Here is a 102,168-nt window from a genome sequence, read left to right on the forward strand (position 1 = left end):
CACAGCTGCTGATGCTGCTCCTCCTTTTCCAAGGCATCTGCTTTTTCGATTTGTTCATGCCTGTGCTCTGGGAACCCTGCAGGGGGCGGTTCAGCAGTGGAGGATGCTCGCTCCCCCCTTCCTTTGCTAGGGGTTCAGGGAGCTGCCCCAGCACTGGGATAGCTAGTTCACTGTCTTTAATCTTACTATCACTCACCAGGCCCATGTCAGTGCAGGCAGGGATTCTGACACCCCTCTTTGCGATATCCTGCACTGGCAGGCGGGTGGCTTGACCATCCAGCTCCAGTCTGGCTGAACCACTGTTGGTCAGACTCAGACTGACAGACTGAGCTGGTGGCTGTAAGAAAACCGGCTCGGCTTTCATTCCCTGTCCCTTCTGGGGGACTGGGTGTGTACGCAACCCTGCCGTTGAGGCAGGAACAATCAGGTCAGTCTCACTCACTACCTGGTAGTTGTGAGAAATAATGTTACCTGACTGCAGGTTCCCTGGGTCACAGCAGAGGGAATCGGCATCTGGGATCAGTTGTGTCCACAGCGCAGTAGTCTCAGCGTCCAGCTGGACCTCCTGTCTAACCTGTGAATGTTGCACCAGGGGCACCGGGCGGTGGCCCTGTGACAGCTGCTCAAGCAGATCCTCACTAACAGAGGACCTCTCAGGGCTAAGGGTGAGGGCTACATCACCAACCTGCTCTCCTGCCATCTGGATCCCTTCCACCACTACAGGGTGGTGTTCCTGACCCCTCTTGGGTGCCAGGGTGCACAGGGAAAGCTCCTTCTCATCGCCAGGTGGGGAGATCTGCTCCTCTTTAGGGATGTAAAAGGGGTGTGCTTTACCTGGTGGATCAGGCGGCTGCTTGGAGCACCGCTCCTGTGGCAGGGAGGCTGTTGGGACCTCAGCCGGGACACGACTTCCCTGTATATCTGGGGAACAAGGAAATATTTTTATTTCTTGTCCAGAGGGAACAGAAGGAATCTTCACATAGGCTTCTGTGTTCGGTGGGCACTGTGTGAGCACAGTCTGCCTCTTGGCCCCCCTTTCCTTCTGTACAGAAGGCTTAGGAGCCTTGACCTGTTTCCACACCTTGCCTTTCTGGTGATCCACCAAAGGTTCCTCTCTGAGTCGCATGCCCTTTTCTTTTTCTACCCGTTTGAGCTTGCCGTGTGACATCAAACACCTCTCAACCTCAGTGTCAATCAGTGTCTCACTGTGTAAGACATCTCCCATGGCAGCCTTGAGGTAAAAGCTTCTTGCTTTTCCTTTGTGTTTTACTGCCTGCTCTGTGACGTCAGGGTTGGAGTCAGCACTCACTTGGGAGTGGCTGACCTTATCCAGGCAGGAACCCTTCCGCTCAATCAAATAGACTAAGGGAGGGAGAGGGGGCAGGTCTCCGCCTCCTCCAGTGGAGAGTATCAGCTCATTCACGCTTCCGGCAGCCTTGGGGAGCGGTTGTCCCTGTCCTAATAAAGCTTGTTCAAGCCTGGCCAGGCGGGCGGCTACTGAATCTTTTTGTTCAGCTTTATCTAGCCCTTTCCCTCCCCCAGTGTTCTCATGGCACTTAGGACGCTGGGTGCGGTCTTGTGTGAGTGCTTTGGAACGGGGCTTAGCCAGCTCAGGAGCCTGTGCTCCTTCGAGCAGGAGGGAATTAACCCTGCTGGCTCTGACGGCGAACACAGTCGCTTTAACAGCTTTTTGCTCAGAGCGACTTTGGACATCATACTCCCAGGCTTTCTGCACGAATCTCTTAATATCAGTCATTTTCATGGTCTGTGCATCTGTATGCATTAAGATCATCTTTTCTGACTGACGGGTGGAGATTCGCAATGAATAAACCCTTGAAATGTGTGTTCTCTTCGCAACCCTCATCATTTCGCCCTCCGAAATAAGTTCGTCTAAGTCTCTTGTAATATTCGCGAGGGGACTCTGCTCTCTCGTGCTTAATGTTAAGAGCGGCGGCTATCGCGACAGTCGGGTCAATAAACGCACTGTATTCTTCGATAAGTGCTTGACACAGCTGCTCAAAATCATTACAGACTTCTTTCATCTGCCTAGCCATCCACTCATGTACAGCTCTGCTGGTAGTTTTCCTGACCAGAAACACTTTCTCCTATTCTGTGGCGTTTGGCAGGTACTGCAGGGTATACCTGAGGTCTTGAATATAACTCTCGATATTATTCTCTGACACTGCGGGGTCAAATCTCTCTATGTCCTTCGCTAGCTCTTTCAGAGAATCGAGATTTATTCTAGCTTCTCCGCTGATGGAGATATGGAAGAGATCGTGGTCAGACCTGTCGCTGCTAGAGAGAGTGCTTAATAGTGACTCGAATTCAGACCTTTTAGCAACCATCGTTAAACTTACAGTAAAGAGTATTACTTTTAAGTACGAAATCACAGTTTTACCACAGAAAACCACAAGATCAAGTATGCAATCAACCCGGTAGATCGCAAAAGATCACAAAACAATCAAGCACTGCTTAAAGAGCAAGGGGAACTTTTTTTTTCTTTCGTCTTTCAGCACACTGTATTGTCATGTATGAAACCCGCGGCGTTTTATATTGAACTATTCCGCTTGGTTGATTCATTTCAGTCTTGCCACGCCCGTCCAGGGACGCTATAAATGTAATCATAGCCCACCCAGGGACGCCATAAATGTAACGTTGCCATAGCCAAAATGTAAATGTAGTGGCTCTCTGAAGGCACCAGTTCTGTAGGGTTTGGGCATTTACTGAGACAATTATTAATTGTAGCAGTAAATCACAAAGTTGATTCTTTTGATGGCTTAAGAGTCCACCCATGCAACATAACTCAAACAACGCACACACACAGGTACTAATACACGAGGATACATTTATTAATACATAGAATATGCATGTAAACCTAACAGATCTTATCGAGAGGGTTATCAGAATACAAAAGGTATATATTCAGTCAGTTACAAAGTGTTACACATATCAAGAGGACATACGTTCAGTATATCATTCATTAAGATCGTTTCGTAAATGAACTTGGTTACAACGTCTACCTTAGATACTCAAAACAAGTACATAACTCTTAGGAATTAAATTGATATCAACTGGTTGGGATAACAATTGAATTCTCGAGCTGTAATGCATTGAAATTGAATACTCATCCAATTTCTGGGGATTCAGATCTCCTGCGGGCACAAAGAAACAGTTGCAGTCTGTTGCTGTCCAATCCGCGCTCTCTGGCTCGGTGCCAGGCTGTGCTGTGCGGTTTGCGACGGTGCGCTGCTGATGCTCACTGGCCGGCTAGTTAGTGTTGGCTTTAACTAGCAAAGTTTGCGCACAGGAGAAAAGATGACTGTGGGTCCCAGCAAGTCAGGAAGAGGACCGGTTCGTTCCTGATGAAGAGCTAGTTCTGAATAGTGATTCAGCTGTCCACAGTTCCGACCTGTTCACGAGGCCTGCTGCTGGTTACTCTCTGGCAACCTCCACTCTAGACTCTTAGAACAAAGGAAAGTTCTGGCACTCGGACACACTGGCCGTTCCGTGGTTGTCCGGGCTGAGTCTCAGGATGGTCAGGAAGCACGCTGCGAGAATGTCCTGCCCTTGGGAGCCTTCTGCTCCTGGGCCGTCCTGCCCTGGAATTCTCCTTTGAATTCCCTTTAGAATTGTCCACAGAATTCTCCTGAATCTTACTGAATCTGAATCTCTCAGGCTCTCTGTGTTGCCTGTTTTTACCTGGAGGAACTTTAGCTCATTGATTGGCTGAAAGTTCCATGGGCATCAGAGTCCCACGTGGGTTACTCGGCCCTACCAGTCCCTGATTGGTTGATCAAGGTGAGATATGAGTCACTTACTCCTGACACTTAGGAATGCAGTCCAGATGTCCATCTGGCACTCCCTAGACAGATAGGCGCCAATGGATGACCATTGATCATGATAGCCAGGCTTAGCTAAGTGCATCCCCCTTTGGGAGCTGTCTTTATCAAAGGAACCTTAAATCAGCCTGCATGAATAATTTATCTGTGGCTGCACCACAGAGATGAACAGAGAAATGGGGCCTCATTTGGGAAGGCTCAGAACACTTAATTCTTTCTTATTAATAAGCCTCGCCGCTACATGACTCATTTGTGTTTTTTTAAAGCACACAAAAATTAGTAATGTACATAGTAGTAGTGTGTGTGAAGTTAGTGTAGAGAACTTCAGTATAGATTGTGAATGATTCATAGTATGAGAAGAAGAGATTATTGTAGCATTATTTATATTATTGTGTTATATTAGCATTTTGAAAGTAAAATATTTTAGCTTCAGTGTTGCACTTAAAATGTAATTAAAACTTCAGCACTGTTCTAAGCTTCTAAGAAATAATATTCTTGTCTGTACAAGCAAGAAGTTTGACAAATTATTTATTTTAATTGAGGGTCTTTAATCAGCAACAGAAACATCAACTGCCTTACCTTTATTGCATTATTCAATAATACATTTTATTAATTTTGTATCTCTATATTAAAATCTTTATTTAATCATTCAAGAACTGAATTTGTGTGAATGTGTAATTCTTATAATCTTTGAAAACACAAACTATTTTGCATTTTTGTAGTAAAAACTTTATATACAAACCTAAGAATATCAATTATGTTCCAATAATAAGGTTTGTCATACTTTTTTATAAGGATTACAAGATCTACATTTCTCTAATATGATTGACTAGATGATCATATTGTCTTGCAAATTAGGTCCAGGTGTACCTAACTGTGTTAACAGATGGTCTGTGCTTAACTGCTTTATAAACCACAAAAAAATCAGAAGAAATAGTGAGTGAGAGAAAGAACAAACAAAAAAAAAAGAATAAGAATAAAAAAGACAAACCAAATGACCTCCTTATCTGCAACCAATCTCATAAACTAGAAAACTATGAGTAGTTTCAGTTTCAAGGCAAATTTGTATCCATTCAGTTGAAAAGCTTGAGTGAACTGAGGAAAAAATTCCCGTTTCTCCTATTTTAATCAAAAACTATATATAGTTTTTGAAGAAGACAAAGATAGAGATACAGACTATTTTCTGAAGCATGTGATAACCCATTTTGGACATAAAAGGTGTCTCTGCCACATGTGAAGCTGGTTTTAATTTTCTTTTTTTCTAAGATTTTCTTAATTTTCTAAAAGTCTTTCAAGCAGAGAGATTCCAAAGACGGAAATAGTTTACTTTTTTTTTTCAGCTAGCCCTGAAAACAGTTCTGCTGAAAATGTCTCAAAGACAATAAACATTGCCCATTTGAACCTTTGCTTAAACTACAACGTATTTAAAGATGGCTTAATTAATTATTCCCCAGAATTCTAATGTTCTTGAATATCCCTGTTTCAGCTTGCTGTTATGAAGGACTGGAATGAATTGCAACAAAGATTATAACAAGTCATCTTGTAGATGCTTTTAGCAACAGGATTAACTCATACATTATTTATTCTTGAATGTTAAATTCTGTTTTCACTATCAATGCTCAAGTTCTTTAATTGCACTTCTTTTAAAGCTAGCCACTGTGCCACCATGCTAACCTAATCCTGCACATATACAGTATGTGGAAAATCCTGCAGGATTGTATGATTATTATTTAAGGTGTCATGAAATCACACATTGTTTTGCAAAATGGCTTCTTATAGCACTCAGTATATTTAAAGGTAACGTATACTCATTGAACGCACTGAGAAATATACAGTAAGTCTCGGATACTGAAATAGAGCAAAATATTGCATGTTTAAAATGTTACTGCATACAAAAATTACCTGCCCGGTATAAACTCAGCTTTGCTAGAAACTCACCTATGATTGATGTAGATGAAGAACAAACCACAGTTTAATAGAGGACAGTAAAGGGGTGCTTTCACTTTACTTGAGCTTGACCAAACCATGTACTAAATTATATTTACACATCCTGGGTGTTTGTCACTGAGAGATCCATCCTGCCACCTGCTTGTTTTGTGACCATTCTGTGCTGAGGTTTTTGCTTAAAGGCAGAACTATGTGGGGATACTGATGATTTTCCAACAGAAACTTAATTTATGCATCTATTATTATTATTAAGCACTTCGTGCAAAGTTTGGTTTTGCTTTATAAAGGTCTCTTTTCACTTCACTGCAGGCATTTTTTTTCACCCAGCTAGGAGGTGTGACTGAAACCTGTCAGACGGGCTTGGTCACCTTTGTTAACAGCTGAAATGGGAGTATATGAAAAAATGTGTATTTTTTATCTCTTACTATATTGCACTGTTCTTTTTAATTATGTTTCTTTTGTTACAGATATACTGTAATCATACATCAATATTATGTTAATATATAATTATATATAATAATTACTGTATTTGTTTATTATTATAGCTTGCTGGAATTAATTTTCACTGCTACTGTAGCCCATAAATACTGAAAGTGCCAGACAGTGTTAGTGTGCCATTTCAATACTGAGTGAAAGTGGGGTACTGTACCTCAGGACTGTTAAACTAGGGTGCTGAAGAGGAACCTCCATTTACTTCAGTACCAATTGAGTACATGAGTTGCTGGGGGTTAGTATTTTAATTTCAGAACAATCTCTAAAGGACTTCAATGAACACATCAGCTTTTTCAGTAACCTAAATGGATTCAAATTTTTATCCTTTGTATTCTATTCAGCTAGATAAATGGTCTAGTACCAATTCTCACAACTACAAGCTATTTTGCATTCTGAGCCTTACACTAACGTCATACACTAATAGGCTAAAAGAACTAGATGTTTTTTTTTGGAACAGAGAAGACTGATATGACTTGATTTAAGTATTCAAAATGCTCAAACGTCTTGACAAATTCAACCAAGTGAACTTCTTCAGTTGTTTTGCCTTGTTTGCCAGAGGTTTTAAAGAGTGTTGTGAATATTAGATTTGAGCCCATATTGTGAGGATGTGCAGGACCAGATTTACAGTATTAGATGCAAAAAAATGTGATCTCAAGAGTTAAATTAGAAGAGATTATTTGTCATGGTGTTAGACAGGCATGGTCTTCTAACCTTTTAGTTCCATGCACTAGGCAGTGTAGTGAATTTTCAAGTAAATCTGTAAGACGCACTTTGAAAATTTTTTCTTTCAAGTCACACTAAACATTTTTCTAGTAATTGGAAGAAGCAAGTTTTGTCTTGTTGGTTATGTTTGAGGTGCCGGAAAATCAGCATGTGACCTTTTAGTGGTAGATTGGTTACGGGAATTGTCAGAAAAACATCACAAAATAAAATCATGCTCATATTAGCTGTGCTTTATAAGAGTAGCATAGATATCATAGATAAGCTTGATGTTTTCAGACTTAAAAGCAAGAAAATCAAAATTTCACAAAAAGTATTGGACATGCATACTAATGAAAGCACATACAGTATTATACCAAAGCACAATTGTTTGAGTTTGATCGTGGAGACCACAAGATCCTTATTACTGCAACACAGTTGAAAAGGGTGTTAATACAGTATGTGTGTAAATAGTCATACTAGTTAGTATATAATGGTGGTGTTAGGTAAGAGATTGATTAGATGTTTAATTTCTACAGTACAACAAATAGTTACATCAACATAATAGGGGTCTTGTACAATTTCTAAATTTTAGATAATAACACTATTTAAATAATAACAATATGCCTTTTTTAATCTTCAATGAACAATTTTCGGTTAAGAAAGGTTAGTGGGTGCATTTTTAGAATTTTAACAAACAATTTTCGGTTAAAAAAGGTTAGTGGGTGCATTTTTAGAATAGGGAGGCAGTAGGTTCCCATATGCTTTGTGGCATCCGAGTTTGCAGAAAGAAAGGGAGATTTAACTGCACCTTGTATTGCATTTGGTTAGGAAGGTAACTTCTCTCTTCTTTTGGTTTTTGTAGTAGTTTTGTAGGAGTCAAATACTTGGTAACAGTCTGAGGTTTTTAGGACTTTAGGCCTCTTGGATGCCTTATTTGAAAGTTTGTATATAAGGTAACTTGTGTGTTGTATGTTTTTGCTGTGTGCAGTTTAATGTGTATATTTTCACTGCTCATAAATACTTGTTAAACCCAGTGTCCCTGAATTATTACTTTATTCACTAAATCTGTGCCAGAGAACAAAGAACTAATGAACCTCTAACCATATCAACCACTTGGCAATAATCATTTACAAGTTGTGGGTTATGAATTGATGTATTTATTAATCCGCTCAGTCATTTCCTGATATTTCATTATTTCCATAACGCCCTGCTTGTCACAATAGTTACTCTACATACTTTTACATTTTCACTGACGAAAATATATTGGCAACAGACATCATTGTGCAACATAACAAGGTGCACAGCCATCATTGCATAAGTTCCTGATACTGAACGCCCTTTTTGATTCACAGAGCTACGCCTGCACCCACCCTTACTGTTCAGTACTTCCTATTTCTTCAGAATTCTTCAAATTCACTAACATTGTCTTTGTCACAGTCACTTAATCCTGTATAGGCAAAACATTTTACTGTGTTCTCCTACTCAGGTCACCATACCCCGTTAAGCCGTTACCAAGCAACACACAGAAAATATATCTGTGAGGTGGTTATCGAGGTTTTGTATCTTTGCCACCATTCATTAGTAACAATCAAACAAATTCTTACAACCTTTAGTAATTATTACTTCTACAGACAATGTGAGAACCTTCAGCTTCATTAAATGAAATCCATACTGCCTACCTGTGAGGCTGACAAAGTGTTTAGTTTCTGTTATGGTGATTCAATGTTGACTTAAGTTTCTGAATAATTTGGTTGTTGGAATCTATCCAAACCAATGCTGACACATTTGTTTTTACATTTTTGATGTTCTTTACAAGTCAGTTCTTGGAAAGCAAACTGAGCTACAGTACTCTAAAACAAGCTACCACATCCCTACAGTCAAAAGGCCAAATTTTTCAATTTTTCAAGATTTGAAATAGAACTGACGTACAGTACCTCTAGATTTAGGATATAATTAATAAATACAGTCCAATCCAACAAATTCCTGAATGATATAAAGTGATAAAGCAAGGAGCTGTTTGTTTTTTAATTTATTTCTACTATTTATCCAGATACCAAAATTAATTTGCAATAAACAAATACAAATCAGATTCAGTGCCCAATTAATTTTGGAAACTATTGTGTAGAGTGAAAGATAAGGAGGGATAGCCAGCAGGACATGACACACACCAACACTTTCTGTGAAATTTAAAAGGGTGACAATCTATTGTACAGTGTTAACCATGGTTGTTGGCAAGAGTTTCATGTCCTGTGTGTGGATTTACGGCACATCTTAGCAAAGGCAGGGTAGAGTATTTCTTCTGTTGTTGTTATGCAAACATCTACATCATATTTCATGTTTTGAGCAGGATATGTAGCCTGGGAATTTTCCTGTGAAACTTTCTTTTCCCATATCCACTGACACTTTGCTCACCTGAGACACTCTATGTGGTAACTACTATTTAGGCATTATAGGGGAGTAGCCACATCTGAGGTTCCTTCAGTCATGTTCAATGTTGTAATGTAATACTTTTGCAACTATACTTATTTTTATCCTGAAGGAACACGGGTCTTCTGTTTTTCATTCTGCTGTAGCTCTTAATGACCAATATACTGCGGCCTTTAGTCCATAGGGCTATTATTACTTTATCTGCCATATAATACCTGAAAGGCTGTGGCTGCATTGAGGTGTGAGAGTCACTGAAATTAGTACAAAAGCATCTGTTGCTAATTGACAAGTGCAGTGGGACAAACAGAGAAACCAACCCATTCTTTAGAAGCAGGGTGGAGTAATCAAGAATGCTGACAGACAGATTCATGAAAGAGAAGCCAATTCCGACAATTGTTAAAAGAATTGTTGGTGAATTCTGCTGGTTGTAACATGCAGTATACTTGTGCTACACTATGCAAATACATTGGAAAAGTACCTAAACTGAATATTCTGAAATATTATAATTATTGGACACAACATTATTGGACACAACATTCTCAATATGCTGGATTAAACAGATATACTCTTAAAACATGTTTTTTTTTTGTTGACAAAATAGCAATTAAATTGTTCATATGGGGGGCTGGGGGGAAGGAGGGAGAAGAGAGAGTCCGCCCCTACTTCATGATCATCCAAATCAAACCTGACTGGAGCTCAGTATCTGAACCCTGTTAGAGAGAGCATGCTTTTCTGTGTTTTTTGGGAACCAGGGTTTACTGGGTGAAAGATGCCTCAGTTAGAAACATCTTTCCTGCTTAGGGTGCATTCTTATGGATAGGGATATAGGCTCCCATTTATTTTGTGGCATCCTGAGTGCAGAGAGAGAGATTTAAATGCAGGTTGCACTGCTTTTAGTTAGAAGGCACCTCATCTCTTGTGTGGCCTCTCTAGGCATATTAAGAGTTTAATGCTTAGTAGCAGTCTGGGGTTTTCTAGGTGGCCAGAATGTTAGGTCTCCAAAACACCTTGTTTGAAAATACTATACATAGAGTAGCTTGTGTGTTGTATGTTTTGTTGTGTGTAGTGTAGTTTGTGTTTTGTCGTAGTTATAAATACTTGTTTAACCGCGTCTGTCTGGATTATTACTCCTCTCAACAAAGCTGTGGCAAAGAACAAATTATACCAGCCACTTGGGTATATTGCTAGAAATCACTTACAAGTTGGGGGTTATGAATAATTGTTTCACTGATTGACTAAACTGCTTGGTCAATTCCTGATTTTCACCATTTTTGTAACCCCATTTGTAACAATATTTAAGACAAAAAAGAATAAATGCAATTATTTTGATTTACAAAAAATAATTTCATAGTACTGTATGATATAAATGGCATACAATACATTCTAAATATATTTCAGGTGAGACCATTATATAATTCCATATATTGTATATTTCTTAGCTGTATGGATACAGTATCTCTTTAAGAGTTAGTTAAGAATTTTACCTACTGTATACATGTAACAACTAATCGTCTGTATTTTTTTTTCCATTACGGGAATAATTTGCTGATTACTAACCACACCTATTTTTCTTCATGATCTCACAAAAATATTTCCAAATGCCAGTTTAATCACGCAAGCTTTTCTGTCAAAATGTGGTCAGGAGCCCCCAACTATCAATGTACTGTACAAACAAGTTTACATCTATACACACATTTATTACTTCTTAAAAGTATTATTGATAATACTAGTTTCACTCTTAAAGTTAATAGTGTATATTTAACTGAAAAATGAATAATCAAATGCAAAAGTACATTAAACAATTGATCAACAGGCAGTCTTATTAAGGCAGTTGTTTTCTTGAAATTACTATGTACTGTACATTGTGACATTAAAGAGCAAGGCATCCACATTCCTGAATTATTCCTTAGCATTTATTTTTTTAAATATTATAAACTGTTTGTTTTAAAAAAACAATATTTTTGTAAGCCAAAAAAGGAAACATTCAATTATTAGAATTGATTTTGTTCGCATTTGCCCCCATTATCTTGATCCAAAAGCTGCTTGTTCCTGGTAGGAGTTGTGCCAACCTGAAGTCAAAGGGACAGGGCGCAAGGTGGTTCTATATCTTGGATGGAGTGCCAGTATATTTGAGGACACACAAATACACACAAACTGTCCACAAAGACACAATTTCAAGATACTGATTAATCTACGCAGCAGAATTTTGGGCAGTGGAAGGAAACCAGCACTCCCTGAGAACACCCGAAAATTAGCATTTCATATTAGAAGTGCCCTATTATGCCCCCTTGTGATAAATGAAGGAACAGCCTGTGATAGAAATTCCAAGCAAGCGCACATTTTTGTATTGTACATATGACAAGGGGACTAATTCAGCTGTCAAACAGTAATTGAAATAAAATCCTTAATATTTTTTAGGCTATCATTGCACTGAAAAAAATCTATCTGTATTTTCTTGCTGTATTTATACCTATCACTGCTAATTTTTATGAAGGGCACTTCTACATACCCTTTTAAAGACCCTTTACACTTGTTGCAAAGCATGTTAGTAAGACTCATGCTCCATTGTTGGTCAAGTAAAGCTTGTTTTGTGAGAACAGAACACAGAAACCCTCAGGGTAGCTGCTCTCCTTAAAACATACAGTAACCTTGCAGGTTTTTCACCTACTGACAGTGCCACCTAATAGTTTATTAAAGAGGGATGTGCTTGTCAAAGTTGGTTGCTGCTCCTATTATACATTGGGAGACACATTCTGGGGTTTTCATTTACCCAAAAATGGCATCGACAGAAAGGATTCTATGGCATGCATATATGTATATCACATGTTCCTCTTACTGCTGGAGAAATGCAGTGCTTTGTATGAGAAGAAAAATTACAGCTTTTGAAATATAAAATATACTGAAACTAACATACAACACAAAAACACATATAATAACAGATCTAATTGAATGAACTGTAGTTTGAGACAAATTTCAGTTATTCTGAACTGAATATGCCTTACACTGAAATGATTGTGGTACATGCACAAGGTTTAAAGACACCCCAAAGACAATGCTAGTCCTTCACAAACAACCACAGATCAGAGAGCCTGATTCTGTTCCAATAATTAGTCAATGTTATTGATTTATTGAGGGCAGCACTGACATCTATTTGGTGATTGTTGTTGTGTGCTTTAATTTGTAAGGCTTTTTATCTAGTTTAGAGTAATTGGTGTGTCTGGGAGAGATTGGGACATTCAGCATGCTGTGGCTCAGTCAATACCCTTGTAGATGGGGATGGTTATCAGACTGTTGTTTGAGGGAAGAGAGGATCACTTGTCTGTCCTGAGGAATACTACTGATCACAGCCCGGCTTTTTTTAGGTTTTGCTCTCAGTACAAATGAAGGACAGTTCTCGCAAAGCAGTTTTAATGAAAGTGACGACATGACTTATTTATGGAAGTGATGTTTTGGTGCACGTTTGTTTAGCAGTCCATCACCTTTGACCAAAAAAGGAGGTACAAATGAGGGCTTTTATACTATACTGTAGTGCAGTATACTGTTTCTGACGGGAGGAGGTATGTTGCAGCTACAGCATGCGGCCACTAGAGGGCAGGGCGAGCCCACTTGTTCGCTTTAGTGCTACATTAAGTGGTCAGCGTAAGCACGTGGAACTAACTCTTCAGACATCAGTCGTGATACTTTGCAACTGAAACTGAAATTCCTTTTATGAGGCAAGTCAGGTGTGGTTCAAAAAGGATTTTGCGTTGGTGGTAGCCAAGGGATTATTAGTTGTTTTGTTTGACCAAGGAGGGGAAGAATGTGGGTTTTTTTTGTTAAAAAGGATAGTGCTCCAGTTTTTTTTGAGACGCTAAGACGCTGTAGTGCATTAAAGCAAAAGGTTTGCGTTGACTGGTGTTTACTTCTTCATTATATAAGTCTTCCTATCTATGAATAAAAGTTGGAAATTTTGTCAATGGAACTGCAGAGCAATTATCTATAGTATTGGTATTATTACACAGCTCTTTTCTGGACATTCTATTCAAAGTGCATTACAGATAATGGGGACTCCTCTCCACCACCAGTGTGTAACCCCACCTGAATGATTCCACGGCAGCCAAACTGCGCCAGAACAAACTTTCAGCCATTCACATCCTAATCAAAGTACCAATTATGAATTTCAATAATTGTAACTCAGATTGTGATTTTTTTAAATGCCCATTTATGGATTTTACAGATTGGCTATTATATACCACACAAGCTAAATTAAACTAAAAGAGTTGCAGTTCCAAGTAGTTAGACATAGTAGCATTGATTGGGAATTGTATGTATTTGCAATAACTGGATACTACAAAGCAATATTTGCTACAATATTTGCTTATAATTCGTACCATACTCAATTAACAAGTTGTATTTTGAAGTCATACAAATGTAAATTGCGTCTTCAAATTCTGCAACAGAATGTAAAAACTTAAAGTTTAACACACAACCCTTTAAGTCCATAACTTTTATTAAGGCTTGCTTAGGTAGAAAAAATTTAGGAAACATGGAACTTTTGATACAAATTCCAATATAGACATTTTTAAGGACGCAACCATACAATTCTTTCTATTTCCTTACAATGATGTCTGTAATGCAGTGTTAAATGTATTTACAAGAATACTATATTTAAAAAATATAATATAAAGGTCTAAAAGCCCAGGTTTAATGTTTTACACATCTAAAATCAAAATACCTATATTGTCTTAAGTTAAAAAATAACATTCCATAAAACTGTACCAGAATACTGCAGTATTTACATACCAGTCAACATTTGCTTTTACAAAAAATAACCCCAAATACTGTTGCATTTTAACAATGTATTGTATACCACTATTTATAACTCTACTACCCAACAACAAACATAATGAAAAACAGCAAAGTTTTTTTACAGATGCTTTGCTGTTCACATCTATTTTTTAACAGAAAATTGAGAAATTACCATCACCTTCTCTAAAGAAACAGATCATTGTGACAAGAAAGCTGGTATTGTACTTCAGCTTTATGTTATGTAATTTCTAAGGTCATGCAGTGTTTCAGTAAAAAAAAGGGATGGCTGTATTTTAAAGTATATCTGAAAGAGTTTCAGCAAGAAAATGTAACTTAGGCACAACTGGGAAAAGACTATCATGGTAACCTCATGCACTCATTTATAAATGTAATCTGTTTGATGAAATATGATGTTTTTAATATTTCAATGCATAGTGTACAGTATAGTTAAGAGTCTGAAAAAGCAAAAGATTATTGCTATTTAAAATAGTGCATATTTAGCATGTATTTGGCTTCTTAATTCTATATTATTTGCATACAGTTTGCTATGGTCTTCTAACTAAATTAGATCAACATCAGTGTTGTTTACCTTTCACTGTGGATTTAACCTCTACTTTTTCCTTTACTGTCTTTTTTACTGTCAATTTGATCACCTCATATTTCCTTGTACAGTAATATAATTGCTTACCTATAATGCAATATCATATAATTCTTTCTTTTGAAGTTTCCAATTCTTTTTCTATGGGCATACAATGTCTGCAAGACAAAATCTTTAAATTGACTAATACAGAACGCCACCTATCTTGTCTGATTTGAGGTTCTGCTTTATGGACCTGATTCCGCCCCTCAAATGTGCTTTCTTCCAGTTTACCCATTCCATCACCTTAGCAAGTTATTCACCCATGATATGAATCATGAGATTGCCTCTTCCTTAAATAATTACTGTCCTTGATTCTGTTTTTGAGGGATGTTTAGGCAGTATTATGCTTCATGATTACATTTACATGTAGAATGAAATCAAACAAAAGAAAATCACCTGCTTTTCTTTCTGTTGCTTTCTCTAAGCTTTCATTAATATTTGCTACCATCTCCATTAGTTAAGAACAAATGAAAAGTCCCATCTTGCTTGTTTGATTGGTCAGTTCCTCAGTGAGTCTAAAAGTCTGATTCACCTGGTTGGGAAGCCTATTCTAGAAACTCAAAACCTTAAGTAAAGAAATGTCTCGATTCTCCATCTAAATGTTTCCTAAGGGCTTTATTCTTAATTTACAAAACAATGTTGCATTTTTCACCTCCAAGTCTGAAGGACTCCACTGGGTTGTTCCTATCTCTAGCCCTTATGATTTATACACTTGAAAAGAATCTCTCAAACTCCTTTGTTCTAAAAATAGTTTGTTCTACGTTCTTTAAGGTGTTTGCATGTGACAATCCCTAGTAACTATTGTACTCATTTTTTTACTGCTTTTGAACTCTTTCTAAAGCTATAACCTTTTAGTTATGATGACCAAAACTGGGTATCATTATAAATGTCATTATAATTATTATGGAAAGCCTGGGCATAACTTCTTTTGATTGAAATTCTACAGATTTTGTCCTATCCAATAAACTCAAGCATTACAAGCATTTTGAGTTTTTTGCTATCTCTCATTGTTTAATGAGGACATCTACAGGTATCTAAAGGAAATACATTTCTTTTTGTCAGACTCATCCGATATGTATGATATGGCGACATGTACAGTGTATATTCCTATTTCTGTCTCTGGTATAGATCAGAAACGTACTGAAACTTAAAGGGTTTTATCAAAACCTTTCTGAAATCTAAAGTTAGCATGTTACATCCTTAAATAATATTGTTTGTCACACTGTGGGTCACATACAGTAAATAGTAAGTCAGTTAAGACCTTTCTCTTCTAAACCCTTCTTAGCTATCTCTAACCATTATTTTGTACACATTATCATATGTTTTTTCTGTCATTTCCATTAATTACCAGGAAAAGACATCAGACAGGTTCAGATTTTGTCCCTATAAAAGAAGTGGTGTTTAATTTTCAGTTCTATCATCTGTGGGTACAATCTGTGGGTACAATTCCCATTTTCAGTGACAATTGAAACTGTTAAATATGAAAAACACAGCTCTGAAGACAAAATATACTGTGCTTTTGCCATGTAACATGTCTTTCTACAGCTCTTTATACCACAAAAGGATAAGTAGTTTTTTTCAAACTGCTGGAATGGCATTAAGTGTTCTGAAGCAAAGTTTAATTTCCATGACTTTTTTCAACTTGACCCCTATTGCAAGGGTTTTACTTTAAAATTCCAAGTGTGGCAGCTCGTATCATTACTCATATTTCATTGCACTGCATGTTGCTTAGTTTTTGCACAACAGTTGCACAAGACCTTTGTTCAAAAAATGTTCATAATTTCATGCCTTTCTCCTGCATAGTCTGGTGGCATATCCTGTCCAGCGTATTGAACCTTGGCCCTAGGTTGTGAAGGAAATTCAAGCTATTGGAGCTGTTGGCAATGGAGAGCCGATCCAGAGACTGGTGCCGGCTGTCCTGACCCTCGTAGGCGTAGATGTGTGGAAGATTTTGTGTGACATCATCCTCGATATCTCTCAACTGGTACAGCCGCTGAGGAGGGAAAATTGTATCAGTCACTGCCTGCAAATAAGCTCTTATAAAGTGCACTATATCAGTTAAATCGAGGAAGAATCTTGAACTCATGCACTAGAAAAATAAAAGTTTACAAGAGAAGTTTACAAGAGAAGGCAATCATTCAATATACTTTATTCATTTTAAATAGTGGTAGCTTATTGATCTGAGGATCTGATCTAGACATTTCTTGAAGGGGATTCTGTGACTGATCTTGAATTACATCCTGACAGTGTGCTTCAGACACCTATGCACCTTTGTGTAAAGAGATGTTGGCAATTTGCAGACCAAAATAAGCTATCTTTATTTTATTTTTTTGCCCATGCATCCTTGTGTAAAAACATGAAAGACCCTCAATCTTCTCTAGCCTAAACCAAGTTATTCTGGAAGCTCCTCTTTCAGCTACTTTCAGGGAAACGCTCTTTTTAACAAGCTGAACAAAAATGCATGCAATATTCTAAGTATAATCCTAAAAACCCATCCTTTGATTTAAATTCAATACATTTCCTGAACATGGGAAAAAAAACACATTTTTGATCATTTCCCTACATTGCCTAGAGCTTGTAAAGGAGCCAAAAATGACAAGTCAACACAGACTCCTAAAGCCTTTTCCTGATTTGCCTTAAGGAAATGTATCAAGTTAAACAACACCTGATGTTCTTAAATCCATGTTGACTGGGACCTATTATCGTGCTGGCTAGAACATGCTACTTGAAATTCACTTTTGAGTTTTTATCTTATTTCTACATACAAGGATAATTTACTTTGTAGGTTACAGGCTTTTGGTACTAGTAGTAAGATTCTGTCCATGTGTTTCAGTCCTGTGATACAAAGTGTAACAAGTATGGAATAACTATCTGGTATGACTACCTTTCTGTGCAATTCAAAGCCAATATTTTCAGACCCTTGAGGATTGATTCTAAGATAGTGGGGCAGCCATTTGAGCAGAGCTTTCAGACTTCTTATATTAAAGAGTCTGTTGACATTAGCTGTTAGAATTCCTTCTGATCCCTCTCATGTTCTACATGAAGAATATCTGTAAAGGCCTTCAAACAGAGTTCCTTAAGGTAGGCTTAACACAATCAGAATTTCTTTTATCAGACACTTAAACCACTAAATCGATAAATTAGTTCACAATAAATAAATAATGGAATATGGGTTATCAATGGATTAGGAACAAGTAAAGGTTTATTCCACCCTGAAAAGAGAAGAAAAAAACCACAACATTTCAGCTGTTGAGCCTTCTTTGGGTGTTATACTACTTGAACTAATCAGTGGATTATGTGCAAAATTAATGTGTGATCATATGGGCTTAGTGTAATTGTGGGGTGTAAATTTAAATGTATGTGCAGTTGTGTGGATTCCTGAAGAAGTGGTGTGAAATTAATATGGGTACATGTCTGTTTTGTAATGTAATGTTTACTTGTACTATGTGTAGGTTTCTGTGTGTGTACAACATAGCTACTTTGATGCAAGACAAATTTCTGAGAAATCGGACAACGGAATATCGTTGTATTGTATCATATCCTCTGCGTCTGTGTTCTGTGTTCTTAAGCATTTCCCGCAGAAAACAACACCACGACTGCGTCTTCACCTGCTGTGGCCAGTAACCTGCATGCTCTGCGGGCAAAGTCAGCCATCTTGGCTCCTGTTGTATGTGAAGGGACTGTGTTGTATGCAATACCTGCTGTATTTCACAGAAGAGTATACCAGGTGACTGTTCTGTGAACTCCTAAAAGTAACCAGTTTATTGTTTTGGTTTTGGATTGCCTTGTAAGAAAATTAATCTTATGATGCCCTTATGTTATTTTATGGGGTTTTGTTTTTGTTGTTTTGCCATCCTGAAAACATATGGAAATAAACAGTGAGTGCTTTACCTAGCTTTAATCCTTTACCATGAAACACCCCAACTGGGAGGAATAGAAGACACTCAGTCACTGAGGAATATTAAATTCTGTTTGTGTCTCGCCCTCTGCAGCCAGAGGTGCTCCTTCTCTGTCTTGTCTCTTGTTTCCGCTGCTTTGCTGTCCTTCCGGTGTCTCTCTCTCTCTCTGGGGCTATATATTTCTGGGTCTTTCATCTGCCTTCGCTCAGCATTGACGTTCGGATGTCCTGAAACCCGCCTAGCACCAGGTCGCCCCACGTCCGCTACCTGAGGGCATAGGTTTCTATACGGCATTTCCTGAACAGCTGAGCCCGGGCTAACCCCTGTCTCGCCGCTACACATAGGGTCTTCATGCTCTCCTGTCTTTCCACGGTTCATCCTTTCCGACTTCCGTGACAGTTTGGGTGCTAGATAAGCCTAGATTAGATTTGCATGGTGTATTTTGAATTATTTTCTACAGTTAGCTTTTAAGAAAGTTCTTGGGTAATCTTCCATAGTGTGTGGTCTAACAAATTTGTAGGATTCTTTTTTTTTTCACTGTAACTGTGCATTACAGACTACAGTAATTCAATATAAAAAAAAACAAAAGAAGTGGATGCATATCATGTTGTCACAAACACATTCAGCTGTGCAGTCAAGTACAGGAACTGTTGAACATCAATTACTTGTCCAAAAACTCTTGCTTTGACAATTGTTAACTTTAATTCAAAGCTGAAACTTATATTGAGGAAACTAAATTAATTTAGCAATGCCTTATTACATCCATGATCAGCTCAATCGAGATACAAAGCAAAAACAAGTTGCTGCTTGTAGCTGGCATGTAAAGTGAGAACTATAATTAACACATAATAAAAGCTGTTTCCCTGGATAAACAGGTGGTTTTAGCTCAGGGGGGTTTGGTGCTGTGCTTCTTCTATAAATCTCTCTATTCAGAAAGGATTTACTTAATGCAAATGTCTCCCAGTCTTTTAGCCATTATGAACACCCTGTAATTGTGTACAATTGCGTACACATGCACATACAGATGTGAAAATGAAGTATATTATGATGTGCATAATATAAGCTAAAAGGTTTTAAGAATTTCAAAGTATATTGATTCTGATGGGGTTTGCAAACCTATGCATAGACAGTGACATGCCGACACTACTGGACTATAATTTAAAAAATGAACTGGTTTCCTACCCTTGTTATGTGTTCTTGTAGTTCATTCTGTGCGGCGTCAAAACCATGCAGTCTCATGCTGTTAGATCTGGAGTATTTTAAAGTTCCATCCTGAAAATGAGCGATAAAAGTCACCATGACTTAATGTATGAAAATGATTTAAAAAATGTAAAAGGCAGATCTACAAATGGAGCCCAGTGTGTAAAAGTTGTTTATTGAGCTGAACTGTTCATATTTGAATGAAGAACTAGAAATAGACAATTTAGTTAAAATCTATTATTTCACTTATACAGCAAAAGGAAAAAAACAACAACATTTTGCTGAGTAACTTTCAACTATCTTATCATACAAAATGTATCCAGGAAACACTGAAGCAACCGAACAGATTGAGACTGCTCAGTCCAGATTGTTAGGCAAGTGTACCCAATCCTAGGGCTGCAAACTGGTAAATTGGTCCATTTAATCCAGTAATAAACTAATTGACAATGGATTGAAAACCTGTAGACCACCAGCCCACCTGAGCAGGGACCCCTGTTCTGGGTAAAGACTAGGCAACCCCAAAGGTTTCCTGTTTGTGTTCCATCCAATCTCAGTTAAACCCTCTCTTGAAATTAGCGCACACTCAATTAGACCTCTTCATTTGTTTTCTGATCTGAAAGAGTAAATGATTTTAAACTAACTGTCAATTTAAAAACTGTTTAACATTTGCCACTTTTTAAGAGGGTGGAGCTCAGCTGTAACAAATATGAGAATACACTGGAGTACGGAGAGCCTGGTTTTTGAAGTCTACCTACAGAATACAGTACTCACTTCATTGATATTCATTCTGCTATTCCACAGGCTTTGACGAGATTGTGAACGAGTGGGAATCTCATGTAGTAGTGTTCCCTTAAATATAGATCAAATGATATATTTAAAATGATTAGCATAATGAAATTTAAAAATAAGACAAAGCAAATAATACCCTTGCAATAAATGCTTATTGTAATCCTAATTCATTTACAAAGTCTTTAGTTTCAAATGGATTAAATACATTTGCTTCTGTTTTTTTATTATTCATCTAAGTACAAATAAAGTGGAATGCTAAATAAACTGGCATTAGTATCAATTACTTAATGCCTCTTTGGAAGCAACACATATAAGTGCTTTAGACATGAAGCTGACAGACACAGGCAACATTAATTTGAAAAGTCAGCTGTGGAACTTGGTATAATTTTACAACATAATTACCATATAAATTCATGCCCAGCCAATCCTGGGTATGGGTAGCCAGGCATCGTATAGTGTATACGATCGTAAATATTGTTGCAAACACAACAGCTACCACATTACATTTAAAATTGTGTTCACTGCCCTGAAGGAATCAGGAATGAATGTGTCTCCTTTGTGCTAAAACAGTCAGTTCATCCATTAATTTTCTAATTTACCTATTCATTCATCATTATGAAATTAATGAACTGCATACAAACTTGCAGCACATCCAGACAATTAGAGAAGTCAGTGAAATTTAAACTCCTGAAAATTCATTTTCTACTGTCAAACAATTATCTTGTAAGTTCTACAGCTAACATGCTAATTGTTAAGCAAACAATTTATCCTGAAAGCTGATTTAAACATTCACATGTAAGTCTACACGAATGAATGAACTGTTTTGTCATCGTACCTGTATGTACTGATGAGTGAGTTAATTGAATGAATTAATCTGTAATCTCGCCAATGACAAAGGAAGATTAAATTAGGAGTTATGGCACTGCTTTGTTGCTACAGGTGTATGTTTAATTCCCTGTTAACAAATCATCCAAAACTAAAACAATTCCCCAAGAAGAACTCAATTTACCAAGAAACTGAAACACTGAGACTGAGATTGAATATTTGGTGGAAATGCATCATGAAACCTTTTTTAGAGCAACTTTCAAAGCACTTTCCTGAAGGAGCAAAATGTACTCTATTTTGTCTTTCTGAGCATAGTTCATCTAAAGTCTCAAAAACGACATTTAAAACTGCAAACTTAGCTTCGAAAATTCCCACATTAATTGACCTAATAACTTAACCAATCCAGACCATAATTGTGCAAACCCTTCCAAACTAATATGCCTAATAACAGGAAACTCCTCCTACTCACCGAATTTATGCCGTTCCTATACATCGTGCCATCAGTCTCATCAGACCTCATCCCTGACCAGGGACGAATCTGAGCGTGCAGCTGAGGCAAATATGTAAAAGATGAGAATTATTTTAAAAAATGAACAGTCTTTTCAAATTACTTTGAGATTCCTTCATGAATGACTCTAGTCAGCCTATAGTATGTATTTCTCTAACAAAGAAGTTTTTAAAAGGAGATACACTGAGTAAGTAAAGTAAAAAAAATACATATGATTCCAAAATAACATCTTACATTTTTTCTGTTTACTTTGCAATGTAGAGTCATTTTTTTCTTACTTTCCAAACTATCATCGCGGCATTAATAAAACTAGTCAGAAATCCTGTATTGGAAGACGGGTAGACAGTTAACACTATAGCGCCGTCGGTCTCCTTACCGGCAGTGTTGCCTGCTTCACTCCATCCGTAGCTCCATTACTGCCCATGACATTCATAATGATTGTCTGCCCGGTCTAAAGGGGTTTCAAACTTAATATTACCTTTTTATAATTCAGTAAGATATTTTGGGATATCCCCCCAAACACAGGAGTACATATCCTCCTCAATGACATACAGCTGTTCCCAATCACTATCACCACAAAATTAGCTATATTGTATGTAAATATCAAACTCAAACAGCTCCCTTCACATTTGTCTCAGGCTTCACTCCCTCACCCCATCTCCACCTGCTTCTCCTTCAGGGTGGGATCGACCTTTCTCAACAAATTTATCAAACACATACAAAGCATTCAATTATTGGAATGTTGTTGCCCCTAGTGAATCACCGTTAATCTTATTAACCACAACACACCCATTGCAATGTTGCCACAAAACTATGATCTACCTATTCTGAAATCGAGAAAACAATTAAAAAGTTATTTGGGGTCTAATCCCAGTGAATGTTGCTCTCACCTGACTCATGGACCCCCCACCCTCTTCATTGTATTTAATGAGAGTTTGGTTTCCTTCATCCTGGCCATAGATGGGGATTTTTTTTAAAGTCTCCCTTCCACTGCTGCATAGCAGACATAGGCACAGAAGAACTGCAGTACAGCGGGAAAGAGGGCAAAACGTACTTTGAGAGACAAAGACTAAATGTTGTTGTTTTTTCTGCAGTACCATTTATTGTTCTTCATGGTCACCTGAACTCTCTAACTGTATCCTGAGTAGGATTAGATAATGAGATACCTGGTTATACAGAAACAGTCCATATACTGTACTGTATTATACTTACAAACATTAACAAATCAACCAGAAAGCATGACATAAATCTGAAAAGCTGAAAAGTTTTCAGATTATACCCCTCTTACCATATTTAAAGGCAAAAACATGGCACGCGGCACTTCAGATAGCAAATACATTTTTGGCCTGAGTTCAGGACTCTATTTAAATTCAGTGTTTTTTCTCCCTTTAGCTATCTGTTTATTAACGAGTTTAGCTGTCCTGACTTGCCTGATCTAAACATTAGTCACTATGCCTCTGCAACACGGTATAAACTGCATTGAGTTGAAAAGCTGTGAATACACTGTCTCTCTAGCAATTGTCAAACAGTCACAGTTGTCACTCTCACACTGTGATAACAATCACAGGTGTATCCTTAGAGGAAATTCTTAAAGAACAAAGCATGAAGCAAATAAACATACAAGTTTACTAAGTGTTGGGATTTGTACAGTATAAGTGCTGAATATTTTTGTGGTTACATTAGTAAAACTGAGCAGACATTCGCCAGAACAAACATACGGTAAAACCTTAACTAAATAATATTTGAAGTGGAATCATTTTGAAAACATTTTCTTTGTGGGGTACTTTCTGAAAAATACAAAGTGTTGCTCACTTGGTAAAGAATAAAATGAAAATATGGTATTCCATTTTACTATTCATTGCTTGTCAATGGTAAATTTGTCAGCACAGGAGTTACTTACGCAGAAGAAGGAGCAGAGAGCTTAACAGAATTCCAATGGCAGCACCACCTAGAGCTGAGGACTTAGCTTTCAAGGGTCTACAATGGTTCATTCCTTCACAATCGCAGACCTGTACATACAGATTCTCCTCTGCAGACTGACCCTGCTTATCCTCGATTTTTAAAGGCACACTGTAATTTCCATTCGGAAGACGCTGTAGACTCCTGAGATCAACTGAATCTCCTGCGAGCAAAGACAACACAAAGCAAATGCCTCTAAAGCAATCACTCATTCAGTGATTGCTGAAGCACTGAAAACCGGGTGACATACACAAAACCGAGATAAGCTCAACAATTTTGAAATATTTCTTCTTAAAAAAAATACATTCTACTAGATTTAAATTCAAATTCAATAAAAATCCAATACCTTATAAATAACATCTCTAGCCTATGTGTGCAGACATGCCATTAGTCTAATTTCTATCTGTTTTTGTACCATTTACTTTGGCACACTTGCTGTATATTTGATGACAATTCTGAAAGTTCGTTTTTCAGTGAATATCTAGAAAACACTTTTGTGTAACAGAAAGTTTTATTGTCGATTTTCACCTCTGCGGGAACCTTAATTCATTATTCATTCATGAGACAACTGCCTGTGTCGTGGCACTGCTCACCACTTGTTTGATCCAGTTTCCATTTTGTTTTCACATCCTGGCCTTTGTCCAGCAGCTCATAAGCGAAAGGCCCTGCATAGGGCTCAATGTCTTTGTCCCCAGCCGTGACTGTCACTGAGTTTTGATCCAAGTCTCCACATATGTGCACGTTTTTTGTGATGAGGTAGGGCTTGTTGTCATTGACGTCGCTCAGGTGAATTAAAACAGTGGCTGTGGTGGTTGCTGGTGGATCACCTAGACAGCACAGGAATTATTGTAAAACCTTACATGTTATTTGCAAAGCAAAAGCAACGTATTTCAGCTATTAAACTTCTGAAGCTAAATATTAACAATCAGAAATGACCTTTATCTTCCTCCTTGAAACTACAGTACCTCTCTGTACTTATGAAATCTTACCTATTGGAAGATGTGACATTTTGACATGTTTAAATATCAAAAGCACAGATTGAAAAACAGAAATAGCTATTAAAGTGTTTTTACTCTGTTATAATATAATTCTAGCACTCGCTAGGTATTGTTTTTTAATTTTGTCTTGTATTTATAATACCATGAGGCTACTTACCATCATCAATAGCATGTACAACAATTGCATATATGCTGTTATTAACAAAGGGTGATTCTCTGTCCATCTCCTTGATATTTGTAATCTGGCCTGTCTGTTCATTAACAGCAACCCAGTTAGCAGGATCTGATACCAATTCATACCTTCAAACAAGTGAAAGAAAATTATTCTCATTTTAATATTATTGTTGTTGTTGTTGTTGTTGTTGAAAAAATCTTATGGATCACCCCCACACTCACTAAATAGATACATTCTTACACACTGTACATCTCATTTTTCTCCTTCGTTTCCATAACCATGGAGCCTTTCTCACATGGTGGAGCTCAGCCTAAATATTCCCAGTAGTTCAAGTACTGTAGATAGCTGTGTCAGCATGCATAGGCTGCTAAGGAACAAGTAAAAGTATTCCATGCTGAAAAGAGAAGAAAAGGAACACAAAAGAAACTGCAAAGGCTGTGGAGCCTTCTTTGGGTGTGAGAGAGAGGAAAACCGGCAGCTGTTAAAGCAGGGGAGAACAAAACCCGGGAGCAGGAGAGAAGCAGAGTGAAGATTCAGGTGGTGTGAAGTCAAGAGAGGTGTAAAGTCAAAACCTGCAAACGTGTAGAGATCCCTGTTCTTTTGCATACATATTCACATTTAAAAGTCTTTAAAGTAATGTGTTCAAGCTGTGGAGTGCAGTGAAAGTTTAAATTTCATACAAAATGTGGGAAATTAGAGATTTAATTTTTTGGTGCATAGAGTTCGTTAATATCATTATGACGCGTTGGTTAGCTACAATGTTTATTTTTTTAAAATGTGACTCGACAATGGAAATACTGGGCTTCCTCTTTCTACATTTCACAGTGGACGTAACCTTTACTTTCTCTGTGATATATTATGTTTGTTCATTTCAACTGCATTGCTTGTTGCCCTTTGGGAAGAAGGGGGTGACTTGTTATAGCAACCGAAGGTTTCAATACTGGACAAATCCCTGTAAAATAAACACATCACTTTTTTCCTCTCTGGCAAATATAATAAAAGAAGCTGAAGTACATGACCTCACAAGATGCAACATTGTCGATGCCCCTGGTGTATTACTGAAAGCCCGAATAATGACAAGGTTCAAGGGTTATTTATGAAGTGATTGGGAAAAAAAAAAGAACCACAGCTGGGAAGCACCACTCAGGCTACAAGAAACTACTGAACCATCCTGTGCAGAGCTGCATTAACTAATAATGGCTGAGGGTCCCATTACTCTGCAAACACTTGCAGTTATCAAGTGGAACTGATAGAGCAAAGTGTTGTTGCTGTCATCCCCACTGGAGGTGGACTAACTCAAAAATAAGACAATTCTCCTTTTTTTGAGGCAGTTTACTTTTTAACAAACGCATCCAAACAGTTTCCAATGTTGAGTTATGTCTTACATTTTGTATTGTATATTCTGCCAACTTTATATACAAGTATTTCAGCTTTTTTTTTCTGAGACTGATCATAAGTCATAAGTTAAAAGAATAACAGGTACACACCCACCTACCTACCCTCAACAGACACACACCTACCTTCAACAGAAACACACCCAAACTGCCAAATAGCATTTCACTACCATTCTTCTAAAATGGATTAAAGATGGTGGATTCTCCTAGAGCCTAATGTATTCTGAAGCCTGGTTGCAGGTGTTCCTTAAGGGTATTCATATTTTGCTTGGAGTGTGTCAGATAATTTAGTGAGAGTAAATCAGGAACTGTACACACTGTACAAGATTAGTCTTGCTGGCAAATTCTGTAAATTGTTTATAATTCCAATTCCTGTCTATATAAATATTTTCAAAAGTAAGTGGTATCTAATGCAACAAATACATTGGGAATCACATCTTAATATAGATTCATTTTTGCTATTGCATTCGTTAAGGCAAATCCTAATTCATGCTAAATGAATTTAACCTTGAGATGTAATAAAAGTGTATTTGGTATAACTCGTCTGACTGAGGGAACAGCAGTCTGCCCATGACAAACAGGCTGGAAGGACCCCCAAAAGAGAATAAGGGAAACCTATAACTCTAATGCACAAATCTTCAATGAATGGAGTTCAGATATATGTGAGGCTTTAGAGGAATAATAATTATATCAATAGTTTTTGATGGAGGTTGAATGAAATTCCACAAAAGGCTGCAGGAAATACTGCACTGACCTGGACAGAGTATCAATGCAGAGGTTGGCTTGGTAGCTTTATCAGTGAATGGACAGAATGGCTGACTGAGACAAGTAAAGGGTAAGGATAAGACACTCAATGATCCAATAATTATCGTGCATGTTTTTGTTTCTTCTGTAATTTTTTTACTTTACATTTTTGTCTTTTTTTTGTCCTTCTCACTATGCGCAGTGTCCCTGGGCCCAGCAGAGACCGATGCTGTGTGCTCACAGCCACAGGGCAGCCAGGGGAGGGTTCCTGTGGGACTATGGGAACAGCAGGAGAGAAAGGGAAGGGAGATAGACCAGAGATAGGCTGGGGCCAATAGGTGCATTAAGTTGGACACCTGATGATGAAATAGAGCAGAGGGGGGAGGGAGAAGGAGAGAGAGAGGGGAGCGAACAGGGAATTGAGGTAAGATGTGTATATTTAGGAGGGGTTGGAGCTGTTAGGAATTTGACCTCTGTTTGAACCTCTGTTTTAAAAAACATTGTAAAACACATTTCATTTGATTAGTACAGTCAATGCTTTTACAGCATAGTGATGTTCTGCATTAATTAAATATGAATTCCTTCAAGTTACCATACTGTAAATATTTGTACCCACCTCATTTTACTCAGATGTGTTTCGTCATCCTTGGCGACAAGTGTCGTCAGAACTGTGCCTGGCTTCGCCGCCTCAGAGACATACACAGGTTTAAGACCTTGAAACACAGGGGCGTCATTAATATTTTTCACAGCTACAGACACGTTAACAGTCTGTGGCCCATATAGATTCCGATGGGAAGCTGTGCCAGGGCAAGTGAATAGTGGCTCTTCATTCTCAACTGCAATCACTAAATTCTTCAAAGAGGCTTCCTCATAATCTTTAGCCTGAAAGAAAAGGTAATACAATTATTTTCATACTTAACACTTGGTGTTCGGCATATGGAGACATTGTTGCTGTTAGCAACAATGGAAGGTCGTCTTCTTTTATTGGATGGAATGGTGGCATCCTTTGCAGCCTAATGCATATGTGCTTTAGTTTGTGGATAATCCTAAGATATACAGCATTACACAGCATTCATTACTGTGCAAACATACAGTATTGAAAGCATTTTTGTGTAGAAAGCAGAATTAAAAACACATATTTTTGCTTATGCCCAACTTTATTCTCATGAAATTGAGGTGAACATAAATTGAAATGAAAGCACATCAGCTGTCTGTGCCCCTCTCCACTTCATGTGCCAAAGTAAGAACTATCTGAGGCAACAATAGGGAACGCACTGGTATGTCTGAACTAACCTACCTTGATAACTGACAGGATTCCTTCATTGGTGGTTTTGTTGGTCTCTATTTGGAAATTGCCATTGTCATTGCCTGACAAAATTTTGAACACGGCATTTGATGCAGGTGTGTTTGGGTTGTCTTCATCTTTCACAGCCATCCTCAGGATAACCACATTCACATCCCCCTCGTGCACTTCGGCCTCATACTAAAAGGAAGGCATAGTATGCTGACAGTCACTGATAACAAAGCACAAATGTTTCCATATTTTTGAGTCGCAGATGTGCAGAATTACAAGCGTTTTTCAGATTTTCACATTCCTCTCCTTTTATCCTTTTAAGCTGCATTGATTTTGTTTTTCATTTGAAATCTACAAGTCAAGCATGGCGGCACAGTGGTATACTGTACATTGCTCTCTCACAGTGCTGAGGCCCTGGGTTCAATTCCTGAGGCGCTATCTGCATGGAGTTTTTGAATGTTCTCCCCACGTTTGTGTGGGTCTCCTCCGGGTGTTCTGGTTTCCTCCAGCAGTCCAAACACACACTTTCAGGCTAATTAACTTCTGGGAAATTTGGCCCTGGTGTGCGTGTGAGTGTGTGTGTCTGCCTTGTGATGGACTGGCAAGGATGTATCCTGCCTTGCACCCGTTGTTAAGTCAGGATAGGCTTTAGCTCCCCTGAAACCCTGTATCAGATAAGTCAGTAAAAAAATGGATGGATGTTCATAGCTGTGGCACTATCTATTTCCATAATACCACAAATGTTATTCACCACTAATGTCATGAAATCAAGTACTGTATGTTGCTAAGGAATGGATGTTAGCTGCATTTACGTAGTTAGGTGTACGGCAAACACTGTGACAGACTTCTCATTTTGTACGGCAAACACTGTGACAGACTTCTCATTTTACACGGTGACATCTTCTCCTGGAACTTGAATTCAGAACAAAATGTATGCCAGGAGGGACCTAATTTGTTTTAAGACAGATGTCCATTTTACATAGATCGTGTGACTCCTGTATCCTCGTAGCGATGGCATCTGCCAATTTTGGACATGATCTCTTAGCCCCTTTTTTCAATGCTTGTGTTTTTGAATTTGATACGTAATTGATACATCTGTGCAGGAATGGTATTTTTTAAAATACTATCCTATTTTCCAGTCATAATTCCTGACACCTTGAAATGACATGGTCAAATCTGTTTTTAGCAGACGTGTAATACAATTTTGAAATCATGGTTTAGTTAAAAACAGAGACAGAGTACATACACATGATTAAAGTACAATATTGCAGAAACATAGTGATGTAGAGTACATATTACTTCAGCTTGCTTACTGCAGAATACATTACATTTAATACACACTTTTTATCAAGACATAAAATATTGTTTGTAAATTCCATGACTGTTAAAGACCAATGGGAAATTTGGCCAGGACACCAGGGTAACACCCTTTTTTTGAGAAACGCACTGGGGTTTTTTAATGACCACAGAGTAGTCAACCTCAGTTTTACGTCTCATCCGAAGGACAGTGCCTTTTTTTAATAATCAATAATCTACAGTAATAGGTTATTCCTTCTTTGGAGAATAGTGACTGGGTTGTTTTGATCTGTTAATCAACATTTTACGATCAACGGTTATTGTTGAAATTTATATTGAGCAACCCTGAAATAAGAATGGGTGTTGTAAGTGCATTGGGACTTAATAACTTAGAAGGTATTTCAGTTTGTAGTTAATAAACTATATAGATATTTGACATATGGTGCAAAAAAAAAATTAAACATCCTCACTTACTTTCTGTTTAGTAAATACAGGGGGGTGATTATTTCCATCCTCAATGTTGATATTGATTGTTGCTGTAGAGGAAAGAGTTGGTTCTCCCTTATCTTTTGCCTCCACAAGGATCCTATATTGTTTTTCTTTCTAAGAAACAAATGACATAAAACAACAGAGAAGCTCACATTGATAGCGTCATAACAATGGTAGACATAACTGTCACTCTTTGACAACTGAGACGCAAACTCCCTTATTACCCTTAAGGATTACCAGCCCACTGTAACACAGTCTTAAACAGCTGACGTTTTTTGCCTTGGGTAGACCCTCCCATCACTTCATACTCTGTGAAGATGTAACCCAGATTTCAAGATCCAAATTAAACCCTTGAAAAATGAGAGCTGGTCATTTTGCAGAAGTCAATTATCTCAGTTCAGAACAAAAAGACACAGCTGCAGGGTTCACATCTGATGTGAAGACCACAGCAACACCACTTAACATGCAGAAGGTATTTTTCCAATCCAATCACCAACACACTTCAGATCGCATCACTGCCAAAGATTGTGATGGTTCTTAAATCTAATCTAAATCCTTTTGTCCCAGTGGGAGTCATGACAGACTGCCCTACCGTAAAAGTAGTGGGCAAGTACAGAAATTATAACTGCAGCACATTATAGCATTGTGTCCATTGTGTGTTCCAGAAATACATGTACAAAATAACTCTGTGGTCTTCACAATCAGATGTGAACCTGAACACAAAAAAAAGGAACCCTATTCCTTTTGGTTCTGAATTGTACTAATTGATTTCTGCAAATCATTCACTGAATTCGCAGATCCTGAAATTGCACTTTGTGCAATTTGCACTTTTTAACCTGTTTATTACAGCCTCTAAACTATTAAAGATTTCAATATTCAGACATTAGCCAGATCTGATGTTGTCATTGCACATGGTAACTGAGCATAGGTACAATATGTTTGATTCAAGGCAAGTAAGAGTTGCATTAGAATCCGAGAAATATTAAATGCTAGAAGAGATTGTTCAGTCTATCTTGCTTTTTTGGTTTCTAGTTGATTAATGACTCATGAATTCTATAAAACCATTTCCTTAAAGGATTCCAGATAGTCACATTCAACACCATGTATGTTCAGAAAACATGCTGGATTCTGGATTCTCTAAACTTCCCATTTTCAATCATGACTGCTCTAAATCAAAGTTTCCACTTGTGTCCCTGGGGATCTGTAATGTTTTCCTTAATTATACTGTATGTCTGTTACATTATATATTGGCCTACTGTTATAATTACAATGACTTACCTCATAATCAAAGCACCCTTTGAAAGATATAATTGCTTTGTTTGTACCTGTGATCCTTCTAATACTAAATGCTGGATAAGAAGGAGTTTGTGAAATCATCTTAAAATTAAATTCTGAATTGGGACTCCCATGAAGGTCAATATCATTTGCTTCTATATTGAGTTGTAGGTCACCTTAAAAAGAAACAAGATTAGAAAAGATGATCCACGTTTCTCAGGAAAATGGCTAGCTGGTCAGTTGCTTCTGCTTGTTGGGTATAGAAGCACTCTGTGAAGGCTCATGTGTTGGTCAATCATTAAGACACTGACTTGCACCACAAGTTAAACACCTGGCTGAGAGCTGCCAGGGTGGTGTAAAGATAACTTGAACTGGGTCCAAAAAGTCAATCCACACTGAATGTTGGCAAGAGATCTCATATGCTTAAGCACTCCACCATTTGCCACTCGTTCTACCCTGTCATGTGCAGAGGGACTTTCATAATGTCTAATAACATGTCTCCCATGTTATTTAATGTCTCCCAGGCTTAGAGAGGCATTACTCCTAGAGAATTCGGTCTTAGTGGAAAAAAAAAGAGACAAATGACTGAACATAAAGGTGAATATAATACAGAACAATGACTGACTTTCTCTCCTTTCTTGCGTCTCAGTGCAGTTATAAGGACTCCACAAGTCTCAAACAACATTTCTTTAGTATCTACAAGATGCAATTATGTACTGAGAATGAGACTTCATCTGAAACTTTTTCTACAAGAGTATAATCAACCTATACTTCAAGCTGAAGAAATCTTGTCTAAGTTTAACTTTATTAATTTGCTTAGCAGTTGATCAGAAAATACTAATACTTGTTCCTATCATTCATTCATTAAAGCTTTGAGTTCTACCAGATGTATCTGAAATAGTATCAGACTGCTTTGGTATTCTGCTCTTATACAGAACAATGCAATACCCTGAACAGCACCCAAAGAGTTTTACAGTTTGTTTTGAGTAGGTAAAACATTCTTTCAGTTTATACAAACCAGTATTACAGTATGTTATTCCAATATGTCTCACCTTCATTTGTGGTCTCCTTAACAGTGATATTCTGCACAGGGATTGTGAATTCTGGCGCATTGTCATTCACATCTTTGACCTCAACATCAAATGCTAGTGTTCTATCCACAACCCTATTGGTCGCCCTGTCAAGAACATCAAACTTTACCTGACAATTAAAGGAAAAACAAAAGTCTTATTTCATGTTAAGTGAGGTATTAAAATACAAAAATAAGTATGAATGAGATTTTTGTTAAAAGCATTTATAATAAAAGGGTTATAAAGATAATTTAACTTTACCCAAATGTTTTTCATAAAATAAAAATTGCAAATTTTATTATACATATAGTGTTTTTATTGTATTTAATTTCTTATCTCTAAAGTGAAGTAAAGTTCAGACACTTAAATAAGGATACACCTCTTCTAAACAATAGCCAATATGGTCATAGTTTTCACAGTTTCTCCCATATAACTATCTATATTAGCTACTGGATGTGGGGTCAATATTATCAATAATCTTTTTATTTGCAACAAGCTTTGGAGATACTCACGTGAAATTCAGGATATATCTCTCGATCAATGGGTTTATGCACAAATACTCTGCCATCAGTTTCATTAACAGAAAATATTCCTATTGGATGCTCAGTCACCCCACGTCCACTGATCACATATTTCAGTTGGTAGTTTACTTCCTGGTCATTAAATAGCTATTAAAGACAAACAGATGTCCAAAGTTATTAGGCCTTGACAGTGCATAAACAGGTGAGCTTCAGTGAACTGAATGGAAAGAAAAAATTACAATTATATTGAAGAATTTGGATGAATAAACAAATTGTTTATTTTGGTAATAACATGTTACCAATCTACAGCTATCCATATAATTCCTTATCCATGAAGGTCAAAAGAACTTTATTTTAGCTGTGTTCTTGACCATATATAATCAGCATAAATAGAAAATGTTGGTCTTATTAAGGTGGAGAAGTGCACAGATTGGTTTTGGGTTGTGTGCCTTTTTAGTGCTAATAAGTGAAGGAACTATTCCATTTGATGTGAAATCTGGTAGTTTGGGTGAATAAACAATTAAATTTAAAAAAGTTGCATTTGACGTCCGTGTCTATTGAACTGCAAAAAGGAATGATCAGTTTCCTTAAAAGTTAAGTAGATGTAATAAACAAATCATTATAAATTTAAGTAACCAAATTAAGACTTACTGTTGCAGCATGCTTAGGAAAAGGACCTTCATCTTGTTCTGTTACTTCTATAGTCGTAAGGACCCACCTTCTTTTAGAACGTCTCAACAGCTCCTGCCACAAAAGATCCATAAAAACATAAACCAGAATTAATGATGGAACAATATAAAGGTTAATTTATCCTGTATTCTTTATTTTATTTGATAGTTCATCTAAATGTATTGCTCTTCAGAAAGAATTAAGTTATTTCTTATCAGTGACTCGGCTGGGTTTCAGTGTTGATCCCATCACGGGATCCCAGATCCCTGAGGTGCTACGGGACTACACAATGATCATCTCCCATGTTTATCTCTGACCAATCGCTGATGATTCCTTTTTATTTTACACACAAACCGTTCACTGTTATAAGTACTATCCTGTGATAATTTAGTAGGCCAGTGCATATTCCGGGTACAATGAAAATAACAATAACTAAATCAACATACAAACTAAACACTGGATGGTTACTTTATTTTTACCAGTGAACTCATTCATTTCCTTCCACATTCAAAGCCTTCTCTTACTAACAACAAGGCAAACAAACCTTCCTTCCACCTTTCCGAGGAATAGACTAGCCCTACCCTACTGCTAATACTACATGGCACAGTATCAGGGCCCTTTTACTGTAAGTGGGCAGGGTCTGGGCAAATACATGAACAAAGGAGGACCTAAAGTGCAAAACAGTGACGTATTTACAGTGTATCAACACATATTTACAAAAAACACCTCTTATTTGAGCTCAGCTTGACTTCCACAGGTCCATTTATATACAGTATACAACCTGGAAGATAAGCTGCTTGTTGGACTCCCCAAATATGAACCAGATGCTTCAACGAACACTACCTCATCTGTGAACCATTGCAGAGGTATTTTTAAGCATGGCTGCCTCTGGACCTGGCACACTTGCCTATATTGATTATGTAAATAATGATGGCAGATGTTGAATTGATTTGGAAGTTCACAGCAAACGTTTGGTAGAAAACAATATGCTCTCATACTTATTGGGCCATGCCTTCACCAGGCAGCATGACAATGACCTATGACATGGCTAAAGTAACCAAACAGGTTCATCAGGAGATAACGGCGGAAAACCGTAGACTGGCAAAACGTATCTGCAGAGTGAAATCCAATTTTACATGCTGAGGACAGAATTGAAATCAGGAAACCCCGAGAACAGACAAAACAAGTGGCTGCAGTAGAGGCTTGGTAAAGCATCTCTGATTATTGCACATATTTGAACACCCAAATATTTTGGTGAGTTCAGTGATAACAGACCGTGAGACATTGGCTCAAAGGGATATGCAACCAAATGCTGACTTTAACACAATGAAATTTACTGAAACTGAATGTGTCCCAAATCATATTGTGGTTGTAATATAATCAACTACATGCTTGGAATTACCCCAAAACTGCCAATATTGCACTTATCATTCATATTAACTCCAGTATCACAGAAAACAAACTGATAATAATAATAGTTTTAGCTTTGCTGGCCCAAGACTTTTGGTAGGAACTGTCTATTTTGTTAATACATTTATTGACTTTCAATAAGTGCTCTGTTAATCTGTTTCAGAGATATGCCTTTTCTATACTGTATATTGTTTTACTTACTACAAAACACTGCTAAAGAAAACACTGCTATACTCTTGTAATAAGTGTATACAAACCCTTTTTTCTCTCTTCAAAAGAGAGGTCTGACCCACGTCCTGGACATCTTCGGCATTTTGCTCTTGTCCAGCACAACTCAGAACAGCCATCTTGAGAAAAGAAAACAGAAGACTAAGTTTGAGAGCTTCAGCCCTTCATAAATAAAGTTTCTGATGGACTGCAAAGTAGTCCTTATCTGCTCCATTTGGCTTCCAGGTTAAGGAATAAATTACAGAATACGGTATGGAATATAGTATGTCATTGTGTAGAAGGGGAAATGATAAAATCATGATCTTATCATGTTTTCCTCAGTGAAGTCCAGTTTAATTCTACTCATGTGAGTGAACACTGAAATGTTAAAAGGTTAAACTTTTCCCATTTAAGCATTCCTCTGTAATACACCAGTAATACACTAGTACAGTATTTAACTACTGTGTATGTGGTTTGATAACCACACAGTGTGTTTCTGTCCAGGGGTATTGAGTAATTTAAGGGACTTGCTATATTGACAAAAGGCTAAGATAAAGTGCAAGAATAAAATGTGTTTTCTTAAAAGAGTTGTGATTCAAGCATGCTTTCACATCACTGTTTTGTTTTTGTTTGCATCATACAAACTATGCTAGAAGTGAAAACTGTGTATATTTGCAGCAGTAGCATCTACTGTGTTGTATAATTGATAATCAATACAAATAATGTAATTGTTAAATATAGTGGAATGTCTGAATGTTCATATGATGTTTGGATGTAAACAAGGTGTGTCTTGGTGTTGCTTTGTATTGTTAGTGTTTAGGTGAGCAAGGTTGGTAGTGATTGGAGGACATTTGTTTTGGTTACATTTCTTAGTTCTTAGAACTATCTGAAGTTTAGATTCTCATTTTCATTTGTTTCTGTTAGCCATTTTGTTTTTTTTGTTGAACCATTGATAAAGCCAAGAACGCTTTTGGTTAATTATTTGTTTCAGAGTATTTCATATGAAAAGGTCTCCACAAACCTACAAAAGGGTAATCATTGTAAAAAAAAGGCTTTCATGGAAAAAATACTAATTTAGCAGCAAATTCTCTCTCTTTTTCATGACACTGGAGCTATGTGTGCTGCAAAGGAAAAGCTAGACTAATATAAAAAGGGATAGCAGTGTGTCCTGAGGCTACGTGCCTTCTTTCATGTGAGAACAGGCCTCCAGGGCAGGGTGGCATGCTAGACACATATCCTTTCAGGTATCTCCACCATCTGGCTTGACTGCCTTTCCACATCACCTCACCCATAGCTCACACCTTGCCAACTACCTCCTTTAGGACTAAGTTCTCAATGTCTTTGAGGGGTGGAATTGAAACTTTCAGTCCAGTGTTGATTTAGTCCTCTGTTTTCAATGTAGTCATAATCGTAGTCTGTTCAACAAAAATGTCTATATTAGATATAATATATCACACCCAAAGAAGGCTCCGAAACGTTGTGTTTTCTTTCTTCGTTTTTCAGCATGGAATAAACCTATTACTTGTTCCTTTGCAGCCTACGCATGCTGACGCAGCTACGCATCTGAACTATATTAGATATAGTCATGCACTTTTATTTTAGTACAGTCAACTAGAATTTGAGTAAGATCGCTCTTACTTGACTTAACGTGAATTCGTTTTTCTCATGCAAAGCAGTCACATAAAATGTAATATAAAAAGGTTTTTTATTTAATTCATTTTAGTCTTTAGAATGTTAGGGAAACTAACTTTAGTTCTTTTTACTTTACAATGAAAACTGTTCTAATTAGATAACAGTAAATACATATAATAATAGTATAGCAGTTTTTATATATATTTTCCAAATTATGCAAAGATTAGGGACCTTGACTTTTACTTTAAGAAAATAAAAGAACAATGAACTAATTTACAGTGAAAATGCACAAAAATCATTCAATCATCAAATGGAATTTGACAACAACCTGTGGAAGACCAAAGAAATGTATGTATCTTACAGTGAGCAGTGGACACTATAACAGTATAATAGCGTCTATCATTAAAATTTCTCTTCTCTCGGTACTGCTACATGATTTCATACATTTGATAACATTCTGTCAAAGACATATGTCTTTATTGCATAATGTAAAGCAGATTAATCTCTAGAGACATAAAAGATCCAATACAAGAAATAACTGTGCAATAAAGGGTTAATAAATAATATACAGAGACATCACATGAGTCTTTCCCAATGGGAATGTCTGTTTTGGCACTGTTAATAATAATTTCATGAGGTTTTTCCTCAGAACCCAGTATTATTAATGTATTCAGCTGAGGTCCTTGCCAAGAGTGAATTTGCAATAACTAAACTATAGGGAAATTACTGCAGTAGCTACTTAGAAAATATAGTAAAAACCAGACAGGACAAGCAACATACAGTACTATATACAGTATATTCCTTCACTCTGATATAATATTTTTCATAACTAGCCCTTTTGACAAAATATTATTTCAGTTGAAAAACTACCATGGTCTAAGAGGAATTTCAACTGTCCTTCAGATACACCATCTCTGCAGGACCAGGCAAGGCCAGCCCACAGGAATGTAAACATTTATTAGGGGCTCTCAACCTTAGGTCTGTCAGTCCGCTAATTCCAGGCACTTTGTGCACTTGGGCACCTATCTAGCTTGCCTTACATGTAGATATCAGATCTGAATCAAGTGTGCATTCATAAGAGGAATAAATGTGGAACTCCCATAAAAATGACAAGTTCAAGATGTTTATGTTATTGTAGGTATTTAAAACTGTAGTTTTTATTTCACATCCTTGTCTTGCATCCATGCAGAGCATGTACTGAAAGTTCCCTGCCCTTAAGGGTAAAGGTGTGGTGCCCATTACTTAGACTAACCCGTAGGAGAGCTTTAGTGATAAAAGAAGCTAGATCCTAAGAGACAAGGGGTGTGCCTAACTGAATACAATTCCAAAACAATGTACAAAACTCTGTCATTATTATCAAGGAGATGGCATTGTATCTCAGGTTGCTTTGTGGGAACCTGTTCTTCCAGAGCTCAGAACTACTATCAATCATCCTAATTTTGTAGATCAAAGATTAAAAACATTGTCAATTACACATACTGTAAATCAAATTAAGAGCATTTTTATGGCTTGTTTTGAACGTTGACATTTTTTAAGATCATGCGTAAGTTGAAATTCAATGTAAAGGGTCTATTGACTAGTGAATAGTGATGTGACTATTGACTAGTGTGTAAAAAGAAGCTGAACAGCATCTAGTGATTGTGCCAATATGATAGGAATATTCAAAATATACAGAAGAAAATATGCTGCTAAAAATCGAAGAGGCTTTATTGATTAAGAACATTTTTAGACACTTCCTTCAAATAAGGTAACCTCCTTGAGTCCAAGAAGATTCGGTAAGTCAGATTTGTTGTGGGTAATGTCAGCCTTGAATGACTAATACAAAATGCTAATTATCTTTGTTCTGTAAGATATTTAAAGCAAGCTCATGCATGCTTCAAAGAAATCTGAAAGTTAATAAGTGTACATTCCTTACAGATGTAAACATTTAAAAAACAAGCTGTGATATGTACATAAGCCAAATTCATTTTTTCAATATCTTCCACTATTAACACATGTTACAATGAGTATACTCTATGAAGAACTGTGCTTTTTTAAAGAGTTTAATATACTAGTGGAAAAAAGAAACACAACATTTTCTGGAATGAGAATACTACAGTTGTAGCTTATGTACTGTACTTTCACAAAAAGTTGTCCATTTGTTATAAGCCTTCTGACCAGCAATACAGCTTGTGCAGTGAGGCATTGCTATTTCCCACACGAAAGCTCTTTAGGTGCACTTTTACCCAACAAGGTCCAGGTGGAACAATGCCGGTGTTGTAATCCTCTCATCCAGCAATTAAAAGTGTGTTACCAACTGTAAACTTCCTTATAGACAGTCATGTGAGCACTAACGAATACTGTGGGTTTCATTGTTGAGGCTGCTTGTATAGGGGCCAACATCAGAGAGCTGTTTTCGAGGGCTTCCTTGTGGATGGCTTGCTTCAACTCCTGCCATAATATTTCAGTGAGATTTAGGTCCAGACTTTGACTTGGCCAATCCAACATATGAGATTTGATCTCCAGCCATTCTGTTGTAAATGTTGTACTGTATGTTATGATCATTGTCTTGCTACTGTATGTGTCAGCACAGCTTCAACTGGTGAATGGATGGTCTGACATCCTCCTCCAACATTTGCTATTACAATGCTGAATTCATGATTCTGTAAATGGTAGCAAGCTGTCTGGATCCTGAGCTGGCAAGGCACCCTACAACCTTGATACATCTACAGTCATGCTTGTTGCTAGAAGCCAGTTTTTGTTTTTCACTATACCAAATTTCTCATTGTGGCCAAGAAGTTCAATTTTTGACTCACCTATCCAGGGAACATTCTTCCAGTATTATTATAGAGTCTGGGACAGGCAACAAAATTCTTTTTAGAGACCAATAGTTCCTTCTTGTCTATTCTCCCATGAAAACCATTCCTGTTTAGCTTATTCTTGATCACTGAGGTATGAACACTGACATAAGCCAGTGTGAGACAAGCCTGGAGATCCTTGGATATTACTCTGGGGTTCTATGTGATTTCCTGAATGACTTTCCGGTGGCTCTTTTAGAGATCTTGGTAGGATAACTGGATGATATCTAGATGTAGTAGATGGATGGATTCCAAAATGTTTAGAAATTGTTTTATAACCTTCTCCAGGCTGATAAGCATCTGCTACTCCTATTCTAAGGTCCTCTGAAATCCCTTTTGATCATGTCATGAAGTATAAACTCTGTCCATGTTTACTTGTTACTCAATTATTTAACCACCTGATTCTATTTACTACTCCTTTAATTATGCCAAGTAAACTAGGGATTCACTTATTATTTTTCCAACACTGTTAATTATTCATTTTTGTCTACTTCATGTTTCTAAACAATTTAACTAGTAAATACTGTATAAACCCTTTTGCTAATGGACAGGTTTTTTTTTACCAACCCAGGAACTCTTCTAGTAAGGTGCAAGGTACTATCAGTATGGGTGATCTCATCATAGCAAAGTTCAAAATTGTACTTCTCATTCAAGACATGTGTTTTTAAGGAAGGTGCCTATCCATCCATGTAAGCAATCCAGGAGTAGCTTAAGCCTCATGATATGCTTTACAGGTGGATGGATTTCTGATCCAAAATCTTTGATCAGTGAAGGTGAATGTGTCTGTGGAGAAACTGGCTAATTGAAACCATTTAAGCTCTTATGTATCTGACAATTCCTGATGAAAGCCCTATGCTTGCATGAAGGTACAGTATGCTCAAGATTTCTGTTGTATCATCAATTTCATGCAGAGAGGCCTGACCTCTTCTACTGCCACTGATACTATTTTAGAAGATCCTGAAAATACTCATTGAGTACAAACAGTACTCTTCATAGAATATTGCATAAATTGGACTAAAGTCTGCCAAAGCATCACTTATTAGCTACAACAATTGATACCTTTGCTTTTTCTCATGTGACATTTCCTTCCCAGAAGACAAAGTGTTCACTACAGATATGAAACTGCCTTACTGTCTATACCTGGATAGGCTTTCAGGTGTTGTGGCAATTTTCTAGCAGCAGCTGACCACATAAAATGTCAGGATAATGATGTATTAGATAACATTCACAACAAACAAATATTTAACTTATTGATAATTAATCGTTTTAAATTTGTACATTATTGTTCTTCCATATTTATTTCCAGTACTGTATATGTGTCCCCAAACTATTTTTGGCAACCCCGTGTATAGACAATCTGTCAAGATCTAAGTAGCTACAAACTCTTTTTGTTCTGATGGGAGCTCAGTAGTATCAGCAGCCAACTCTTGATTGACCTCATTTTAGTATTTTCACCCAAAACTCTCCCTCAGCTCCAGATGTTACTAAAAGCAAAGATACCTGAAGGATTCCAGCTGGGAATTAAAAGAGACAGCATTTAAACACAATGCTAAGCTATAACTGAAAAACACACCTACATGTAAATTGTTCAAGGCACTGATTATAATCAATTACAGGACCAAAAAGACTAACCGGTTTACAGGCTCAATTGCTAGGTGTGTTACCGTCTTCATCCAAATTCTGTAAACATAATTTGTTGCAGATAATTATATAGATCCATACAGTGGTTTATCAAACAAGTTTTTAATGTCAGATGATATATTTTCTTTTCCTTCTTACAGTATTTCGTTCTTGCCTCATATTTATTAATATGGAGACCTGGGTTTGATCCTGAGGCGAGAGTAGAACAGTGGCAAGAGCAGAAACCTCAAGACCCCGAATTTGCTACATTATTCTCTTCTCAACACGGCTTATTCATTAGAGAATAAGACCCTAAAAACTTCTATAGTAAAGTTCAGAAAATGGTAACTCGTTGGTAACTCAGATTCTGTGAATCTTTTGCCTTGAGGAGACAAAAGAGAAGAAACATTAAAGGAAAAAACAAGCAATTGCTCTCCTTAATGCCACTTTGTAGATTTTAGGAAGAACTTTGGAAATGTAACTGAATATATACAATGCCAATTGTTTTACTTTTCTTTATTTATGCTTTACAATTTAAGAAAGAATTATTTCCATTTTTAAAATATATGCTGACAAGTTTTGCAAAATTGCATGACAGAATAAGATATTGGTGAATTTATGTCACATGGCTATTAAAATAAACAGTGCTTGCACATTTTCTTTGGTAGATTAGTAACGAAATTAATCTAAAATTCCAACTAAATTCAACATCTTGGCTGGGAAACCTGTTTATACCAACAACAATATTTCACAATTCCCTAAAATGAGGGATGATTCTTCTTGCTCCTCATTGAACTCTTTCTAAGACTATAATATTCTTTTTGTGGTTTGGTGACTAAAACTGAATACAGTATTTTAAATGAAGCCCTACTAATCTGTTATAATCTTTGCTCAAAGCAGTCTCTTAAGCATTCTGTTTATTTTTTATTGCTTCCCCACATTGTGTTAAAGAGAAGATAAATCCACAAAAATAACTAAATCCTTTTCATATCTAGCTTTCTACAAATTCTTTAGCACGCATATGATATGTATACTAAATATTCCCTCTTCCTTTATGCAGTCCTTTGCATTTACCAATCTTAAATTCCATTAGCTACAATACATGTGTGCTCAATCCATGATTTTATCTAAAGGTTTTTGTAAGCTTTGAAGCTGCTTCTGTTTGCTACTCCCTCTGTTTTCATCTGCAAATGTAGCTAGATTGCTAACCAGAGTCTTGTAAATCATCAATATAAACCAATTAGACCAAAAATGCATCCCTGCAGCACAGAGATATTAAATGTCAGTTAAAAACATCTTTCTTTTCTAATTCCATGTTGTCTGATATCATTTTGTAAATATGCTTGTAGTTTAGATCCAAATATCATTAGACCATAATTTTACCAGTAACAACAGTAAGACTGATCTCTCCACAACAGTTTATTCTCAGTTTTGCAAAACTGTGGGTATACCCTCATCCATAGTGGCAGCTGAAATGTTCTAGTTAAAGTCAATGAATAACATTCTTCATTTTCTTAAATACAACCTGGAAAATGCCATCCATCAACAGAAATTTGGTGTAAGATGCCCTGGTCTCTGTAATACTTCAGTGTCAGTTATTATCACTAAACATCGTACAACACACCTTGTATGGCTTGGGACATATTTGTGATATACAGAGCATGTATGCTTTTGTTAGAATTGTTGAGTGAAGTATCAAATCAGCACATTTACAGTACTATTTATTCTTCCTCTTCTAGTATCAATCCTGTTTTATCTCGCTATCTACAGTATTTACTTCAGCTATTATTTAAATCCTTCATGTGGTAAAAATGCATTTCCACATATAAATACCAATTCTTTTTGTTAAACTATTTTAAGCCATCTGTAAAACACATTTATCAGATACTTGTTTATTCTAGCAAGAAGTCATTGTGTTCTAAACAATTAAAACGATTGTTAGAGATATATACTGACTATATTCTGTACCTTGTAAGGAATGCTTTGTTATTTAGAGTTTATCAAATGAAAGTATTTGTTTATTTTGACCAACTAAGGAACAAAGGAAGATAATGTTTTACTCAATTTTCTGCTGCTAAATTAGTTACATCATAATCATAATAGTTTACAGCTTTTTGAAATTTACAAGTCGCAAACAATATAAAATTCCACGGAAGTGCTACTTGAAATTTCACCCTTACAATTTAGTATAAAGATAGATAGATACTTTATTGATCCCGTGAGGGAAATTGCAGTGCAACAGCATCTTAACACAGACAACAGTGTAATGAATGATACAATGATAATAATACAATACATACAATACAATCAGTAGAAGAGTTACTCGCAGTCCAGAACACACAAAGAACAGAACAAAACCAGAACAGAACAGTACACAAAAAAGTCGCATTGCACAATATGACTATAAATAAATATAAATGTATTTCATATCTAGTTCATATCTAGTTTCATATCTATACTATATGTGACCTGCTTTTCCATAACCGGCCCTATCATTATTAATTTTAATATTATTGAACTTATATTTTCATAGAATTGTAGATACAAATGAATTACATTTTACCTGAATTTCATAAATTCACTCTAGGTTTTGGAGTACTGCCCAGTGTCTAGGTAAACTACTTCATGAGAATTTGCACAATTGGTGTAGCTGTAGGTCACATAAACAGGAGACATGTTTCTGCAACAGCTGAATTAATATTTTCGTAAATACATCAACAGCTGCTGAAACTGTACAACCAATAAGTATTCCAATGAAATAATCATAGAAACAATAAGTGAAAGGTTTTATATACAGTACTGAGACAACCTTTATCGCGAATGCGTAGAAATAAATGCAGTGCAGGATTCTTCCTTATACAATTATCATCGTTGTCGTCATAATTTATTTCATGCTATTTCACGACCTTACTAGTAAGTTTTATCGTTAGTCGAATTAGATCGACTGTGGGGGAAAACATTTTAAAATGTTTTTTTTTTTGTGCTTTCCATGTGCTACCTGTGGAGACATTAATAATTGATGTATTTTGCTAGGGTCCGACACTTGCTGGGTTATACAGCTTTAAAACATTTTAATAAAAGCTACTTACAGTAAAACAGCATTAACGCACTACAGTTATTTTTATTTTTTTTAACTTTGTGGAACATAACACTTCGAATCATTGCGTCTCTGTTCATCAGAATTAACATATTTCGCTGTCTTTTATGTTGGCAGTCGTAAAGTAACATCCATTAATTGTAAAAGTAACGAAAGTAAGCTACATTGTCGCATTATAATGGACACAATATTGTACTTACAGTTAAAAGGAGAAGAGTCGTGCATTTTGCCATCCAAAAGACAATAGATCCACGCATATTCTCTCAGTGGTAACTTGTACTAATACGTGGACGACGAAACAGAAAACCAAGACTGTAAGTTTGTGCTCCACTTAACCGGTGTGTGTGTGTGTGAATTACTGTAGTCCCCAACTGGAAGCAGCCTATCAAAGTCAAGAGTCACTTTTCCACGCCTTCCGTAGCTTTAATGTCTGTAACAGTCTGGGGAGCAATCAGACTTCTGTAAAATGTTCCCTACACACAGAATATTCATAGCCGGAAAAACCTGAAAGGTCTTTTTCTTGACCAATCCCTGTAGGTGACGCAGGACCACCGGTTTAGACAAACATGTTGAGAAATCGAGAGCGCATGAACTGCAAATTAATCATATTTAATTGTTTTGTTAGGGTTTTTTTTTTTTGGAAGGGGGAGATTTGTTGTTGGAATAATTAATGAGTTTGGGGAAGATCAAATATATTTAATATGGCACGTTAATTTAGGTGCAGGTAACCTGGAACTCAACTCATTCACATTTCTAGATAACTATGAGAAATGGTGGATAAAATGCCAGCTTTTATTTTTATTCCAAATTGAATTCCCAAACAGTGATCATTCACAAATTCGAATAAATTGGTCAATCGGGCAGCTATTTCCACTGTGTCTTAATGATGAGCCTCTTAAATATCATGTCTTGTTTTCTAAGTTGACTGTTCTGTAGTGGACGTAGCTCGTCTATTTTGGAAACAGTTTTGGAAAGTGTTCAATTCACGTTTGTTTTGGTAACATTTCTACCATTTTGTTTTAATATACTTTAATTTATTAATAATGATACTGTATATTAAGATTTAATTGTGTTTCTTTTTTATATAACTGGTTGTATTTCAATTTTGAATATAAAATATTCATTATATTTAATACTAGTAGAGAATAAAAACACATTTATAAAGATTAGATTTGGAGCACAATGTAATGTGATCCTAAAAAATACAATGAACTAGCTCAAGATTGTCACTCATCAAACACTAGAGATAAGCCATTCTCAGGATTGACAAACTGTGACAAACTGTTCTTCTTTCGTCTTCTTATTCAACACAATTTCTATTTTGCTTCTTAATTATTCATTGATTTTGTTCTGTGAAATCTGAATGAGCAGGAAGAACTGACAGGGGCTATGTGTTGCTCTTTAAGAGTAGTGGGATGGTTTTCATGAAGAGAGAAGAAAAAATATCTTCACTAATCCATCACAAGTTCCTCGGTAAAGGAAGTTTATCCTCTTAGCTGTTTGTAGTACAATTCTCAAGCATTTCCAACTTAGGTGAGGAAGAGCAGTAAAGTACAGTATACTCACTGACCAAACTATAAGGATACCCCTATTGAAATGACTACATTCTGTCCTTGGTGGTCAATGAACTGTACAGTATAAATTGACATAAGGAGCAAGAGACATGCATCTTTCACCCTCTCTGGGTAGAATCCACAATCCACAGATCTATTGAAAAAAAAAAACTGGTAGAACTGGTGGGACCTACAGTGGAATCCCCATCACCATTAGTGAAAATGATCGCCCAGGAAGAAAGGGGGCTTCAGAATATGTGAAAACATTGTGAAAAACAATCCGTGCTTTCACTGCTGGCAGTGAGTTTATTGTTATGTTGTTTTTTTTTCATTGGACATAATGGTTTTCTTTTAGTTTTGATTGTGTATGAAAGTAATTTACTTAATTTTACACCAGTTGGTGTCCATAAATATAGCACTTTAACAAAAACGGCAAAAAATTAAGAAGGAGTAAGAAGATTAAGAAGGAGTTTCCAACTCTACAGATGGAATGAAGTTTATCCAGCATTGATTTGACCTTTCTCAATGTATCTCCAGTATTTTAGAAGGGATTAACAAAGCTCCATGTCTCAGCCCACATTCATTTCTTTGCATTATAACTGTATAACTCTAACAATGACACATGCCATAGCTATTTGAAGCCCAGTTTTTTTCATGTATTATTATTTAAAATTATTATAATCCAGTTTCCCTCCAATATACAGTATTTTAAAATGTTATTGATCGAAATGAAAATGAAATGATTTGTATAAAGTAACAACAGCTATACTATACACAATCGTGACTTTCCAAGCACTGTATGACTTGTGTAAAGTACAGTTGTGTACAAATTTGAAAATGCCTCAAAATGTCTCTTTGAAAAATATTCTTCCTGGCATTTTAAATTTTATTTATATTTTCAGTATTGTTTAGAATTGGGAGAACAAATAAATAGACATGTCAGGCCTTTGTGCAATAAAAATCTCCAATCTAAACCAAAGAGGCCATTATTTCCCTCATTATTTAACCGAAAAACTTTGACTCGAAAAGCTTTTTATTGTTGTTGTCCATGTGAAGAGGGTTAATAAATCTGTAATTTGTAAAACTCATTAAATCTAACAGTCAATATAAATCTGAACAAATTGGGATTACAGAAGCAATGGGTCATTCTAGTTAAATTTGCATACAGTACATTTGTCTATATACATGTATGGACAGAAAACTGGGAGAACATTAAACAACCTTGGAGTACATTAAAACTTTAACCCACCCATCAATGGGAACTCATAAAAAATGATGCCTTGTGCCAGGTTTCCACTGGGTAGATGTACAAGGCTTCTGAGTGAAAAAAAAAATGTAATTAAGTGCCAGGATTGGAAATAGAATGTAACCGTTCTGACCATGGTGATCTGTTCTGTCATGTTTGCTTACACTTCATCATAAATCAGCAAACTAAAAGCAAAACTCTTAAGTGGAAATAAAATCATTAATACAACATTACACCACTGCAGAAATAGCAATAGTGAGTATTCATCAACAAACAAATTTTAAACCCATAACAATTATAATAAACCGTATCTTATATAGCACCTTCAAAGATGGCTTCTCATAGTATTTAAAATAAAAAAAACACACAAGGAGAGGATGCAGCAGAATTAACACAACTACAATAAGGGTCGTTGTAATGGAACTTATTTCTCAATGAACAGGAATATTCTTATTATTTAGCTTCAGTGATGAATACAGAACAAATAAATTGTGGATAGGATTCCAGAAAGTGTTCACTGATTAGCAAAGTGGTAAAATGATAAACTCAACTACAAGGATGACACAGTAGTGATACTACCACAGTACTAACTAGGGAACTGCACTAGGGAAAAGCCTAGTTTGCTACTACTTTACAGTCTACAGGAATGTACCACATGCTGCACCATACCCACTGTCAGACAGGAGAGATCACTCCCATGGATCATATCCTCTAATATTTAGATGTATAAATTTATATGGTAAACTTTTGTGATGGGACAGAAATAATTTCAAATTCTTTGATTGTATGTGTTTTGAATTAGCGTTTCCATACAAAACAAAAAAAATATATCTCTTGGAAAAAACAAGCTATTTAAAAAAATGTACACTCCCAATGAAAACAAGGACCATCAATGTAATTGTGCAAATCGCCTTAACATTTTATTTTCTGTGGAGTATCCTGCTTTCTCTGTATTCAGATACAATCTCTAAAATGGTAGACACAGACAGCTACCGGTACATTATTCTAATTATGTTTTTCTTTCAAACGTATATGCCGCCACAAGACCTAGGGCTCTTTGGTAATGCTAACCTTTTTATTTTTTTTATGCCATAATGAGTCATTATTTTCACTTTGATTTTCTAACAGACTGACCTTTTAATTTCATTTGTACATGTCATGTGCAAACTTGATTTGTTCGGAGATTTCTATTTGAATCGAATTGCTTTTCAAAAGCCGCTCACTTCCAAGAAATTCCAAAACCGTGGAGCTGTAGTTATCCATTTTTCCGTCTACTCGTGATCCACAGCTATCATCTTAAGGAAGGTGATTGCTATCTGGGGGGCTAGCCTAGAAGATGCTGGAGGCAAGGTCAGACAACACCTAGTTATCCTGGGAAATCCACGTCTCAGGGGGTTTGTGTGTCTGCAGGATTTTATTCTAACAATACGCATCTACTCCATATTGGCTTAATGGAGCGAATGTACAACTTCTCACAGCTCTTCAAGTGCTGGTGCTTGGAAAAGATCTATAATACCTACAGACACACCAGCCCTAAAGGAGCAGTATTGCCTGCTCCTGGACCGGAAACCAGTTCATCACAAGAAACATGTACACATCAGAACAATAAAAGACACCAGTTAACCGGTTATTGAACCATAGGAGGAAAGCAGAGCACTTGGCCGAAACTCGTAGAGTGGAAAGGATATGCAGATTCCAGAGAGAAGGCATCCCAGTCCAGAATTCCAGACCCAGGTGCTGTGAGACAGCCACACCGTCTGCACAGCATCAGAGCCACTTGATTCAGGTGTTAAAAATCCCTCGACTGTGAGAAAACCACGTATTAGAGTTTAATTCAGAGTTTTACAGCTTAATTGTTATTTTAGAAAAATGGCTCTTTCCAATTTGTAAGAATGCAATACTATATTACCTTCTAAGAAATATTTCTTGCATCTCAGTGTTGAGAGTTGCAAGGACCTGATCAATTTTAAACATGACTTGTACTGCATCACCAGAACATTTGCCAAGTAAAGAAATATTACATTTATACAGTAGTATAGCATGTATGTCTTTAGAAAATGAAACTATACAGGTTTGGGATACTGATTAAATGATTTTAATGTCATATTGATTAATGAATTGTTCATGACTGACATTGATACACTGAACTGACTGACTCTTGCACGTGTGCTGAATTGTCTCATTAGTGACAGAGTTCATTGGAAACAGGTAATGGAAACAGGCTTGCCAGGACAGAAAAAAATTAAACAAGACAGAACATAGAAAGGAACTAATGTGCCGTGCTAAACAAGAGTGTAATGCCTTTGTACCTCCAGGATGTTGTGAGCTGTTGTGACTAAACCTGCAGTGGAGCCAAGTCCTCTTCGGTAGTAAATCAAGGTTTTATATTGCAGGGCAATAAAGTAATCACTGTTTACAACAGACCAATGTTTACAATGGGCAGTGCTGGGATAGCCTAGAGTGGGACAATTGACCTGAAATATTTCTGTTATGAAAATCCATCTGTTGTGTGCTTCTGGTTTATCACTTAGCTTATTCTTCCTAAATTTACTTCGCTTTTTGTGTCTGTGCTTTTGCAATTTTTTGGTATATTCATTTGTGTGCTTCTAATTTTGACCATGATTCTCCCATCCCTACCCCAAGTATCTGGTACCTGAATGGCAGATAATGGAAGAAGAGCCCTGTGTTTACTGTATTCTTCTCTAGCCTCTTGGCTGTGCTTAAAGTAGTGCATATTTCCATTCATTCCTGACTAAGGATTTGGGTACAGTTCACATGTTACCTGTGTATGCAATCAACTGCCCTTCTCCCTAATTATACTGTAGAGAGAGCCCATGCAATGCATTTTTTATTAGACAAATAAAATGAATGATGTGCCTTGTGTTTTGTGGTTACCCTGTTTTACTCATCATTGATTTACAGTACTTCCTTGACTTATGAACTGCACTGAACCTGCATATCCTGCATGTAATACATTTGACATGAACAGGACTGATTAAAGTGAGGATAGGTTAAAGTGAGTTCCCAGCATGAACTATGGCATTGCTTGATTGAATCTCAAATACAAAAAAAACAAATCTACCTGAAGTGGTGTGATTTCTAATATATCTGGATCTCAGTCTTTTAATTCCTCTCTTAGACATTACAGAGTCCCTTTAAACCACACCTATAGACTCTGTTGCTTTCAGTGGTTCACAGTGGTATGTTATTGACCAGTTCTCAACCTAACTGTGGTTTTTGTCACATTCTTTGCCAGACTTTCCTGCTTAATTTGAACCTGTCTTTCCTGATTATCCATCACTGTGTCAGAAACTTAATGAAGAACCTTAATTAGAAAAAAACCTTGACATGCTGATCATGTCATGATGATCTCCAGCTCCCAGGGTATCTCTAACAACTTTTTTCTTGACATGTTCTTGGAATTATTCCAAAAGGCAAGCCCAGTTCAATTAATGTAATACGATTTGCATTCTCACATTTTCCTCTTTCACATTTTACGTCACTCGTCTATTTTCGTCTTGTCCTGTAACACCTTATTTATCCATATGTACACCATCTTTTTGGTTACGAATACACAATAAATACAAAACAACAAATGACAAAAACAAACTACTACCTGTCTGTCAATCCAGAGTTGTATCTAATTCAATGGTCCCTGGTCAAGTCAAAAGTCTCAGCTTTCAAGTCTCACATCAAATGCCTTTAGAATGTGGGCTGGAGATTGGGATAGATTTAATATGATGTGTAAGAACCACGTCCCTAAAATTGCCACACCAAAGTTTCAAGCAAAGATTAAACTGCACTTTAGACTCCCTTAATCTAAGAATTTATAATATAAACGTAACACCAATATCACTCACCTCCAGCCTACAGTTTTCCTAAATACGATGTCAGTACTGTCTATAATGTTAGCCAAAAAATAACTTCTAAGATGGGAAATACAGCTTTACAACAAACTAGATTCAATCCAGATAGAGTTAAAATAACTTGATCTCCTGTAGAATAACATGGTAGGAATTCCAGTCAATATTTGCTCCCTGCTTAAGGATTCAGATGTTACTTGGAATCAAGGCAGAAACAGAAACTTCTAGAAACAGATCTATGGGCTAGCCTCAGTGTGGCTTAAACGCTGGCACATTTTGGGAACCTCTGCATGTCCTCGTTTGAAAGCAACGAGTCTTGGCCCTTAATGGTATTATTTATAGGGAGCTTTACTATCACCCAGATTCATCTTGTCTGTTGGGGATAGGTAGATTGAGGTACGGAACGTCGAAATGGATATGTCAGATTTTTAGTGTACTGTGATACTTCCACTTGAGTGTTATTACTAGTTTCAATGGCTGATGCTTTTATTCCATTTGTGCTCAGTTATCCAGCTGGTTATTCTTCTTGAACAAATTGGGAAAGCACCTTTGCTCAAGGGTACAACGGTAGTTTCTCTTCAGGGATCTGAACCTGCCACCTTTTAGTTTCGTCCAAACCAACAGCTGCTGCTCAGTACTGTCCAAGAAGTGTGTGATTCTATTTCTGCGTTACTTTGAATGGCATCTCCTCGGAGGTACCACTCTTTTTACTGTAAGGAAGTGGAAAGGGATATTATATGCTGAGGTAAATTTAGCTTTTTGTATTTGGGTTGTTCTGTTTTGAAACATTGAAATATATAAAAAAATATTCACATAACAGGATGTTTGGCCAGTGATGGGGTTTTGCTGTCCTTCCTTTCTCCATTCTAAAAGTACTTCCACCCCCAACCAGCACCTGACCTATAGAAATTGAAAGTGCAAGAGCAACTGATATAAAAAAAGAAAATTTATATTGCCCATGTGATTGAACAAAGTCTGGTCCTTTGAAGATGGATGAATACTTCTGCAATATACAGTATCAAGAAATAATCTCAGCATAATAATGCTTCTAGATAAAGTATACAACATTTCCTCATTGTGGCTGGTGATCACACATTATTGAGTAGCTTTCACTTTTGTTTTACTTGTTTTTAATCAAAGCAAAAAACGCTCCTCAAAAGATTTGGAAAAAAAATGCTAAGACTTGATTATTATTATGTTGGATATTATGTCTTAAATCTTAAATATGGAGAATACCCACTGATCCATAGATCGCTCATGGTCATGGTCTTAGTTTTATCAGAAGGTTCTTATATTGTATATATGTATTCTTAGTAATTTTGCCATGGGGGTTTTTGTTGGTTGTTTCTGGGAAAAATACTGTAACACTCAATTGCCTGCATCTACTGCTATATTAATGTCATTATCATCATTATCTTCATGATCACAATTTTTATTATTATCATTATCATTGGTAATTCAGTATGTAATCAATCATCTTATTCGCAAGAACTTGTAAAGTTGAAGCTCGTAAAACTAAAGCCCTTCCAGATGAAACAGGTTGCAGAATGTGAGAAACCAAATGTTTCATAAGAATCAACTAATATCTAGTACTAAATCTCTGGCTAAAATGACTACATTTGTAAGTATTTTTTATTCTATTGGAAGGAATGAATTATGATTTCTTTGGCAAAAATATGAATGCTTTAATAGTAGCATTTTTATTTTGTAAAATAAAACCCTTTAATTAAAGCGATATAATCTGTACTTTCTGGAAAAACACTAATGTATGTAGTTAATCATCGTTTTTTTTTAATTGTGGAATATAATTGTATGTAATATACTTAATATACCTATCTAATATTACATGCATTAACTGTACTTTCTTCCTTTTGCCAAAGGTGTATTTACAGTTACAGTACACATACAGTACTTTGTCTTGCAACAAGTTACAGTCCCTTAATAAATTTTCTTTCTGGTATCAGTGATATCTATAGAACTCTTAAACAGAGAGATCTGGCCATTTCAAATGATCTCATAGGTATTATTGGCTAACCTGAGGGGAATGTTTTGTTGAGCACCTTATATAAAGTTTCTCTGTCCTAAGGGGCAAAGCTGGAAAAGAAAACACAATCTGGGGCACCTGGTAACAATGAAAAATATGTTCCTTGTCATCTTTTTTGACAATGGGCGCAAGTAGATTTTTATGTCCTTTCGGGTATTTTTAATTTTCATGATTTTATGTACAAGTATTGCTCCTTACACCAATCTTTGAGCCTCTGTGATAAAAAATATTGCACCCAATCTCTTCATCTTTCATCTCTGATCCTTCTCCTTAGGACACCTGTAAGTAAGAGTATGTTTCTTTCATCCGCAAAAGTATCATTGAAACTTTACTCCTCATACACCCTTGTAGAAGCAACAGATAGTACTTTTCATACAATATATCTTTCTGTTTTGATTTTACTTGAAGGCTAGTACAGAAAGATTAGGCTCTAGTGCCTACCACAAAAGAATTTAAAAATGAAACTAGGGACACTTCACAGCTCAGCAGTTAATCTTCTGTTTTTTATTATGAACTTTGCTTATACAAAGTAAATAAGAGAAACATTGTTTTTTTCCCAGTATAACAGAGCAAAGGATTACACATGACCCATACAGTGTCCAACAATGGTATTAGCAAAGTCAGAACAATTACTTTCGCTTAGGCTAGGCCATGCTTCACAGATGAGGTGGTGTCTTTTGGGGCATCCTTTTCTTCTCCACCTTTGCATCAGTTTATTTTTATAAGGTTTATCTTGGTCTTATCAGTTTGGAACGCTTTGTTCCATAACTCTCCAGACTCACCTTTGTAATTCCAAGCAAATTCTGAAGCATGGCTTACGTACAGTTATGGCTAGGGCATGCATTGCCACTCATCTTTATTGGACAAGGAACTAATGATGACAGCAGCAGAATGAATTGTAAACAAAAGAAACTTTTTTGCCTGCTTATGACAATGAAAAGGATTCCATACTTATTGGGTAACGCTTCACCCATGCAACCAAGGAGTTCATCAATGGAAAAAAGTGGAAAACCACTGCCTGGCCAACTTACTCTCCATCTTTCAATCCAGTTGAAAAAATTGAAGTCAGAACACCATAGGAATAGAATTCAGTCTAGTTGCAGTAAAACATCTCAAATGATTTACTCAAAGAGTTGAACTGTATTGGCTGTAGACTTTGTGCAGGTATTGTGTCAAAGGGTTATCCAACAGAAAAACTTCACTATTACCTTTTCACTATGAAATGTACCAATGTGAATGTGTACCATTCATTATGGTTGATATGATGATTACTTTAAATCACAATCTTGTTTTTATATGTTCTCATATGATCAAATGGATGCTCAGAATTACTTGAAAGTAAAAATATTACATTGTGCTTATCGTATGATCACATTTACAAATTGTTTGACTGTAAAGCAAAAATCAGAGTTTTGGCTTTGCTGTTCCCATAGTTTTGGAGAGCCCTGTACAGCATTAGCAAGGAAAACAAAGTGGGAGTTCATTTTACAGAAGAGTCAAGAGGAAGATGCCATTAGTATAAGTGTTTCCATTACTGCAAGTCTATGCCTTAATCCTTTAGGCACTACTTGCAAAGGATCCACTATCCTGCTGTTTTTTCATGTTGCCTTTCTGCATTGATGGTAGTATGCATGTGTGTGGTGGTGATGATGGGGTTACAGTCACATGTCTGAGAGTGTTTAACCTCTTTCAATTCAAAGAGGCCGACACACATTTCCCATTACTTGTGATTTGCACTTGTGTCCATTTTAGCATTACTGTTCCCATGCCCAAAGCTGGGTCCAAAGCTGCACTGAGCCCTTTAAACAGCTGAGATTATAAAAAACAATTCAAATTGGATTTTAATGTAGTGTACCGAAAATCAGTAAAAAAAACAACATCTTAAAACAGAATAATACTTAGATCAGAGGTTTTACATCTCTATTTCTCTATTGTGTTTTTGTGCTTTAAATCTGGGAGAAAGATTAAACCAATTCAGGGTTAACTGGACCAATTTATCCTTAAGCTGTTAATGGTATGAAGAGATTTAGAAAACCAACTGGACCACAAAGGGAAGAACTAGATAGTAACTATAAATTGACATAAGTTAATTGTTTCTTTTGTTTTGTAGAACATAAAAAATGAGTCAGGAGTTGTGCTGGATTTTGAGGTGCACAAGGAACAAGTAGAGCTTAGTTAGAGGTGGATTTAACCTGTACTGTATATATAAATTTCTGACATTAATGGGAATATTTGGCCTATTTTAGCAATGGCATACAAATAAATGTAAATATTGGTGATATTAATTATTAAAAACTCACAAATAGTATTTTAGCACATGTGAGTCTAATATTATATTATTATATTCACTGCCAGGAATTGTTTCTGGGTTGTTTTTTTTGCCACATTCTCAAAATACTAAAAAGACATTAACAAACTTCAAAATGTTATTTGGACACAAACCCAATATCATCAGCTGTTACTTCTAAGTACACTATGATAAACATCATCATACCTGAAACTGAACTTAACTGCAGTGTGTTATTTCAGATTTTAATAAAAGTATATTTTTGTATTTGTTTGATTAAACTTGACCACCTTATGTCACAGTCTTATTTGTGCATATGTCAAAGCAAATTGTACATCTACAGTTTTCCAAATGTGTATGCTGGTCAAAAAATACTTTGTCATGACTCCTGAAGGCCTCCCATAAACTGTCCAACATTTTAATACACTACATGTTTAAAAATCATGAGAGATTGTCAATCAATTAGCCAACAGCTGATAATGAATGATAGAATCTCTATGCTTAATCACTAAGATAAGACAGAGAGATCCCCTGAAGACAAAACCTATCAATTAGGTCCAGTTTTATGTAAAAAAAACAAGAAGAGAGGGAATTTTGATTCAAGTCAACCACATCTTCAAGTTGTGGTCAAAACAAATTGTACAGTACATCAAAAGTATGGATTGGCCAAGAATGTCACTATTTTCTGCAAAATACAAAATCTGCAGGTTATTTGAAATTTGTTATAGGGTGTTTTTTTTTTCCTTCAAAAGAACAGAACTGTTTTTTGGATTTTTTTCGTTCTTAATTTTTTTTTCATATCACTTTTGGGAACCATCTGTCATGGCATACGCACATGCTGTGTAAAAGAAGTTAATTTTGGGGGTTCTTTAAGTTAAGTTTTCCTTTTAAAATCTTGGCACCAAGTTGTGGTTTAAAATGCAAACCGCAATGCTTCTAAGAAACAAAGTAAAATTAAAAAGCATAATATCTTAATCAAACTATGAGAAAATAGTAAGAAAGTTGTGCAATGTTATATTTTGAAAAAGTGTTTTTTGAAAGGAAAAAATGTTGAATGACTTGTACAGTAGTGTAGACAAACCACAGAAAGGAAACAGGCCAATATCAATAAGTGGCCACTTGTCACCAGTCCATTCTAAATAGCACTTATTAATGTCTCTCTCCGCTGTTTAAGAGTCTGTCTGTGGAGACTCCTCTGTGTTGCAGTGATGGTTAGAAGCACATGTGTTTCTGCACAGGGATTGCTAAGAGGTGGGGACAGACTGACCCTCCTCATCTTCATTTGTCAGGGGAGTGTTGGTCAGCAATTCAGTGCTGGCGTGGACTTCCTCATCATCTGATTGGACAGTGGGGGTGTCAGCCCCCTCTTCGCTGGTGTCAAGGCTGTAGGGGTCTGTGGAGGTGGACGAGGTGGAGGACATGCGTGACTTGACTTCTCTACCATGGGGCACCTGCAGCATGATCTGATCCTCATCACCCTGATCTGGAAGAGCAGCAAAGATAACAATGTTTTGAACGCCCTTTCATTCAACTTTCTCAGCTTGTTTGCTGAAATGCCATTCATGTCGCTTTCTTTTTTTTTTGTCAAGTGACTGAAGCATTTGTGCTAAAGGGCATCTCTTAAAAAGGCTTAAAAACACAATGGCAATGAGCCACCCAAATCCACAGATATCATGAGTCAAAATAAGTTCCAGCACGTGAATCACTTTTAAAAACATATGTTCACATAGGCGCATATAAAAATACAGGCTCGTGCTGTTTTCTCAAAGAGTGGGGAAGAAAACTAAACCTGTAGTAATTGATGAATTATCAGATCAAAGTGTGGCTGTTTGTATTGTTAAATATCCTCATGTGCAGTAGAGATCATTCTTCCTATGTTTTATTTCTGGAAACTTGCTATATGTATGCAATGATGTTTTACGTTGGTAAATAGAGCATACACTTAAATTAAAGGAAATACGAGATTTGTGTCTAACAAAGACTTCACTCAGGCACCATTTTTTTGGATTAATAGGAATAAATATGCTCCGAGCTCTTAGATGTCTGAGATGTCCATTTTTCCTACCTGCCCGAGGAGATGGGATATCACTCTCATCTGCTCCCGAATTCAGGAAAACATCCAGGGCCTCCTGGTCAGAGATGTCCATCAGCTCCATCTGTTCCAGCATGTCCACATTGACCTCCATAGAGGATATACTGCCAATGGGGGCTGGTCAAGGGACATGGACATTGGCCTTATTAGTTTTTCACTTTTCGCTGTGGCACATCAAAAGTTTTGGGATTTTGAATACCCATATAGTTTATGCCTTTCTATATTTCTCTGTCAATGAATCTTTTTTCCCTCTAAAGTACATTGAACATATATGAAATGAGCTGTACATGAATGGTTAAAGTAACACTGCACAAAACATTTCACAGTGTTAAGTGTTGAAAGATATGTTTGATAACTATCATATGCAAACACTTAAGACTTTTTCATATGTTTCATTTTTTGTTTCTTTGCCAACAAAGCTGTCTGTAGTTTGTATGTTAAATTTAATAAGTTAAGTGTTATTATAAAGAAAATAAATTTGTGTTTAAGACAACGTACGTGTTTTTATCTCATGCTCCATCTAAATAGTCTGACTCATCCTCATTCACTCTTATTACACACCTTTGTTTTCTTTGTACTATTCTTGTATTTCAGCTGTCTTCCTTGAGCTGTTATATGATCACATTGGCGTGCCCTTTGTCCTGTCTGTTTTCATTTTCTGTATTGTATGAGGTTACAGACCCTGTCCCTGCCTGGGTAAAAATGGAGTCTTCCTCCACCCAGCAGGGGAAGCCAGAAGCAAGGTTTAGTCTTTATATTCCAGTGCTGGTGCTCATGAATATTTTTGAGCTATGTTTCAGCTGTTGCTAAAAACACTCAGACGTTTCTCTAAGTCATGTTTCCATGCTAAGCTGAGTTAGACATTGAGAATTTTCTTAATAGGAAATGTCATTACCTTTTTGAAGACCTTTCTCATAGAAACTTTCTGAGCTTAGTAAGAGTTAACAAAGATGGGCTTAACTCAATTGTGCTCAAATGATTCAAAAACAGAGTTATAACTGTACTATTCCTGTGTCCTCCTGATATTAAAGACTCCTTGTCTTTAATATCAAGAACCCTGTTGTCTCGCAGGATGGTTTAATGGAGGCCTACTCACGCCTCTTGTGTTCGATCTGGAGGTGAGTGGTGGAGAGGAAGACATCAACATCATGCTGAAAGACCTCCTCGAAGAAGCGCTGTCTCTCCCGTATCTTCATCTGCTGGGCAGCGTCCATCTCCAGGACTCTCTGAGCATGCTCTGTCTCTGCTGGCAGTCACAACCGCAGAGTCAGCTCCCACACACTCTCCCAACTCCAAGGACCACTACTGTTTCTACTGTGGACAAACTGCCTCTTTCTAAACATTCTGTTTAGTCTACCATGGAGTGGGCTGCAGTGGAGCACAAAGACACATACTGCATTACTATCTGTTTCTATTTAATACATCATAATTATGTTTTGATGGTAATATACCCCATTTGTGAAATACTTATCAATGCCCTTTTACTGCACAATCCTGCAAATTAAATGCACAGTATTAAGGTCTTATCAGACATCAAACTCTTCCAGAAAAGAGAAACCTTTTCGTGGTGGTAACAGATTTCAGCATTATTGGCATTGGCACGATGGGGAAATGCTTTGCGAGGCAGGAGCAGAGCCAGACTCGATGAGAAACTTGTCAACTCATACTTCTCCAATTTTCAAAAATTCATCATTGAAAATGCTTTCAGGAGCTATTAAAAAAAAAGGTTTCCGGTCATGGTCACTAAGAGTAACATTCGGCACTTGTTCATAACCTGTATGAGAGGAAGCTGGGTAACAGAGGGTCTTCAACACTAACGAAGTTAGACAATCCACTTGCCCATGGCACTAATTATTTCACAAATTAGTTTTGGTAAAAGTACCCCCTTATTAAGATCAAATTAACACAAAGCAGCGGCTCAGAAATAATAATTTCTGATAAATGATTTGCTCTTGGTTTAAGATTGTTTGAATTTGCTGTGTGACTTATGGTTATACAGGTAAGTGCACACAGCCTCTCTACAGTACTTTACACCACCTTCTTTGTTTTTGGAGAGATCAAATGTCAAGTGTCTATCTTTTTCTCAATAGTACAATAAAACATTACCATTCTACATAGCCTGCAGGGCTAGAAATGGCTTTTCTGGCTCCTTATTATTAGATTAGATCTCCAACAATTTGAATGTCGCTGTTGGAATAGCAACAAAAAGGTATGTTTGGATCAAGAGCAATATGTAAGGAACCGCAGTGCTTTGGAAATGATTACCGGTAAATCACACCAAAAGATCTTTAGCCAGAAGGGGGCAATGTGTTACAGAGCACAGAGCTCTGAAGGGTGAGCAACTTGCATTTTCTGGCTCGTGCCATCAGAATAAATCAGAGACTGTGCAGAGCTCTCACCAGCTGCTAAAAAGAAAATTGATGTATAAATCTCTCAAGGATTAGCATGGAGGTTTGGGGGGGATAGCAGAATGCTAAACAGAACCATATATCCCTAGAGTTTACTGAACCCCCCCCCCCTCTGTACCACATTCTAACACTCCTGATAGTTTAAATAGCAATCACAGCTGCAGTATCTAGACCTCTGTCTCAGTCTTCATGGTATAGTTCACTGAAACAGACTCATAGGAACTGTACTGTAGCTAAGGAACAGGCCATTGTTCTGGTCTGTGTCAGTAGATATGCCTAAGACGTATTGTGCATTCTGCACCAATCAGAAAAGTCTATATGCACAACTGTTCTACAAGAAAATTCTCAAATATTTTATAGTCACATCACAGAGACCTTTTTTCCATTCAACAAGACACCGTGCTGACTGTGAAATACATTAATCTCAGCAATATGCTTGGGATAATCAAACCTTTATACAGTATTTCACATGGTATTGCATTTTGCACAAAATCTATCTTCTATTAAATGTTTAGACCTTCTTTTTCAATACCTGTTTCTGGAATCATTTATATATTAATCAGCATTTATATACATCACAACAGAGAGCAACAGAGTAAAAGAGAGAGATCTGCAACAATGTGCTTCTGTCCCTCTTTTGCCCTCAGGCATGATAATGTGACTTGGAATATGACTCTGACATAACATCTTATATCCTTATTTCTGTTTTGTAACTGCAGTACAATATTAAATTCTGTACAGAGCTCATGTCTAATGTCTCCAGATGGGATGTTGACTCACCATAGATTCACAAAGACTTTGCAAGTAGTTATGCTTCTTATTTAATAAGCCATGGTTTTTTTTTCCACATTTGCCGTAGTCATTTTGGAAAGTTTTTGGAAGCACGAAAAACACTGAGAAAAAAAAAATTGTTACCAAGCTGTTAGATATTTGATTGCAGAAAAAAAAGAGATTTAACATGTCTTTTTGTCAATAAAACTAACATACAATTCCACTGTATCCATTGACAATAAAAAAATACTTTGTTACGCTTTTAAACTTTTTTAAGCTTTTTGTTCAAATGAAACTTAATGTCACGGAAACAATTCTTTGTGTTAAAGCAGCCTTTTTTAAAGGTTTCACTGTAGTGAAATATTTCCTGAAAGAAATAGCAAACCTAAAACTATCCCCCTGACTGACATAATCATTATTTATCGATTATATTTCTGGTGTGTGATAATTTAGCAGTTAAGACTTGCCTATCAACTCCAGGGTCCTGGGCCCCACCATGGCCTGTGGAACCTGTCTGTGTGGAGTTTGCATGTTCACTTTGTGTTCATATGGGTTGTCTACAGATGCTGTGGTTCCAGATCCCGAATATATGCTGGATAGGATGAGTTTTCCCCCAAGCCCTGTATTGTGCCCTGTGTTTCCAAGATAGCTTCCACTGTGCTGCTGTCCTTGCCAGGACTAGAAGCTTTCTGTTATTATTTTTTATTTAAGTTTGAATTTTCAAGTAAAGTACTTTAAACTACAATTAAAACAGGAGGTGTTATCTAGTATTTTCAATGTTTGTTTTTCCTCCTTGTAAAATATTCCCAGTGCAGAGCTACTTTTTAAAAGACACACACAGAGGCACTACCACAATCAGAGACTCTGTCTGCTTTAAACAAATTACAACTTAATCTTACCTCTAGGTTGCCTGGATATTGACTGTGGGAAAATTGTATTTCTGGCTTGGCACAGACCCCACAAATTACAGGCTGTCAGGGCTCAGCTTTCCTTTGTCATCTCATTGAGAAAGAAATGTATGCCACACTGATCTCGGTAAAGACAGCCCGATATCTCTTTTGACTGTACAAAGCAAGGCTGAATCCCCATCTTTTATGCAGAAGTGAAAAGCTTTCAACCCACTCTCTGAAAAACTGAAAAGTTGTGACTATGATAGAAAATCAATATTTAATTAAGCACCACAAAATAAATATCAAGTATAATGTTTTTAACCTTGTCTGTCCTGCTACATGGGCTTTTCGCATTATATTGGCACAGCACTTGCATTCTGTTTAATTAGCAGAGATCACATAGAAAACTTTCATTTGTTATAAATATTGCTCGATGCTTCAGAATAAAAAGGGAAAGCTTTGCTATTTTTTCTTCTCCAAGTATTTAAACACAGGCATATACACATACAAAACAAAGCCTGCTTATATAGTCCAACTCCTACCAACCAAACCAGTAGAATCCCATTCCATTACACAGGAACTCCAGCTTTCCAAGGAGGTGCTGGGATGTTGTCATTCAAACAACCGAGGTGTGACAGCACCCAGGCTGACAGCGGACACATGCACAAGTCAGACAGTCTGGTTACTGACTGCCCTAAGGCTCCTCATTTACTCCATCAAAAATCTGAGCTGCAGTTACAGGTTAATGAGAATCATCCTGTCCAGAATCAACAGCTTGTGCACAGCGCCAGACTCCACCACTGTCAGTGACTGACAAGGTCCTGACACACAGCCAGAGTTAGTTCCCTTATATGTATACAGGCCAGGTGACTTTGGACAGAATCTAGTCAGTGTTTTACATTTGGCTCATTTACCATTGTAATGCAATACAGAATACATGACAGATTACTTAATTCTTCTAGACAAAGTGGTCATAAAGAAAGGAAAATACAATGTTGAGATATATAGTTTAATGTGTAGAATACATTATATGTTAAGAAATGTTCTGGTTACAATTGTAAGGTGGTATGATGGTGCAGTGTTTAGCAAGGCTGCTTTGCAAGTCTGGAGCCTTGGGTTCAATTCATGACCTGGGGTGCTATCTGTGTGGTATTTGTACTATATGTTGACCCCATTTTTGTGTGTGTTTTGTCTTGTTTCTCCCACAGTCAAAAGACTGGTAGATTAATTGGCTTCTGGGAAAATTGGTCCTGGTGTGAGTGTGTGTGTCTGTGTGTGTCCTGCAATGGACTGTTAAAATTCTACAACCCAGTAGTAAAACTTTGTTGTAACAATTTTTTACTTCATGTTACAGAAAAGAAGTTCGACCAGCTAGTGACTGACAGGCTAAAAGAACGTTTTTTAGTCTTGAATGCAGAATTCTGCAAGACAAGTCTAGTCAAGTCTTCAGACTGCTTAACTGCTTTGACAAAGTTGACCCAAACAGTGAAACACAAAGAGAAGACAAAAAGGAAGACTGAGGAAACATATTTAAAACAGAGGACAGGAGATATGTTTTTGCAGAAGGTTATGGCAGATTGTTAAAAGCTACCAAGGCATATAAAAGCTAATATCCTATCTTACTTTAAGAAATGAATGTATGTGATCCTCATTTGAATTAGTTACAGGAACCAAATGAGCTACAAGGCCTCCTCTTATCAATAATCTGTCTTATGTGTTTACAACTTTCCATTCAGTTTAGATAGTTTAGCCTGGTTTTCAATATACCTGTTCTCTGAAGGAGCACCTGCAGAGAACTGGTCAGTAGCCTGTCATTTCAGTTGAGATCTCTCACTGAAACTGTACAGTGATCTCAAGAAGAAATAATTCAGGAGTAGAACAGTCAGCTCAAAGTTTGAAGTAATGTGGTGTTCACTGCACAGAATGCCTAGCTATTTTTAGCGAACCTTTAGTAGAGAATAGCTAACCCATGCCATTTAGGAGATGCAGACCTCAGCTTACGAAGGTGACTGGCATTACTCACCGAATAAAAAAAGACATCCGTAACAAATTAAAAAGAAAGATTTGCTTGTCTGCCAAAAACAAGAGAAAGACTAAGTCCTCAGAAACTTGCAATTAATCATTGAAAGCATTCCATCTTTTCTCTTATTCTGTAGTGTTTCATCTTGGTGGAATGCCTATATCTGGCATCAGTGGCCAAATTAGGGCATTTTCCCATGAAACTCGTTTGGCATACAGTGCCAAGGAGGCTGGGGAAAGCCATTAAAGATTCATGTTGATTGGAAGAGTTTTAAGTTAACTTGTTATGCTCCATTCCTGTGTTTACTTAACATTAAACTGTCTGGGTGGCGACTGCTTTTTTTCTCCTTTTCTGGTTGTGTGGAAAGAGAAAGCAGATACAGTCATCGCAGTCTGATCACAGTTATCAAAACAAATTAATTTCACTTTTCTCTGTTAGAAAGGAGGCAGGGAGGTTTTCCTCCTTCAAGGCAGTTTCTTGCTGCTCTTACTGTGAGGTCCTAAGCTGTATTCGGCCTGAAGCTGGGTGAATCAGCTCTCCATGTCCAGAAAGCCAGTGTTCACTAATGCTGCGTAGCTCTGCGATTGGTGGTTTAAGTCTCGAGGACACAAAATGTTTTCTCAGCACAATCCTTTAGTAATGTGTAGCTGAAACCAACTGGATATCTCCTGTTCTTCTACAGTTTTGACAGTAACAGCACAGATAATTAAGAGTAACTATGGATTCTAAAAAGAAAGATCCTTACAATGTTTTACTATGATATAGTGAATAAAAAATGCTGATGAAGCAAATTAAAAAGTGCTTACAAATGAATCTCTGGAAACAAAATGTTTTTTATAGTCTTCAAAATATGTCTGTAATGTGACCTATGTTCCTCATTTATGTCTCTTAATTCAGATTAGTTTTCAATAACACAGATATACCTGACTACAATGCAAACAAAATGAATTTGCTTTACATGCTATATATTGAACTAATTGTCTTCAACATTACAGATAAAACACAGACTTAATCTTTTAACTGAGACCATTACTGCCTGAAAAGTCACAAGATATGAGCATTTGTGATCTCATTGCCTATCCACAATCTACCATACACTTCCATGACCAGTAAAAGCACTTCTTAGTGACCCACTCATAAACATGATGAACCAAGAAAAGACTGTAATTTCATGCATATGATTGTTGATCTTCTCCACACAGATTGGAACTGTTTTTGGTTCAGAAAACAAATATGTGATTACAAAACTGGGATTCTAAATACCTATGTCTCATGTCTGTATATATACATACCTGTAGCACTTGAAAATAATGTGAAAAAGTATTTTCTACATTGCATGGAAATAACAAAAAACATACGTTGTTTAATATGAAGTGGGCTTTCAAAACATGGTTGTAATCATCTTTGAGCAATTGTCTACGCTTTCATTTCCAGCTCTGTGTGCATTTCTCATTTTATTGAGCCATTCTGAAAAGGCAGCTTTGGATTTAGGCTACATTAGAAATTTACTGGGAGGGTTTCAGCTAATTGGATAAAGCTTTTAAGACCCATCCAAATTAGAAATACAATGAAGACTGTCAGCACACTGAAGTGTGCCTCATTCAGTTAAGCTACACTATGGCATTGTGCTAAGTATGTACATCTCAGCTCAGTACAGTAGGTCCCAAAGCCTTCAAACACTGAATAAAGAATTAAGGATAACTGTGAAATTACGATGTTTTTATTTTCAAAGAATCATGCTAGTTTGTATGATACATATTTGGAAAAAAATGAACAGTTTCAATAAGGTAGATGATGATTGGCATTGATTAATGAAAGTGTAGGCCTACCAGCAGCAGCTGGTTAGATAAAACATTTTAGACACAATCAGGAGTTACAGTATGTGTATAATTGAATAATTCCACAAATTACTCAGAGCTTCCACTGGCTTTTTCTGTTGCTATATAATAACACTGAATGATGCTGTCAAGATACTAAGTATTACTTTGTTTGAGTAAAATAAAGCCATGATTGTCATTTAGTAATTTTTAATTCACATTGATCAGAATAATTAAAAACTCATTTATAGCATCTCAGGGCAAACTATGCAAGAGCAACCAATATGAAGTGCTGCAGCAGCTCATCCATCACATTTACAGGTATTCCTCTTTATTATCACAATCCATGAAGCTGAAAGTCTCATTTTTGTTTTACAAAATATGCATCTACTTTGATTATCTTTTAATTTTTGAACTTCTACTGAAATAAAATTCTACAAAAAAAAAATTCTGTACAAAGAAGGAAAAATAGTTTAACAATGTGAAACATCTAACAATTCGCACAGCAGTGTAGATTTCACAAGGCCTGAAGTGTATAAAAAGAGACAGAGTATGTGACAGTGTAAAATACTCCTTACATAATATGCTGCCTAACTCAAGGACAGTTTATGTAAATTAATTGGACAGTGTTTATTTCAAAAGTGATCGCTTTTAGACAAAACAGGCAGAAGAAGAAGATGTCTTTTCTTATTCATGAACATAGCACTCAGGGAAAGGAATATTCCCCCAAGGAGCAATGACATTTAAATTCAGGTCACTATTTTTAATGGGCATGTTACCTTGCTGTCATTTAGATGTTTTGTTACAAAATTCAGAATATTTGATTGGAAAATTCCCTGCTGTAACAGCAAAACCTCTGGCTGACAAGGGAAGGCAAACTAGCGTCAAGATCTATCACTGAAAAAGAAAAATGATGCATAAGAACAACAGGGTAATTGCACCCTATTGAAAGCAGTCTGCAAGCCCGACCTTACAAGGAGTACATCTCCAGCTTCTCTATTTTAAGCAGAGGAAGTAAGGCTTGTCAAACCAGCTTAAAATCCTACTCAGAAAGCCTCTGCAGAGACAAATGTGTGAGGCCAGCAGAAACTGATGACTGGATAGTTGATGTAGTTATTTAATTCATGGCTGAGTTTAAACACAAAAGCAACTATATGTGCTCTGCTATATGCAGGTGATGTTTAGATGATTTTTTAAATCTCTGAACAGGATCAAAAAAGGATAAAAAAAAGGCCTCTTGAGGATATTAATAAAAAAACGAAGTGGTTAGCATTGCTGTCTCCCATTGCCGGGACCCTGGGTTCAATTCCTGGGGTGCTATCTGTGTGGTATTTGTATGTTTTCCCTGTGTTTGAGCGTGTTCCCTCTGGGTGCTCTAGTTTCCTCCCATAATCCAAAGACACACAGGTAGGTTAATAAACTACTGTGAAAACTGGTGCGTGTACACATATTTGTGTCTTAGTGTGCCCTGCAATGGACTGGTGTCCCATTCAGGGTGTATCCTTCTTGCTGTTGTACACGTTACTTGTGTGGCTCAACCGCAACCATATTTTGGAAAAAGCAGTTACAGATGGATAGATGGATAGATAACTTTTATTTTACTCTTATTAGCTAGCTTTTATTAGGCCTGATCGACCAGTGCTCCCGTACAGATGAATGACTTTGTAATACATTTTATTTTCTTAAATGATTTACAAAAGGTCTGCATTTCAACTTAATCATTGCAGTTTGACACGTGTACATTAATTTTTCACTAAACCAAGCTGTTTTAATGAAGCATTGCAGTACTTAATCTGTAGATAAAACATTGGAAAAGAACAGACAGAATCACGAGCTGTAGCAAAGCAGTAAAATACCTTTGTTACTAAACTAGGAAACTAGGAAAGAGGATCCTGAACCCAGACAGCAAAAATATACATATCCTTCACTGAATGTTAGCCATGACCTTCTGGTGTGTCACTTAATCTTTCTCATGCAATTGACCTAAAAAATTCCGTTGCTCACTGGAAAAATGGTTTTGAGATGCATGACTTTGTAAAAGAATATTGTTTAAGTCATTCATTACTTACAGCTATTGTCAACCTTTAGGAAATGTATTACCGTGCCCTTCAGGAGACAGATTGGAGACCCCCTGCTCAAATATTTTGTTTAGTTGAACTTTTTAGGTCAGTTTTTCTGCTGTGTTCACTTCACCTGAGTGAGTAGACCTCTCTAATCTCAGAATTGACATGACACTCAACTGGGAAGCCAGAGCACCAGTAGTTTTATAGCAATTTGGTAGACAATTTGCGAGTCTGCTCTAACCTCCAGACAACCGGTTGAACAGCTTAATGCTAGAAATGTGCTAGAAACATGCCTCAGTTCTTTCAGTCTTATATGTCTGAACGACCTGCACTTAAACAGTTGCACTAACAAACATTCTTATAAAATAAGTTGAACATACAGTGTGACTTGCAAACATGGTTTGTTAGATCAGCAATTGCTAAATAAGTTCATAAATGTTGCCTGATTATCTGATAGGGAGTTAACATTTAGCAAGGGTAAGACAAGTTTAACTCTGGATGGGTCAGGAAAGCACAAAGCTGAATATTTTCTAATTTTTTGCGGAAAAAAAAACTAAGGGAGTGTTGAAATGAGGGCATGGATCCAGGCAGAATGCGAAAGGAGTTGGAGAGTGGATGTGAGAGGCATGCTCAGCCTCCTCTCACAAAGAGAAACAGAACTTTCAGCATGACTGGGAAAGTAAAACCCTTTTCATACAGGGACAAAACCAGAGTTCATGAGGTTTAGGGATTGGTCTGGTCTGCTCTGTGGACAGGAAGTTTGGTAAGAAGCCCTTTATTCTATCAGTCTGGTTCACAATTAAGACAGTGCTGTGTTCATCTCTCAGTACAGAAGCTCTTTGATTTGGGTAGTCACCCTTTTTTCAAAACTCTGAGCAGACTTAGTTCAGGAGCAACCCATTAAAAGTTTGAGATTCACAAAAGCATAGCTTTCCAAGAAATATCCACAATTGGTAAATTATTGGGGCACAATTACATAGTCTAATCAAGTCCTGCTATAGGTAAACAAAAGCACACTAGATAGAAGGTTACTTTAGCCAGGGCTGTACTTGAGTTTGCATTTTCATATTGTGGTTAAAAAGCTGTTTTGACAGGAAAAACAAGGCTCTAGAGTAAAGAAACAGATAAATGTATTCTTATGGGCTTCACTTCTAACTTAAATCATAATATGCCACTGTACTCATAAATGCAACTTCAGCAATGACTAAAACATTATATACACCTTCAACCATGTGTAATTAATGTATTTCTTGGTGAAGAAGAGTTATGACAATGAATTGAATAAAAGCATTGTAGCGAATCCCCAGATAAAAAAGTTTATTTAAAGGAGGATTCCTGCCAATGTCTGGGTACAACATGATAGTATAAGCACATGGTTGTGATTCATTTCTGTTCTGCAACACGAAGCCTGAAGGTCACTGCACCAGGATGCATTAAAAGCTCAGTCTTACATCTAGGCTGAGATAAATAGAAAAAGGAGAGGTCTAGCTGGATGTGTGTTTCTCCAGAGAAGAAAAACAAGTTGCTTTGTTAGGAGAGCTACAGTATTACTCTGGGCACTTGTGGTTTTACAAACATAAAGCCAGTTCTGAATATCACTTCTTCTTCATTAGAAGGTTATAGCAGTAAGTTAATTTCCTCTAAGCTACTAAAACCTTGACATCTGAATACAGTAATGAGATGATGAATAACCTAAGAAAACCTACTCTAATAATTACTTATAATCCACCTTGTACAGTACATACTGAGGATCAAATTGTCATCAGCTTCAAAGACCTAAGGATGTGAAACATTTGAAATCATAATTTGAATTTGGTACTACAGTACCAAATGTTTAACACTCAAGCTACAGTAAGTGCTGAGAAAACATACTGTAGATACAAGAATTGATTAAATTGATTTGATCAAGTTATCTATTCATACAATCAGACCGGTTTGATCCACATCTGTGATAGTCTGACAAAACATGCTGTTGTCATTCACGCCCATATCAAACATTCTGCACTACATTCTGCTGATTAATTAATTGACTAATAAGAATGATCAAATCTAGCCTTTTAGAGCTTTAACTAGGGTATATGATCAGTTGTTTGTTTACATAATTCAAGAGGACAAACATGGACACTGCTTATACATAAGGAGTTGTTTTATTTCATCCTTAAAATGTTTGTTCTTAGATGATAGTGGATTATATTAATTACATTAACTGCACAAAATTGACATGTTATGTTACTTTAGGGAAATTTAATTTAAAACAAGAGGCAAAAGGAATTAAAGCAACATATATACTGGGATCTAGTGCTGGACTCAGACATGCAGGGAGTGAAAAATTAATTTGACACGACATAATTTCTTCTCTACCAGCATGCCTGTCCAAATGATTCATCCTGGAACGTTTGCTTTGAGCACACACTGTTCTGAGCTATGGAGAGTGAATTAATCTGTTCAGGAACTTCTCATTTATTAGCAAAGCCAATAATTCATGTTCAAGCCTGGAATCAAGAGGGAAAATAAAAAAATTATCTTGTTTCAGAGATGACTGCTTTGCTCACCGGTTTATCAATCCTTTCAGAACTGATAGATTCTTAATTTAGTGTAATCTTCTTGGCATGGCTGAACTGAGACAGTAAATTAGAAAATGTGTAATATACTGTGCAATGGTAACAGTCATTTCATTTAAAAAAAACTAAATTGTAGATAGATTTTATATTAACAGCAATGAAGTACGAGTAGATAGCTGTGTCAGCATGCATAAACTGCAAAGGAACAGGTAAAGGTTTATTCCTTGCTGAAAGAAAAAGAAAAAATACACAATGTCTTCTTCATGTGTGCTCCACAACCTTCATCTGTCTCTTAATATAATGCTCATGAGAAAAACAAGAAAACCTGCAAATAACATTCCACGGTCACTAGCAGTTAGTAGTTACACAGTAATACTTGAATTTGAATGTATTTAGTTAAGTCAGTCTCTTTCTCAGTTTCTTTCTCTCTTTACATGTATATACAGCTCTTTCAAATTTACCTCCCTACAGTATAATGCACTATATGCAGTACATATACTGTATATGGTGTATTAGATTCTATCAATAAGTAAGATGAAAGACATTGTTCTTCATTAAGCTATAGATAAATGATTTTTATTATGTGTGTGTTATATGTTAGAATGTTTTACACAAAAGTACATATTACCAAAGACAAGGATTATTCTTTGGCTGCTAATGACATCTGTTTCCCCTAATGAAAGGAGTGAATAGGGCAATTGACAAATTCAACAATTGAATACCAGCTATGACTTTTTGATTTTCTTGATTATAAAACTGCTCCAGGATGTAGAATATAAAAAAAATATTAATGGTCTGGAAAGCCATTTGAGACATTTGAGCTGGGTGTTGCAAAAACTTTTTGTTTAATGACATCATTATTATCCAACAGTACACTTCAGAATAGTCTTTGCCCAGTCTTTTAGTCTCCTGTCAGACAATGATTGACTACTCTAAGCTCACAAAAAGGATTGTTAGAGCTTTGTGGTGTATTTACAGGAACATCCCTATTTACCATCACAATCCAGTGAGATTTTAAGGAATCTCAGAGGATAAGGCTCTGTACTTGACTATCCTGAATTCATAATTGGACTTGTATGAGGGTCATTTACTAAATTTCATGTTTGTCATATACCCTATAATAATATTATTTTGGTTAGGAGAGAAGTGTATCAAACTCAATTGACTAGCCTAATCTAATAAAATTCAAGTTATTGATTAATTATATGTCAATTACATTAGTATTAAATATTAATAACATTAAAATATACTGTTAATGTTGTTAATATTTATATATATATATTAATTCAAGTTCTATTAAATATATAAGCAAATTATATTTCCAGAGGTAGAGTGTTTCACAATCTGTTTCCAAATGGAACGGCACGCCAGAATTATTTATTTTGAATCTAAAAATTCATTATAGTGTGCCACTTTCCAGTCACATTGACGTCTACTTTCCAGGGGCTATTACAGTTACTGTAGTCATTCTAAATGTGCAGATGTAAAAGAAGTGTACTAAACCAAAATTGTAAATAGTCATGTAAAGCCGAGTAATTTCTGTGATAACCGGGGAATTTGTAACACAAGATGACAAAGGTATAGTAAACATACTAAATATATATTTCAGATATACACAATCCAATATTTTTATAATAGAAGTTGTCAGTAACATGACCCATGTTATTACAATCTCCATCAGGAGTTGGTGAGTTTAACAGAGCTGACACTGAAGTACCACAGGGTCTAGGGAGACTATAGACCAATGGATCGCAAAGTGTGCAACCACCAGTCCTACTTAAGGAAGAGGGGATGTTATTCACAGACCCCTAGCTAAGATATTTCAGCAGTCATTTAGAATGTGAATTTATAGTATCTCCAAATTAGATAAATGACACCAATTCTGAATTGAATAAGGGAATCAATTGGTCTTTCTTTTGGAGAGATAATTAGAAGAAGGCTTAGAGAATAGTGGTGTTTTAAGGAATGAATAACATGGATTTAGAAAGTGAAGATTTAACTTGCTAGATGTCTTTAAATAGGTATAGTTATGTAAAGTCACATATACAAAATGATATATTTAGACCTACAGCAAGCTTTTGGTAAGATTCCTCATTAAGTGTTGATTCTCAGATTAAAGCCATAGGAATCCATATGGATCAAGAACTAGATAACCAGTCTCAATGATCTGAAACAATACACTTTTAAACTTAAAGGGAATTTATTTAGAATAGAGACTGTACACACTATCATGGAAAGGTACAGCACTCCTTATTTTATTCTCAAAACTGTGTCATTTATCATCTGATTAACAAAAGGCCCAGTTCTTTCTACTTCCTATCACAGTGTAACAGCTGTAAAGTTGTTGTTGCATTGCAGATTTTCAATAGAAACAGATAGTTTTGCAGCTTTCTTCCATTACCATGAAAATCATAACGTTGTCCAATCTAAATGTAGAAATGTCCTTCAGCAGAACTGTAGTGTAATAATATTCTCTGTGTCCCATGGTTCCTGTACTTGTAAATAAAGAGCCTAACAGGGAGTCTATTTGGAAAAGGATAAGCTAAAGGATGAATGTAGATTGTGAATGTGTATGTACAGTAACTGGAGTTCTTCCACAGCAAGCTGTCATGTAGTTGCTGTCTGACTTAGATTTTCTTTATTTAAAGATATTACACCAGAATCCCCCTTATCAGAGCACTCCACTCAAAATACACTGAAAGATCTGAGTTTAAAGTGTCCCTTAGGGACACAATTTCTGTACACACCAGGTTTCTACAGACGTCCTAAGTCATAATTCACAAGAATAGTTTTCCCTATAGCTTCTCATGTGTTCAGGAAGTTGAGATTTATTCAATAACATGTATTGAAGCTTTTTGCCAGCATATGAAAGCACACATAATAGGTGTAATGTATTGCGTATGAATATATGAATGTATGTTTTATTTTTGACATTCACTCTTCCACTGTCTCGACATGGCAGGTGAGGTAGACAGGTCCTAAGGCAGAGGGGCAGTGGGTCCCTGGAATTCAGGCAATTTCATTGCCAGACAGCATGCTGAGAGTGGGATTCATTTGTTAGAAACAAGATGCAAAAACACTTCACACAAGTATTTACTGGGAACTCAGGTTTAGTAAAACAATTTCTGTAACAAATTAATAATTGTTTGTTTTTCAACACTTTTTTAACTGTCTGGTGATTCATAGTCATTTTATTGTCTGCAGCATACGTGCATCACTCCAGACGTGAGACAGAATGCCCATGTTATTTACTAATCCATTTTTATGCAGTATAGTTAGTAATCTTATGCTCCTTAAGTTTGTTGAATATTTACTTATCTTCTTCAACTTTGTTTAGTCTAAATTCAGTTCTGACATAGCTCTGGCTGGTCTAAATAGCTTCTCTCTTTCACTAAATGCTGCTTGAAGTTTTTTTCTAAAACTATTTATCGCTCTTTTGAAGACATCCAATCTATTTTATAGCTTTAATTATCGGTGCATCTTTACCAGGGAACATATGGTGCATGCTGCTTGATTAAACAATCTATAACCTTTGAGGTTAAAGGAAAGAGGTGGTGATGCACAATCTTTCCAGACAGGGTTACTTCAATACTTCAAGGTCAGTGATTTAGAAGTTATTAACCTCGTTCATTTTATGAGCTCTTTCATAATATTACTGAGTATTCAGTCCCAAGCAACAAGCTGTGAATGTCTCCTAGCAAAATTTAAACTGTATGCATTACAAATTAAATTGATCAAAAATTACAGTTTTAAAACCCCCGCAAAACAAAGATTTTTGCCATATTATCTGAAGAAACATGAAGAATACTTTGGGACTTTCAAGCTTTGGGTTGAAATCTCATTTTGGGATTTGTCCAGGTTTGCCAATAATACTTGAACTCATACTGTTTGTTTAAAACAGTAATGAACTACGCCTTTGGCACAGTCTATTAAAATGTATGAAGTTCATGAACTGTATTATCATTTTCATACAATGATATCACTATCTGTAAGATGCTATTTGCATGTGTGACTGTGTGTGTGGGGAGGTTGCTACATGTTGTACACTGAAGCTTCTCGCTGATTTCAAACTAATAGCAAAGGAATTGCAAGTTACTAGAGACTGATTCTACAGAATCCATTCTGTAATATATTTCAGGTATTATTTCATGTGTCATGGAGGATGGTTCTGTTTCTGAGAAGCACGTATAAGTTTCAAGCTGGCCAGTCTCGTCACGTGAGGATCTCTGCTCCGTGAACCTACCCAGAAATCTAACCCCATTAATTCCACAAATGTCAGACCTAACCTGATTACAGCGAGCTCCATGGATAATCCCTGCACTGTCAGGAAGAGATCCTGGTGGCAAGAATATGTCTGGAAAAGGATGGGGGTAGGGACACCAGGATCTTGACTGTGTAAATCACAGGATTAAACTGAGTGGATTAGCAATACAGAAATAAACCCTAACTACCCAGATTTTATGCAAAGACTATTTTTTCCCCCACAAGACAAAGAGACACAACCCACTCCAATTTTAAGTGAAAATTCAGAATGCATTGATCCACAAGATGAATGGAAAATCTATTGGAGATTAGCTCCTTTAATTGACACAATTAACATGGACAACAACCTAAATTACAACAAATTAAATTTAAATTTTAAAATGTATATATTAGTACATGTGTGAAAAATAAAGAGAAATACATTGAATGCATGAATCCTTTGTAAATTGCAACCTAATATGTTTTCTTTACGATATTGATTTATCATTCTCTTGTGAATCAAAAGCCAGTCAGACCTTGGCCAAGAGCCCTGCTCTGCTCGTTCTTTAGAAGTGAAGATCTTTTCTGTTATGTTTCTATGATTGAACAAGAAACAGAATTCAAAGAGTAGCAGGAATAATTTCCTGATGCAAGTGCATGCATGTGTGTTTATGCCTGAATTAGTGGACTGATGTAACGGTGCTAAAATAATAACTTTCTTAGTTCAGCCAGACAGGTATTTAAAGATGATGGTTTTCATATGTTTGATTTCTAAAACAGTTGCTATTTTAGACCTACATAATGGCCAAAATGCATTATTGAGACAATTCAGTTGTTGCTTACTGATGCCTAAATCATTATCCTGATGGATCCTACATGCCGTAATCTGGATATCCCCAAAGAGCAATATATCAGACCTGTGAAGAAAATCCCATCCCCTAATTACCTGTATTTATAATCATGTGGGACAGATGGAACTGCAGTACAAACTTATGGTTCATGACTGTTCTTTTTTTCAAAGTTGAAAGTATGTTTTAACAGAAATTATCTAGAGAACACCAGCAGAAGGCAAGAGCCAATATTAAGTTGAACCAGTCTGCTAATCAACTAACAGCATTAAATAAATCCCTGTCTGCCCTTAAACAAGCACAATCCTTCTAAAACCTTGTTTGTTTTAATGCTGTGATGTTGAATTACAGTTTTCAGGGGTAATTGTCCAGAAAGTCGCACAAACCTCTTTAAGTAACCACCTGCTTCCTGCCCTGGAAAAGTGCCAGATGGATTCAGTTATCCTGGTAAACAGTTGAGAATGATAATTATGAACTTGGATGGAAACAAAACCAAGGCATCCTGTGGCATTTCAAGAGGTTCTGAAGCTTTATCATTATTTTATTAACACTCAATCCATTAAACTTACACACCTATACATACATTTCAAAAGTCCACCACAGAAGACCACATGTGAAGCAACAGGACAAAAGATAAACATGTAAAATGAGAACTTCTATGATCCACAGGTGAGGTCTCAAGCCAGAGTGGTGAGACTGTCTAGCCTTGGACTCGTTTAATACTTATCCAGAAGATGTCGATGCATTGTGTAGGGGTAAGTGGATTAAATTCAAATTTCTTTTTGCAGTATACTGGAATGTCAACTCCAATCCATCATTTCCTGAGACCCCATCCAGGACAGGCTATGTGGTGCAACACTGATAGATCTCTATTAGCCAACCTTCATCTAGTAAACCTAGGCAAGTGAGGTATCATGCAAATTCAAAACAACTTTTTATATGCTTGTTTTATATCAAAGAGTTTGAAGTTGCCCTATTATTCTTAACATGGTGTTGCACCATAATCCAAATTTTAACTCAATCTGTTTCATTGCATGGATCATACGCAGTATAGGTCCAAGCAGGGGCATACTATATAGATTCATTGTTATGATTTTGCAATCTGTATCTCCTTTAAACCTACAAATATTACTGGAGCTGGGAAAAATAATTCAATATATCGAATTATATATATAATCATTTATTCTGTACTTGTATATAAAATGCAGTTTCATGCAAAATGATAATTGTTGACACAAATCTATGCTGGGGAGACACACTGTATACGTGTTGTGTTGTTATTTAAAAGTTAAAGGTGTACTCACTCAACAGCTTTTACTTTAAATAACAAGAAGTGAAGGCAGTGACCAATTTAAAAAACAACTTGCATTTTTAGTCACGACAGAGATACTTTCTGGACTTGTTTGAAATCAAAAAACAATTAATCAAAATTACAGACACCATAAAACATTGAAACCCCATTCTGGGTGAGAAGGGAGATTTAACAGAATGATTACACTTATTTTATATAATAGAAATACTTACAAGGCAGTCTCTTACTGTGGCTGTTAGATCCAGAAGAGGACATGATCTTGTTAAGTTTCTTTTGTTCTGTTCAAGTGATGACAGACACACATCTGCACACAGCTGTTTGAGGGAGTCTTTGCTGATTCTTCTGTCAGCAGGAGGAAGGGTGTGCCATTATATAGCTCATTCTGTTGTCAAGCAGGGTAAGGGATTCCTGAAAGAAGCAAGAATTACACCACAACTGAACTGTACTGCTCACACACAGTTATACTTGATCCCCTTCTTACTGTTGGACTTCTACAGCACTGAGCAGTTTAGACTACAGGGACAGTATAACAGCAGTGTGGTCTGTACCAAGTGGACACTCAGAGGGATATGCAAGGGGAGGCCAGGGCAAGAGAGTGGTAGAGATGGAAGCAGCTTTTACATAACACTGTGGAAGATACCAAGTGTGTCAGGAGTTTTTCCCTTGATTCTCCAGAGTTAAATGCTGTGTAGAAAATGTAAACTGACAGGGAACTCTGCTGTAGTTCCTTTAATGGAGATAGGATTGATAATATTGAACTGTATTAAGTGCATTTTTGAAGATTAACTGTTTAAAAATACTTTGCTTTTTGTTTTTCAGAAACCCATTTCTGTCTCTTTCTGATTTTCTGTAAATATAAATAAGGTTATGAAGTTGCTGAAGTTTAGCTGCTACTGTCACCGTCATTTTTTTTAAATTTATTGAATTAATTGTGTACAGAGATACAATGATCTATTATTTCCTCAAAAGAACTGCACTTAGTTTTTTCTTGAACATAATAGTCAGAAGGAAGCTGTAAAATTTTGTTTTGTTATGCATGTGATATTTCCTGAATCTGGAAATGAACTCTTTAAAGCTATAAGACTACAAAGACCTAATTGAGATTACAAAAAAAAACACAATTGCAGCATTCTTCACTTGCAGAAAATGAATCTCAAGGTTTTTGTGGACCAAAAAGCTCTTTCATTTTGTTCTGTAATTGGATAGTCATCTTTTGGCTACTCAAAAGTACCTCTCAGACTTTGTTCATGCCTGTTACCCTAGATTAAGTTCTGCTTTTGAGGCACACAGGGCAAAGGCACATTCAATACCAAGGCACACAACCTGCCTCAGATCACCTCCTGATGCCAAAATGCCAAAATTGTAGCCTTCAATAATTAATAGCATTCCAGTCTGCTGAATGCTGACATGCATGTCTGAAAACCAGAAGCAGCCTAAAGTGCACTTTGAGAAAGGTGGAAGAGTGGGAGCAGAAATCTGTCCTGGGGGAAATGCTAACTGTCTAGTCATTTCACAGAGGTCTGTCGAGCTTCCTCCTACCACTGTCTGCTGTGATGTGGGAACAGGGGTGATTTTAAGGTAACACAAGCAGAACACCATACAGGTCACAAGAAAATGTCCTGGCATTTGTTAAGATGTACTTTCTACTGAGGCTGGGGTGATTCCTCTTCTGTAGGAAAGATTCTGTTGTTATCTATCCAGGACATTTTTGTGCCCAAAAAGCTGAAAGCATTTGATCATCATCCACAGAGCAGAGCTAAACAATGCATTTTGAATTTAATATGGTTCTCACTGCACTAATACTCTGGTGACTCACTGTATTAGGAAGAACTTTTTAAATTGTGAATCATTCAGTATTCATTGATTCCCTTCTGAGATAGTAAACTTCTGATTTTCCAGGATAAGCATGCTAAAATAAACTAACATAAATTGGGAACTGGTGACTATTTTCACTTGAAAACATATTAATTTGTATTAACACAATATATGTATAAGACATTTTACTTTTCTCTGCTCTTTTAAGCCAAGTTTTTTCTTCTCAATACAGAAAAACCTTGGCTGTTTGTGTTGCAGGATAACAGATAATCAAGACAAATCCATATTTTATTGTACAAAAGTTGCTTTATGCATGTGTAAATAGGTGATGGCAATGTCATGATACTCCTGACAATTAGTCAGTTACACTTGATTTGTAAATGCAATGTATTATCTAATACACCTCTTCTTATTGACTACTTGTATATGGTTTACCTTGAGTAATCAGGTTTCGGGAGATTCTTACCAATTAGAACTAAAGATTCCTCAGTGACAAGCTTGATTTATTCACCCATAAGATAAGCTGTATTATATGTAAGAATAGATGTATTGAGATGTTCTATCATTGGTAACAGAACATTAAAACCTCTACTGAGGGCTATGAGTAAATTATACTTATACTGTATATCCCATAGGGTATCGGTAACTTACTGCGGGGCTAGTAAAAAAGGTAACTACAGACCCTGACCTTCAGTAAATAAGCAGTTGTAGTTTTTAACTTATTGACAAAGTAAAATAGATAATAAAGCATTGTTTTTAAAAAGTGTAATTGTGCTTAAGTCTTTCTCCTCTCTGTTTTAATCCTGTAGATGAGCCCAATTATTTGTCGAACTCCATTGAATTATTGACTGTTAAGTCTGTGGGCCAGGTTTGCAGTCTGTCAAGAACCTGACATTTGGAAAGCTGACTGTTTTAAGAAAGCTTGTACATCTTCATCAAGATAATTATGATAATTATAGAAAGTAATAAAGAAAACTTGTAATACTGTAATACTGACAGTCACTAGAACCACCTTCCTTTCATTTTCATTTTCAAACTAGATCTGGCTTCCAACTGGCTTCCAACTCTGTCTCAAAGCTTAAAATGCATTTATTTTAGAAGCTAAATGTTTACGGTCCTCACCTATGTTTTAGAAAAGTCTGAGTGGAAAGGTCCTTTGATAAAAGCACTCAGCTGCCTTCTTATTTTAACAGGGCATAAAGAGCCAGTACAGGTGGTACCAATTTCAGAACAATAGCTTAATCCATCTGAAAACAGTAAGAACCATAAGGGACAATAGAACAGCTGCTACCATGTGTGTGTCCTGGCTTTTCAAATATTTACCATGGTCATTTTATAAGTATTTCACGAGATTTTTCAATGTGTTTGTTATTTTTTGGAATGCTTACTTTGATCTAGTTAAACATACTTACCGTTGTTTTAACTGTTCTTTGCTGCACTTACTGTGGTGTTTTCACAATAACTTTTAATACTTAAAATTTTAATTTTAAGATCAGGCACTCTGTTCCCATAATGTTGTCATGTCTGTCACGCAGCACGTTTCAGACTGGAAATCCCCCAGTGCCACCAGCAGAGTTAACATCTGTTGGACTGGTGAAGCTCTGACATCACTGCAAATGAGCGGGAGCTCAGAAAGTCAAGGAGACAGATATCTCATGGCGCAAAGGATGCACTCATTAAGTCAACTCCATTCAGCCCTTGCAGTACTTTTGGAACCCTGGCATTGTGCCAGCAGCCATATCACCCTGCACCTCACAACTGGCAACCCACTGTAGCTCAGCAGGTGTGAGCCTGGTCAGTACCTGGATGGGAGACCTCCTGGGAAACACTAAGGTTGCTGCTGGAAGAGGTGTTAGTGGGGCCAGCAGGGGGCGCTCACCCTGCGGTCTGTGTGGGTTCTAATGTCCCAGTAGAGTGATGAGGACACTATACTGTAAAAAGTCACCATTCTTAAGATGAGACATAAAACTGAGGTCCTGACTCTCTGTGGTCATTAAAAATCCCAGGGTGGTTCTCGAAAAGAGTAGGGGTGTAACCACATTTCCCATTGGCCCTTACCAATCATGGCCTCCTAATGATCCCCAATTATAAATTGGCTTCATCACTCTGTTCTTCTCCCCAGTAATAGCTGATGTGTGGTGAGCGTTTTGGTACACAATGGCTGCCATCGCATCATCCAGGTGGATGCTGCACATTGGTGGTGGTGGAGGGGAGTCCCCATTACCTGTAAAGCGCTTTGAGTGGAGTGTCCAGAAAAGCGCTATATAAGTGTAAGCTATTATTATTATTATTATTATTATTATTATTATTATTATTATTATTATTATTATTATTATAGTCAGCTAATAACAGACAGTATACTCAAAATGACTATAGTATAACTAGATCATGGTGAAAAGAAAAGAGACACAATGTTGCCTGAAAGAGGCTTCACAGATGAAATGTTATGTCTCTTTTCCTTTCTTTTCTTTTTCTTTTTTTAATAATACAATAATACAGTAGCTTTTAGCTCTATACTTTCTTTATGCTTTCTCAAATGGATGTGCTGTAATCTTTGTGACAAGGAGAATTTGTAAGTAGGCTTTTCAAAGTAAATAAGTTCTAATACAAATTTGTGTGAAATATGTATATATTGCAGAAGTATTACTGGTTTGAATCAAAATTACAATAGTTAACATATTTTTTGGTAGGGCATTGTATATTAAATTATAGCAGACCACATTTTTAGTTGCTGTGTATTTAGAGCAGTGATTAGGATTCTGGACTTCTGGTGACTACAAGGTTATGGACTCAAATCACAAGAGAGCTGGTCCTATTGTACTCCTGATCAAGGTATTTCACATTAATTGATCTGGTTAAAAAATATCCACAGGATATGGCACAGTCACTACTCCCTGTATAATATTGTATTTATTTTCAGGAGTCTGAAAAAAGTGGGAAAACTACATTTACCAGCTGGTCTTAGTAATTAAGGCCAATGGGATGTTTGCCTTGAGATAATTGAGCACAAGTGTTATCAATCAATGCCAGTGCATGGGGTATATAAGGCTAAGGCTACCAAACACTACATATCTTTTTCCGTAGAGGTTGGTTAATTACAGGGGTGTTGGTTTACCAATCAGTTAAGAAAAGTGATCTTGTACAGTAGGTTTCAAAAGAAACAAATTGTGGAAAGGAAAATGTATTATTTGGGTAAATGTTTGAAAGTGGTTTATCCATCCAACTTTCCAATAAAAGTACAGGTAGAGCTCCAGCATAGAACAAGCAGACCTGCTTTTGTTTTGTGCTTTGTAATGGGAATTATTTTGGGATCCCAAACAAAACTGCCAATAATCAAGGAAATGCTCAGCACAGACATGGTCACATCTGTATGCTAGTACACTAGCAATAAGAGCCTGACTGAGGTGACCAGTCTTAAAATGTAGCATATCGAAGGAAGGAAAAACTTTCTTAACACTTTAGGATTACAGATTTAAGAGATAAGCCACATCTGTTGTATCAAAAGACTGCAATATGCTTTCTTTGAAGTGCAGTTGAGTAGTGGAAGATTCTGCTTTTATTGTGCCAGACTTCAGTTATCCTGTTGCTTCATTCTGCAGTATCGATTGCTCCTTATGTGTTTAAATATTTAGCATTGCAGAGGTCTCCTTCAGAAATCTCTTGTGACCAACAGGCTGACAGTTCAAGTTCAAGTTCAGGTTTATTTGTCATTCCAGCCATAAACAAGTATACAGTGGAAGGAAATATCATTCTTCCTGGTCCATGGTGCAAATACAGACAGGACACTGACATAGACATTGTAGACAGGATACACATAGTGCAAAGTGCAATAGCTGCAATCATTGGGAAGACAAGAATCCATTGTATCTCTACAGGGGCCTTAAAAGACCTGAATAATAAGTGAATACCATACTATCACAGCTCACACTTCTATCAGCACATCCGTGACATTTAAACCGTTGTTAGAATGTCACTGAAATGTACAATCTTCCACCAGGCTGCTTTCAGCCTTGAGCTATAAGTACTTTTAATATCATCCTCCGGAATTCTGTTGAGATGATGTATTTACTGATTGACAGAAGGTCCAAACATTCCAGATACGTAACATATTATACAGTAATTAAAAATGTATTTAAAAAAAAAGAATTTCTTTTGTGATCATTATTTAGGCAATAGCTTGTATATCAGACAAAAGCAAAACTATTAGTGACCTCTACTATCTAGAGCAGGAGTCTTCTATTCAGTTCCTAGACAATCGAGTGTCTTCTGGTTTTTGTTCCAACCTGAGAAATCCATTAAGCAATTAAACTAGTTATTTTACTGTATAAGACACATAAAGGAATATTCTTATGGCTTTTTTTAACTGATTATTCAAAATATTCATAATATTAAGGGGGAACAGCCAGGAGTGGGGTAGAATAATTACAGTTACGCAATTAAATAGTTCAACACTGGGTCCTCCAGTACAGTGTGTTCCCTTGATAGACATACAATGCCTTGCAATTAGCCCTAATCCATCCATCCAACCATCCATCTATTTTCTTACCTCTTATCCAGTTCAAGGCCGCTAGATCCCAGGGCCTGTCCCAGCAAGTAATGGGTGCAAGGTAGGATACACTGTGAATGGGATGCGTCCATGGTAGGGCAGACACACAGACACAAACACACTGTAGCACCCAGCCAAAAACCAGAGGTACACTGGAGCCCCAAATATAGCTCAATGAGCTCAACCACCGTTCTCAATGCCCAAGGGCTTTAATGAAAACCCTGCTGGTAAATAAGATCACTCAGAGGAAATAAGCAAATGTTAAATAATAACAGTTTCTATCTCAGACATATCACAATTCACTTTGATTCGCAATTAGGGAGCTGGTTGCAGTGGAATACAATGTAAGGTCTGGTATGTGTCTGCTGCCTCAGAGTTTACATTTCTAGAGTTCCTCTCATTGCAACGTGGACTCTCAGAATACTTCACACTAATTCAGTGCTTTTTTACTATAAATGCAACTTTGTCATGTAACAGAAGAACATTAACTCCTGTTGCATATGTAAAACTTCCTATCCGTCCCCATTAAGCACAGTGCTTATTTCAGTTTCCACACATGCATGGGTTTAACTTTGAAAAAGTAAACTCATTGGAATGCTCCTCTCATTCTCTGAAGTCCTATAATTGCTCTCCTTGTTTGTTTTGACACATAGAATAACAAGACAAGAAAACAAAGCCATGTGACAGCCAATTTAAGAATGATTCCCCCTCCTGTAACTCATGTTTGCTCTTTTCTATTGCATACAGTGAAAATGTGCTGTAACTGCTGTGCGCTGCCCGTAGTCATAACGACTCCTGGGAGGAACTTATCTTCTGGAAGACAAGGTCCTCTTTACAGTCCTACTTAGAGCTCTCATGTAGCCCAGGAGACAGGCAGCCTAGCTTCAGTAACTCTGTCTTTGCACTGAAAGGCCGCTTACATCTTTATGCTATGAAACAGAGCTGGAATAAAACTGCATGAAGTGTAGAAAATGAAGTGAATACATACCAGACATTTGAAAGGAACTATTGCACAGGAAACTTCTGAAACTTCTGATACCTTCTACTGTAAATTTTTTAGAATCGAAGCACTGCTTTTTTTCAAATGACTTGTATTGAAGTTAATTATAAAAGCTGCAACACCCATTTATGAACATCAGGAATGTTATGATTGTTATTTGATATATAGACTCAGCATTACACTTCTGATATGAGTCCTTCTTCAGTTTTCTTGTGTATCAGGCTGTTTTCATGTTTCTTTTCACTAGCAAAGCTGCATTTCTTAAAACACGAAAATCTCTCAATTAGTAGTACAACAAAATTGATATTGTATAATGTATGTGAAGCACTGTTTTTTATGTTTTGGAGCAGTTTTCAAGATGGACTTATCGTGTAGTGGAATGTCTCCGCCATCTAGTGGTATGTAGCTGAACTACAGTACTTCCTGGTTGTGAGACTGTAATACGCAGTAGCATTCTACAGGCAAAAGAGAATATGAATTAACACGTTCTTTCTGTAGTTACATGCACGATTCTCTGACTAGAACGACCTACCAAAAGTAGTCCACTATCCAAAGGAGAAATATCTAAAATATCATTCAATGATTTTATAAAATAAATTTAGTTATTACTGTCTGCTAACATAAAAGTCTTCACATAAAATTCATCTGTAAAAATAATTGTAAACTTTCTTTGACAGAATACGTCATTTGTAATTAATGAAGAGAATATAGTTGGTATTATTTAAATCTCTCCCAGAGATCTTTTTATAATCACATGATCATTCTTTCATTTTTTTTTCTTGGGGTAGACAGTTCAACCTCCCTTGCAGTACCTGCACTACTGCAGTGTGAATCTATGCTCAAAGTTTGCGTATGTACAGCTTTTGTATCACACTTGTCATTTAGAAGTTCCTATCAGTACCAGCTTCCTGTATGAAACTGCAGAGTTCTCTCATTTTTGGCGCAGTGGTCTCTGATGTGGCCAGTGAGTCATTCCTGAAGTGTAAAAAACACACACACACACAAGCCTTTCTGTCAGCTTGTTTATGACAGTGCTGCTGTGTTGTCAAGCTATTGCGGTTGTGCAATTGATCTGGTATTATGCTTTGCGTAGCAATTGATAATCTCACATTATACTCAGAGTTTCCGATCTGATATCAATGGATTCCACAGCTGAATCTCTGCAAATTCATGAACATCATTATTAGGAGGAGGATGAGATTTGGCTGTCCATCCAAGGTGACATTTTCAATGCAATCAAAATCTTAAATCCTTTATTCTCCAAGAGCTTGTCCACTATAGTCGGTGGCCATTGATTGAATCTTATTTATGATTTCGTAACTTTCATTACTTCTTCAACAACTTGCTGTCTCCATGATTCACTGGTTGATTTTACAATATACAGTGGCTGTGTGAAGATCTAAAAGTATATTGCTCATTGTTATCAATGGTAAAACATTGGCGAAATGGCAATAATAACATAGGATGTATGAACACTTACTTTTTATAATGAAAAAAAACTACACATGAAATGCATCACAGTACAAACTGTAATGCTGCCGTGCATGCAAAACTGCAATCTGCAACATGGCCTAAAGAAGGCACTGTTGATACCAAAGAAAATACAGAAATATCCCTGTTAACTATGTGAGCTCATTTTAGATTTTGTATATACTGTATATAATATACGATAAAAGTTACTTATACATGCAACACATTCAGAAAGTTATGATAAGAAAAATATTAGTTGTAGCAGGCACACTGACATTTTATTGATTATGATATAAGATACTGTTGCTGAATTAACAGGGTTGATCAGCATGAGGTGTGCTGACTAATAGGTTAGAAGCATGTGTAGCCACTGTTGGAAGTAATACAAGCTGTACTTCTGCTTTGCAAAATCCCTCCTGGCAGGACTCCGTCCCTTTCCTCTTGTAGAGACTAGACAAGACTGTGCCAGCTCATTAGTGTCTGGATCCCAGAAGACACACTGCCATTCCAGCATTTCCTACACATGTTCAAGGTGCTCAAGGCCTGGTGAGCAGGGCTACCACACTGTACAGCGATTATTGCATTCTCATCACTCCAGAAAACCCTAGGCGCATGAACAGCATGGAGGATGAGCATTATAATAATTAATAATAATAATAATTGCTTACATTTATATAGCTCTTTTCTGGACACTCCACTCAAAGCACTTTACAGGTAATGGGAATCCCCTCCACCACCACCAATGTGCAACCTCACCTGGATGATGTGGCAGAAGCCATAGTGTGCCAGAACGCTCACCACACACCAGCTATCAGTGGGGAGGAGAGCAGAGAAATGTAGCCAATTCATAGATAGGGATTATTAGGAGGCCATGATTGGTAAGGGCCAATGGGAAATTTGGCCAGGATGCCATTATCCTCCTGGAAGGTTGTGACGTCAGGATGAGGCTGCAGGAGGGGCAGCAACTGAGGCCAAGACCCCGATCAATGTAACTCCACGCAGTCAACTTGCCATCAGTCACTACAAGTGGAGCTCTGTTGCGACTAGATACAGCTGCCTGGAACCTCACACTTGGACCTCCCCATCAACTGGTCTGTGTGCACAATATTCTGCACATCTACTCCACACTCATACACAAAACCCTGATTCAATGAGATAAAGGACTTGGTTCCATGATGATTAACAGTGTGCTGACCTGTAGCCTCCCAAAACGTCTATGACTGTCATTAATACATCTTAGTTTGGGTGGGAATAAACCCCACATTTCATTTAACATTGATCATTGTCTTCATAATACACTACATACTTCATAATACAAAATACAGATCTGTCAGCATTAAGAGTAAGCTTAAAACAAAATTGGTAACATTTCAGTAGACGCTCCTAATGCAGTTGTGTTTCCACATAAAGAAAAAATGTCGGTGAGAAAGATCTCATCACCCGATTTTCAAGGTGTGGTATCTCAAAGCATAACCAACAAGTGCAGAGAAAGATAATTTGTAATTGAAGATGATATCTTTTAGAAACTGACAGAAAACAAGTGTCACATTGACTACAAAACTGATAGTAGATTCATATCCTATCCATCAACAGTATTAAGGTGATTTTCGGTGCTTAAAGGATTCCTTTTTAGGAAGGAAACCTGTGAAGAATTGGGAACACAGTAAGGCTAAATTGAAGCTGACAATTAAGCAAGGGGGTTTAATTATAGTGAAAGGTACATAAAAAGTTTATTCCTCCATGGTGCAAGACTTGACATATCAGCTAAAGATTCACTACACAGACAATGATCCAACACCAGTTTATGGTAGTATGATATAGCCCAGCCATGGGGAAATTGTATTTTCTGACTCTTTCTTTAAATAATGGCTGACAAAGAAGATTATTGCCTGTATGCCCAAGATCTCTGATACCAAATACTTGGTAGCAGGAATCCCTTTGGTTCGTTGAAGTGTATGATCCTCATCCCCATCATTTTTCTTCATAAAGTGATGAGTGTAGCAGTGTCCTGCAATGTCTTACTACCAACTAAGAGTAAGGGTGATAAATAATGTGAATCCCCATTTCAAATTTAATTTCCACATTCAAATAAAAGACCTCCAAATGTGATGGCGCTGGAGTTTGATTTGGTCATTTGGTTGCTCTTGTGGGGGAAATCTAGGGAAACAAGCCCAAAGTGAAATTTAAACAGGATAAAAGGTTTAGCACCCTGACTCTTAGTTGGTAGAATGACCTAGACAGGTCAAAAGGCCTACTTATGCTTTCAATTCTTTTAATGGTCTTATGATCTTACATCTTCCTCATCCTAACCTGCTTCCATGAAAAAAGATAGATAAAATAGATAAATGTTAATCCCACTACATGTACTGTATAATAATTTCAAAGGTACATTTCCTTAAAGTCCTGAAAAAGAGAGGAATACAGTTAGGTACATTATACTGATAATATTATGGAACATACTGTATGCTGACCATAAATCAAACTCCAGCGCCATCATATTCGGATGTCTTTTATTTGAATGTGGAAATTAAATTTGAAATGGGGATTCACATTATGTTACATATATTCAGTCTACTCTAGGAAGTGCGTGTGACTCAGAAGCAAACTGGAGCAGTATTTGCAAGTTATATGCAAGTATCAGTTTTACTGCAGGGTGACCTAATATTTACTGTGGAAGACTTCAGTCATTCATTTTTGTTTCGTTTACTCTGATTTGTTCAGTTATTGAGGGAAGAAAGGAGCTCTGTCGCTTGAGTAACAAACAAGAAAGCAGTCATACTGTCATCTTGAATGGCTGTCTTCTGTAGGCATTCTTCTTAGAAAACAGAAATAAAATTTACTTTTTAAAATTTGAAACTGTAGCTAGATCTTCTTTTTTCTTTCATTATGAAAGGTCAGGCTCTGGAACATGACATGTCAGTAATGGTCACACATAAACATACAGCAATATTAGAATGATTAAGCAACATTTTTGTTACCAAATGTTGAATAACTCTAATAGTAAATAACAATATCCTAGAAGGCCTTCCAATCTTTTGAATTTCATTTGAGTTTATTTTATTTTAATAATGTATACTTTGAAATATAAATCCAATATAATAAAGTATTATATCTGATACACATATAATGAAATATTTTTTTAAGCGCCTGAATTAAGTGAATCTATCACTGTGACCAGCTCCCTCAGGAAGAAAACTTCCTCTTTCACTAGATGTTCCTGCTAATAGTTACAGAAACGACTACTTTCCTCATTGGAGTAACATTTTGACTGCCTCGCTCCAGTCATATTTCTCGACAATGTTTCATCCCACATGGGCTCTACAACTCGCAAACAGAAAAGAATAATCATAGCTTGTTATTCACTGTGATGGAGAGTGATTAAAAAAGAAAGAAAAACATCAACACATGTCATGCAGAAATTTGGGGGTTTTAATGTTTCAATATTTTGCATTTAACAGCCTCAGCCTTGACCTGTATCGCTTTTGTTATTTTTCATTTTACATCCCTGGTGGAGGTAAGAGTGTTGACTAGGCTCACACATGTGGGTGGCTTGTTATTACAAAGAGACAGGGAGGTGGTGAAACATTTCGTTTTGTGGCTGTGGCCGAGGGATGGTTGATCGTTTCATAAACTCTCCTCATCAGGAGAGTTGCTCCCTGAATTAAACCTTGATGATTCAATTATAGATTTCCTTTGTGAATTTAATATTTTCATTTGACATTTACAAGACTATTTATAAATCAGAAACTACTGTTCTTTTTGTGTAATAGAATAAAGTTTGCTTGCCTCAATCTGTTCCAGAATGGCTTCTGTTAAAAAGGTTCTCAGATGCTGTCAAGAATGTCAGACATCGAAGGATCGTGAAGTGATAAAACAAGTCTTTCAATGACTTTCCTCTTATAATTTGTGTGATTAAGGCTTGACATTTGTTTTTTTCTATTTTTACTACAACTGTACAGCTTCATTATATTTTTATCCTTGTTCCATTTGAAGGAATATTTATTTTAAAGTGGTACAAAGTGATGTATTGATGGCCACTTTCACATTTAAGTATGAAATGTTTATGAGATTGAAACAGCTTACTGTGGCATTTATATTAAATCTAGAGTTTCAGTTGCTGCAGGTTATTGAACACGTCTACAGTATAAAAAGGCAGTGATAATTATTCAAGCACAGTTAAAAGCCTCACACTCAGCCCACGAAACAAATGTAAGAATCTCTGCAACATGGCCTAACCGTCAGCTATAGACTTGGTGTGAGACCTGGCTATCTGTCTTCAGCAGAGTGAGTCAATTTCAACGCATTCCCTCCTACCCAAAAAAATATACCAAATATAAAAACAAAGAAATATAAGCAATTAGGTACTAGTAATATTTTTCATGCTAGAATACAACTCAGATTGTATTGGTAAATGTTTTTGTAAATATTCATACTACTTCCTCTCAGACTGCTTTTTAGGCTAATTTTGTTAACATAGATTCATCCAAAGTAGACTATATACAGTAAATGAAATACTTCCAAATGTAAAGAGCAAGTCATGTTTTAGCCATTAGGAAATGCAGCATGGATTCCTGCTATAGTTTGGTTGGTTTTTTTTCCAGCAGACTTCTTGTTCAAATAGATTGTTTTAACCTTCACAAAAAAAAATAGTTGTGCAACGTTCCCTCTGGTGTAATGTCATTTAATACTTTGTCCTGAACTGCTTTGCTTGCAAATTATATTAGCTTATGGAACTGAAACTACTATTTATAAATGTAGTGCTACAAAGTTTAAGGAGAATGTGTACTTGACAATTTAATGTGATAGTAAAGTTTAGGGATTCTGAAAGGATTGTCAGATGCACTTCAATAGTTTTATTTTCATTCTCAAAATGTTTGTAAGCTAAGTCTGAAAGTCCTGTTTTGGATAATGTAGTAAAATGAGTAAATGATGCTAATGTACTGACATTGGACTTCAGTGAAATTGCAATAAATCCAATTTCAATATTTTAAATAAGTGGTTTATTACTGTACATTCTCAAGTTTAAACACTGGAAAAAAGAACATTTTAGTTAATATCCTTTGGTTATGAAGTAAAGTAATAAATTAAAACTGAAATGCAAAAATCACTAAATATAATTTTGGAATTAATTGTGTCTCCCCAAATAAGATTCTTCATTCGGAAGATGATAACAGCATCAAATCCAAATTTAATGTGAGAAAATAGATGTTAAATGTGGCTCATTTGAAACTGAACTACAGCAGATGAAAATCTTCATGGTATTTAGTTATGGATGAACTGCCCACGGCTTTGTAAGATTAACTCAACACAAAAGAAAGAAAAGACCTGCAGTTTTTAAATATGCTGAGCAAGCATACAAAGGTTAAAGCCAATTTGGATACATAATGTTAGTAATAGCAAAGGTCTAGAAGTATAGTTCCATGCAGTACACACTAGACTGTCATCTTCATGAACTTCAATGTACAAACAGTATATAATGTTTTCTGGGAATAATTGTAGAACACAGTGTACAGTCATATCAGACTGGGTGCACAGCTGCCACGTGGGTAGTAAGATTGCTCTTGACACGAGATTACGTATAGATCTTGATTCATTTCCATTTGTGGTCTGTATTTTTTATGTGAAGCATTTCCAAGCTTTGCCTCATTAGGAAACATTGCTGAATCTGGTATAAACATTCACTTCAGGTTAGGAGATAAATAAACGTTTTGGGAAATTCACAGTGCTGTTTACTTAGCTCTAGCAGTCCCAGAAAGAAAAGCAGTCTGAATAAAGCAAGTCACTTCTGTGTTATTAATCCTGCCCTTGCCTGAGTTTAAAGAATCCCCAGACATTTATCAGGTGAGCTCTGAAAGATGACCACAATTGTTTTTGTTTTGCAAACTTGGACCTTGTGCTTTGAACAAATTGCAAGTCTAAACCAGTATATAACCAGTTATAAATAAATTTCAATAAAAAATTCAGGAGGAAAGACAGCAACATTATCTGTAACCTCCACTACTCTAACTTATGATCCTCCAAAATGTCACATCCCAAAAAGGTATAAATACTTTAGTAAGTTAGTCTCTTCCATCCATTCATCTTTTTGCATCCCACCTCTACCTCTTCACTCCTCATGGGGGTCCTGAATTCCTTGTTCTACAGTCAGTTGGTTAGACCTCATCCTAGTGAGTCTATGGATCGCAATAAACTTAAATCATGTAAAAATGAGTTCAACGGGGCAATGTTGTTGTAATTAAAAGTATTCATTGTTTCTGTTGTGGTTGTTATATCTAGATGGGAAAATGCTAACCGGCAAGAGCAAAGAATATGTGGTAAATTCTTGTGCATAGGATGTTTAAACATTCAATCTTGATAATTAAAAATTTGCATGAAGCCTTCTAATTCTGAAACTAGTTAATAAAAGCTGCTGAGTTTGACATTAAAAATGTAGCTCACTCTTCAGCTCTGAAGAAGCCCAGAAGGGAGTGAGTCAGCGAGCATTCTCCTGTGAGGCCCTACCACCAGTTGCAATAGAAGCAGTCCACAAAAATCTCTTGTTTTCCAAAATTTGTTTTGCGAAAATGGACATGAATATGTTTTAGTGTCATATCCCAAGGAAAATATCCCAGTTTGTTCCAGAAAATCACTGTTTATATTCAGAGTATGGTGTTGACAATGAGCACAGGCAGATGGCATGGCACAGTTTACTCTGTTTTGATGCATTTCCTGAGGCCTTTACTTTTCATTGCGCTTCCATTATTCTAAGAAATTCCTCGGTACTTTTGTATTGAGGATCAGTTTCTGCGATTAAACTTCTTAAATGTCATTGAAGTGTCATTGTGTGCTTCATCGGTGACACCTCTTAGAAAAAAGAGCTCCACGGAAGTCAAAGATACCAGTCCTACCTTAATAGCTAATATTATTGCACTCAAGCGACTTACATAGGCAAGAGACAAAAAGCCTTGTTTTAAACAAACAGAACCAGAAGGATTTTGGAAATAATTGTGGTAGTGTGTACGTTGCTATGAACATAAGTTCCTCACCCAAGATTAACTTGAAGTGCTCACCAAACCTGAAGGAATGAAAGCTAGACTCTGCGCTATTGTCGATATGTCAATGCATTGCAAGATGTAAGCAAAAATAATGGAAGAGGACTAATGGTCTTTTACCTTGGTGTTACTTCAAAATGTTATGATAATATAGTTAGGTAATAATTTTAAAATGCTAAATTTCACAGACCTTTTGAAACACTTTTAACATGGGTAACGGCAGACACAGGCCATTCCAGCAGTCTTAACCTAACTTCTTCATGAAGCTGACATGGTTGACAACGTTCAATAACAACAAAGACCATGACTGATTGAATGATTGATGACTTAGGTGATCATGATTGAATTTACAGTCTGTAATGGCTGACAGCAATGTTGACGTGTCAGATTAGGAAGAAAGGCCAAGGCAATGCCCTTTTCAAACATGCACTTCTAGCTCTTTATTTCATTTTAATTACAATATATCTTCACATCTTCATGTTAGAGGATGGTACAATAATTAATATAGTGCTGCAGTTAAAACACATTTTAAAAACAAAACAAAATAAAGATTCAGGAATGTATCTACTGTTTATTTCTTGTGTCTGCTGTCCACAGCTTTTCCTCAAACTAAGACATTAGTTTCCAGCTGTGCTCTCTTTCGACTTATATTGGCATAAAGTTCTGGCCTTTTAGTAGTATCATGAAACACTCCATGTTAAAACAGGAAACAGCATAGTTTTTGAAACCTCCTTCATCTCTTCTAGAAGTCTCTATTTGAACTTGTACTGAGCAAATGCTTGTTTTATCTTGTTCTTCATTTAAGAGGTTGAGCATTCTTAAATGTGGTGGAAAGCACAATATAAATGCAAGTTTCAAGATTCATTTCAAATTTTAAAGTGCAATTAAAAAACACCTTTCATACTAGCTTTGAACTCTTTGTTCAATGCAAAACAGAAGTCTGAATGAATCATAAAAGACTAAAATGTGGTGCTAGGAAGTTTCTTAAGATAGATGGAACGGGGATTTCACAAGGTTTAGTCATTTAGAAAGAGATTTGAAAAAATAAAAGATGACGTATTGTACTACATATATTTACAACCTCACTTTAACTGTACATGTTGATCCCTGATATTTTAACTGTCATTTTTTGTAATGTGGATTATTATTACTTATCACCAGCTGAACACCCAAAACCTCATCTATCTCCTTTTCTACCTGTCATCCATGTCTGTTGTAGTGATTTGCAGTACTAAATACAGAAATTGAATAGTCCCTTCTATCATGGGACTGTCCCTTTTTACTGACAGAATGCCCCTTGTCCTTTTAAAGGACTACAGTATAACACACATGTGCTTTTAGTTTTTGAATATGGCATGAAAAGCTCTCATGAACACAAATACAAAGTAAGATATTAATATACAATGTTGTGCATGTTTATACACTATATACAGTACATAGGGCATAAATTAGACACAAAACACTTAAAAGCATTAATTTGTTCTGACCTGACAGCACTAACTAACAATCTGAGTATGATATGAATAATGCTAATAAAGTAGATGGTCAATTCTAGTCTGGGGAACAGGAGTACTTACCTGAATGACTGGTGATGAGGGAAAAGTATTTTGACTACAAAGGTTTTATAAGGGGTCAGGGTTCTTAACTTTGATTCTTTTAACAGACTGCTGCCTAACTGTATAACCCCCTTCAAAGTTTCTCTGTTCTGCTGAGACTTATATCTATTATCTGGCTATCATGTCCTTATCGTGTGACTGAGATGGCCTATTTGAAACTCTGGGGGTTGTTATTTATGCATATGTATACACATATACATATACATATGTACACCCACATCAGTAGTCCGGCCAGCAGATTTTTTTAATCTGATGTCTTTTTCACTTACTTTTCCTGTATGTCAAGTTTGAATATATAAAGATATAAAATATAAAAATATGTGATGCCCTCTGTACTTTTTGTACTTCTGTAGATTTTACAGCATCTATTGCAATATTAGAAACATATTTACCACTGCATAAGAGCTAATTTATGTTTTAATATGAACCTAACATTACAGAGAAAAAAACAATTTAAAGGAACTTCTTATTTGTTGTCAATAATAATTCATATAATTTCATGTGTCTCCTGATAGAGTTTAAAGACAGCATCTACAAACAATCCATTACAGCTTTGCAGAGTCTTGGTGTGAAGCCCAACCTACATGCAGATTACAATTCCTTTATATATATAAGGAAATAACAATAATGAACTGAATGGCAATCACACTTTGTTATTGTAGTTATCAATTTCAGACCACAGGTGGGGGAGTTTAGAAAGCATTGCGGCAATTATCAGTTTTCATCTTATCTCTCTGCACAATCTCCCTAAATGTCAGATATAAGCAGTTTCTGGAAGCAACTCCCCACTCTGTGCAGCTCTTAAATATTTGTAATACTGAAGCGATGTTTCAGAGAATGTGTGTAGGCAGTATAGAGTGATCTGACTCAAAACCAAACCCAAAGTCTACTTTATCACATGTGTGTAGGCTGCTTCCAGATGGCTTAATTTGCTCCTCACAAATGTCACACTGATAATAAGTGTGTGGTGTTGTGAAGACCAGGTACAATTTTCACAGGGGAATAAACAGAACATTTGTGTAGCTGATTATCTTTTGACTGCCCCTGCATTCTAAACAACTCTCTCCCAAGATTGTGCAGCACAGTACTAGCAATTTTAAAAACAGAATGTTGGGGAATGTAATTTTTGCTACAGGATAGTAATGATAATTTTATCAGTAGGGGTGCAATGGTCAGCATTGCTAACTTACAGAGCTGGAGTCCTGAGTTCAATTGCTGGGGTGCAGTCTTCATGGAGTTTGTATGTTCTGCCTGAGTTCACATGGATTTCATTTGGGTGCTCTAGTTTCCTCCCACAATCCAAAGACATACTGGTAGATTAATTGACTCCTGGGAAAACTGGCCCTGGTGCGAGTATGTGAATGTGAGTGTGTCTGTCCTGTCCTGGGTGTATCCCACCTTGAGCTTATTGCTTGCAAGGATAGACTCTGGCTCCCCAACCACCCTATACTGGAAAAAGCAGTTAGACAATAGATTGATGGATATCATCAGTAATTCACAGCGAGATATAGGTATTAGAACTCTAGATATTAAATGTGATAATTCACTATGTACTGTATTTTATCTACCTCTTGCTCTGCTGAATCATTTTTCTGTATACTTGAAGAGGAATTACTGCCAAGTAATTATGTAGAACTGAAAACTGTTCTATATAAAAATATATCTTGCTAAAGTAGAGAATAAACCTGTTTTGTGTAAAAAGTGTCAGTCATGATCTCTTGCATCTCGCACTGTTTTAAGACTGAGGATCTGTTGGTTTGTATGGTGTTTTTGGTGTCTTGGTGGTGATTTAGAGGGATCCATCCTCACATTATAGTTACAGAAAACATAATAATCATTTATGCTGTTTTTTATTTAGAGTTCTGCAATTTTATTATGTAAATGCTCAGAGTTTTAAAGGATTAGACTCCCACTGAGGACAACTGTACACTATACAGCTTGACCTCCATATATAACGATGTCAAATTCTTTTTTTTTTCAGATTATTTTGGTGAAATGGACTGAATTAATGTTGTGTTTCTGTGTGTCCTGTTGTGTGTTGAATTCACTTGAGACAGCTTTGCACAGCTTTGACAAGTGTTGCTCATTCAAAGTAGATGGCTTGTGTCCTATTTATTCTGACTTTAGAATTGTTAGTTTCTTGGGTAATTTAATCCCTTGGTCTGAACCTTATTTAAAGGTTAAACATTTGTCATATCGTTAGTAGTTTTAATAACCTTAACATATCATATATATATATATCATAGATAAATGTAATAACCTCAGTTAATAGCAGTGGTGAATTTAATTATTTTCACCCTTATTTCTGCAGCACATAAAGCATGAGACCTTGGACTGCTCTCATGACAACGACTGCAGCAGAGGTGAAAGACAAATCAACAGGTTCGCTCATTTGCATGCTGGGGGACTAAAAGAACTAGTTTTGTTATATAAGGGAATGAAGAATCTTCTCACAGCATGAATGCAAATCTGCACCCTTTTCTGTGAAAGTGAAACATTTTGATCATCTGCATCATCTGCAGGACCACCCAACTCATTTTTCATGTCAAATATTCATTCGATGTATCAAAATATTCACATTCTGCCCAAGGCTTCTTCTGCAAAGCATAATCCTGAGCAGAAATAAAATATCTTCTCGGTGCATTCTTAAAAAATCTGAGTACCTGAGCCCACCCAGGACTTTTCAGATGTGGTAATCTGAACTGAATAGGTCTCAGTGTGCAGTGCAATACTGCTGTAGACTTCTGCCAAGAAAGTTAGCCTCTGAGGGCTTGTGTACTAGAGAAGACTCATTCCATTTTTGGGCCCATCCCCTGTTCTTTTCACAGTGTTTGTGTATTCTCCCTCTCTGGTCTTGGGAACTTTTCTTAATCAGTTTTTTTTCCAAATTGCAGGTGCAAATGAGGCATCAAATCAGTTCATATTGTGCGGAAACATATGACAGGTGATAAGCCAGTCAGAAGGCAGCTGCAGTAACAGAAAACACCTTTTTTAAAAACACTTTTTAAAAAAATTCTAGACTTGGAGGCTTTTCAAAGTAGGTGTGACTGACGCAGTGTTATTTTTTTAAAGCACTGGGAAGCCTGTTAGTAGCCTGGTAACACATTTTTCTGAGAAACAAACACTTGCTCTTCCCAGGCAGAAACATAACCATATGCAGACACTCGGAGATGTAGAATCAGTCTGATAGAAAAAATCAAAGTTTGTTTTCACTTGCAAGTCCTTTCTACTTTCATGTGTACAATTGCTCTCGTCTGTTCCTCTGGTATCTGAACTGCCATGTGCTAAATTCTTTGACAAATAAATCTAACTTTGCAAGCAATAGTAACTAAATAAAAGAATACATAATGATAAAGGCTGTTAATGTTCTTTTTATTTGGGCAGCATGGTGGTGCGATGGGCAGCATTGACTATACTACAGTGCTGGAGCTCTGGATTCAATGGCAGGTCTGGAACTTAATCCAGTTCGGGGGCTCGCTCTCCCCTTGTTTGTGTGGTTTTCCTCTGTGTGCTCCATTTTTCTCCACAGTCCAAAATCAAACTGGTAGGTTAATTGGCCATGGTGTGAGTGTTTGTGTGTTTGTGTTCTATGTGCTCAACGATGGACTGGAGACCCAGGGTGCACCCTGCCTTAACCCCCTTGGCTGCTGGGATACCTCTGACTCCCCTATATCCCTGTCCTGAATTGGAGAAAGCTGTTAGAATGGATGGATAGATGTTGTTTTATTAAAGGAATACTAAACACAGGTGTTACAAACTATCTGTGATAAAAAGAAAGTAATGTATTTTCATTAATGAATGAAGATGTAGGAAACATTTTGGCTATTATCTGCCTTCACTTAAGGGATGGTTGCCTGACTATGTGGACAGCAGTCAGAACCCCTTATTAAAGAACCCCAAGAATTACACCATTTAAAGGGCCAGTGCAGTTGGAACAGGGGAAAATGAGCAAAGAACATTGGCAAGGAATGGCAGATGTCCTGTATCTTAGAGCAGATGGACTGAAGGACTGGTTCTTCTCCTGAGCTCCATTCATGACCAACCTTGTTTCCAGAACAGGCTGCCATTGTACACAGACTACACTTCATTCCTATAGGAGTGGTGTGTATTGACAATGTTGGGTTGATGTCTTTTACGTAATGTTATATTTATTTTTAATGCAATACTATTGTGTACTGTTTTTATGTTTATTGTAAGTTTGTGTGCATGTAAAGTATAGCTGCTTGGTTGCAAAACAAACTTCTGAGAAACCAGACAAGAAAGTATTATTGTACTGTATAAGCAACATCAGATCTTGGTATTATTGCCCTACTATGTGATGGCAGCTCAATTTTCCTCCTGCAAACAAAACCTATTGCACCCATTGACACTTCCTGCTTTGTTACAGGAATTAATATTGTGTGACAAATTTTGAGTTGACATGCAAGATCTGTGCACATCACTTTGTAAATGTGTGAAAAACAGTGTGGTATCAATAAAGAGAGGTGAATTTCAAACAACTGATTCAACTTGATTCAACAAAAAAAAGGTAAAGGCTTAGCTTTCTTGTGATTCTTCTAAGTAGAGAGATTTAATTCAGATCAAGAATAGGAAATTAGAATGCTTTAAACAACATGCTTTTTTTGTTCAACACATTCTTTGGGACAAACAGTTTAAAAAGTATTAACAGAAATAATAACATGTAGCCTATGTACAGTATGTTGTAAAAACATAGTAAAGGGACATTTTCGGGGTTTTTTTTGTACAATTTCACTTGTACTATTAAACATTAAAAAACATCGGTTTCAAAATGTTTCTATATATATGTTCACAGACACTGACAGTCATAGGCATTGGGTTTTTAGAGAAGTGATTTGCAATATAATGTGAGATGTGTTTTCTGCAGTGTTTGGCTTTTTCACTGTTTCTGTCTGCTCTATTCACAGGTATAGTGAACTGTTATTCACAGTCATGTGGTTTTCTTTTTACCACTTCATCAGCTTTTTTTATCAGTGTTGCCAGCCTCTTTGGATCACATTGAGCCCACATTAGAACAAAATAAAACAGAAAGACTCTTAAATGCCCAAAATAAAGACACTTGCGGTTTCTTCCTTCAGGCTGATTTGCACAATTAGACAGGCCAGTACCTTCCGATTGACAACACTGAAGTTGTTGACAAAAAACGATTCTTTACTCTCTTCAGTAAAGTATCAGTTTGTGCAGGAAAATCAAAAGTCACTCCACACAGCAAATGTTCACTGGGTAAACAGTCAGTTATTTGATGTAGATGAGAGGGAAGATAAGAGGTCTGTTATAGTACTTCCAGGAACTGGCCTCTAACTGAGAACTGTACTCACCCAGGATGAATTTTTTTTTTTAACTTCATTACTCCAGAATCAGATTTTATTCCCAATCTCTTGAAGAAAATGTCACATATAACCTACAAGGGGTGAGAATCTGAAGAAATAGATTTCCTTTAAACTTTAAAGGTTGTTCTGACAATGTCCTTGCCTAGTTGTTTGTGTGTGTGTGCTTTCCTGTGTACGTGTGTCGGTGCATTCATTCTCATTATGAAAATCCCAAGAAGGTTTTTTTATCTGTTTGTGGCCACAACTTTACCACTTATACAGCATAACGACTTTACCTGTCCTAGAAAGCAGCTTAACAGTATCTGAATCAGTATACAGTGTAAGTAAATACTATTTCTTCCAACTCTCCCATGTATCTGTCCCCTGTAAGGCTGCTGTAATCACACATACCTTTTAGATACCAAATCTTGAGCAATATTAGGTATTACACTGTGGAACACTTTTTGACTCCTAAAAATAAACACAGACTGTAATCTTAACATATAACCTCTAGGGGCAATCCTTTAACTGTCTCACTCATCTGCTATTATTTATATTCACATTCCAGTCTAATACTGTAGGTAGTCAATAAATACAGCTTTAGAAAAAAGAACTTTAAATCTGTGCATTTTATCAGTATGATCTGTGCATTGTGTCAGCAGGTTACACAGATAGAAACCTTGACACAAAAATAGTGATCATTACAATTCACACTTTAAACACAACACAACTTTGCAGGGCCCCACTGAGTCAGCATGTTTAACAGATCTGATTTCCTGGCTTGGGTTTTCTTTGTAGAGGTTGAACCTGGGTAGCAGGACAGCAGCAGGACATCTTACAAGTTAAGGCTGTATTCACATGATAAGATCTTTCTATTGTCAAATGCAATATGATACTTTTCACTTTCATCTATGTCTCAGATACAGACACTGTATTTTTTGTTTTGCAAGCTTTTATATTTGAGATAACAACTCCCCATAACTGAATATAAAGATCGTACATACATTATTACTAACATAATGTGTAAAAAAAGAATATGCTAATAGAACCATGTATTGAAAATTGCCTTCTCACGCTAAAATGAACCTTTGTCAAGTATAGAATGCACATCAGCACTCCTTGACTGTTATGAATTCATTGTAATGATAATATTCTGAGAAGAGTTTATACACAGGATTGACAACATTGTTTTGAAACAAGGTCACTTTAACTTCAAAACCTTTAACTTTAAGGTCACTTTAACTACAAAATATATTTTAACACACAAAAGATGACTCTGTTATTTAGCACTGGGTTGAACAATCACAGTGTACACAGACCATCTGGATTAACTTTGTTATGACCTGGTTTGATTCAGCTTTGATACAGGAAATTAACCCATTTCAACCTTCTCCCATAGTACCTTACTTCATTTTAATTTCCTCTCTATTTTATCATCAATAAAATGGTTTCACTTCCTGTATTAGTTTCCTCACTGAGCAGTGTCTGTCAGACACTTATTACTGAATTCTCAAGTTGTGCCAAACACCACACACCACACACCACACACAATCAGGGTGCTGGCCTTGCTTGTTTATAACCTACCTCTCAACATAATTGCTTTCTCAGAAGAAAAAATGGCTTGCTTGCATGGAGATAACTGAAGCTGCTGCACAGAAAAGGTGTTGCCTACCTCCATCCTGCTTGTAAATGCTCTAAACACACCAAGCTCAGAATGTAAAATGAAACATGTCTACCTTTTGGAAATTGTTTTTTTTATAATACCTAACTAAATAGCAAAATGAATGGGAGCAGGTGTTTAGCTTTCACTGTTTCTTGATATTATATATCTATGTCAATCACAAGTGAAATAGGACTTTAATGGCATGGATGTAAACATCTTCTTAGTCACTTGAATACATTTGTATTTAAAATAGCTGGATTCCTCAGATGGGCTAATCTCTCTCCTGGGTGATCAAAGACACTGTATCAGACATGTTAATGATTTCTTAAAATTATTAAAATATGTTAATCATTTTGGAAGGCCGCTCATTGCATAATAAAGCTGTTGTGTGGCAGCTGTTTACAATTAACAAATACAGAAGTGAAATTTCCAGTAATAGAGAAATGAGAATATAGGAAGAGAGACCAGGCTATGATCCACTGGGGAGGAGCTACATTTCTATCGCTGTTGACCCTGGTGGCTTCAAAATGGCATCTTTGCCTTTAACTGCCCTGGGAGGTTGTAATGCCATTTACCACCATATAAACTAGGAACTGCAATACTGGTTTATACAAGTGCAGCACAAGACAGAAACAACACTTCAGGAACCAGGCATTAGCAGAATTGCTGAGTGTTAGAACTGCTACTTGCTGAAGCCACTACCCTCTTAGCATGAATAAAGTTTATCTTTTGTAGAATTAGTGAAAGAGGAGCGTGTATAAACACTGCAAGATGGAAATAAAAAGACAGCGCCAATATGAAACGCTACAAGGCCTCAGAAAAAGAATAACTATCTTTACCTCTGTTTAGAGCAAAATAAAAAACAATCACAAAAAAATAATGCTAATAACAACAAGTGCCCATACTTGTCCACAATGGGATTTCCCTTGCATTCTGAGCT

At 36.6% G+C, this 102,168-nt stretch overlaps 2 protein-coding genes across 5 annotated transcripts; both read right to left on the reverse strand.

Annotated features, from left to right (window-relative positions):
• Positions 1–13,878: 13,878 nt before the first annotated feature.
• cdh26.1 (cadherin 26, tandem duplicate 1) lies at positions 13,879–45,187 on the reverse strand. The gene is made up of 18 exons (XM_015364730.2): positions 44,944–45,187; positions 35,608–35,697; positions 33,923–34,015; positions 33,263–33,418; positions 32,733–32,880; positions 31,684–31,856; positions 30,391–30,519; positions 28,624–28,809; positions 27,943–28,208; positions 25,171–25,313; positions 24,609–24,842; positions 23,957–24,178; positions 22,947–23,077; positions 22,433–22,507; positions 22,018–22,098; positions 20,706–20,783; positions 19,917–20,006; positions 13,879–16,828 (listed from the first exon to the last, which is right to left on the reverse strand). The coding sequence occupies exons 1-18, from the start codon at positions 44,998–45,000 to the stop codon at positions 16,610–16,612; spliced, it is 2,571 nt and encodes an 856-aa protein (XP_015220216.2). The 5' UTR covers positions 45,001–45,187; the 3' UTR covers positions 13,879–16,609.
• An 8,744-nt stretch (positions 45,188–53,931) lies between these two features.
• On the reverse strand, positions 53,932–77,270 carry LOC102691763 (dysbindin-like). Of its 4 annotated transcripts, none has more exons than XM_015364938.2 (5): positions 76,973–77,270; positions 61,017–61,129; positions 58,925–59,074; positions 57,802–57,945; positions 53,932–57,219 (listed from the first exon to the last, which is right to left on the reverse strand). In XM_015364938.2, exons 3-5 carry the CDS (start codon positions 59,040–59,042, stop codon positions 56,981–56,983), a joined length of 501 nt encoding a protein of 166 aa, XP_015220424.1. In that variant the 5' UTR covers positions 59,043–59,074; positions 61,017–61,129; positions 76,973–77,270; the 3' UTR covers positions 53,932–56,980. The 4 variants fall into 4 exon arrangements, with proteins under 4 accessions (XP_015220424.1, XP_015220423.1, XP_015220426.1 ...); XM_015364937.2 differs by lacking the exon at positions 61,017–61,129 and adding an exon at positions 75,835–75,892; XM_015364940.2 differs by lacking the exon at positions 61,017–61,129 and having other exon boundaries at positions 58,925–59,071.
• Between the last annotated feature and the right edge of the window lie 24,898 nt (positions 77,271–102,168).

This window comes from Lepisosteus oculatus, chromosome 16 (genome assembly GCF_040954835.1).
Source record: "Lepisosteus oculatus isolate fLepOcu1 chromosome 16, fLepOcu1.hap2, whole genome shotgun sequence".
Taxonomy (NCBI): Eukaryota; Metazoa; Chordata; class Actinopteri; order Semionotiformes; family Lepisosteidae; genus Lepisosteus; species Lepisosteus oculatus.

Excerpts from the sequence above, each read along its gene's own strand:
- cdh26.1 (XM_015364730.2), bottom strand. The coding sequence starts at position 45,000 with ATGCGTGGATCTATTGTCTTTTGGATGGCAAAATGCACGACTCTTCTC. Across the intron at positions 31,857-32,732 it reads TAAGGAGACCACAAATGAAG|GTGACCTACAACTCAATATA; the intron begins GTGAGACATATT and ends TTTCTTTTTAAG. Across the intron at positions 28,209-28,623 it reads GAATCCTGTCAGTTATCAAG|GCTAAAGATTATGAGGAAGC; the intron begins GTAGGTTAGTTC and ends CTTTTCTTTCAG.
- LOC102691763 (XM_015364936.2), bottom strand. The coding sequence starts at position 77,015 with ATGTCCTCTTCTGGATCTAACAGCCACAGTAAGAGACTGCCTT. Across the intron at positions 59,075-76,972 it reads CCACAGTAAGAGACTGCCTT|CAGAGACAGAGCATGCTCAG; the intron begins GTAAGTATTTCT and ends TGTGACTGCCAG. Across the intron at positions 57,946-58,924 it reads CCAGATCGAACACAAGAGGC|CCCCCATTGGCAGTATATCC; the intron begins GTGAGTAGGCCT and ends TCCCTTGACCAG.